Raw genomic sequence first — 144,179 nt, 5'->3', positions numbered from 1 at the left:
GGATTTAACAGGAAATAAGAGGCTTTTACTTGTATTACATTTAGGTTGATGGTTATGTAACTGTCTCTCAAAGAGTGTATTGCTGCACATAGTGTTCATCCAGGTGTACAACTTCATGCTTCAGCAGTTAACCTGAGTTTAATGAAGTTATTGTTAGGCAGCAGGTGACAGTCATTAAAGTGAACTTTTGTTCATGATCCTGCTAAATACGAGAGTTTGGAATCAGCAGTTAATAATCCCATTTAGTTGAAACAAAAATAATCCTCTTAGCAAGTGAAACTTAGCTTATTAGTCAGTCCTCTCTCACCCCATTAAGAATAAGACTGAGGATTATGCTCACTCTGCATTACTGTCAGGTTCTACATTTAGTTCAAATGGCCAAAGGTCCATTGTGCCTGTGATGCTTTTCACATCTTTTCATCCCCAAGATCTTCTATTGCAGATGAGAAAATATGAATAGGTTCAACGAAATTAAAACTCAGATATCAGTAGAATACCTCATCAGCTCATGACTTGGAATATAAAACACTTTCATTCGATGCGTATGCTCAACAATAAGGCCATCTCTTTGAGTCAAATTGTCAAGGTTTTTGGAACAAACACCAACATGTCACAGCACTGTGTGGCAGCTTAAGCTGCGTGTATCATACAAAAAGTCAGCACCTGCACCAGCTCATGATCTGTTTAGAAGACTGAACATTGAGCACCACTGAAGGGCTAGTAAGTCCTAGTGCTAGTACAGCATGTTAAGGAGAAATGTAAGTTAGTCTGTTACTTCATTGTAATGTTTTAGCTGCATACATGTAAACTTTTTCAGAATCCGGACAGAGCAGCTAATTTTAGCCTAAAATCTTTGAGTGTCCAGGACTGGCTTCCACACACTGGCAAAATACTCTGCAGTGGCTATAACATGCAGAGGTGCGGACTCTAGTCACATGACTTGGACTCAAGTCAGACTCGAGTCATGAATTTGATGACTTTTGACTCGACTTGACAAAATGTAAAGAGACTTGCAACTCGACTTGGACTTAGTAATAACTTGTGACTTCACTTGGACTTGAGCCTTTCAGACTTGAAAAGACTACTAAGGACCGCTCTATCTCTCTTTGTGTAAATGTGCGTCTCTCGCTGTGTCTGACGTGTTCTGTCGGCACAACATCCAATCAAATTCGATCCACGTTATTTTGATCTGACAGCATCCATCCAATCAAATTGCAGGACAACCAATGGAGAAGAACTTCAAAAAACAGCGTCAGTTGGCAAAAATGATACCAAAGATAGTTTGTTTAGGTATACAAACTACGAAGTGGTCAACAAAAAGAAATTGGAGTCTGCAAAACATGCTGAGGTCGAAGATTACAGACGGAGACGCAACAACTTCCAACTTCGTCTGACATTTGAAATTGCACAAAGAACGGTCAGTTTTGAATCAACGCTAACGATAGCTTCTCGGCTAAGTAACTTTGCTAGCAGCATTGCTAAATTAGTGAGAAAAAAACACACACACACACAGACAATTTGAGATGAGACAAGAGAGGACTAAACTGCTGTGGAACTCCTTATAGTGCAATATGCTCTTGTGCACTTGTTTCTTTTTTTTTCAAAAAGGGTTTGTTGCAAAAAAAGTTTTGAGGAATAAGATTTTAAAAGGATACACGATCCGTGTAAATATTATTACTCTGTTGTTAAAAGAAACTCAAACTGTCGGACTTGGGACTTGACTCAAGACCTGCTGGTCCTGTACTGGGACTTGCCTGTCTTGATTTGGGACTTGACTCAGGACTTGAGGGCAAAGACTTGAGACTTACTTGTGACTTGCAAAACAATGACTTGGTCCCACCTCTGATAACATGTAACCCTGCAAAACAAAAAAGGAGTATGAAGTGATATGGCCCTGGAAGTAAGGCTGGGCTCTTATGGCTCGAGGTGCCAGGATTTCTAATTTGAAAAAAATATCAAAATGACCTTTCAATACCAATAATAAAAATCAAGTGCAGGATCTGCAATTTTTAAATTGGGCTAAATCAAGATTTGATAGTCTAACGACAGCATCACCAATCAGTGCTGAAGATTTTAATTAAATCTTTAGTTAAAATTTAATGTTTAATCAAACTGGGGTTTGAGGAACCGTGTCACTCCTAGCTACTACTGAAGGAAATAAGCTTGTTAGTCAGACATGCTAATGTTTGCAGCTTACATTAGAGCAGATAAACACATTGTTTAATCCATAAACTGCAATTTTGCTCATGTATTGGCTGCAAGTAGTTACAGTTGCAAACTGTCATTAGAATCCTCTCTCAACTGTCACTTAACTCCTCATAGCTCTGTCAGCTTTCCATCCATTAACCAATCTGCAGCTTCACACTCAACACTTTCATCAGTGGAGCTTTCAGGTACAACAATGAAGTTCCTCAGGTCCATGGGGAAGTCTTTATCTCTGCTTACATTGTCAAGGACATATATCAGGGACAATAGTGATTTCTGTAGGCAGTTGCAGCAAGTTCAGACCTTGACTCTAGCAATACCACTTGTTGTTTACAAGGACACAATGTTGATGGTGTTTAAGAAGTGATTCTCAAGGTTTGTGGATATAATGATGGGGAGTAAGTCTCTCACTATTCAGATAATACCACATCTCTGTTATTCTCCTGCACAGATGACATAAGCAACGTATTTTCAAACCTTTTAGAATCACAAATAGGGTTGCAAAATCCTGGGAATTTTCAAAGTTGGAAACTTTCCATGGGAATTAACAGGAATTTATGGGAATAAACAGTGAATTTACTAAATTTAAGGTTGGCCCTTAACAGGGAACTTAAATATTGTTGGGGGAAATATATTTTAGCATAATCTTGACTAAAACAACCAGATTTCACTTGAATATCTGCTATTCTTCAATCACATGCACACAGCACACTGCTTACTGCAGGGTTACTGAGGCTACGCCCCCTAAATGCATGGTGCATTCCTCCATCACACGTTCAACTCAACATTTACATGTTGAATGGGACTTTTTTGGAGGGGGCCCTTTTATTTTTTTCATTTAACATTTAAATGGGATTTTTGGAGGGGGGGGTCATTTTACTTAAATTTAGAATGGGTGGGGTCTGGGCAGACAAGTAATATTTAACTCAACATTTATGTTTTTGTTGTTCAATTAAATAATTGATTGTTCAAAAAAATACTGTTCTACTTAAAAATAATAAAAAAGTTTTTGTATTTTGAATATTTCCAAAATTTCCCAGCTTAACTTCCCATGGAAAGTTTCTGGAAATTTCCACCCCTTTGCAACCCTAATCACAAGCATAAAAGGAGGCATACTAGCAAGCCGATAAAGAAGGATAAGAATCGTCCTTCACATTAGTTTGACGTTTGCATAATTGTTTTTAGGCTTCTCAAGCAGTGAATCAGAGAAAGCATGAAAGCGATAATTAACCCTGGTGGAAAAGTGTTGGATTTAAAGCCAGACAAAAGTGGGGGGTTGTTTTGTATGTTTTTCTTCTGAGCTGTGTGTATTTGTAAGCTTTTGTATGAGACCCTTGAAGGTAATGATGATGCAAACTACCTTAGTCAACATCTATTGTGGAAAGTAACATTTGTCGGTGTACCTGTTCTTGTAAAGATTACTTGTGGCCCTTAATGAGTTGATATTTGGGTATGGGGCTAGTAGCCTCATTATTATTATTATTATTATTATTATTATTATTATTATTATTATTATTATTATTATTATTATTATTATCTCCACCAAGGATTTCTAGTTCTGGTTCAGTTTGTCAGTCAGCAGTATCACAGAAAAACTACTACTGTCCATGTTGCTTCCATATTTTGACCTAAAGCTCACGAACACACACAAATCGGAAGAATGTCTTCGGGCCATCTGTGGAACACTTGAATGCACCATTAACCTTGGTGGAGGACCACGCTCTCTGAATGCCTATGTAATTATTATTAGTAGAAATATTAACAATAATAAAAGTAATAATGGAAGGCCATGTTTACAATGCATTATAAGATTCTCATAGCACTGAATACTTATATTAATAAACACATATACATATTCACAATGACATAACAATAATCACAGGACATTACAAAGTATTTTATAATGCTCATAAGATCAAGTATCATAATACTTTATAATTGCTGAGCACTCGCTCACCATAATGCATTATAAACACACTAAAAATGTGTTATAGGATTAGCCAAACATTATAATCACATTATAATGCATTATAATATATTATGACTATGAGAATAATAATAAACTATGATTCTTGCAAAAACATTGTCTGTAGGTGACCATCAATTATGAATTATTATGATACTTGACCATATAAGTCATGATATAATGCTTTATAATTTGTTACAATTATTGCTATAAAGCATTATAAATATCTATGAATGACTATAATTATTATTATACAGTACAATAAGCAGATTGTAATGGTGCATAAGTATGTTTTATAGCATTATAGACATATATAAAGTATTACCATAATAGATCACACAACATCTGTTAGTTTAACATTAAAAAAATAATGAATAAATAAATAAATTGTATAGCATCTTTGGGGCTTCTGTTGAATCCAATATGTGGAGCTCCACAGCAGCTGTGTTTGGTTTTCTCATGCTGACTGATGTGTCTCCTGCTTCTGTGCACAGTGCAGTAACTGGATTTTATTTTATTTGTTAGATAATTTCCTGTCTTATCCATGCTAAGTATCATTACAAATGACGTCTGATCTCAGCCTCAGCCACAATGAACAACATACATCAAAGGACTGATTGGAATTATCGTGAACAATATGAGTCCAACTAATTTAGAAACAACACAAGTTGACAGGAGGAAATCACAAACGGCAATGAACACATTGACTGTGTCTGAGAAATCAATCACTGTCACTCATTACAGCTTGAGACACTGAGGACAATGTTTGACGAGAGCCATGTTTTCAGAATTTGGGCCTGGTTTCTTGTAAAGGTGTGATCTCCGCCGTTATCACCAGATGCTCTCCATATTTTTCAACTAGCTTTATTAGTGGAGATGCCCTTTGGGAAACAACAAAGTTGATTTCTTCCTAATGATTTCATAAAACATCTTGATCTTTTATCTGATTTGTGGCTTGTTAGTTAAATTAAGTCACTGTAAAATCAATGGAACTATGTCTCAAATAAGATTACACATTATTAAATTGCGTGATAATTAATTCCAGGAAAACTGTAATAATGTCTCTGTAACGCAACCTTTAGACCTTAGATAGATAGACCAACCTTAGCTATGTTTAAAAAAAATAAAAGGGCATAGCATACAAATGGCACACATCAGCAGGGGCATAAATGGGAAACATCAGCAGGCTGGTGATGTTTAAATTGAGAATAATAGGGTAATAATGGAGAATATTTACAAATCTTTTTCCATAAACAGCATTTGTATGGTTCTGAATTCATTCCTTGAAAAGATGATGAGCCACTAGAGCCTGCTGCTAAAATGATAAGTGGAAATGTTTCTCCCTCAAGAGCCTGTTTGTGCACTGGAAAAGTGATACTTAAATAATGTTTTGACTTGCCGTCAGAACTCCAGACTCTGACAACTGTGTTTTGTGAATTCCTTATCGACTCGTTCTTAACCAAAAGTGGAAAAGCCAAAGTGACATTGGAGGATTCTGTGGCTAGTCCACTCTACATGTAAGACAAGGTGGAATATCAAAACAAAGAACAGATATATTAGTTCCTCATGTGGATGAAAAGGGCCTTAAAACCATAACTGGTCATTCATTTTGCTGAAGATAGGAAGGTCACAACCTCCCATCTGAGCCTGCTGTGATGGATGAGGTGGGCTTATTTCTAAGCTATTCCATTACTGCATCCCTCTCAGTGGTGCTGGGCCTGTTTAAATGTGCAAAGGAGGGCGGATATCATCCATCCTAAGCACGTACACACAGAACTCTAGCACACGTGCCTCTCCACACGGACATGAAACCCCGAAGGAAGAGAACATCTTCTCAGTTGAATAAAACAACTGGAGTGACATAGGGCTGAATATCGATATTGTTGGTGTGAGCAACAAGTTAGCAGACCGCCCAGTGTTTAATGTGGTCTCTCTGCTCACACACACAGAAAGCCCTACCCCGGGAGAGAAACCGCACAACCATTAATTACAGCAAAAAGCTATAAAGACCCTCAAGCTGAGCTGAAACAAAATGAGCGCACATAAATTACAGTAGGTAAATATTTTGTTTCTTTCTTTCAGGGTGGTAGGGGAAACACTGCTCTCTCTTTCTTGCTGAACTACACACTATGCCATTATCACATGGTAGTACTGTGAGCATCAAGGCTTGCAAATAACTTGACATTTTACAACTGTTTTCATCGTTTATTCTCATTTGCATATGTCACATGGAGCTCAGGGCAGCATTCGTCCTGCGGAGCCATGTCTTTTTTTACGCTCCGGTTGTTCGGTTTTGCTATTTTTAATCACAGCACCATTTGAAACTGCATTCTATTAGTCTACATCACAATGTCTGTTTGAATGCCATTCATTGTTCAGCCCTACATGGGTAAAAAGCAACTGAAATCATCTTGTGATAGTCTTGTGATAAAGAAACCAGACCATCTGTGCCACCAAAAAATGCACTATTTCTCTTTTAACTCTACTCGACAGTGGCGCTCTTACTGAAGAATTCTCCTGTAAGATCTGTGTGATGCACGGTGGCTACTGGCCAGTCATGCAGTCAGACTGTCTGCTTATCTTGGCTGATTTGTGTACATGTTTGACATGATGACTTGGGTTCGGAGCTGCCACCTGGGAATGGAAATACTTCCAGGCAAGTGTAATGTGGGGTCCTAATTAGTTCCACTGAGGTTAAGATACTATCCAGTGCCGAGGAATTATCCTTCTTCCTGCTCCAAAGGGAGTGGAATTATTTTGAGCTATTTCTTTTTTACATTCAACATTTGAAAAACATTTACCAAAATACAATATTATCTCACAATATCTGTCAAACAGCAAAAGAGGACTCTCTTAAGCAAAGTTTAAGTCAAATGGATAAATTAAAACTATGGATGAATAAAACACAGTGCTTCGTAGCTTTCAGAAGGCCGATGTCGAAGTTTGGGCACATCTTCATGTCACAGGTTGACTTTACTGAAGAGTGGGTGGCAGGATTGGCCCCAGAGTATTTAACAAGCACAGGCTTACACAGAGCTATATTTTTATAATTAGCCTTGTTAGTATTCATAAATTCATACACAGCCTGACCGGCAGGACGTGCGGTTACTCAGGTGTTTTCTGAATTGTATGGCAAACTATGAACCTTTACGCTCTTTTTTATTCACACGGAGTCTCTCAGTTCAGAGGGTCCTTATAACCAAGAGGGACAGACTTGTATCACAGAGCAGGAAGTCAGACAATAAATTGTCCTCCAGAAATCCCACAGCATGCAATTCCACTGCACTGTAATTGAAATGTCAGAGCCAACCCACTCAAAAGGAGCTGCCTTAGTTTGCAGGAATTACAGCATAGAAAGCAAATTAAGTTCATGTGAAAAAGGGTTAAATGTTAAGAGAAACTAAATGACAATGTAAATATTTTACATTTCCTATTGCCAGTTAGTGTCTTTCCATGGTTACACTGTAGTGTCAACGCAAAGTCAGTTATCCTGCTTCTGCTGTGTGAGCTTAGTTAACTGTGAGCATGACGCAGGTTATCAAAGATTTAGGAAAATAAAAAAAATTTCTATAGCACCTCAGTGCCAGATTTATATGTTGGCTTCAGATTAATGAACATGTCCTTCATACATTTTTATGAGATTGGAAAGCAAACGATGTCTGATGAACAGCAGAAGGCAATGAAACTGTGAACTCTATCTCCCAACCATGCATAATGTATACACTGCAACAAAAACGGATGTAGTAGTAGTAATAATAATAATAATAATAATAATAACACATTTCATTTGTAGGCGCCTTTCATATTACTCAAGGTCACCATACAGTGTCAGAGTCAAATTTACAAAACATAAATAAATAAATAATACATAATAATAATAATTTAAAAACTTAGTGAACAGAATGGGGATGTAATAAGCAATTTTCAGGTACAATATGCCAGTTTAAACAGATGGGTTTTGAGCTGGGTTTTGAACAGTGAAAGAGAGTCATTGTTCTGGAGGTCAGGAGTTCCAGAAACGTGGAGCAGAGCGGCTGAAGGTTCTGAACCCCATGGTGGTCAGACAGGCTGGTGGATGGATGAGGAGGACCTGAGGGAGCGAGTGTTGACTAGTTAAGTCAGGTACGGAGGAGCAAGGTGGTCGATGGCCTTAAAAGTGAGAAGCAGGATGTTGTAGTCCGCGGTATTTGACAGGAAGCCAGTGAAGTTGCTGTAGTACCGGAGTGATGTGACAGGTGGAGGGAGTTCTGGTGAACCAGTTGGAGTTTGTGGATGGATTTTTGAGGGAGACCAAAGAGGGAGTTTTGACCAGAGAATGAACCAGGACGGCAGTGCTGTTGGGTGTGAGGCATGGACAGAGGCGGTTACTGTTGTGAGGATGCAAGTAAGCAGACTGAGTGGTGTTATTGATGTGGGAATTAAATGATAGAGTGCTTTCCAGGATGACACCCAAACACCCAACACTCTTGACCTGAAGGAAGGGAGAAACGATGGAGTTGTCAATGTTGATATTAAAACTGTCAATTTTTGAGATTGTGGATTTTGAAGCTCTGTTTTGTCACAATTGAGCTTGAGAAAATTGGAAGAAAACCAACATTTGAACTGTTGAAGACAGTCACAGAGGGAGGATGGTGGGAGGGTGGAGGTGGGTTTGGTGGAGACATCGAGATGGGTGTCATCTGCGTATCAATGGAAGAGGATGTCAAACTTTCTGAAGATATGGCCAAGGGGGAAGATGTAGTTAATGAATACAGGTGCATCTCAATAAATTAGAATATGATGGAAAAGTCCAATTCCAGTAGTTCAAGTCAAATAGCCCCAACCAAGTATTGAGTGCATATAGATGGACATACTTTTCAGAGGCCAACATTTACATATTACACATACTTTTTAAAATTGGTCTTTTGTAATATTACATTTTTTTTTTTTTTGAGATACTGAATTTTAAGTCTTCATTAAATGTAAGCCATACTCATTATAATTAGAAGAAATTTAATAAATTAAGACATGAAATGTTTCATGCTGTGTGTAATGGATCTATATAATGTGTTATTTCCACTTTTTGAGGCTCCAAAACAGAACCCTGGGGAACACCTGAAGAATATGGGGATGGCTGGGATATGACTGAGTGCTACCAGAGAGATATGATTTAAACTAGTTTAAGGGAGGGTCCGTGATTCCAATGGATTCAAGTCTATAGAGGAGGATGTTGTTGTTGTGGGAAACGGTGTCGAAGGCCAGATCAAGCAGGATGTGGATAGATAACAGTCCAGAGTCAGCAACAATGAGGAGGTCATTCGTGATTTTTACCAGGGCTGTCTCAGTGCTGTGGACAGGACAGAAGCTAGATTGGAACTGCTGATTCAGGTTATTGTTAGATCGATGAGTCTGGACCTGAGATGAGATTAAATTCTTTTCAAGAATTTTTGATAGAGAAAAGTAAAGAAAAAGTTACTTTTTTTTTTACTCTTGTTTATGTCCTTGACTGACTTCTTCAGTACTTTTCACTAGAGAGGTGTTTTCACATTCCTCCACTAAAAGGGAAAAAGTCTGCATGCTTTCCTAAAATGTGAGATTCAAACTAGGCCAGGCAGGCTAGATTTTTGTATGTGATAACTTCGAATGCCTGAAGAAACCCAAAACTGCCAGTGGAGAGTGGACTTGTCAGCACAGAGAGCGGAAATACACAATAACATCGTAGCAAATTATTGTCAGTTTACAGCCACTAATGTTGTGTTACCCACTGCCAGTTGAAAGCTTACAAGCTAACAAACAGCATATAAGAGATTCTAACCACACTAGCCACTGTGAAAAGTCTGCTATACTTGCTAATTTCAGGTCTGGGTCTGACTGAGGCTCCAACATGAAACACTGATGCACAATGCTCTTTCATCAGTCAACCTAACACGCAGCGTAGGCGCAAGGTCACAAACAGAATTTCTCAATGAGGGAAAAACAGTAGATGTGCTTTCAGCCCCTTTTCAGAGTCTTAACTGTCACGCCAGTGTGTGGCTGGTGTTGTTTTCATCTTGTGAAAGAAGGACCATTAGCAGCCAGCTTGTGTTGCCTCTCTACTTTTCTGCAGCCTTTGAGTTAAGTCTGTGACAATTCACTGTCCCTTCAACAATGCTGTTTCAAATTAAAACATGATGAATAAATATATGAATTTGTCAAAAATAACTGTTGCCAAAGAGTTAATGTTATTGGCTTGGTTTGTCTGTCTATCAGCAAGATTCCGGAAAAACTACTGGCTCGATTTTAGTGAAACTAGGTGAGAGGTAAATATATGAATTTGTCAATAATTCATTTTGCCAAAGAGGTCAGGTTATTGGCTCGGTTTGTCTGTTTATCAGCAGGAGTACAGAAAAAAATACTGTCCGGATTTTAGTGACACTAGGTGAAAGGCTGGGCCAAGAGAGAACAAGGGAAATTATATTTGTGAGTGGATTCACATCACAGAGAAGATACACAAATTAATTGTCATTTTCATAATCGTGCAGGAATTTGTGCTGCATGTGGTGTCGGAAAAATAAGTACCCGACCACAAAACGCCCCCTCAAGTCAGAACTTTAAAATTGTTAGGCCTGCGCTTCGAGATATCAGTTATGCACCTTAAGGTGGGTACATGACATTATAGGCCACCCTACACAATATTTTGGGCCCAGTTTAATATGTAACACAACTAGATACAGTATTTATAGCATGTGGTCCCTGCTCCATCTCTGTATCAGCTAAGGGGTCCCTGACCTTAGTGGAAACATATATTTTCCTTATACAAAAGAAATTCAGCATCCAGCACCACATACAGAATGCCACAGTCATTTTAAGGCTGCAGCTACTGGGGGTGGGGGTGTTTAGGTTTATGGATGAAAATGACATCTGTCACTACTGGTGGTAGAGAATCTCATGTTTAAATGTGTCTCCCTTTGTCTTACAGCATGATGAGACACAGAGTCAACACACTTTGGACAGTTGCAGTGTCGAAGCACACAGGATTATGTAATTGTAACCCAGTGACAAGCCTCTTTCAGATAATAGATTGGACAACATAAACGCCATGTGCTGTTTCCAAGGAACCATTTCATTTATAAGCCGTTGGCAAGATTACATGCACAATTGTCTGAAGGTATTAACGCAGAGCTGATGCTGTCTTTCCCTCAATTGTTTTATGCTATTTACAATCCCCCTGACAATGTGATCCGACTCTATTAAAACACGTTATTCTCTCCCTAATGTTCAGAAAGGGATCATTCAGGGACGCGTCAGAGTGAGACAGCTGAAGATTTATTGACATTGTAGCGCACAAGTTAATAAAATCATCTCAAAATGTCAGCAGTCTAGGAAAAGTCTGAGTCGTGCTTCAGGTAGACTGTTTACAACGCTCTACAGTAAGCTGCTGAGCTTGAGTCTCTTACTCATCTATCTGTCACTTGTTCGAAAAAACAGGTTTGCACACTTTGTTATTTAAATTAATTTTCTTCTTCAATGAAATCCTCCTAAAATAAGCTGTGCTTTTCACAGCAGCGAAGAGAAGGATCCCTTCTGCAAACTGCTGAGCCTCCATCGACAGAATGGCGATAGAAACAAATGCAATTTTTGTGGGATATTGGCAGATGACAGGAAAGCAAATGAAATGATGCCCTCTGGAAGGACACCTGTGTTTCTGCCACAGCAAAGCTGCTTTCGTGGTGTCTCTGAAACATAGGGCTCCCGGCAGGCGTAGCATGCCTCACCTCAGGTCCCTACTCGAACAATAACGTGAAAGACAGGGATTACGCTGTGGGAGTGTGTAAGAAAAACAAACAAAAGTACTGGGAGGACAAGTATTAGGAAAAAGCCTCATAAAAAACATCCAGCAGAGGACCAAGCCTCCTGTAAAAGTAATTGCTTCTCTGACCTTTAACAACAGACTCCAACACATGGCTTCGAAAATCCTCATGTTTAGACATTTTTTTCTTCAGTTTTTGAAATTCAAAGCTGATTCATCATTGATTACTGACATTATCGCACCATTAAAGATGAGCCATCACTGCTGAAAACTTTAAATTGCTTCAGTTTAAAGTGGCATTGAGGCTCTTTAGCTGTCACTATAAGAACAACTCACATGCATACACACACACAGATTCATGAACACGCATACATGCACCACCCCTTATTTTCTCATTAGTCTATTTTAGTAAATCTTAGTATTTTTTTTTTTTGTGTCTTTAGTTTGTTGTTTATTCCTTTTCTTGGAGATCCTCATTTGGGGAATACCAGTTTGCCTTGTATATATGTTTGTCTGTTTACCCTATGTTTTGTTATTTACTTTGTGAATATATACCTTGAAAAAAAAGGGGGGGAAAATGCAAGGTACAATATTGTAAAGAAAACGAAATGACTGATAATGTTTGTGAAAGTAAGAAGCCTTGCAATACAGTATTAAAAAAAAAAAAAAAAGAACAACCATAGAAAACCAGCCAGTCTTCATATCATCCAAAACATTTTTAATGACAAAAAAACACAAAACTGCACTAAATAAGCTGCTAAATTGTCCGAAAAGAGGTTCTGACCTCTCTGTCATTTATAGTGTAACTCATGGGAGAAGAGAAATAACTCATGACATTCTCTATATGAATGTGTTATGCTGCTCTCATTTGATGGTATATTTTCATCTTTTATCCAAGACGAAGCACAAAGGAAGAATGACTGCTCAGATGCAACAACAGTTAGTTCAGAATAAATAGAAATAACTGAGTTGTTACCATGAGCAGCAGTATCTGCCGAGCCTTAAAAATGTCGGAGTGGATGTAATCAGGAAAAAAAATCAACAACAAAGGCTCCTCACACATACTCAGCAAAAATATTGGCAATAATAAAAATTGAAAATTGAAAAGGGATGGGTTCATTTGCAAAAGCAGATCTCATATTTTATTGATTTTTTTTTTTGGAAGTGCCACAAGTCAGGGAAGTTGATTTTGATAAGGTATCTTATATTTAAATTAATTACTTTTTTTTATAAATCATGTTTCTTTAATTGTGCAATCAAAGAAATATCAGTCAGAGTTGTTTTTGTTTATTCATTTCATGTGTTTTTGCAAAGGAACTTTTCTGCTTTTTATTCTGCCAAATACTTTCATTATCCCTGGCATAATATTAACATCTTGCAAAATATATTAGAGGGATGGTTTTTGCCATCTCATTTGTGTATTAGTACCTCAGGAAATTTCACATACATGAAAAATGCCATCATGAGACAAAATGGACATGTTTTAGTCAGCGAGTGGAACTGAGAGACACAAATGATCCAATGAAATTCACCCAGAGGCCATTCAGCACTGCAGGGCATGCATGATTGGTCTGGTGTTTTCAATTTCCTGCTGGGTTTCCCCCAATATTTATTTTCATTTAACCTCTATTTCTACTTAACCTTTGCATAATACCAGACAAAACAGGCTCTGGCAGCTAGCAAAGAATCAAAACATGTTGATGTGAGAGCAGGAGAGAAAAGAGAAACTTTGAAATATGAAAAAATGTACAATAGTGACGCGCTTGCAGAGGCGTATTTGCTGAGAAACTGTTGAATGTACGCCAGGAGATGTCTCTGAAATAGAGACCTGCAAGGCAGAGATAGAAATGAAATTGTCCAATTTCCAAGTCTTTATGAAAGTCATTCAAGTCACTGTGAGCTGCACAGTGGAACCGGGAGTGGCTGAGAGACGTTTGCAGGCAGATGTTAGAGCGGTCTGATGTGACTTTTAATGATGTGGTGTGTTCAACAGGGAGAACAGGGAACATTGATGATAAACGTAATAAACTTCAAACCTTAACTGCATTCTTGCAGACAATCATAGACACAACAGTCATGTTTTGTTTATATATTGACATTTCGATAGATGTATTTGCAGTAATATCAAGATTATGCAGAGATTTCATTTTTTTTTAAGGTGCACATTTTCTCACAGAGCTCACAAAATTCTGATGGAGCGATAACTTACATTAATAACAGACATGGGGTGATTTTTTCCCCAGTTTTTCTTCCTCCTTTGTGGATTTTTCCCCCTCTCTGTGAGATAAGACTACAAGAATTAAACACAGGAGATGCTGCAGACTCACTTCACTGCCTTCTATGGCTCTGTGCACACTGTGTTCCAACTTACTATCAAACTAACTTAAATAACCGGCTCAAATAACCGGGATATGCTTTGACGTGGGACAATAAAAATATAATTGAATTTCACTCCAGATAGGAAAATAGAATAGAGGTTGATGAATTCCAGTCCACACATTTTAATGCCGGACGTTAATGCTGCAGGCACATATGCATATTTCAAAGCGATGGTAAAGGAGAGTATAAAATTACTCTGCTGCACTGGGATAGTGCAGACGTAGCAGAGAAAGATCTGGCAGTGCAAGACAGTTATTATATACAGTATATATATACACACCCTTTTTAATATCAACACTGCACAGTCAGAAGGACCGTGTATTGTACATACATGTACAACCCAGATTCTCAAACTGTCCCTGCTTGACATCTCTTCAATTGAAAACTGTGCCGAGACAAAATATTAAGAAACAAAGTATCAGGAAGGCTGATACTGAGGAACTGGAAGAGCATGAGAGCAGAGTGCACCCAACTGATGACAGAGACTGCATCTTTTGAATATATGATTGCCAGGAAAAACAATGTTAAAGGGAATTTCCATTTAGTATGGGATTGTTTCGTTCGATACATTAAGGACTTGTCACAGTAAGCATATGTTGTTGTCCTCGTTTTGGGTTGACTGCCTGGGTTTTTTTTATTTAATTTTTTTTTATTTATTTTTTTATTTATTAATTTATTTATTTATTTATGTATTTTTCTGTCTGTTTTTTGTGTCTGTCTCAGCTGTTTGTAAGTGTTTGTATTACATGTTGAAAAATTAAAAATTAAATAAATACTTTAATAAAAAAAAAATAATAATAAAAAAAAGAAACAAAAATATTAAAATATTCAAGGTTCGAACTGATAAACTTTTTACCAGATGAAAGATTTAAGCCATAGGATGTCCGGATCTTAACATGGAACTGCTATATTCAGGGTTTCTTTTACTGGCTTTAACCACCGAGTCCGTTTGTTTTTAAGAGTAGGAAACTTACATTGAAGGGATTCTAACCGCAGCTGGACCATAAAGAAACTGTTTTGATTGAGAGACCCCTAGTGGTGTAAAATTACATATTGTGCTTTTAACAGAACAATTATCAAAATCAATGCAGAAGTACCTGAGATATCATCTGTTTTTATTCCACACATTCTTCTTCCTTGTCAAAACCAACAATGCAACTCAACCGCCAACAGTTAGGTCAGAGTTTCAGATTTGTTACGCTAGTAGCAGCTAATGAAGACTCAAGCAGAGATGAGGAGCAAACTACAGCAAGTCTCTTACTTCACTCCTTCAGATTATTTTTAAAATTCCAGCCTTTTTCTTTCTATCTCCCAGCTCCCTCCGAAGACACAAAAGCTTTATCCTTTAATAAACTACTCCTACAACTAGACCTGTAAATAGACTCGATGTATACAATTAGGTGGGTTCCCTTTTAAGATAAATTAACCATTTAAGAAACCCCAGCAAACAATGTACGACACCAATTATTTATTAACGAAGAGATTTTAATCGCACTTGATATAAATTGAATACACTATACACCACCCTTCTGAAAGCAGAGAGGATTTCATGTACCGTAAGATTCAATTTGTGAGGGGAGCTCATTTCAAAATCATTTCTGATTATAAAGTGTAAAAACTGACCATGTTTGAGTGATTAAAAAAAGGCTTGATGAAAATGTATTTCACCTCTAATTAACCTCTCGTCTGCCTCATTAGACGGCGTCTCCCCTTCCTCTCTCAACATGATATCAAACATGGTAACACGCTGAAAGACAGCTCGTGTCCTAGAGGAGAAGAGTAAAAGAAATACAGTCACGGAAAAAAATATTAGACCACCCTTTTTCTTCAATTTCTTTTTAATTTTAATGCACAACTAAAGGTATATAATATAATGGGTAACACTTTACAATAACCATCATTTATAGATGGTAAATAGACCATTTATAAATGGTAAACAGATAGTTTATTAATGTTTAATCATCATTTATAAACCGTATATAGGCCATTTAGAATGGTGAATAGAAAATGTAATGATGTTGAACTATAATTTATAAATGCCAAATAGATTACTTTACCATAAACAAACATAATTATTAGTTTACTAATAGCTTTACACTCATTATAACATTTTTAACACCATATTAAGTATGTAAATGATTTCAAAATGATTCTTATACCTTTAAGAAATTGCTTGAAAACTTTTAAAGATTAAATATGTATAGAATTTTGTAAATGGTTAATAATAATTGGTTTATAAACCATCTATAAACATCACTTAGATGGTTATTGTAAAGTGTTACCATATAATGTAATTTGTATATAACCCAAAGACAAGACAGAACAATAACAACAAAAATAGCTCAAAAGAGTTAAATTTAAGAGCTGATATCTAGGGTGGTCTAATAATTTTTTTCCATGACTGTATTCCTGTGGTAGAAGAGTTGTTGAAACTGTAGTTAAAACCACAAAACACACAGAACTGTGGGTTTAACTGTGGGGTCATGCCATCCTGCTTCAACACTGTGGGCTTAAATATATCAAAGGGAGGTGTATGTGTTGATAGTCTATTGATCTGTGAAATGTCTCCTTTTGCTTGCTTTTCTCCGCAGAGAGGTTCATGACACTTGAGTGCTGCAAGATGTTTGTGTTCACTTTTACAGCCCAAAAAAAAAAAAAAGAGGTCTCTCAAGTCATTACACATGCTGCTGCTGAGCGAGCCATACATCTTCTCTCAAAGTCAAAGAAGCCATAAAGAAAAAATATAGCTTAGTAATTTAATTCAGCAAACTTTGACTTCTCCCAGAGGGGAAATTAGATTCTGGCACACTCAAAAAAAAGAAAAAAAGAAAAAGGAATCACAAAACTCTTCAACAGATACAGGACATTGCCTCCAAAAATATCCGAGCAGGGCTTGGAAAAAACTACAGCATTGCCTTAATTGCCAAGAAAAAACTTTAATGATGTCAATGTCAGAATTATTTTAAACAAAATTAATATAAATTGGGTGATGTAATATCACTGTGAGGCCCACTGAATCCCTGCTTTATGCCAGTGCAGTGCTAACCTTTGCAAGAAGAAGCTTATTCAAAGTGTTATCACGTCTAATGCTAAATGAATCCCGTTTAGGATAAACACAAATGCCAAAGAGCATTTGAGTTAATTCAAAAGGATCTCACTGAACATCTGTGGAGGATTTTGTTCTTGTTATCTAGATGAACACGGTATAATCACACTTTAGTATGAAGAATCCTCTGGTGTATTCATGCAAATTTTAGTTTCAGAGACTCATAACTTTCAGTGTTACAATAGCCATTTTGTTGCCTTGGCAAATCTCTGAACGTGACACTGTCGGTGGCTGCAGGATAACTAATTGGATCGTCTGTTCAAATCCACACAAAGAAGCCTGAATATCAAGTAGAGCTTAATGCTTCCATACAAGCCATGTGTCTACACTCTTTAACTTGTACAGGCATCTACATATAGTATGTTTTAGCCATGTATAGTTACAGTATGGCGTATGTGTGCATCTGTGCACTGTTTAACTTGCAACAACAAAATTAATTCACTATATAATGGCCATGTTATGTATTTGCTCAGAATTTAGTTTGAATCCAGCATCTGTCAGTGCTCATTAAGTCATTTAACATGCATGCATTGCAATTGCACCACTGATGGCAATCTCCTCTTACCGAGGGGACAATTAACTGAACTGCCAGGAAGCCACCTGGTTCTGTATTGACGTAGAATAGAGTGGTGTTATGGAGCAACTGTTTTATATCAAACTGTAAAGATAAAATTCAACTGATTAAATCATTTTCTAGAAGTCAAATCCTTCAACAAAGCAACTATGTTGAAACCGTTTAGGCAGAAATTAAAAGGCACACGTTAATTAATGTTCTCTCAGATTCTCTATGGATCCTAATGCAATACACTGTTTTAATGTGTTACGATCAAATTTTAAAGGGATAGTACCTGTTTATTAAAGTGTATATGCATAATCAGTGAATTTTTTTTTTAACTCAGTGAACTGTTTTAAATAAAGTATTACTAACAATGACAATAATAACTTTATTTTTATAGCACCTTTAAAAACAGCATTTATGATAGACAAAGCCAAGCAAAAGTGGAGCAATGTAACAACAGAAAGCCAAATGCTATGGCCGAGCAAAAGCAGAATAAAATTAAGGTATATTGAATACAAGAAGACAGCTAGTCAAAAGCAATATGAACAGACGACAAACGAAACTATTAGGACATGTCAGTTACAATAAATACATGCAGAAATTCAAATAAAAGAGGAAAAGCATATAATAAAAACACTAAAAAGATGATAAAGACATCACATAAAAGTAAGTCTGTAAAAACAGGTCTGAAGAAGTGATTTCAAAGAGCTTACTGATTCTGCAAGCCTTATCTCTTAAGGTAGGTCGTTCCAAAGCCGAGGGGCCCTGATGGGGAGAGCACGGTCGTGATAGACAGGAATCGACTTATTAACAGTTTGGAGGAGTGGGCCAGATACCAGCATGAAAGCAATGCACAGCTGCTGTACTGCAACACCTGTGTCCTACAAGGTAAAATCACTGTTTTTGTCAATGGAGTCTGGCAGCTTTGACAAGAGCACAGATAACGTCTTCAGTTCTCCCTACATACACTTAAACAGGACTGTCTGACAGCAAAGGAGAGTAGTGACAGTATTCTCAATATAGCATATATGTAAAATTATGTTTTGTTTTAGGTGGCTAAAACATGATAATACACTATGAGAAGTGCCTCATAAACAGCCACTTCAATAACCATAGAACCATTCCTTTTAACATTCATTAAAGTGGAAACAACTTTGACAAAAAGACACCAGTACATTCTGAAATCTGTCACTTTTAGAATCCATTATGAAATATACATCTGAGAATAAAAGTACACATTTATTTGTGTATACTACAGACAAATTCTGTCTCTGGATGAACTGTATGAAAAAAGCTACAATATACAACTTCTGATCAATGCAGGTTTTGTGGTAAATGGTTATAACAATTGCAAATAGCTGTGTGCTGTATCTGGGGTTTATTATAATGAAAAATAGGTTCCTGCCAGAAAGAAAAGATTCCATATTGGAAACGACTGTAATTTAGTCCGTCAGTCTCATTCAATACTTCTTTCTTTTATCCTTTCAACAGTGTTAAATTGGGAATTTAAGCCTGCCGTTGTTGTTCCAGACAGCAAAACGAGGGATTGAAGAGGACTTGCGTCTCTCTATTCAACTGCTCACACTCATAACAAAAGAGAAAGCACTCTCAGGAGAGTTCCTAAAGTCTTTCAGTACTTTTTATCCCTCCAACGTCATTCATTAAGATTACAAATTGCTAAAACTAAAGGTTTATAGTCAAGTTAAGAGTGATAGTGTCTCGCATATCAATGCAATTTTAGTGGTTAATCCAATCGTCAGTCTATTTGAGCACTTCGGTAGGACCCAGGAGCAGACAAATAGCTCACTAATTGCCAGAGTCAGCATACTTTCATAGAACTGTGGGTCCTTCCAAAATAATAAGATGTCAAAGAAAATACAGGAATGTATACAGATCAATTCACTCCCCCACATAACAAGTCTGCTGGTGTTTATTATGGACACGTACTGTCTCAGGAGATTCAGTGTATTACAGACTTTGGCTCAACTTTATGAACATTATCTTTGCCTCTGACTGTGTTTTTGAGTTTATTAGTATGAGCCTGCTGGTCTTCATCCATGCAGGTAGCTATAATTGCATTCATTCGGCACTGGTCTTAATCACTTCCTTCTTGATTGAAAGGAAGAAAACAATCATAGCTGTGTTGTTGGGAACTACTGCTTTACCTGAACCACACAAATTAAATCATATGCAATACTAAGTTCAATAAGTTGAAGGAAGACTTCAGAGACAGAGGGCCTCATCTTGACCGGATTAGATCGTTTTACAAAATGGAAGCTTGGCTGTGTCACCAGTTTAAAAGTAATATTGCAGCACTGAAATGAATCTCTGATTGGAAAATGTTTGATTTCACAGCCTGGATCTGGTTTTCGTAGTCTATCCATTATGGTAACATTTTAATCATGAATATCATCACAGAGGTTCAGGGCCACGGCTACACCTTTAGTTCAACATGAATGGTATGCAATTACCTAATAAGACACATTTCAATGAGATCGGCTTATTGCCATGTCTCTGCATCATGTGACGTGTTGGATGACCTTTGCAAAGCCTGTTATAGCTCTAAAGGCTGTCGGTACATTTTTATTTTCAGCAGTCAGAAGGGTCTATTTTAAGAAAACAGGATATGGAATTTCTTTTACCTGATGCCGATAACTAACCGCTTCTCTGGCAGCACTGATAAGATCATAGATAATTTCATATTTTTATATTTTAAAAAGTTTAGAACCTGTAGTTCATGCATCAAATCTACCATTCAAATTTTCATTTATTTTTTCCAGTTAATACATAAAAAAAACTTTAAAAACATACTCTGGCTTTGATAGAGAATTCAAATTAAATGCTTTGACACATCAAAGAGTACTCAATAAAAAAAAAGGCTTTTATAGAGCCGTAAGCATAAGGCTGCTCAGTCTGCAGATAAAACAGACAAAGGGAATATAAAAGACTGTTGGCTTATATAAAAAGATGTAATAGTTTATATACATCAGTTGTATTATTGAATGAATACATAACAATAGTTCCCATTATCAGCCAATAACTCTTCGTCCTAATATTGTGCACCCCTATACATTTTATATACAAATAAACATCAATTTATGGTTACTTACAGTAATATGAAACCTTAAGTTGATTTGTCATATATTTAACTTGTCATCACATGCAAGAAAATGTCCAAAACTTTCCTGAAGCAGATCACAAGTAAGGAGATAGTTTAGTTTATGATTTAGTCAACAGAAGAACTTCATCCACTGAAAAAAGCTTCCCAAACCCCAAACAAGTGAACATGGTGTTATGTATTTTATAGTCCAGCTGCTGTTGCTGTAAGATGATACATCTGCACCAAAGTTATTATTTCAAAAGCTTAATTTTCATTTTACCACTACTGTATTTGTGTTGCCTTGTTTCAAGAAACTTGGCCGCCGCATTGATCTATCAAAGTTGTTTTGAGCTGCTGTGGAATGCAGATGTAAAAATTGTTCAAATGTACAAAAAAGGAGGAAATACTGATGCCAAAGAAGCTGTTTATAGAAGTTCTCCTTCATAGGGGAAAGACAAATTGATGCCAAACTACAAAAAAAAGTCATAGTTTGTGTATAAAGGATTTGTTTTTGGTGTTAATGTTTAATTATAAAACCTGCTTTTTATATATTTTACAATCCTCCGGGGGTCTCATTCATCAAGTTCCCAGTATCTTAATAAAATATATAAACCACAATCTACGGATAACACAGAAACATTTCATATTATTCTTGTTGCTTTAATTAAAAGCAACAAAAACAATTGGTCTTCTGGGTTACTGTGCTGCAACAGATTTTAAGTCTACTGTAAAATGGAACTCTCTTCCTCCAGAGAGACATTTGACACTAACATATGGACTTTTTCCCTATTAGTATGGTCAACCCTTCAAGCTTGCCTCTGGGTAATTCCAGGATGAAGACAAATTAGTCTCTGCATTGGCAGAATCTTTCAACTGTTTTAGGGGGATAAGAAGACTCTAAGCACATGAGGCCTGTTAACACTGCTGCCATTTTGTCCTTTTTTTTCCTTGAGGCAGAGCTTAATGCGAACTGTAGTCGGGGCCAGAGAAGTTCATGCAGAACACTCGGCCCAGAGTGAAGGTGCCCCTGTAGGTCTCCTCCTCTGACTTCTGATCTCTCACCATGACATTCAGATTGGTTATCCTTTCTTAGGAGGATTGGACGGTTATAAAAGGCTGTCACGGCTGTACAGGGGAATTTAGAATATGAGCATGTGTAGATTAGGACCAGGGTGAAGCAACGTCATTATTTATGAGATTTAAATCCTGTTTCACCTTGCGTTGGACAGATGATAAATACCCCCTTGGAAGTTACTGTGACTGTTTAGAATGCATGCAGTCTCTGTGGGTCGGTGTGTGTAAACAGCGATGTCTGCCTGCTTCACTGCATCCCAAATCGAGGCGTGGATCAGGAGCCACTCAAACCAAGTGTCCAAGCAAGTTTCAAGCAAGTGTCCCTTCTAATTAAACCAAAGACTAACAGCATCATTGTATAGGGATGGGATCAGAGGTGTGCAGTATTAATGAACATGTTAAGTTGTTGTGAGGCTAGAAAATGTCTGTCAGTATGTGTCTGCGCTGTTTGAGGGGCGAGATAACCGAGTCAGAAGCACCACGTTTCTGCCTGCAGGCTCCAGGCGAGCTCTGTTTTCAATCATGTAGACTCCCAAATGTGTTCCTGTTCACTCTCCCATGCACGTATACATAAACACCACATGCCCTCCTTAAGTGTTTACACTCTGGCTAGCTGTGACCTGGGGTTTTCACCAGCATTGGGTTTCTTGAATTAAACTGACCTTTGTTACTTTGCTTTCAAAGAAAACAATCAATTTGAAAAGCTACACATTTGTTGCCTGCTTTGAAATTGCAAATGACAGAGGAATCCCATGTGACTGAGTCCTTCATCTGAGCTGGCCAAAATATATGAGGGAAGATTTAAAGATGGAGGTGATAGGCTAGCAAACAGACAGGCATCCAGCTATTTGGTTGAAAAAAAGTGCATTTATACTAATTCTTGGAGATCATTTAGCTGCGAATTAAAAAAATTCCATTGCAATATAGACCAAAAGTTTAGCTTTCCAGTATACAAATATTTATTTCAGTTTAAACTGCACACTACACTGAACCCCAAAGTATGAAAGAAAAGGTCAAGATTAAGAAAATCATTGAGAAAATCATTTAAAAAAAATATGTAAAATGGATTCAAATAACACAAGCAGCATATTGTATGGAATACTGGCTACAAGTAGAATTTACATTTTACTTAGTTATGTCTATTATTAAACAGAAAAAGAAAAACATACAAACATACACAGGACACAGAAACCAAATCTTTCACACTAAACTGTGTTTGAATAGATTCAAGTATTGACTTTATAGTCCTCTGACTCCTGGAGTAACCTGAGAAATTCTGGCAGTCACAGTTAATCATGGATCACAACACTACAAAGTATATTAAAATACTAAACATTTATTAATAATACTATAATACATGATGTAAACAGAGAAACTTCAGAAAACTCCATGAAATGCTTGAGATAAAAGTGCATCACTTCACTTCTTCATATGCTTGAAGTCAGTCAAACATAAATTGGTGTGATTTCCATCATGTCTTCCTAGGTTTTACGCCGCCGTTTTCCACTGACGGGCGACGAAGCTGCGTCACCTCCTCTACTGCTGGATGTTCGCTTTTGGACTGAGGTTCTCTCAGTGTCTCTGAAAAAGAACATTTTCAGGGATAACCTTTTAGATTTTGAGAAGTGGAGAATAGAAATATGCAACATTTCTGAAAATAAATATCAAGGTTTTATCATTACTTTCATATCCTGAACATTTTTATGAAATAATGCTTGAGGTACAAGGTTTTGAAAACACACTACATCAACACAGAGTGAGATAATTTATACAGGTGCAACGTGTCCTACTTTGAAGTGACATACTTTACCTTTCGTCATACTGCTGCTGCTAAATTATATACATTAATTGTACAGCAGCTGCTTGCTTTCATAACATACAAATGTAAAAATAAAAAAAACTCCCAGCAGTAGATTACCTACCGAACATGATGTTCATTTCTGGAATATGCCTCAGCTACGGGCCCCAGAAGCCATAAAGACCGCTTGTTATTTTAATCAAGTCCTCTTAAAATTGCCTTCTTCTCTCCTGTCATCCACCAGCAGACAGTTGTGTATATCTTGTTTGAACACACATTTGAGCAGTGGGGAAAGGATGAAAATGTATTCACTGCGAAGATTAAGTTATTTTATGGTCAGCTGTCTGCCAACATGATTACTTAATCGATTGCTATTTCGGTGGATCAAGTCTAACCAAGGATTCCAAAATAGTCATAATCTATGTGGTAAATGGGAAGTTTAAATTAATTCCTATTTGCTAGCAGTTGCCTCTGTGTAACTCGCATAACAGTCAATTAACATCAGACGCCCCTTAACTTTCAGATACCATTTATTCTGCAGACTGCAATCAACTGACAAGAAATGGAAGCAGGTGTGTATCCTGAGTGCATTCGCTTTCAATTCTTGATTACCATGCTGCTGAAGTGATAGGACAATTATTTTGACTATCTTAAGCAACAGCCTGCTTGACACCCCTCCAGCAAATATATTACAATGGATTAAGTGGCTGCGCACAAAAAAAAAAAGATCACTTGGACATAACCTTATGTCTAATTAAAAGGAAAAATCAATATTTCTGCTAAAACAAAGCTCTTAGTGCCCGTCTATCCAGCACAGTGACAGACAAAACACTTCCATTTTGGTACTTATTCTAGGAGTGCAGTTGTTTGCCAGAATGAGGTTAATTTAAGATAGACAGGCACTGTACGTTTTTATTAATCTTTAAGGGATGTTAAATTTAGCCCAGAATAAAAATACATACATTTTTCTCTTACCTGCTGCTCTATTTTTCTATCTACAGTCATGGAAAAAAATATTTGAACATCGTTTTCTTCAATTTCTTCTTCATTTTAATACCTGGTACAACTAAAGGTACATTTGTTTGGATTTTCCATGGTTTTCTTGATAATTTGGTTATTATCAAGCAAACCATGGAAAATGGCTAGATATCAGCCCTTTAATTAAACTCTTATAAGCTATTTTTGCTGTTATTATATTTGTCCAAACAAATGTATCTTTACTTTTACCAGGCATTAAAATGAACAAGAAATTGAAGAAAACAATGGTTTTGGTGTGAGTTGCTGAGTGCTCAACAGCAATGTCTCTTTCCACAAATTATGACCTGGTTACTCAAGACAGACAGCGGACCTCTCTGACATCTGACAGACATCTCTACGGCTGCCATCTCACTCGGCACTCGGCAACTCACACCAAAACAATCTTGACTGAGAAATTCAGGGAAGAGAAAAATACGTATTATTGATTGTCCCTTGAGGTCACACTTCATGATTTGCTCGGTCTTCCTGCACAGAGAATACATGCCACTTCTGTGCGCACACTGTTTGGATCAAGTTTATTCAAACATGACAATCGCCTTCTCTGATGTGTTGACAACAAAGCCTAAGGACCCATTTCTTTCAGTTCTGAAATCAGGAAAGAAAAAGAAAAATATGGAGCCATAGAGCACTCAGACGCAAAATGAAAAATACAAACACACTGCAATCGTATAAAACAAGTTACTTTTAACAAGTTAAAGTGCAGAAAAGGTCAAACTGCCAGACAGCTGACCAAAATGTTGGTGCCTCATGACTGCCCAGTTGAAAGGAAGGGGGTTACCTCATGCAGGTTTAAAAACAGAGATAATAAAGTATAATGTTTGTATTTTTAAAGAATACATCAGCACAATAATATGGTACTAATAGTGGTGGTACAACTACACCGTCAAGTGGTCTACACCTGTGCATACAATTTTGAGAAATGTATGATTTTTGTTCCCTCCAACACAATGACATTTGAAAAAAGTGATGAACACCACATTTTTATAATGCTATTTTAAATATACAAGTTAATACGGACTTATATTACACAAACACACTGAGATAATGATTTGATTACCACAAAACACATATTATCCCTTTTTCCTAAACTACTAACAGGGTTGGAAATTAACTTTTGTTCACATGCCATGGTCGCTGGTGGTGTCCAGCCACTCAGTAGATTATCATTGTTTTTTTGGCGGGTGAGGGAAGCGTATCTAACAGCCATTTACATATATTACCAGCATTTGGCTCGTTTCTGGTGCTTATTTCCAGCGCTGACTGCAATCACAACATGGAACAGAATTGCCAAGGATCTGGACAAAACACTGTTATGTTAATATATGAGAGGTAAATGCATTGCAACTAAGGTAAACTGAATACAATCCACAGGAAGTATGGTATTGTATTCTTTTTTTTTTCTGAGACAATTTATTCTGTGCTATTCCTTCAGTTGACATAACAAGAAAATACACCATTACCATTGTTGTTTTTACCCTGAAGAAGAAGTCTGAGGAACACATTTGGACTAAGCGCTCAATGCTTCTAAATAAGCCGCTCTCCCTTTATAGATTACCTACTGCCACATCAATATTTCTTGCTGTTGTGTGAACCCAGGTGAGCTCCACAGCTCAGCATGTAGTGTTGTTGGACACTGGGATCTCCGCTGTGAGAAATGTTCAGATAACATGAAACCACAGTATCTTCCATGTGGAATCACTTACAGCTTCACATAAAGGGCTCACTTCAGCTGATTATACTACAGATGTATATCAGCCTCCAGCCAGTGACAAGGTCCTCTGCCTCTTTATCTTTACTGGACGGACTAGAAAAACAAAATTCCAACATTGGAATTTGGGTCAGAAGTCCACATGTGGGGCGGTTGGGTAGACAAGAAAGAATCGTGGATTACTTATAAGCAGGCAGTTGGCCTCTGCGCAAATTGTGGATCAGGGCTAAAACAATAACCAGTAACACTGTCATCACTGCCAGAGTCAGAAAAAAGCTAGAGGAAGGAGATAAAGCCTTGGCTGATGGAAGGAAAAATTTACTTTCACACTTGTTACAAGTATAGACTTGGCTTCTGCCCATTGAGCTGAGGCATTCCAAAGCCCAACAGTACTGGTGTGCTATGAATATATACAGAATCAGAGCTGTGTGGAGGTGACATTGAGAAAGAATATTGGCAGGTTTGGATTGGGCAGCAAATTCATTCAGAAAAAGATGAAGAGCAGTGTCTTTGGTTATTCACAATAAACACAAGGTGAAATCACACCCATGTACTGGATTTTGTTGTTATGTCAGTAGTGTGACAGCTAAAGTTTTCAATATGTGAAATGTCTTTAAAATAGACGTGTTATCATCATCATCATCATACAGCATGGTGCAATGTTCCCATCTACTTCAAACTGTAATGTGCCAGAGAATAATGTGAGATTCTAGGCAGCATTGTTTGACATATGAGATAAATAACATTGACTGTAATGTGTCTTACAAAAGTTTTGCAAGAAAGTATTGTGTATGTGTGTGAAAATATTCTCTCTTTAAATTTCTATCTGCATTCTTCTTCCAACAAAGTTTTTTTTGGATCCATAATGTAAAAATACAACACAAAAACACAAGTGGGCACAGTGTGAACCAAAACTGGTTAGGAATGCTGCAATGCATTCAGAATGTGTTATTTGTACTTGTCCTACCAATGACAAGGGTTAATTTAGCAGCACAAGGGTACACCACCAGCTATAGTCTATGCCACCAGCAATGATAAGAGAAAAGAAGCAGTGCTGCATAGGCAATGCGGCACCCCCTTCTGTAACTGAAAGGAATGATTCCTCTGTCTTTGTGCGCAGTTCGCAAGTAAATGAGCACTGAGTCTGTTCAGGTTTTTGTAGGAGTCCTCTGGAGAGAAGAGCTGTGTGTTGCTGTCTTATTGCAGTGCCAAAATCAACTGACAGAAATGACAGCAGTTAAAGCCCAGTAACAAAATGATGAGGAAAAGAAAGAGGATGAAACTGAAAACAGAGAGTGGTCAAAGTTTTTACAGTCCACAAGTCACAGCTATAAATGGTTGAAAACATGGGCACTGCTACCCTTGTACAATTAGATGTATTACTGACATAACGAAGCAAATAGCTTAATTATATAAATCATATTTCCTAAGACATTAAACTGTGAAATAATTCAGCTTAGGGACACTAACTATAAGAAACACGATCCACTATTTGCCAACAATTTGCTGACAAGAGTCCTATCTTGCTGCCTGTGATAACAAGTAAAGTTTACAAACTGAAGGAAAGGGAGACAAGGGACAACCTGTTCACCCTTAAGCTATGAGAGAAAAGCCACATCTAAAAAAGAAGCAGTACTGTGAGCTTAGCTGCTGTTCTTTTTTTATTGTAGCTTGCGGGCCTCAATTAAGTGCTTCATAAAAAAGTCGGCTTTGTCCAAAGCAAGACCAGATTTTAGAAATATCCAAACATTTTCCAAACATCTATTAAATATTCAGACTCATCCTTCATTTCACCTTGATGCAAATCCAAGTCACAGCTAGAACACACAGGGAGGATTTCCCACATGTGCTAGACAAGCCTGAACAATTAATCACAATATTTATCACAAAATGAACTAGCATATCATCCAAATCGCAGGAGGCTCAATATTTGTCAAAATATGTGTCGGAAAATACCGTCCTGGATTCAGTATTGTGGTGCTGCAGATTGGCCAGTCAGTCACGATAATCAATACATCGACTTATTATTCAATAAACAAAAATGGACACGATAGTTTTTCCAGACTCGATAAATTGTCGCTTACATGCGTGTTTATTTACATACACACACACATACTCAGACGGACGGTGTAGAAAGCGTTGAGGCAGGTGAAGCAGAGAGAAAGAAAGAATTAGCGTACTTGAAGCTAAGTTTTCCAACGGCCGTAGTTGTACAATTACAGAAAGTTGAGTGCCATTAATGGAATTAGTTCCAAAGCCTAGCCGCAACAAAAAGTGGCAACACAACAAACCTCAAAGTCCATTTAAAACACAACCATACCAACCAATTGCTTCAGCTGGGAACAGAAAACAGGACGGGAGCCGCGGGAAATGGAGCGCCCTCCACTTCCCGACAACTTGCAATTAAGGATATCTTTGCCAAAAAACGCAAATATAAACATGACAGCACAAAATGGCGCATGCTCACAGAGAGCGTTAATCGCTTTATAGCAAAAGAGATGCAGCCATTCAACAATGTTGAGAAACCAGCATTTAGAGAAATGCTGCAGACTTTTAATAGGCAGTACGAATTGCCTAAAAAAAGTTCATGTCCAAAACAGCCATTCCAGCAATTCAATGCCAATGTTCAATATTCTTGAGAATTATAAGTTTACTTCTCTTAAAAAGGATGTACTTGAATTATTATGCTCTAATATCAATATATCAGCGACATAAAAAAAACCCCATCAACAATACCATCGTTTATTGTCATAGTTTCTGGGAAAATATATCGTCCTAAAATATTGTTATTGTGACAGGCCTAGCTGCAGACATAGACCAGCCTAAAAAATGTATTTTACAGACTTAAGAGGAAAAAAAATGTCAGGTACAGATCCTCACTAAAAATTAATGATTATTGAAAAATATTTTTCAACAAAAATGACAATGATTCAAACATGATCACTCCATCTGTTATTGTAAATCATATTGCAATATCAGTCAACCTAAATGCAACATGATATTTTTTACAAATCGTGCAGATGTGATCCTTTGACTTTTAACACGATATTTCTTCGACATGACTTTTTCTTGACAGTCACTATGACAGCAGAATTACTTACTCAGGGTTTCTGACAGGCTCTGGACCAAAGATGTCTGAAATTGAACTGTAATGGGAGAAAAAGGGAGAGGAGACAAAAAAAAGTTTGACTGAAATGGGGTATCTGTTCTTTCAATAAACCACCGTGCATGTGCATTGCATTACATTCTGTATATGAAGAGCAGAACTGTCTCATGTCAGTCAGTGAGATATGGAAGTTAAGGATTTTAAACTGCCTCTACAGTACAACCTTATGTTCCCAACTTTGCCATTTAGAGCTACTATACATATAGTTTGCCAAATCAGTTTTTCAAAAGTATGTTTCAAGTTGCAAGTTTGATTTGCAAGCCAAGATACAGCTTGCAAAAAGTCTGTGCCTGTTATTGGTATTCTCAAAAATTTCAAACTTCTCATCAGTAAAAATATGTAACTATGAAACACATGACAAGGCAACACAGACAAGACCATAAGAGGTTGCAGTTAATTAATTCATGAATATTCAGTAAGGGCTCAACACAAAACCGGTAGTAACAGAGTAAGAAGCGATTCCATTGTTGACATTTTGTGGAAGTGAGCCGCAGTGAGGTTTTGTGAATTAGCAGCAATAGCACAATTGTTTTCTTACTGATAGAAAAATATTTCCCCGAACATCTGCAGCTTTGGGTCGATAGGTATCCTATTAGCAACACTCAGTCACCCAATTCTCTCCCTCTGTCTCTAGTACACTCATACAAACAGTGGGAGGCTGTGCTGGATCCATTTGCCGTATGTACTTTAAAGCTGGTCTCATTTCTCATGTGCAGTCATGCTCACTCAGTGCTCAAAATAAAAAAACTTCCACACTACACATCACAAAATTACTATCCTGTTGTAGCGTCAAAGTGATGAGGCTTTTCTGCAGCTTTTAAAAAAAATGTAATCACTAAGGTTGTTAAAACTGCTGGCACAAACATGGTATATGACAGGTGTTCTTATGTTACCATCACCTCAACATTTGAATTGCTGATGTAGTAACCTTTTTATATTTTTGGCATATGAAAGTAACACGTAACACGTCTGTGTAATTTGTGAATAAAATTTTAAATAGCAAAGAGAAAAAGAAAGATTTGGAAAAGAAAAACATTATTCCTCTGAAGTGTCTGATGGCTTGGAGAATTTAAGGAATTGGTCAGAAGTGATTAGCAGCACCCACTCAGTGCAGTACATTTTTAAATATCATAATACACTTCATCAGGGGGCTAAAATACAAAAACATCCCAGAGCTATTCTGCTTTTAAAAGATGGGCGAAGAAATAATTTGCTTGTACAACCTCACAAAGACAAGACATAGATTTCACATAAAAGTATTAGAAATAAACTGAAATGGGGACTGACATACGCAAACTAGGTGCACAAAAAGGTCGTACAAATTTTGCATACAGACTGCAAAAAAGGTTAATACAAGAACAACCTGGTAGCGCCATTATCCTTGGGGATATCCCTACATGCCATTTGTGCTTAAATGAAAGACAAAGGGGGCGATAGTGCAAAAGAAAAAGATGGAATTTGAGGTCTTACTTGATAAAGAAACAGAAAAATTAAATATATAGTGAAAAGCAATCAAACATGACTTTAGATCCACCATCTATAAAACAAAATGGGATGATCAATGTACAGCATTTAAAGCCCTGTTATGGTTTTGCAGTCTGTACAGGGTGCCCCGCACCTCTCAGTCATTGTCAGCTTGGATTGGCTCCAAGAGTGTATATCTGCAGAGTCCTAACTTTACTGCAGTTACTAAATGTCTATTATATAGTGGGTGTTGGGTCTAAATTTACTGCAGTTCTTTATAGCTGGCCTTCTATACAGCTACCATCCACAAGCATCTAAAACAAATCCTTGATGAAAAGTTGCACGATGCTGAATGTAGTCATTGTTAGAGAGAAGCTTTTTAGTTTTAACTTGCATTTGTTGTTGTAACATTCAGCTTTCACAATAACGATTGTTTCATTGGCACAGTTGCAATGTACCAAGGGAAGTCATTAACTGGTGATACCTGCGGAGATGCACAGATGTGCTGCAACAACTTAATTTCCCTTGACCTTCTCAAATCTTATATAAGGACAAGGAGGGACGGCCTCTCGGGCCACATCAGTGTTGCAGTATTCTACATTTTTACCTATATTCATTTTCTAACTAATTGTTTACACCTCATATTTGTTATTGTATGATGGACAAAGAAGGCAGAAAGCCATGTAGGGATTTGGATTGAATCTCACAACACCTGTTCTGACTTACTTTATAAAGGAAGGGTTGTCTGATTCCTGCTACACTGTGTTGACAGCACAAACAAGTGTCTATCAATATTAGCTTTACTGGTGTGGAGAAGGCGTGTGTCTGGTTTCTGAGTCCCAGTGTAGTGTTCTGTTGCCAAGCTATTTAGAGAAGTCATTTTTGCTGAATGTAATTATAATCAAAGCTGTATTTGAGCTCTGGCTGCATACCTGCACAATTCCCCACTAATGCTCTCCATACACGATTGGGGGGGCAAATACTTGAAACATACCAAATATTAGTTTAAGTAGGAAGTTTAGAACCTGTTTGTAACTAACTAGTATTTTAATAAATACATCTGACACAAAAGCTATATGCTTTTTAATCGATTGTAAAATCTAACAATTATTCCTTTCAGTAACAGGCAGGATGAATGTCCCTGCAGTGCCACACTGCATTACAAGCTAGGTGAACATATTGTGGGAGAGGAATATAAAGGCTGAAAGAGGATGTCCAAGGTCGATGTGGTGTTAAATCAACCCACTGAGATTCTTCAAGATTCAGACTGAAATCCTCTGTGTTACACTGTATGATTCAGCCGCATTCCCTTCTTTTTACCAAGGATGATGCAAATAAGACATCATTAAGCTTAGCTCACATTATCTATTTATTGGACCTGCACCAAGTGTGTACACTGTGGTTTCATACCCAAAAGGAAGTTGTTGGGTTTTTTTTATGACACAAATTACATTCGGTATTTAATGTTTTAACGGTTGCCTGTAGTGTCTTCATCTACAAAAGCGATTAGCTCATTTTAGTAGCACCGTATTGTTCTTCTAGCTAGAAGCTAGCGCATGAGAGATGTTCAGATTTAAAGGACAGAGATTGACGGGAAACTCTTGATACAATATTTCATCAATGTGCAGGTACATTTTTGTTGTTTGCTTTTTTTCCTCACTGTGTAGAGCAGCTAATTGATACTTTTGCTTACATTCCATATCACAAGTCAAATATTTAATGTGAGGAAGTGTTTTAGGTGTTGGGCCATATTTCTTCAGCGTAATCATACAGACAAGCTTCCGGAGACTGTTGTCTAGTAATGCCGCCTCCTTGTCTCCAACGTGTTTATATCTCAATGAAATTAACTCAGAATGGTTTAAGACAATAAAAGGTGTTCAAGAACCAAACCCATCTTTTATCATTATAACTCTGCAATTACACAGAGATTCCTGACTGTAGGAAAGAATCTCACTTTTTTGAAGCATAAAAAGGACAGACCTTTGACACCAACCTTAAAAGGAGTCACCTACAGTAAGTGAATCAGGATGTTGTTCATTATTGAGGGCTCACCTGCTGATGGACACGTCACTGTAGGTGGGGCTTGATGACAATTCAATTCTTCTTGCAGATGGCTCCTCGTCAGATTCTCCATCTTCTACCTTTATTACTGAGCAGCTTTTTGATTCTGCAATTTGATCTGGGGGAGCAAAGGTACATATTACCATGTCAGACACGCAGGGAGGATCAGAGTGGATAAATAACCTGTCAATGGGGGTGTGCATAAAATGAACGCCCCTGACAACCTAGTCTCCTTTACGGTTCTTTTGTTATTAACACAGATACCTCTGTTCTCACACAGTGGACAGTGTTTTGCAATTTTTGTGCCTTTTCATTTGTATTGTATTAGGGATGCTAATTTGGACATTTCTTTTCTGACCGATAGCAGAACCATATCATCAGCTTTTAGGCGGTGATAGTAAAGTTTTTAGCAAACAGTTGCTAATTTATACATCCAGCTGATACAGAGCAACCTTCATTTGTTGTCGTGTTTTTGGCTGCCTAGTGAATTTAAGTCTAATATGTACTCCAAGTAATCTGTTTGTGGTCTCCACCAACTCCTGAGGGAAATAGGAAGGAGTTACAAAACCTATGGAAAATGTTCATTTTATTTAATGATTTTCAATACTCAAAAGTGCGGTTCCCAATACATTAAATAATCTAAAAAACTGTAGGTTCCTAACTTTTATGCCAGAGATTCATTGTCTGCACATCCTCCTTAACATTGGCAAAGTTTTCCTACCTTCTTCTAACAGATGAAAATTCACCAACATGGATTATAATTTAGCATGGAGTGCAGCAATATTTTTGAATTTGGCAATTATGGAACTATAAATTCAGTGCACTGCATTCACTCTCCCACAAACACAACCAGGAGGGAGTCACAACAACAACCAGCTACTTTTGCATATTGTTAAAGAAAAAACACATTTTGCTACAAAGCAATCAATGCCATTACCATGGGGATCAGGTGTCTTATACTGAAGGGTAACAGAAATGCTTAAAAGTCTCCAGCGGCTAGAGTAGATTTTATTTCTTGAGAAAGATAATGAGTGTTTCAGTACCTGCAGAGTGTGTTTTGTGAGCATCCTCTCCTTTCATAATGACTTCCTGTTTAATATGAGTCTGCCTGGTAGTCTCTAGGCGACCCCGCACCTGGGCAATCAGGCGGGAAAAGTCACTGCTGTGCTTCTTCCCTGCAGGCAGAAATAGAATATAACGCATGGTGGAATAGTTAAAGTTACTATGCAATAGTATGTGAGGTGCACAGTACTAGTCAATGAGCCTAATGCTAAATGGAATTATCTTAATCCTGCACTATTGTTAAGGTTAGCTTTACAAATTAGCTGATAATGTGAAGCTGACAGCCCACCTACTGGTGCATCAACAGGCTACTGTACAGAATGTTATTTGGGAAAACATGTATTCATAATTATTGTTTACTCATTTTTCTTTGTGAGACAACAATATCTGTCGCACAACAGGCCATTCAGATTAATATTTTGACTGGAAACGATAAATTCCAACCTTAAAAGGCTTTTACTGCGGTGGAGAACACGGTCATTGAAAAGACATTATAGCTGACTAAACAAATGTGGGGTGGAAAAAAGGGAGAAAAGTAACATTTTGGCAGTGGTTCGGTAAAAATAATATTATCACTTTCAATATAAGCATCTGTAAATCTGTGACCCTAATTTACGCAAAGACAGGAAAACTGAGACGCCCCTGAAAGAAGAAAAAACCTTAACGTCAAAACCCTGCAGCAATTAACACTAATGTGATCTACACATGGAACCACTCTGCTACCTCAGACTCTTGTAATTGATATCTTCATAAGCAAACAGTGTTTTGTTCTCTTGCAAAGCTTTTTTTTACTTGCATGCTTGTAAGGATTCGACTGAGTGGGTTACATGTAATGTGAACATTTCATGCACCAGGTTAATTTTTACAAGCATTTAGGGATTAGGGTTGGGAATAACTAATGAAAGATCGATTAATGGTCTTTAAGAATTTGGTCAGTGGAATTTTCAATAGATCTCTGTATTTTTTTCAAATTTTATCTATGACTGCGTATCAGTGCTCACTGAACTTAAACATGGCCGAGCTTTCAGTTCTACAGTCGTACGTGAATGAGCCAATGAGAGCTGAGAATTAAGTGGGATAAAGCCACAGTTTGAAGACTGAAAGTTGCAATGACAATTATAAAACACAGAAATATAAAAGTATTAATTTGAGCAAAACTAGCGTACTGTATCACACCTTGCTTGCATGAAGTACTAGGTTTAATTCTATCCAAAAGTTATTTAAACATAAAACACACTTAAATATGCAAGATTACTGTGAAAACTAACCTCATGCCTCTTCAGGGGCTAAAACATAAAACATTGAACTCCTTGACGTTATCTTTATAATCTCACTGAGTTAGTTTTATGTTCGAAAGGAAGTCTCTTTCCGTCCTTTTAAAATAATAGCGTCCGTTATCAAAACAGGCTTTTGCATAGTACTGTTTATATATATTTTATTTTGCCCATGTATGCATGTTTATACATACTGGAGTATGTATAAAAACATAGCGATTAATCGATTAATTGATGGTTACTGTTATAGATAATTGAGTTGGCAGGTTTCTTCCAAACGCCCATCCCTATAAGAGATGTAGCAGCACTACTACACACAGTATCACAATGGACTCACTGTACATTGCAAAATGCAGCAGATTAACATTGCATTCATAACAGTGGCCATTGAGGGTGTTCTTAGGGCCTTGTGTCATGAAGCAGGATTTCTAGGAGTTTCCTTACAGTTATTCTGATTTATGAGAATGTTTTCTTGATTGAATTATTACTGAAATAATATGTCTCATTAAAGGCTTGGAGCACACGGTAAATACGCTGTGAGCATGTGCTACTTTCACCTCCCTGTCTGCTCATTCACCATTCACAACGCTGGCAGAGTGAGTCATCCATATCCCCCTCTGATAAATCAAGAGGTTATCACAGCAGTGGTGCTATTTATAGAAACTACCTCCTGTGAGTCACATCCATTTTTCAACCACTTTAAAAGTTAGCGCTGCAGAGTTATTTCCAACAAGCTTTCTATCTTGTTCAACCCTGACAACATAACTTTGGGTAATGTTCTCTCATGCTGATGTTTTTGCTTGACCTTGCAGACCTTGTGTAGATTTTTGTGCAACTGTATGTCGTCTCTTGAGTCATTATCTATGAGCTTGCTTCGAATAGCCAAATAACCCTACAAATCTTCAGTAATATTTACACTCAGGCAAAAAAAATCTCAGTTCTACATTTCCATTCCACCCCTTGCTGCTAAATTATTCACTGGAGACAATAATTCTGCTTGTTTCTGTTGCTGGTAATGTGTCATCGAAGCTATATGAGGCTGGCTCCTAATGGAGGGCTTCTAGACTGAATAAGGTGAGATTGAGATAACGGCTGGGCGACACGCTGAATATGCAAAATCATAATTACTTTGTTGGAGACACAAAAGTATGTTGTGAATATTGCCTTTTCAGTTTCCACAAGAACAGTCTCTACTTCTCCATTGCACTTCCATTCCACTGCATGCAACAATTACTCAAATTTGACAAAAAGAACATCATGCAGATGGATTACTACTTTAGCTTCAGGTCCCGAGTGGATTTTCCTAGTAAACTATTTGCCTAGAAATGGAAAAAATAAAAGCATTGATGGGTATAAAAGCCTATGCTTTAGAACTTGTCATTAAAGGCTGTCATCAAGATTCCCGAAGCATATCTAATCTTTAGATATTTTTCTGAGATATCTACCTGTGAGATAATAACTTCTAAACACATTTGTGTCCTACATTGTTTTGCTGGCAATAATTCAAAGGGAGTCTTGCCATTTGATAACGTTCTTGGTATTCTGACAAAAGATTCAAATCATAAGACAGGACTCCTGACAGCATTTCAAACAAGAACCTAAAATAAGGACTGTCTCTGTAAAAATTTGAAGAAATTAATAAACTGTTCAGAGAACTGTAAAGCTTCAGAGAAAAAAGAACAAAGTAAGCAACTCAATGTTTAACACCTTTGTTAAAAAAAATTTCCCAAGTGAAACTCTGAAAGTCTGCCTTCAATTCGTCTTCCTTGTCTCGGGAGTATGAATGCGAGGGCAAGGCAAGACATGTTTGTATAGCACCTCTACAAAAGAAAGTTGCCAGGGCACTACATAAGAATAAATAAAAATAAAATTCTGAATGATGCAACATGTATGTACCAGCACTGTGATTCTGTGCCGGTCTACCGCAATGTTGGTGATTTTAAATCAACACTTTAAAATACCCAATTATGTTTTGCTGCTGCCCCCGTCCACAGAAGTACACTGCTTCACTTCTGTGTCAGTACTCCTGCCCGTTTCTTCAAACTGAGGTTATGCCTTTTGCCATCTACTGTAAGTAATACACTGGCTATGGATTAGTACCTCATACAACCTCAGTGCTATAAATCCAAACTATGCCTTTGAAGTTCTGTATAAATTATAGCTCTATGAAACAAGGTTGTAGAGAATGCCTTAAATATCAAGAAGTACAGTATAGCAAAAGCAAAAAGCTGTCGAAAAGTTATGATTCACAGCCTCAAATTCACTCCAACAGAACAACTTGATAGAGCCGCCCTCCTCAACTCTTACAGGGGGAGTTTTATGTACCACTCTAACAGAATGACAACTCACACCAAAGTGTTTTCCAGTATTACTGTTGCACAATATATGTTGTCAGTAAAAAGGAGAAAGCAAAATTACAAACCATTTCAGTAAACACAAAATTGATAAATTCCACTAGAGTTCCAAATCAAATTCACACTTTGGAAAGAAGTGGTCCTTCTGTGAAATAACAACATTTTGAACTTGTTTTTCTTTTTGTTTGTGTCTTCTTCTACAGAAGACAGCATTCATACACTTTTCTATCTGAATCACACATTTGGACAGTTTGGCCAACCAGTTAGTAGAGACACGGGGTCTGCTTTATTATAAAATGTGTCGAGGGAAAATTAAATAGCAAATTTTGTAATTTCAATATCAGCATTTAGTTTTGTTTTTCGGATTTATAAATGTTTTAACAGTCAGGACAATTTAATTTTGTTGGCAGTTTTTGTTGTTGTCCACATGTCAAAAGTGATGTGATATTTATTGCTTTTTTTTATTTTATTTTATTTTTTAAAACCACTTGACAGCGACCGAATATGATGGGCTAGTTTGCTTATCTTTCTGCAAAGCTAGAACAAATGCAGAATTCTGACTTGTTTCTTCACAGGCAATATCAGACAGCATGTGTGTTTGAACACTGTATTCATATATGCTGTGTAACAGAATATGTAAAGTTATGCAGTCAAAGCATCCTGAAAAAATATCACTTACTATAATTTAAATGCATCTCATCAATCTCCGTCTCGGACTGATTCTTTGTGAAAACCATGACCTGCAAAAGATTATAATTGACAAAAACATGTACATTAGCACAAAAATATTACCACAATTTTTTTGGCTTGGTTTAGGTTCTCAAAGGTAGCCTTTAAAATGTTTCATAATAACATTTTTTGGGCATTCATTTAATAGAATCAGGTCCTCTTCATTACTAACATGTTGTTAAAATTATGTGGCACAAATGTTTTGTATTATTGCAATTTAGTGGTCAAATGTTTTATTGATAATTAATGATGTGTGTGTAGATGTGGAAGCCGCCTCACAGGTGGGAGGGCAAACAAAGAAACTTTGCTTGTCTAGTTTTGTAACCTCAGTATAAAATACTCTTTGCAAAATGTGCATTGGCTGGAATGTAAGGTTAACTGTGGCCAGTTTGTGTTGTTTCTGTCTGTTCAGAATTAATTGTAAAGTGTATCATACATTAAGATTCTGAAATTAATTAATTGGGGCCACATTGTCCCGTGTTGCGATACAGGCTGAATTCATTGTCATTACAGCATGTGCTGCTGCTGTCAGGACCACATGCTGCTCTGTGTCCTCAGTATGTTTTGTCCTGTTAGTTGTTTATTGTGGGTGAAATAAACACCAGGTTGGTATGCACCTAACCTCTACCTCAAGCCTTCTGCTTTCCAAGTCTGGCTGCTTTTTAGACCATCCTAACATGGTAAGAAAACAAACCAACAACTCAATCGGTTACATTTGAGAAGAAACATAATAATACATTTCAAGGATTAAGCAGTTTCTACACACCGGTTTGACTTGTCCCTGTAGTTGATTCCTGATCTTCTCATTGGCTTCCACTTCTTTGGCAATATCTTCAGCTGTTGACAGAGAAAACAAAAATCTTTATTACTCTTGAGATTAGAAATATTGCCTGTTATATATGAATTGTGAAATCAAACCCATAAGAGGCTTAAAAGACAATTTTGAAGAGTGACCTCATGGGTCACTTTTCAAAATTGAGAAATTCCTGGAGATGCCAAATAAGAAGATACAGAACAGAACATCCTATAGGAAAACAACTTCTCCGTGAATTTAAAAACATTTGTCCTCAGATTGAATTCCTGACTAGCTCTTTATTAGAGTCAATAGGGTGATCTCAGATTGGTTGAATGTCATTTTGGTGGTTTGCTTCTTCATTTACAGCTTCGTGTGAACATTTCTTGGAGCATTTACTCACACATAGGGCTTTTCACAAAGCACATTTTGTTCATTTTTTATACAATTTTTCACTTGGTGGTGTGAAGCTTAGAGGTGGAGTTTTTATAATCAAATCGCTCCAGTGATGAATAGGTTACATGAGCCCACCCACTCACTCAAGACTGCCAATGTTAAAGAATATCAGCCTTATGGTATAATGGACCACATGTCCTCACCTGATCTGGGGTTTAAGGAATCACACTGGGCGTTGTATATGTGGAAAAAGTCCTTGTGTCTTTTGATCAGCTGGTCCCGAGAACCCTGCATTGAGAGATGGCACTCCTTCAGCCTCCTCTTCAGCTCCTGCAGGGAAAGCAGGTTGTACACCAGCTTCGTCATTGGACGCCTTGCATTGGCAACAGAGCTGCAACAGACATAAAGCATATAGTTTATTTTACTTATACCCAGATATTATTTGATCATGGCTGGTGAGGGAGGCATTTCTGTAATCAGCTTTAATAAACTTCTATGACTGTACTACAAGTCTTGCAAGCAAAAAAATATTAAATAACATATACCACACAATTGCCACATCAGCAGGGCTTTGAAAAAACTAATGTAAACGAATGAGAGCTGCCAATTTGTCAGCCTTGTAAAGGAACACACTTCTGATGATCTATAGTCTTGTTAAATTCAGACAAGGCTGTCAAATGTGTTATATTGTACTGTATATACTTTAGTGTAAGATATTAAGATTGGTAGCAGGAGGACTCCTTCTCATGAAGGCTGACCACATATGACCAGAGTATTGAAATCTCAGCAATTTATCAATGTGACATCAGGGTCTACTGCAGATTAAATATTCTTCACTGCTACAAAAAGGACCTGATCATTAATAGATCCTCATAATTGCTGTGTGCATCATTCATCACCCTGGGAAATGTTTCAAAGGCCACTAACAAGGATCAGTCTTTCAAATTATGTCACGGACCTCGTCTTCAGCTTGATAAGTAGCCAGGTTGATGGTCACACTATAAATCTATCTATCTATCTATCTTTCAGTAACTCTGAAATTTAGTGGGTGCTTAAGTGTACAGGACTTCAAGTTTCAAGAAGAAATAAAACATAATCCTTCCTTCACTTCATCCAGAAGAAAATACACTTTCAGTGGCAATTATCTTCTTAGACAGTGGAAAGAACAGCTGGCAGAAAAAAAGAGTGCATATCAACTGACAGAACATCCAACCATGCATATCGTCAAGATCTTAAGTGAATTAAATGTTTACATGTCTATAAAATGTTTCATTTAAGCCACAGTGGAATAAGCATTCTCATACAATTAAACCCAATATTAAATTTCATCTCTACATACCAAAGGGATACATACTGTAGATCCAGGACATTACAGTACATCCCAGCCAAGCAAACATACTACAAGCGAGGGAAAATTGCTGACCTAGCACCATCAGCCCACAAAAAATATTTCTTCTTTTTACATCATTGTCTTGCGATCCAAAGTGGCATAGATAAATCCTAAATATGTTTTTCTGTAATTGTTATAGATTGTAATCCAATGATCTTGACATGGCAACGCTTTATAAATACAGCAGTTGTTTCAGGTGTTGTATGCAATACAATTTTTGGTCCAGATATGGCACCAAAACAAAACAGCTCCTAAAATTCTACTCCCAAAATTTTTTATACATTTAAAAGTCAAAACTCTTGGCTCTACAGTTCTCTGATTGGAAAATCTTTCTCTTTTACTTATATCGTATTTCCCTATAGAGAATTAAAGATTGAGCATCAGCAGCAGAGGTCTTTTACCTTCTCAAGCTTTCCTTCTTCTCTCCACTTGTAAGACACGTGTCCAGATGCTTGTTGATAAACTGCTGTGGCACACTGACGGAACACACAGGGCATTCCACTGCAAAGAAATACACAAGATATTATTGGTTGCTTAATTAAAACATTAAAAAAAGTAGTTCTTGGTGCAATGTCACATTAGATTCCAATGCCAAACAAAACGATTCCCCTGGCTGCACCTAATCAGAAGCAGCTAAAATTAAACAAATGAAGAGCTGATCCTCAACAAGATACCCATAATCTAAAAACAACAAAACACGTAAAACCATCATTTGCTTAAGCACCATATAAGACCACTGAGTCCTTGAATGTACCAAGGGCATTCAAAGCAGATTTACTTAATGAGACTTACAAGCTAACATGTGATAATAGTTTGTGATCTTTGAATCTTTACAGAGCGAGGGCTGTGTATGAACCCCAGGTTTTTTGTCAGCACCTAAAAAGATATTTGCTGAATTTGACACAAAAAAGTGTAGATGACAAAGGCACATACTTAACCTATAATTGGGACACAGTTATTGTAATTATTGAATGTAAATCCATTAAAAATCCCAACAAAGAATAAGCTCCTGGTACAACTTGTTGTCTGTAGGTAGGGTACATATCAGAATGGCAGCAGCTTTTACTTCCTTTGCCATTAACTGCTGTGGCTGTCAGTTCTGCAGGAATACAAGTGACCTGACAAAGTGATCAAACAAGTCCCCTGTGTGGAGGGTTTGTGAGTGAGTTAACCAGCCAGTTAGACGGGGTGAGTTATACTGGATGTTGCAGGGTTCTTGGTCTACATTTAGAAAGGCTTCACCTTTGATCACAGGCTTAAAGTCTTTTGATGGTGATGAGGAATGCGCCATCTCATCCCCCGTGCTGATACTGTGTGAGACTCCAGCCTCCTGTTTGACTGACACCAAACCCTGGATAGATGTCTCCTCCACATCTCTCGGCTCTTCCTTCACAACCACTGGGTGAGCAGTTGCTGAATGTAGGTCAGCATCAACTGCATCGTAGGTGCGTGCAGTTTGTGTTTTCCCCCGCTGGACACACTGATCAGCAGAACTATGTCGCCGGGGTTCTTCAGTGGGAGATGTTTTAGGCCTCTTTTGGAAAAAGTTACTTAAAACAGATTTGTTACAATTCTGGCCCCTCTCTCTGGGAGTTTTGCATTTGACAGCTGAAGCTGGGGTCTTTGGGGATATTGGAGGAGAGTCAAAAACTGCTTTTGACAACTGCTGCCTGGAAAAAGAAGAAAGACAAAGTGCATGTGAATGAAAACGCACCCAACATTGATCAACAACACAAATGTATAATTCACTGTCAATTTTGGCAGCTATTTTAGACTTAATACATAATTGAAGCACAATTGTCAGGACTTGGGAAGAGCGTTACAGCATCCATGGTGTAAACAATGTGTGTGTTTGAGACAATGATTGACAGAGAGAGGGGAAGACAATGTGGAAGGAGAGATTTTGGTAAAGTATTTTTTACATTTTAGTCACATCCTTTTACATAGCATGTTTATAAGGTTACAGTTAGCATGACAGCAGCAATGGCTTGTCATCGCCTCATCTTACATCAACAATCACACATATTGCATCATAGTTGTTAATTAAATTAACACTGGTATAATTACAAAAAGTATTTCATGTAGGGAAAAGGACTAAAAAAACATGATGAGCCCATTAAAAAGAGAATAGCCGATAAAATACTGTGGACAGTTAAGAGAACCTCTTTGACATTAAACTGCACCTGCTCATTTATCTAGCTCCTTTTCTTCGGAGCGAGAAAAAGTAGACACTTTGGCTACAGTCTTGGAAATGTGGAAAGCAAACAAATTGCAGCTGGGCCATTACTTGGCAATAAAATGGAACCAATGAGGTGTGTAATGTTCTGCTTTCCATATCTAGAACTTATTTGTGCGCACTGTCCCCATTAGAGCAGGTTCACACACACATGCGCACACACACACACACACACACACACGCTTGTCAAAACTGCTTTGCACAAATGTGATGTGGAAACACCTCCCTCTCACCGCAAAGATCTTAAAGAAATATGCTTTCCTCCTTCCATTCATCTTCAATGATGCATAAAGCCAGATATGACTATTAAGTAGCTCTCCACTAAAATTAGTTAAACTTTTTATTGCAACAAGATATTTTGTAGTATAAATATGCTAAGCAAAATAATAAAGTATGAAAAAGTACCTAAATCACCATGCCCATGCCGCTTAAAAAGTGAAAAGTTTTTTCTTGTATTAAAAAAGAATGGTTTTCTTTTGATGAAAACTGTTGAAACCTGTTACTTAACTGCACTGCACTGTTATCACTTATAGCCATTAAATGTAAGTGTTTCTGCCTCATTTGAGCAAACACATTTTTCCATCACTTTAGTATGTCAAATGATTCTAAATGCTACTGAACCCCATCAGTTTAATGGCTGTTGCCATAGAGAAGACACCTGTCAGAGGAGCTGATCAGACTATTTTTAGAAAAATAAACACAAAAAAACACTGTGTTCAAAATTAGTAGCACACATGGCACCATAGTTACATGATGATAAACATTTATTCCAATATAATGATTCAGGATTCTGCATGACACTTTTGTGACCTCTTATCTGAATTAATGATTTTTCATTAGTCTGTAAATGGTAGGGACAAGCAGCTCAGCATCTTTGCTTCATGTGACAAATACAATATCATAAAAGACTCATAAGATCACCAAAGACCAAAGAGAAATAATGTTCAATATTATCTGCTTGGTCCCCTCAGAATAGGTACATAATGAAAATATAAACAGAAACAATAAAAAAAATTGTAAAAAATTGTAATACATTTTCCTTTTGCCTTATTCCAGCATTGGCACTGCAATATAAAACATATTCTATATTTTATATCTCTTCAGAAATAAAAATGTAAGGTGTGCGCTTCAGCATGGCTTGAACTCATTTTAGGTGGAAATGATTGAGTTGGAGCCAATCTAAACATACATTACAGTTCAATCTGATCTATCCACAATTCATTATTCAGCGGGGGGAAGGAGACTCAGGCCATTCATAATTGACAAGCAGGGTCTCTGGGGGTTTAAGAATGAAATAGATTTGTGTTGAAGTGACTGCATATCAATGCTTTTAAACATTACAAATTATCAATAAATGAGGCAGTACACAAAAAGAATCATATAAAAGTGGTTACAAATACAAATTCTGACTTTCAGAGCAGGATACTGTATAAGGGAATGCACGCAGCAGTTCAGTATTTTAAAGGTTCATTGATCTGCAAGGTCTCGACACATAGTTACCAACAGAGCCAAAAGCAAGTCAATATAGTCTATTTCATTTACACAAACTAATACAACTTCTATGCTGATACTGATGCTATACTGATTCCCTCTAAAATGTGAAGAATAATCTTTTATAATTAGAACATTAAGGTATTAAGCAATAGCTACCATAGCACTTTTAAAAGGTAAATGCTGGTGAGGTTAAACACATGAACTTTTATTTAATGACTCCCAGTATTTTGGACAACCTCTGCAAATGCTACAATATATATTTACATTTAGTCATTTAGCAGACGCTTTTACCCATACATATGCAATATATAATGGAATGGAATTTAGACATTTAGTATTTTAATCTCCAGCTCATAGACTCCAGCTGTTTAGAAGTATAAATGACACTGACTGATCCATTACAAAAGATTAAGAAAACTGTTAAGTTCAAGGAAACAACGTGTACTGTATCTATAAGAGAAAATGCCACTTTGCTTTTGGTGATTAACTAAATTAAATAGCAGTGTCTGATGTCTCAGTGTACAAGCTCCATTTCCACTAAAGTAAATGAGTTCAGAGTAAGAGAAGAGACTACAAGGTAGCTGGTTACTGTGATAATATACAGTAAACATGTGGCACTGTGATAACAGCTAATGGTTTGCTAGAGTAATAGGCCTCTAGTTTAATGGCAGTAATTTAGTGCCATTGGCCAACAGCTACCCGTTGTAGTGTTTTCCAAAGGTTTCCCAGTGAGAAATGTGAGTGGCCCAATGAAAGAAGCAATCCAAACACTTCTAAAGCAAAAAACATAACAAACACATGGACAAGTGCTAGAGTTACTAAACATTCTTCTCTCTGTATGATTCTGCACAGACAGGTTTTTACACAGGCCCAAAAGCAAACTATATGAGAGGAATAGTCCTAAAATATAGTATATTAATTTCAAAGCAAAGTGGAACTATTCCTAAAACAAGCTGTTTGAGACAAGTCTATTGCTACATAACAACAATGCTTTATGACAAAGTCGGCTATCAAGAAATTCCATTTTTCAGACGCTCGATGCTAGACAACAGGAAATTAAAAGGCAGGGGAAAGAGCAGCTGTGTAAGCCACTCATGCGTAACAGTGATGACAATCAGAGGGTTTACAGTTCGAAGGGAGACCTTTCAGAGTGGTGATAACATTGAGGCGATTGATGGAAAGGAGAAACTTGCTGGCTGATAACGACACTCCAAGGTTATTTTGACACTTTGAAGAAACAACTGTTGATTTTAGTTACTTTACTGATGTACAGAAAAAGAGTCAGTGATTCAAGAGGACTTATTTTCAACAGGTAATACCAAGGCACCATAAAACATGTAACGCTCATAAAACCTGTTCATTGACCATTATCCAATTCTGAAATAGCAACAGTAAAGCAGAATATACAGCCCTCAGGAATAATGTGTTCCTTTTGTGTTGTTAGATCTTCATTGAAACAGAAAAGGGACTGACAGAGATACACAGTGGCGATTAGAAGAAGTGAAGGAGGTTATGGCCCGGAACCAGCAGAGACAAATAATCCAAAGGGCTGGGGTGACATACTGTAACTTCATATTGTAAAAGCAATATCAAGCCAAGCAGCAACCTCTGGGACTGAAAAACAGTGAAGTTCCTCAAATCACCACATGAGACTGGCAACAAAAGCGAGTCACAGTCTGGTACAAAAAACAATTTGGTCTCCATAGCCAATTTCCCCATTCATGACAACTATATAGGGAGTGATTTTTTATCTAATTGACCCGTTTAAATCATATTGAGGTTTAAAGTAATGCATAATTAAGGGCATGGCCGGTTTAAGGAAAGGTGGGTGTCGAGCTTTGTTGGGCCTGCCTCAGCCCCCCACGCTGCACCTTTTTGCCCAATTTTAGGACTTCCATGGAGTAAGTACAGTCTAGAGTGCAAGAATGTGTCTAGCTGCCCCCATGTGGTCAGTTTAAAGGAAATGTTTGACTATGCTACAATAAGTGTCACAGAGAAAACAAACTCAAATTTCAAGTACCAAGACATTTCCTTGAGACAAGCCCTGGACACCGCTCCCTATGCCTACATCCTGCTGTAATGAAAAAACGTATCAGCCCTAGAGCTACAACAAACAAAAAGAAGTACAATACAATGGGAACCTTGAATGACTCTAGCTGATGAAAACAAAATCCCTATTTGATTCACAGAAAATCCTTAAATCACAGGTAGATTACTGGAAGACAATTATAAGTGTTTCTGTAATGCTGGTAAACTGAAATAAACCGAAATTGGTCCCCTTATGGACCTATTGTAATCTTGTCAATAACAATGGGATCCCCTGAAGTCACCACAGTAATCATTTTTCTCTTTAGTTCTTGGAACAATGACAATACAGACTGGAGGGATGCTCAGGCAGTGCACCTGTTTTCATGTTAAAGAGGTTTTACATGGATTGTGTTGTTAAATTTTATTTCCTGATCTGCCGTCTTCGTTATTATGTCGGTCTGTCTTTAAGGGCAAAATAATTACACTAAATATAAGATCTCTTCTATGCTTCTATGCTTCTTCTATGCTGCTATCAAAAGGAACGGCTTGTTCTCCGTCTCAGCTGGTGTGCCAAAAGCCAGGAAAATACATGGATTTACCAGTACTTGATAAATAAAAGTGCCATTGCTCACTAAGGATCAACAAACCAATAACTCAGTCACTCCCTTGTGTATCTATATTTACTGATTTGTTTATGTGGACAGCTGAGGTGAGGTGAGGGCAGTATTCTTTAATAAATGTTTAGTGTTTGTGCTGACAGCAACACCCTGAAGTGCACCTACGTTTATTTATAATCCAGAGTTCTGGTGTTTTTCAGACACATGTATACTTGTAATCATTTATAATGTGTTGTGTGGTTACCTTGCAGCTTGAAAACTCCCGACCAGGTCATCCAGTAAACGGTTGTTTCTTAGTTCTTGTTCTGTTGCTTGCTGAAAGAAAAAGCAAGATTTGAGGGATCATGTTTCCTTTATCAAATTAATACAATTAATTATGGATGATGACCTGCAATTGTAAGAGCTGTTGACCTGTAATTGTGTTATCTTTCTCAAGGTAATGGCCCTGGTGATTATGCAAATGAGTTAGGGGCATATGCATTCAATTCAAGGTCATACTTACTGTATTGCACACTGGACACAGCAGCTTATAGCAAAGAAATTTTCTGATGCACAAGGAGCAAACTGTAGAAATGGAATCCAAACAAACTGTATGTTATACATAATACTTTATGCCAACATGTATAATAATATCCTTTCTTTAATCAAAGTTGTTAATCAGTGACAACAACTGAAAAATACAAAAGAAGTTCACTGTTCAGTTAATGGTCTTGTAGTCAATGTGTTGCTTCTCAGTAATTAGAACCATATCTACATTTATAACTGTGCTATTGTTACTTACAGTTGTGAGAACATTTAGTCATCATTGTAACATTGAGGAAGTCGAAGCAAATGGGACACCTAAGCAGGGCATCAACATTCTGTAGAGGAAAAAAACAATAATAATAACAATAATATAATCGTGAACACTCATGATACAGGTCAACTATCACCTGCCAAGCAAAAAAATATATGCAAAAAACTGTCAAGATTACACTTTACAAACATGGCACGTGGAGCATGGAATTATACAAGACAAAACATTTTTTTTTGTGTGTGTGAAACTAAGCTAGCCTTTGTTATACAGAAGTTACATTTTCCAATCAAAGATTGTATTCAAATATTATTGAATCAAAGTAACATTTTGAACATTGAAACCCCGAAACCCATCTATACCCCACAACGCATAACGGTACTGGAAGCTGCATAAGTCCTCCCAACTCAATAGTGGCATTTCAAACGCATAAACTGTTTACAATATTACGGTAACTAACGTTAGGTTGAACAGCTGATCACATCCTAACTTATCACACTTGGTTCACTGTCACAATACATATCGTCACACTGTTAAAATAATCGCCCAAGTCATTTTTTGTCAAAATTGTTGTTTTTTTCCCCCTAAATCATCTCCTCCTGACGCCGGCCACCTATGTTAAAATCGCTTACATCCTCAGTTGATCAGATCATGTGATTTTACCCCTTTAAGATCATCACTTCTTTGACAATTTGCCACATTCATAGGCATCAGATAAGAACCCAGCAAAGAAGAGCTAGAGGGAGATTGTTTAGTTATCAGTGTTTTATTGTTGACACTAATATTGGTAATACTTTACTCTAAGGTGTCTACATAAAAGTGACATGAGCGTGTCATAAACATGACATGGGATGTGTCATGAAAATTAATGACACTTTGAAGTAACATTAATGCTCATGATACTTGTCATGTTTCTGACAGGCTTGTGTGACTCTTATGTAGACACCTTCAAAATAAAGTGTTACCATATCTTGCTTAAGTCACAAAGGCATGTTCAAAAAGTTGCCAAGTCATTTATTTCTCTTAAGTTACATAATTTACACACAGTGTTATCACTATGCCAATAGCCATCCTTTGTTACATCCTTTTCGAGTGAAATGATCAATAAATGTCATATGTTACACTTTTGGTGAAGTTTTTTGTGTTTCCTGTAAAACTTGAAAAAAATGTACAGCCGAAATAAATGTAACGTTAACTTAACGTAACCAGACATGACCACGAGTTATGTAATATACGCGCATCGCTTGCTATGTGTTTGTTTTGTCAGGGTAGCATCAGTACGTTTTAGGTTATGTTTTGAAGTCAACGTACGTTAAACGTTAAATAACGTCTGACAGTCTGAATGGACAGGATTCCATCTCGACAGTATTATGATCAATATAAATGTTAACTGTAACGTTTGTTACTTAACGACTTCATTAGTTAGTATGGCTTGTATAACGGTAGCTCGTGTTACAATAGCATTGGTTAGCATTAGATAAAATAACTAAATGAGTAATAGTTATATGTTTTGTAGCTAAACTGCGTTAGAACGGTACGTTAACGTTACTCGTTAGTTACCGTCCGTGGGTATTCTACACATGTAACGTTACTGGGACGTTAGTTGTTAGTGTTTGTATTTAGCTGCGAGCTAATGTTATTAGCCGCGATGTTGGCAAATCATTTTAAAGTTTATATACAACTTACTTTTAGACATGCAAGGCCAGGTGGTAACTCCGCTTCTATCTGTAGGGCCATGTCTAGTAAACAAAAAAAGCAGCTATTGAAGAAAGTCACATAACTTTTTGCTTCCGTGGTTAAAAAAAAACAAAAAATCAAAGTCCTCCGCTCCCGCTCGAAGGGACGCAAGACGTCTCCTACGTCTTATGACGACTTCCGCTGAGATGCAGGTCCAGATCACCGGAACCAGTGAAGGACTTTGATTTTACCTTATACATACTGTTCAAACAAGGCTTAGGGAGTACACTTCAAGACATAAAAGATACCTCGTTAATATCTAATTACTTATAAACACTGACATCGCTTTTACCTTTTGTAATAATAATAATAATAACAATAATACAGAAACAATTTATCACTTATCTTTTAATTGTGAAATATCCCATAAATGTTGGACAGATCTGGAGTCTCCTTTTGTCTTCCCCTTTAACCATAACCATATTTTATTAATACCATTATTCCATATGCATTTTCTTTATATGACAAAGTATTATTTTTGTTCATCCTCAGATGGAATTCTTCATCTAAATCACTTGATTCATTAAACAACAAAAAGAGCCCCCCCCCCCCCCCCCCCCCCGAAACTTCTATCTAAATATTTTTATACTGATACTCCTGCTTTCTTTTTTATCTCTTTTTTATGTAATTGTCCCTTACATCCCCATTTTATATTCTGATTACTGTCTGTATTGTTTATATTCCGTTGCATGTGCTGATATTATTAACCTGAATGTTTGCATATTGTGCTTTTTGCCAATTTTAGTCAAATGTCAGGACAAGAAATATGCGTCAACATCGAGACTTTCACTGAGTCAGTGCCTATTTTAATCATATTGTGTATCAAATGCACATTCAAGAAGAACTCAGCCTTTAATGTCAACATGGAGAGATAATAGCACAGAGTCTGAATCCCTAAACCTCACTTGTTTGATTAATCACTCAGTCTTTGTGCAGCTTTTCTATATTTGAAGAATATATATTAAAAAAAATACAGGGATAGTTGCTATTAGAGTTTATGTTGGAACAAATTTGGATATATGATATGATGCCTGTTTTAATGTAGTGAGCTCCATCATAAATTTGAAATACTTTTTAAATGTCTATGACTCTCTTCAGCAGGGAAGTAGAAACAGCAAAGACACATTCACTAAAGAATCATGAAGCCAGAAAGACTGAAGACAGTTGTTGGGACTAGACGAACTGGGTAGATTTCAGGAAAGATAGCATGAGACAAGATTTTACCAGATGTTTGTGTTCCTTTGATTAACCAAGTCAGCCTTTCAAAATTTAAACTCTGTTAAATCTAACCATGACTCCAACCGGGAAATCTGAGAGTAGGAAAATGTGTATTCCAGTACAACTGACTTACTTGTGATTCCTCTACCGTGACAGTGTTGCTGCTCTTTATTACAGCTGATAAGGAGACAAGTGATCTTGTGTGACAAGTGTAAGTATGAAGACATGAAGACATTGTATAACCGGTTATATAATATTTAAAAAATATTATACCTGCAGTGTGTGGCTTTGGGAGTTGTGTCAAGGTCCTAATGCAGCAGTCTTAAGCTAAACATTCATTCCACATTTGAGGCATCATGGAGTAATCATAACATCTTGTCCATGAACTGGAAAATGCTTAGCAGGCTTTCAGAGGCTCCACAGTCACTGAGTACATACTGTATTTTCCCCTGGGACTCTTTTACACCACTAAGCTGTTACCAGAGGCCCACAATAACCTTTAAAATACACTACTCTCGTGTGCTAGGATTCTGTATATTTACCTACTCCTTACAATTACAATAAACGGCTGCACCTTTGTGTGTGCCATGATTGTATTTTACGTTATTCTAAATTGTGGTTTTATAGCCTTGATTGAATGCATTTAAACGAGCCAGTTAATGTGTATCTCCCGTCATGACATAATAGGTAACCTGATTTGAAAATGTTCTGCCAACCCTGCCATTTTATTCTCAGATGTGCTTTTCTTTGCCCATAATAGATGTCCTGTACCAACCGAAAGAACAAAATTACTCACATAAGACAACCCCAGTTTCACAACAGCATAAATTAAAACCCACTGAACAGATGAAAAAAATACAAAGTAAATGCTTTGCAGAAAATAAATGAGCCTTCAGATGAAATGCTGACCTTAAAGATATAGACACTGTGTTGATCTGTGGCTCAGCGTGTATATTCCAACTGGCAGTTGCTAGCTTGTGGCCTGTGGCCATTACAGCCCTCAATAGCATTGATCATGTGTCCTTAACAAGGCACCAAGTGCACCATTTCTCTGCACCCTAGGCTCTGTTGTTCCCAAGACATGCATTCATGTTGCATTATGAAGTGTGTGTGAATCTGAAGCAGATTATTTCAAAGGACACTTTCAGTCTCTTGGTGTGAAATAGCCACCAAGATAACCCAAGCATCTTTCAAAACATTTTCTTGCAAACTCAGACTATCAATTTTATTGGATTACATTTTGTTTTAATGTGTGGATCTTTCATTACATTACATTACATGTCATTTGGCTGATGCTTTTGTCCAAAGCGATTTACAATAAGTGCATTCAAGCCTTAGACCACAGGAATATATATATTATATGTTATTTCCATATCTATATCACATGAGTCCTGCTCATATTGTTCAAGTAATGTGAAATATATTCAGAAAGGCACACTTGTAATGTTTAGAGTATCCTTCAAGGTTTGACCACAACATAAAGGCCCAATCCAAAATATTCAGAGCATATTAATGACAGGTATATCCACACATATACTGGAATATTCTGACTGAGAGATAAGCATTTGTGTGTATTATAACCAAGCCTGTATTATCCATGTGTTTATAACATTACTCATGTGAACAAACAATTCATAAAACATTAATAAGTTTAAAAATGGATTAGTCCACATATTGAAAGGCCTACACATCAACCGAGCAGGGCCCAGTTTGGATTCTGATTGTGTTTGTTTACATTTGTATTTTAGCCTCTGAAATAGCAAGATCAGATCAGACTACTGATAAGCAGCACTGGCAAACATAAAAAGGCCTCTGACACATGCCAGCAACACAAACTGCACTACTCATTCCTGCTGGAACTAATTATTCAGCCTCCTGGGAGAAGCATACGCCCTATTTCAAATAGATTCACAGATGTAAATCTAAAACTTCCTATATATGTTTTTAAAATATATTCTTCTGATGTTTACATGTACATATATACATTATTATTCAAAGGAGTGTCTCTGAAAGCAGAGAACAAGACATTATCATGCAAATGTATTTATGTTGAATCACGTCATATGTGTGCTTGAATGTGATTATTCAGTCCCATGAATATCCCTAGGCATTTGGCCAGATGAATCATTTCATAGTTTTGCCAAAACATTAACGACTCTTTACACGGGGGCTACATAGCATTATTAAACAATTCAGGAACAAGTTTCCCCCTGCAGAGAAGACCACTTTAATTTGTGCTGTTGTTATCACAGGAAGAGTCACAGATAATGATACGCCTTACAAATAGGCCGCTGTTATCATCTCTGATGAAAATTATTGAATAGCATTTTCCCTTTTCATCATTTCTTTTGTGACCAGTGTCACACCTTGTTTGAATGCAGAAGAATTAAAATGTTTCAGGGGTGAAAAAAAAAATAGATGTAAATGTCAAGGCCAATCAGGGCTCTCCATTTCAGTTTATTGTGTTAGTCTGATTAATTGAATTCATTCATGTGAAGATAATATAATGCAGCTCTGCTTTGCCTTTTCCTGATTGAAGTCTTTAAACTGAAACATTTCCCTCACTTCTGGGAGTTTGTGCAGTTGTGTATGTTTGGTAGAAGTTCCATCTCTTTATTTATTCCTGCTTATTAAATCACAGAAGGCAGGGCCCATGCCCAGCGCCTTTAATTCTGTGAACTGAAAGAGTACCTACAATGAACTACTGTACAATAAATATGAATGCAGGGTGGGTATAAATAACACTGACACATATATGATTCAGGTAGAATGGATTTAAAGTCTGCTTTGAATCCGATGATTTCAGCTGGAGTTTGACCAACCGCTGTGCTCCTCCAGCACTCTGCTGAGACATTCTGATGGGTTTGGAAAATGAAAATGTGTAATCGGTGTATGCTCAGCCAAGTAGTAATTATATGCTTATATTAGCAAGATGACATGATGTACTGAATGCCTGTGAGACTCTCTGTTTCAGGTTTGACGGGAATTATATTTCAGATTAAACCCATTATTTTACACGGGGGCTATTTCAGTCTGGGATTGTTAAATGTTGTTTTCGGTGCAGAGTTGTATTACTGAATCTGTGTGTTTAACGATCGTCTAGAACATTAAAAGTTTTCTGATATTTTGCAGACTTAACCTGGCATTGGGTTGAGGGCCTTTTTCTAACTCTCTCCTCACACGGAGAAAACATTATCATGATGCAGATAATATCAAGGCTGGGGCTCTTCTGTGTGGGGTTTTCTCTGGGTTCTCCTCCAACAGTCCAGGGACATGCAGGTGTTAGGTCAATTGTTGACTGCAAATTGCTTGGACAGTAAGTGTGAATGGGAGCGTGAATGGTTTTCTGTCTCTGGGTGATAGTACGGTGACCTGTGCAGGTGTGTCAGCTGGGATCGACTTAAGCCCCCATGACAATGAATATGATAAACAGTTATAGATAATGGATTTATGGAGGGATTCTATGAAGCAAATGTTTGGTCAAGGATGATTTTCAACCCTTATTTCCAAAGAGAGCTGGTGTGTCTGGGGCTATTCCTTTCACCCTGAGAGAACAAAAAAAAAGAGATAAAATCTCTCAATATTTGAAATGTTATTAATTATTCCTAAATCCATTTTCATCTCTAATCTATTTTTATTGACTCATTAGAGTCAGCTACTCCAAGTTAGAATTCTTCAGTGTTGATTAAAACTGGTAAAAAGGCTGATTAAAGCAGTTCCATGTTAAAAATCAGTGTTTCTCTGATGCTGTTTTGTGGACACCGGGGCCTGGAGCTGAGCTGTTTCTCTGATAATTTAAGATCCACATTTCTGATGGCTAAAATCCCTTATCTGTTTAAACTATTTAGTTAAAAATTTACAAAAATGTAAAAGTGTACCATAAAAATCTGTCTTAAAACTGGATAAATAATCAATTTATAACAGACAACGATGCTGACTTATGACAGCACTAACAGGCAACCAAATGAAACAGACCATAATTGATCAAAATTACAAATCATAGAAGTGTGAAAATTGTTGGAAACTTGTGATTATGCAACTCAACAAAATATAATAATATACTTCTAGGTGTTTTAGCCATTTTAATGCAAAACAAAAGTTACATCTCATAGCTTTAACTTTATGTGTTACGAATAGGATATGTTTCTTGTTCCAGAACATGAGATGTAATTCTTTGTCATTTTAATGGCTTTTCATAGCCAAAAAGGATTAAAAGGATTAAAATAAGCATCACACATAAGGAATACATTAAAGTAACTGTAACTGAAGTTTCAGTTTCATGAATTTATGCAGCTTTGTCGTGGCCTGTTGCTGCTATTGAAATATGGTTCAAATAATGAGAGTATGCGTCTACAGACAGTGAGAAAATCTGTATTGACTTTTTCACTTAAATGTGCGCCTAAAGCGAGTTCCAATGAACACACCATAGATCTAGTGTAGCATATTCATTAACTTTGTAATGCCCAAGGAGATATGGGCATTCATGTGAAATCCAAGAAGCATTAGGTTTTCCTCAAAGTCTTTTGCTAATGCAAAATAGTTTCATGTGAACACAAATCCTGGGATATTGCAAACGCTTCAGTCAATAGGCTGAGGTGGCTCCATAATTCATGTGCACACATTACCTGTGCGATGCCTAATGGGATTGACTGAAACATCTGCACTATGACATACACAGTGTCAAAGGACTGTGCTGTGCTTTGCCTTATCAGTGTTTTACTGTTATCTTTTCTCCACATGTATAACTCCATCTAATGAGGCCCTTAGCAGGTGAGTCATCCAGCCCTGCAGGGCTGGACCTGTCTGGGATCCTAACAATGGCTGGAGCGGGAGGAAATGAAAGCAAACAGATTGAAGCCACAGTTGGCTCTAGTGTTAAACAATTAACTCCAACATGTGTGATAGCTTCGGAAACAATTTGCAAAGACCCCCAAGCCCCTGAATATGAGGATTAAACTAGCTTGGTTGGATTGTCCTGGATTTTTTAAAATTTTATTTTAAAGTCTGTTATGTAATTATTAGCAGTACTTTACTCACTTGGTGTGAAATGCAATTTGCAGTTGAATTGACTTGAACTTTGTCCCTCGTCTGTGACAAAGTGAATATAATTGACAGAAGCTAATATTCTTATCAGATATTCTATATTTACATAATGTATTATACAGCTTACATGAATATTCTACACAGAGGTCTGTTCGCTTATTGAGCTGGTAGATCTGCAGACATGTCCACTGTAGGTGCAGGTGCACTTAACTGACATTTATGAGAACTGATTGCTATAAATTGGTGTCAGCCATAGACTGTTGATTAGAGTAGATGGAATATTTATCATACAACAAACAATTAATCTCCGTATATATCAGGTTTTCCAATCAGTAAATCATGGATGAATTTCATAGCTATTTTTTCTTGCTCCATTTCTCACCAGTGCCTTAAAACATAATGAATATGTGGCAATGTTTGCTGTCACTTCAGTGGTACCTTGTCCCAGCCAGTCACAAGGACAATGAATCTGAATTTCAAAAGCTATATTTTGTCAGCATATTTATGCATATACGCCACGTAGCCTTCAAAACAAAAATGCAGTATAGCTAAAAAAGAAAAACTGTCTTCTATTTACCTGAATGGGATGCATAAACTCATAAATAACTGGGTTGAGAAATTTCACAAGTCTGCTTTTCAGGAACGTTTAATAACCTAGAGAATCAATAAGACATTTAATCATAGGTGCATTAACCACCAATAAAATTTAAAACCTCCACCTCCTCCATTAATAGCTCTGAGATGAAAGCTTACCATAACTGATCGCACATTATTGGGGCCATTTGTTTAAGCGTGCTTCAATGGATGTGCTCTATATGCTATCAAGGAGTGATTGGTAATGCAGGATCAGCTCTGCCTCTGGCCTCAGCATTGACATCTTTCTTCTTCAAAATCTAAACTTCAAAGTTCTGCCCATAACTCTAAAGCCACATTTGGCATGCCAGAGCAAAAACATCATAAATATACACAAGCACTGATAAAATCAGGAAACACAGGAACAGATCTTATCTGGTGTGTACACATATTCTTTGGTGTGATTTGTGTGAGGCTGTGCATGTACAATGAAAACAACCAGGCTGCATTCCTGTGTGTCTTTGGGCTTAATTTATTATGCATGCACTGTATGCACTGCCACAGTGCATCCCTGCACATCAAAGATACAGCTGGAAATGTCACTGCATTCAAAAGGTGTTGCCATCCACTATAACCTTGACTGTGTGATGGTTGCATAAGTTCCTTTCTGTTCACGCTTGATATGAAGCCAGTGACTTGATAAGATGTTCCGGTTTCTAAGTGAGGTCAGAAATGTTTCCAAAAATGCATCAAAGTAAAATTATTGATTAGTCCATTTGAGGAATCTCTCTGCAGCACTCTGATGCCTGTCTGACATACGGCAAGGAAAAATATGAAAAATGAAAAGACTTCATGAAGTTCTTTCTTTGCAATGCTTGTCTCTTCCCTGCCAGCAACATCTTGATCTTGTCTCAGCTTTCTCTCAACTGGAAAGTCTTTGATGTGATCCCTCCAACATCTATGTATCAAGTATCCTTCAGTAAGACACCAAACCCCTGCTTACTCTTTGTTGGGAGCAAGTGTTCGCCTAATAAAACATAGGAGTCCATTACCTAAAAAGTCATCTTCAACACAACATTAAACAACGGTAATAGAAGACATGATTCCTAAGGACAGGAAGAACAGATGTATTCATTATTCAGGATTTTTTTCTATCTAAAGTTCTTGGGTAATAATCAGGGGGAAAAGCCATCATTATTGGCAGACTAGCGAACTGCCAAGGCACAAGCTAATGGGGATCCTTTAATAAAAACATAAAACATAAAACATGTTTCATGAAATAAAGAAAAGTACAGTATGAGGATATGGAAATATACTTGTATATAATTACCTGCCATTATTTAACCAATGTGATGCTTTGAAGGTGCAAATTGCATTGGCAATGAATATGAGGTTAGAAAATACAATATTTGAATGACTGTCTGTCAGTAAAAAAAAAAAACTAAAAAAAAACGGTTTCCAAATTCCTCAAACCTGAGCACCACTTGTGTAGTTTAAAAGTGTATTTAGATGGCTATCAGAATTATTAATAATGATCATAAATAAATATTTATTATATTAAAATTATGTTACTTGATTTATTCACCTCGAGATGGGGCACCACTCTGTGAAACAAAGAAAAGATAGCCAATTTAATCAACGCAGTCTCATAAAGTTACTAAACTATCAATATGGAACTAATTAACAATCAACTTAATAATCAAAAATAATTTGTAATACAATTACCATATCAATACTTAATAATGGTTGAAGGAATTTGGAGTTCTTTTCATAGAAGAGTTTGGCATCACTCACAGATGTACAACATTAAATGGACAGCATGTATATTCCAAAAAGCATTTAGTCATAAAAAGCAAAGCAAAACAGCAAAAGTAAAACAAAACAAACTAAAACAAAACAAACTAAAATACACAATATCTAATCTAAACAGACTATTTACAGTGTGAGCTGTGGGGCTATGTCTGAAAGGCCACAAACAGGATAACTAGAGAACAGTTGCTGAGAGCGTAGGCGGCGTCCAGGAAGTTTCTAGGGAGAAGCCTTGATTCATGGGAGAGGATGAAGAGAAGAGAGTGTGAAGGAATGGGAGTTTGGGGTTATAAGCAGGAGACTCCATGCGTCAAAGGTCTTTCTTACCAATGAGATTATCACACCTGGGTGCAATAAACACAACTCAATCCTTGAAGGCTGAGTTTGGTGACTGTGTCCTCTGTTGGAGAACAAAGATATCCAGAACACTGTTGCCTTTACATTCAAACCAGTCCAAAATGCACAAATGAACAAAGTCCATCTATGGCATACTCGTGGGGCCACACAACGCTCAGTTTCTACTATCTGAATACAGATGCAGAGACAGATCATTTTGTTGGTTTAATGAAAACAGATACAGATGATGTCTCATTACACCCCTAATAGTAATACAGTTAGCTTTGTTCTAATATCAAGCACAGAAAATCAGAAACGGTATCTTGGCATTGACTATTGCCATAGCATAATTATAAGAAATAATAATAACAGATTAAGTTGATTAAAAGAACACTGTCTTGGCTCTGATAATGCATTTATGTGCTGTGGGTTATCTTATTAATCTTCTTGTTGATTGTAAATTAAAAATCATTTAATTTGAAAATATTACAATGAAATCCCTGATGGCAGTAACATTCTAAGGTTTTTTTTTGTCATCTTACAGTATGTCAACATGATATAGCTTCAGGTAAAAAATTAAACATTTGCATTCTTATTTATGATAAGCCCACTGCCTGTTAAATAAATGTTATAGTGCATAAACCTGTTTGCGTTGTTTTATTCAGATTATGAAAATGAAGCTCATCACTGGTCCTTCAGGGGTTTTAATTGAGGAGTTTAACCACAATTAATTATGTTGATGTTGCTAAGCTGAAGGCAGAGAAGGTGAAGGTTGAAACAGGAAGTTATGATAATTGTGTTCTGCCGTGACTCTTACAAAGAGATTATTATTGAAGGGTGTGCTCTCATTTGCGTATTAATCATAATGAAGATACATCAAATTAGGCCACTGGAGAGGTCTTATGCAACATATTTTTTCAAACCAGCTGTAGCATCTGCTTTTCATTGATGAGCCATACCTCATTCTGGAGAGGCATATAAACAACTTCCATGCCAGCGGAAGTAGCCCAAGTAATCTAAATAAATTAAAAGGTCACTTGCTGTTTTATCTTAGCAACTTTTGCAGGGATAAAAGAAAAGAAAACAGGTTTGGGTTTCTGTTTTTGGACATGAAAAGGAATCAAATGACTTAAAAATGTATCATGCAACATCATGACATGATAATTATGTAAACTAATACTGAATACATGTCCCTCTCTGTAAACAGACACATTAATGTCGGTTTTCTTTCCATTATTGCAATTAGTGCAATTTACTTTCTCATGTCATCCTCATTACTTCCTTTCTAACAAACAACATGTATTTCCGTCCTTCTTAGATCATCATGAAGGTAATATCCAATTCAATATTATGACTTAAAGTCACATCTGAGAAAGTAAAATTGCTGCTGCAATTGTAGTGAATAACCATTTACTGAATATTATTAGACAACATGACATTAAACACAACTATTGAGATCCCAGATTGATTTTATAACTCAATGTGTCAGATAAACAGCTCATTAAAAGTACACTTCAAGCAGAACTTTACTTGTTAGTAAGTGGTATACCTTCCAGACTAATAAAATCTGTGAGCACAGTTGCTTGTTTGACATGTTCTCATTGAACGACAGTTTCTCAGGTGGAACAAATTGAATTTTGTTTATGCTCCATCAGCGTGAGCTGGTGGTGTAAAACTCTCTGACCAGTCGACTAGAAAGCTCATTTCAAAGCGAGATGTAATCATCTAATTTATACAAAAACTCTGTTCTGCGTAGCCTTCACTATAGCACTTGTTCTTAATCCTTTAAAGGTAATCAGCAGAGTGCTGACTGCACACTCTACATGTAAACCTCATGTTCATTAAAACACTTTCTCTGCTGCAGTTTCTCCATCATGTGGCAACAGAATGAACTACACACGCTGGTACAGGCTATTCAATTATTCTTGTGATTTTGTACCAAGAGACAAATCATTTTGTTATTCCCAATTTTTATTCTTTCTCTTCTTCTCTCGGATCAGGATACATTGCACCTTTTTTTTTTTTTTTACATAACACACAGTAGCTTTTTCATATTAACTTATTTTAAAATATAGCATTCATTTTTGTTGTTGTTAAAGCATTACTTGGTTCTTGTGGTCTTCTAGTTTTAAGTGTTGATATCTGCCATAAAATGCAACAACAATAATGACCATTTAAATCCAGAGTTAGGTGGGAATAACCCTTTTACATATTGCCCATGTATTTGAAAAGCAACAATTTTCTCAATCACCTTCTTTATATGATCAATGGGGTCATAAACAAACACACAATTTGATGCCAAAGTGAGAAAGGCTTTGATCATTTCACATGAGAGATTTATGTAATTCACTTTCCTTTTCTCACTTGATTTAAGTGGGTGAGGCTTAGTTGGAAAAGGTGATGTCATCATGTACCTCCATGCGCTAATCAAGATTGAGAAACAATCTAAATGTTATTAAAGTTTTGGTATTTGTGGTCATATTTTTTTTTCTAGCAATGTCAGTCAAAGAGTTTTTGAGAGTGAAACGTTTAATAAAAAAAACTGTAAGGATGTTCTTCAAAAGGCTTTCTTTCACTGTTATTTATTTAATAATGAATATTTGATGTTATAAGGGCTGTATTAAGGGGCTGTTCCACAAAGCAAGTTCACCAAATGAACCAGGATTATTTCTGGTTAATTTGACTCATTTTAGGTTGATTTGGTTCTATAAAGCAAGGTCAACATAGTTCAAGCTTGATTACTATGGCAACTTTTAGTGGGAATTATGTTGAATTGGTTTTATAAAACTCAATCAGCTGAAATTTGGTCACACTAACTGAAATAATCCTGGCTTATTTGGTAAATTTACTTCATGTAGCGCTATTTACTAATCCAGATTGTTTTGTGTGAGTGCTAAATGTTGGAGGTATTGGGTATGTATACACTGTAATAAATTATTCTGTAGTCATTTCATTTTACTTAATATATTTGATCAAATGCATTAAATATAAATGCGTCCTTGATTTTGAAGCAGTTGTTTAAGTAACTTTAATATAAAAATGTTTGATGTTAGGGATTAATAAAAAAATAGCAAGAATCACATTATGACTTTTAGCAAGAATGCAGCTTGGACACATTTATAAAACACATTTATATGCCAGGCACAGCAGAAATAAGAAGTATCAAAAGAAAGGACATACTGATAACGCTTTGCACATCGCCACATAATTTTAGGGCAAGCAGATAAAAAACTGAAGCACTCTTTGTGCTCCAATTCAAGGCCAGGGGCCCAGGTGGAGATTGATACTGACGAACACTAGACAAGATACAATAGTGTGCTGTTAGCTTCTTTCCTCACAGGGCGGTGACCGGAAGCTGAAGCACCAAGAGGCTAGGACTAGCCTGCGTGCCAACGTAATGGGCGGGCCGAGTCTAAACCATGGTGCTGCCCCAACTGTTTTTGACCAATCAGATAGTCGCACATTCATATTATAAAACTCTGTGTAAAAGTAAGTTAGGCATCCTTTTCTGGGAGGTGGTTACAGCTAACTGTTTTGCAGCCTGTGATTTCTGAACAGAGAAGGTCGATGTACATTTTACTCTTTCATTATTGTCTTAAATAAATAGGATAGGATTTTATTCTCCTCTCATCTGTTCTGCAAAAAAACGAACTCTAACATTGAGATACAATCTACTTATTTTGATCACATTAAATATATATAATGTATGTATATCTTTATGTGTTTGTAATTCTAAATCAAGAGCATTTTGAATGAATCCAACACAATAGAATTAGTCTGTTTTTAATTGACAGGCACTTCCTGTTAAGTTATTAACTCAACTTGTAACGTAGTTAGATTTAATTAATAATATTGCGTGCAATCTGTTGCCTCATTTTTATTGAGTAGCTATTGTTTATCTTTTATTACAGTGTATGTTGGCCCATCTCTCTCATATACTGTAAGGTCTCTGGATTATCTCTAGAGTTTTTCAAATGTATTTTTGCACTTTGAGCACCACAACCCAAGTGTCATCTAGTTCCATTATATGCGAGAGAAGGCAGACATCACTACTGCAATCCTAAGCGACTCGCACCAAAACCATTAAGATGAATTAATAGAACTATAGGTACGAGGAAAAATATGTATTTTTGATTTTCGGGTGGACTGTCCCTTCAAAGTTTGCCCAGTCAATATGAGCTCAGAAAAGAATGCTTCCATTCCATACCGTTACCTTTTGTCTTTTAGATTCCGATATGATTCACTTTTCACTGAACTGGATTCCAGCTCGGCCTTTCAAAGCCATAAAATCATTAGCACACACTATTCAGTTCACAGAGCAATAATGGTTTTATTTGGATGCAGGGGTTTTCAACATCCAGTCAGTGGTATGGTGTACATTACATCACAGGGTTTCAACCAACCAGACACTCATCAACAAACAGCATCACTAGACAAACAATTAAAGAGAAGGTAAACAGTGTGACAGCAACTCACACCCCAGTCCCCACAACCTGACAGTCTGCTCTCTTCCTATGACCTCCTGTTTGAATATTAACCTATTGTCTTCTCATGTCAGCAGACTAACAGTGTTACCCATTTCAGCATACATTCCAGGAAATAAAATGTCTGTAACATCACATGTAGGGAGAAGGAGAGAGCACCAAGTGCTTTATAACCTCTGTGAAAAGAGGCTCTGTATCAGTCCTGCTGTTTCCAACAATACTGCAATGAAGGGAGGGAGATAAATGACAAGTTACGGCTCAACCACAGCACAGGCAGTTCACTCACATGGGGGAAAAAAAGAAGAAATATTCTGAGATGATTCTACTGAACGTCACCAGTAGATCGCTTATACAGTAGTTTCTATAAACGCCTATTCTTCAGCGATCACTCCAAACACAGACAAGCATTTCATGATGATTCTTCGGTCACTCATGAGAGGAATATCTTCACACGACGCATTCCTTGCGGTGGTTTACAACTGAGTAGCAATAGAAAGTAAAGATTAAAAAAGCAACATCAGTTCATAATAAACATGTCAACTAATAGACAACATATTACAGTAAAAAAAAAAGTAAATATAAAAGTCCAATAAAAAAATGATGTTGTGCACAAAAGGCACTAAAATTTTCTGCCGCACTTACACAAGTGTCTATAAATAAAAAACAAAACAGTCTAGTTAAATATAATGATGATAATTTCACCTTTTGAAATCGTGTGCTTTCTTCGTATTTCAATATACTTTTCTTTTCTTTTTTTCTAACATTATCTTCGTAGATTTAGGTGCAAAAACTGTAACCAGGACAGACAAAATATGGATAAGCTTAGTGATTGTAATATTAGCTCCAGATTATAATGCCCACGTAATAGTGACAGACGGTGCCCACTGGTTGATAACAAGAAGAGGCAATACCAGCAGGAACCAGCAGAGGATGTGAGTGCACTGTATTGCCTTTTTTCTGTTTGTTGGAGCCCTCTGTTCTTAACAATCAATCCATTGACAACAAGCATATATTTCCAGTAACACTGCAGAGTTGACAGTGGAATCAGAGCCTGGTTTACATGCTAATATTTATAAGTTTATATTACTCAAGCATTGTCGTCTTTAACCTTTTTTTTTTTAAATTAGCAACAGCTGCAAACAGCTTAATTCATCATTCCCAGTACCCATAAATGTTAAGGCCTGTCTCAATATTGAATTAATTTGTGCGTTTCACCAAGGCAAGGCACCACATACAGCCATTGTTAAACTGTTGCAGAATATGAGTCAGATACTACAGCACAAAACATGCAGAACAGAGCAGGCTCTTTGGGATGCGAATAACACGTCTCCGGGCTAGAGTAGAGCCGTCAGAATGACAAGAGGTACAGCAGATAGAAACACTGAAATGTTTAGTTTTTCTTCCAAGAAAAGAAATACTCTACATTCAGAGCATGAATGCATCTATCAACAAAGATAAGAAAAAGGCAAGAAGGAAGGAAACTGCAAAAGCTGTGATAACAGAATGTCACAACATCTCAGGTTCCCCTGGGTGAGTATCACATTTTTACATTAGAAAGAGGAACTGTCAGAGGGTACTTATGCAACAATAAAGTCATCCGAATTAAACTTGAAGTGGCAAGAGTTACGCAAGCTGAGCGTGAAAATGGGCGGGTGTGTCAAAAACATAATGGAGAAAACATTTATTCAGCCTTTGTTGTCCTTTCAACAGCAATCTGTTTTCTACAGTACAATAACCAAATGCATTCTAAGCACACAGTACAAGGTAAATGATTTGAACTCTATTTTACACTGTTAAAGAGTATGTTTAATCATCCCTTTGCCTTTTTTTTGTATTAGCCTGTACAAGATTAACACTTCAAAAATTACTAGTTATATATTATGTACAAGTTTACCACAGGATTCCTACATTAGTTGATGCATTAGTTAAGTTTCCCCACAGTCCAACTGTACATGATGGTGGAGGATGACTTTCTTTGTTTAGTTCTGATTAGTACGACTTCAGAGATCATCTTCATGCCGGGATGCTTTTATCTTTAGCAGTGAACGTGATGACTTCAGGTACAACATATAGAGTACCACATACATGGCAGGTTTAAAATATAATACAGAAATATCCATATTTATTACCGTTATCTGAAACTTTTTTCCATTAAAATAAGGTTTCAAACTAATAATTATTGTTACAATGACCATTATGAGAAAATCCCACATCATTACAAACGCGCAATGGTGCAAGTCTTAAATGTTTCCCTTTTCTCCTCCGAACCCGGCATGCAGCAGTATATAATGTCACTAAGTTGTTACTTTGCTGAACATCCACTGTATTATAGTACAAACTGAAAGCATGGCGACTTCAAGTAACTTTGTATGTACAGCCATAAGGCCTGCGACCCTAAAAGGTTACCAGACATGGTATTTTAGACTGAATGTTTACAGATGAGGTGTTTCATACACATCAGCAGCGGTGACTGAAACATCAGCCGTGTGCTGGGTGGAAACTAAAACTAAACGTCACACAAGTATTGCTTCACTTGCATTCATTGCATCTCTGGAACGAGAACATGGCCACAGATTTTTTTGTTGTTGTTGTTGAAACTGAGGTAAAATTGAAGTAGATGTATTCTTATACACATTTTCTTTAGTTAAAGGCATACTATGCAGGAATTGTCACTTTACTGTTTGTAAACACAACATTCAAACGTGGCCCCTCCTCCTCACCTCAATTATAGTGAATGCAAACTCCAGATTTATTCCTGTTTTGGAACTTGCTTTGTCCCTGTGGCGTTTTGCCTCACTATATTTGCATTTTTTTCTGTGCTACATCTTCTATGGCCAAAGGGTAACGCCCAGAAATATCCCAAACATAGCTAACTAAAAAGAACATAGAAAATACAGACAGAGGGCCAGGTCTCTGCAGATACAGACACCACCACACACTTTGAGTGGGTCATCAGTATTGATTGACAGGGACTTTTTTGTACAGGTCTATACATTGTTTTGTTTTTTTAAAGAAAATCCTGCACAGTATACCTTTAAATCAAGTTTCAACGAGTTAAGCTTTACGCTATTACACCCCTACAGCATCTTCACCTGCTTTATCACCATGGTAACACATTCTAGGCTCACTTCAAGAGCTTCCTGAACATATAAATTAAGTCAGGCAGAAAACAGAGCGGAAGATTTCCATATCTGTTTTATACACAGGAGCACTCACTTCCCTAAGCTTTCCCTCCACTGGGGAAGCTTTATAACAACCCCACCCTACAGATTTCACCTTTGCTACATGGTACCAGATTTATCTCCAGCATCACCGGACGTATTTATATTAGAACCAGCAGCTGTACTGTTACTTGGGAACATCTTCTCGGTGGGAGTTACGGCAGGGCTGCCGACCCCTGAGGAGCTGGAGCTGCTGGAGCGGTGCTGGGTGGGAGGAGGGCGCACCGGCCTCATGGGCGGGGGGCGCAGCTGAGCCCCGACCAGCCGGGCGGAGAGAGCGGGTTTGAAGGTAGTCATCATCTCAGAGGTGGAGCTGCTGCTGCGGCGCATGGCTGCATCCGGGTCACGGATCATAATGGTGTGCAGGGGACTGCCGGGCTCCGAGCTTACCGGGTTCTTCATGGGTTCTAGGGTGTCCAAGACCACGTCAGGAGCCTGCTTAACCGTGTTCTGCCGCTCCAGCTCACGCAGCTCATGGAGTGCTGTAGTCATAGTCTTCTCTATGTCCTGATAAACGGGAGATGAAAAAGAGGAGAAAAAAAACAGTCAAAAATAACAGCTAGGGACAGACATCTAGCATAAAAGTAGAATTACCTCCTAGCGGTTGCACGCCTCTGTCAACTAGCCAAGTTGCAGTTCACATCCATGTCTGTCCAGACTTAATGTATGTAGCCATTATGCAATTCTTCAAATTTAGATACTGATTCAAAGCTTCAAATTAGAAAAAAATGGATGCCTCAAACACATTTTACCCAGCAGCAGAGAAGGTCACCAAATTGTGGTGATTCTACAGATCTTGGTGAAGTTGACCTTTGACCTTAGGATATAAAATGGTATCACCTCATCATTGCACCCTACTAGACAATGGTTGACCTTAGTTTTCCAGTCACTTCTGCAAACCTGCAACTTGTTATTTTATTTAATAATTTTGTCAATGCAATAATATTATTACATGTTAATGCAGTTTCATCATATTCTATGGACATGATTGCAAAGTTAAAAAAAAACAAACAGTAGATAGATACTTTCTAAAACAAAGCAGCGTTGTTTGCAAAATAGTTAGTTGAGACATTAGGAATAAGTGATTTGTGGTAAACAGGTTCAAATATGGAAAACAACTCGTATGTTCCTGTTCTATTGAAATACTTTTGGGTCCAACACACTCAAATGGACATGTTGAAAATGTTTTGTTTTCAATATACTGTAGGGCTGGGCGATATGGCCCTAAAAGAATATCACGATATGGCAGGCTATTTTTGCGATAATGATGTTCTTGACGATATTAGGAAATACTTAAAAAGATATAGAAAATATGATTTTTTTCCCGTCTGTATAAATAAATACAAATCTAAAATTTAGTTTGAAGTGCAAATCTCAACAGTTGCCAAATACAAAAAATGTACTCTTGACTCTTGAGTATGAGCAAATAATAATAATAACCATTTAGGGGTTCCGGGGGCATATTTTAATGAAATTTTGAAAAAGGAGAATATAGGTTCTTGTATGTTTTATTTAAGGCATCTTATTTTGACAGTCTTCTAAAGCTGCATGTGTTTAGCGACAGGGCATAAGTAGCTTTTTGTGATTAAAACAACTTTAATTGTTAGTTAATGTTAGCTTGTGGCTAACGAACGGCATAATGCCTGTACTAGTTCATAGTATTTAATTCGGCTCGCGCGCACAAACAGACGCACACGGAGAGATGATGTGGGTGCAGGACTGATACAGATAGGTTGGCAAGTTCCTGTATCATGCTTCACAGCTCGGTGTATTCAGTTGTGTAAGTCTGTGAATGCACGTGCATGTCTGGGAAAAGGACGGAGAGGTGAGGGTCAGGGTTTGACTGACTGGTGACAGACACTCAACCTTACGCCACTACATCCAGAAGTAGGAACGTTGCAAATATCATGATATGCATTTTTTTTAACCATAAAAAAAAAAATACCGATATTATCACGAACGATACGATATGGCACACCCCTAATATACTATATACCCTTTTGAAATGTCCCATCATTTTGAGTGAAGTCAAAGTACATTGGATCGTTTGATTGTGTTTGGATCTAATGTCTGCAGCCATTAGCTGATGAGGAGAATTTGATGCCAAGCTTTCAATGTTCGTTAGCTTGTTGTTCAGTTCCAGACCTCTGTGTCCTTGAGGTGTGTCTATCTCCCAGCTGCAGTCTGGCCCTGACATTTACTCCAGGTCCCAGCTGCTGCTCTCTGACTGACAGCATCATCAGGGGGTCTGGCTCTGTTCTACCAAACCTTTGATATCCTCTTGTAGTCTATAATTGCCTGACACTTCATATGATGTCTAGTACTGAAACCACAGAGCCACCAAACAGACACAAACAAACAATTTATATGAAAAGAGACAACTACTACCAATCAACTTCTCTACCTGACATTTCCCACACTCACCTCAGCCAGAGCTTCAGCCTCCAGTGATTTGTGGTCCCCGAGGCTGCTGTGACGGGTGGCCCCTGGCACCGGTCTCAGAGGGTGGCCCTCAGGATAGGTCTTCCTGTCTGGGTAGTTGATGCTTCCTGCACTGCCAAAGGTGCCGAGGCGCCTCTTCTCTGGGCTCTCCATACGAGCCTTGCTGATGGACACCTTGTGGGGGCTGCTGGGACAGGCAGCAGCCCGTGGCGGAGTGTCAGCCACTCTGGTTGGGCTGTGGGTGTCTGCACCACTTCGACGACGTGGGATCGCAGCTCCATCGGAACGTAGCCTTACCCTGTGAAGAGGGATCAGATCAGACCAAAGGTCAAACAGGAAGACTCCTAACAAGAAGTTTTGAAACAAGACATTCTTAAATGTATCCACCTCCCCATTACGCCTCCAAAGTTGTAATCAGGTGGTTGTTCACATGGTGACGGGGCATCATTTTTGGATGAACCCTTATCATCCAGCAACGGTCCACTGCTTGCTTCACTATCTGCTTTCTGGCTGAGGTTATCTGAAAAAGCATCGTCCCTGAAAGAGCAGAAGCACACCAAGGTTATTATAGTTAACGAAAACTAACGAAATAACGAAAACTAGAATTGAAAAAACATTTTCGTTAACTGAAATAGAAATAAAAGCTAGAGTTTTTAAAAAAACGATAACTAACTGAAACTGTATTTCGTGGTTACAAAACTAACTAAAATTATAGTGAAAATGTCCTTAGTTTTCGTTTTTGTCAACTTTTTTCATTCATAATTCAGTGTTTCTATTTGAACATGCAACACATGCTAAATATGTTTACTGAGACTGGGATGTCTACACACAAAAATTCAAAACACCTGGAACTGTAAGAGTTAATAACCTTATTGGGGCTGAGATGGATAAAACAAAGGAAATTAAGGCAAAATTTATTATGACCTCTTTGAATCTGGCACCCAACACGTAGCCCATTACAAAAAAATAAACTAACACTAAAACTAATAAAAACTAAACTAAAACCAAGCATTTTAAAAGAATACAAACTAAACTAAAACTAGAAAACTCACTCTAAAAACTAACTGAATTTGAAAACAAAAATTCAAAACGAAATTAAAACTAAAACTAATGAAAAATCCCAAACTATTGTAACCTTGAAGCACACAAGATACAAACATGAAGTTGCTGTTTACCTACAATAACTAATAAAATACTGAGTGTAACTTTGTCCAAGCCAACAATAAAGTGTTCTGCTGTCAGCGTCACTGAAGATGATTTTAAAGAGAGAATTTCATAGCACAAGATAAACAACGGGCTCCTAAAACACATTCTGCTTATACTCACAGGTCTTGTACTACAATGTACTGATGTGGGATGAGGCCATCCACACCATTGTGGCGGCCCTCCCACCAGTCTTCAGACGCTCTGTGATACAGAAGCAGAGAGGCTCCTTTTTTAAAGGACAGCTCCCTGGGTGTGCGTCCCACGTAGTCAAACTTAGCGATGGCCTCGATCTGTTCCACCTCTGAAAACATAAACATAAAAAAAAGCTTAATCAACTGTTTAAGGGACCACAACATGTACATATAATAATAATAATAATAATAATAATAATAATGATATTACAACTTTATTTGAAACACGTTTTATACAACAGAAGTAGCACAAAGAGCTTTACAATTATAATACTGACATAGAATGAACATACTAAAACATTATAGAATGCCATAATAAAAAAATAAGATGAAAAATAAAACACATTTGATTATAGTAAAAATAAAATAAAAGGGATTAAAATAGAATACATAGAATGCATAACATATGATGAAAAATAATAAATAATAATAAACAATAAACTTCTTTAGATCACAACAAGCCTAAATTTAAAAATAAAAACTAGTCTTGTCTTCACTGTACTTCCACATACCATCCAGCAGGGGTCAGTCAGAGTCTCACCAAAACAAGAAAACAGTTTTGCATCCCTCTGATGTTATTTTGAAAACCTTACCAAGGGGTTCAAAGGTGTGACAGAGGACAGCTATATTCTTAAGTAAATAAAAATAAAAGCTGTTTTGCTCAAATTTTGTTTCAATTCCACATAATTGAAAACAGAAAAGGTACAGCATGGTCACTAAATTCTTAATCTGACACCAACTTTTTATTCCATGAAAACTGAACTGCTGCCAGAGGTAACTGGCTAAACCGGCTACATAAACAGGCTACAATATAACACCAGTGACCATGATGTCACATAAACTCTCAGCTTTGAGGCCGACAAGAGCTGAACCTTAAGCAGGCATCAGCCTTTCTTATCGTTTTTTAAGGAAGAGCAAAAAAAGAACGAAAAGGTCAGCACTTATTGCAAATGCAGCCAAATGAAGCTCAAAGATAGAGTTACCCTTGTCTGACCTCACACTCCCTACACACTACATAGACCTTTCCACTGACTTCTCACATATGACATGGGAGATACTATTCTGTGTATTACCCATGTTTTGGCTTTTGTGCCTGGCCCAGTTACGCATTCAAAGCTCAGAGGAGAATTGGGGAAATACTGCACAAAGGAGAAAGTCTCAGGAGAATTGCTGACTAACACTGAACAAAGAGCGAGCAGGGGAGGAGGGAGAAGAGGGGGGAGACTCACACACACAGAAAGACGGATCAAAGAGGCAGTGCCGCATGCCAACACTGTTTACTCAACTTGCCTTCAGCTTCAAACATCACATAAGCCTTTGCAATCATAAGCTGTTGCTGTGCAAACCGCACTCACCTCTCAGTCAAAAGCATTTAATAAAAGAGGTCAGTCTGGACAGCTTTCTTATCCACAAAGACTATTAAAATCATATCACACATATTATCATGTGAAATCCATGTGATACCAATGTGAACTTCTCTTTGATTTTAATACTTTTATATGCAAAGTTAACTCAAATAGTTGCAACAAGTCTAAATGTATGCTTTCGTATCAGAGAAAGTAGTGGTACATTTTACCCTAGCTCCGATTCTGATCACAGAGCACACAGACAAAAAAACAATAGCTCACATGGCTGCTAACATTAGATACAATAAATCAGAAAAGAGTCCTCCAGAAACAAACAAGATTAAGAGTCATGCTGGTAACAGCTCTTTGAGCTAAATGATAAGGTCAGCATGCAAAAAACCCTAATATGCTGACGTTTAGCATGTCTGTTAGCTAATCACATTGCTAATTAGCACTAAACACACATCTACAGAGGCTAATGGGTATGCTATTGGTTACCTCTGGCAAGGAGGTCCTGTTTACAGCTTGGTATGCCTGCCTGTCAGCAGGACTTACAGAAAAAACTACTAGCCAAAGAAGGAACCTATTGAAAATTTAAGTGGATTTAAATTACAGGCTGGACACACAAAATGTTTTGTTTCTTTCAGTAACAATGCAAGATACGGCATGTGTGATTCATCTATGTGAATCCAAGTTGGGAAAATTGAAAATGGAAAAATCCGGATGTTAACACTGCGAGATATGGCTTGGTGGAAGTCTGGGCTATTATGTCTGGGTGATGGCTCCAGTCAGCAAATCACCAAAGTTGAGGAGAAATGAATATCTGCACCAATGTTCATGGCAATCTTTGATGTCATTGTTTACTCAAAACCCACAAATGTCACCATGCTGGTGGCACGGAGGTAAAGTTAAAGGACCAATTAAGTCAGTATGATTCATCCTCTGGATAAGATGAATGTCTGTACCAAATTTCATGGTATAATGTTATTGATTTCAGTCTGGACCAGACCGACCAACAGATGGACAATGCCATCCCTGGGGACATACCTGGGTAATAACAAAGCCCCTTCATCAAAAATAGATGAAAAATGACAACCACTGTATGATGTACTGACCTTCATCACTGGTGTGTGGTTCAGTTCCATTGTCAGCCTCGTCAATAGTTCCTGGTTCACTGTGGGGGCTGTCACTGTGGGAGCAAATGGAAAATGAAAAGTGGAATATGACAAATAATTGTTTTATGAACATAAAATAAAACAGATTTTCCACTTAAACTTAAACAAAGAGAACTGTGGTCTTGCCATATCGGTACTTTGCTCATGTGTTTACCACCAATACTCACCAGTACTCCTCCCCTCCAGTCATGCACTTCTCATACACTGGGCCTTCCAGCTCGCGCTGATTGGGAAAGATGAGTTCATGGTGGATGATAATGGTCTTGATGACCTCGTTAACATGTGCCTGGCACGCCACAGGATCCTGTCCGTCTGGGATTGGCATCAGGGTCGGACCGAAGCAGATTGCCAAATTGTATGGATCCATCATGTTCTCGTCACTGTACTGGGAGAGACTGAGGGACAGGACAGGTGAGCATTGTGAGTTTATTGATGAGCTTTAACAACATCAGATAACATAAACACGGTATGTATAGATTGTTGTCTAGTGGCAGTCTGTATTAAAAGACCTGTCAATCAAATTGGTAGCAATAAGGCTACATTCCTGTGTTGTATTTTGTGCTTGGAACACACATCAGGAATTCTTAGGCTTCCCCCTTTGCCATGTCTGCAGAAAACACAATCAAAAAGTGGAAAATAATTATATGGCTGGTTATTACATTGATAAACCTGCAATAACATGTTTTCTCTTTGGCCACTTGGGTTTAGTGGAAACAAGCTGTGGAGATAATGCTTATTATTATCTCCTTTTAAGTGTATGTGTGAACAAACAGCATCTTAATATACTGTATCCAGCAGACCAGGAGCAACTTAAGCATTCATTTTTAGTAATTTTTCTGTTTCTAAATTTGTTGTTTGTGGCTGGGCGTGTAATGCATACATCTGGTTTTTAAAACTTTTTCACAGAAAGTTACTGCCAGAAGACAAGAATACAAAGAATACAAAAGAATACAAAACTGAACCAGAAGAGAAAAGTTGTGGCTGTAAAACCAAAACATTGAGCTGCAAGATGCTATAAAGCTACCTACAGTAGAACTGTGGAGGGCCTAGGTCATAATTCTCTTTGGGTTCTTCACTATTTGTGACCCTGTTCATATACAAGTAGTTCTGGTCTATTGTTAAAAATATGAAATTAAAAATATTGATTATAATGGCTTTCTGCTATGCAGCAGACAAATCCCTTATAATGGCTGAGTTTGGCTTTAACTGAATTCAGTTTTGACATACAGTATTACATGCTTCATTGCACAGCTTAGTTAGACATTCACTTAGAAAGCGCTCTGATCAGCCAACCCCTTAAACAAATCGACTTAGCCGTCACATGCCACATCCCACTCTGGGTAACCAAATAATTCAGTGCTGCAAGAGGAAGTCATAATCAGCCCTTACACATTATCAACAAGCTGAGGCTGAGCAGTAAAACCACAGCTGGAACAGCTCCAAAAGTGGAAGGGGGGTATAGAGGAGCAGAGTAAAACCTGGGGTATGAAATCAAACTCTTTGTTCTGCAGGCAAACTCAGTAAAAGGAGCATTAATAACATCCATTATAAGAAGACAGGTATACTACTTCGGCGGGGCATGCGTTTCCGAGACCATAAATAACTCCTAAAACGCTGCAGACAGATGTAGCAATAAATAGCAGGTGTTTTTTTGTTCTCCGATATATTTTTGGATCTTGTCTTTTCACCTGACTGTAGCTATTTTGAGTTTGCTCTACATGGATTTTCCCTATCAGTATAACACTTACAAGCAAGTTAAATTTAAGATTCAATTACATCATTGATGCAAAGATTAAACTCAACTACATGCATGTCTGTAAACCAGAACTATGGCTGGGCATTATGGCCAAAATTCTCTATCTCTATGTCGGTAATTTCATATCTTGATAATGATATATATCATGAAATAGCATGTTTTTAAGGTAATTTAATACATAAATAATCTGTATGACAACCACAATGTTAAGCCATTTGTGTTTTCCTGTGTGAATTAAATATTGAATGTGCCAATAAATTGCCCTTGTTTATATTTTTATTTTGATGATATATTTAAACTGTTCAATCAAATAAATGTGAATCAGTGCAAACTCACTGATTGAGGAAAGCAAAAAGGTATCTCATGACGATTATGATGGTGCGAGAAAGTGTCACAGTAATCTGCTGGATGTGATGCGCTCTCTCGGCTCCAGACTCCAGCTCTGAAACACAAAGGACAGAGATAGAGAGATGTAACAACTGTGGTTTACACTGCAATGAACAAAATCTGAAATATGTGGTTACCAATCACTGTCCACTGAAATAAATGATATACCAGACCAGAGCAGGGAGAATTGATCAGAAAAATACAGAGACTGAAAACTGTTATGTTATGTGTTATGTGTCACTTTTATAGATGCCCCCTCCTGCTTTTCACCAGCCCCCTAAGCCTCACTGAGTGATCAAACTATTACTGTAGGAACAGCGGGTAAATGATTGTGTGGTGAACCTGCACGCGGCACACTCTCCTCTTCCTACTGGCTCTCTGTTAAATATCAGGCCTGGTGTACAGATTGCTTCCATGTGCTGCATTGGATGTATTTCTCTTCCAGTAAAGCTCAGTTTCTGTAAGGTGTGTTTTCTCTTTTCTATTTGACCAGTCCACTCACGGCTGTGAGTATTTTCTGTTGTGCGTGACTCACTGATGGTAGAGATGAAGTCCAGGAAGCGCTCCTTTGGGAAGAGGGGGTTCTCCAGTCCTCTGAAGTACAGCTTCAGCACCCCAGCCACTGAGTTGATATCATGGTCATTCTGGTCATCAACCAAGGGATCTTCACCTGATTAACAACAATATGTGTGCTCTCAGTGATGACATTTGATGTGTTTATCCTGTTTAAGTATTTGTTGCATAAAGGAGGTAATATAACACCATCTGTCTTTGACTCACCTCTCTCAAATGAGTTTTTGATATCATTGACTTCCACCTGTGATCCCGGCACGCGAAATATGCCCTGCTGCTGCAAGCCTGAAAGAAATAAGACCCAGAATTTGGAGATTTAGAGTTACGCTATCCACCATCATCTTCAAACCCCCGTGCCAGCTTCATGAAAGTCCATTGGAAACACATAACACAGAGCAGGAAATGTAATCTAGTCATAAAGAGAGATGCGTATTTTTCCATGAGAGGGCCCCTCAGTGAGGCTGCAGCATATGGTTCCAGTTAGAGGGCTCCTAATCAGTTTTCTGGAGTTTCATTAGGTCCAGATCCAGGGGAAAGGCCTGCAGGCTACAGCAATGAGCTGAAGACAGATGTGAAGGTAGACAGGGAGGAGCTATAAAGGGGGCTGGGCGGCTGAACAGCCTAAACCAAGACCAATGAGACTTTCAAAACTCTCCGTGTGTGATCTATTGTTATGAGCTTGTCAAATCACTGGCAGGCAGCTGAGCGCCTCAGAGAGTGGAGGTGCGGAGCGGAAGAGGTCAGCTCTGTACCTCTGTACCTGCGGCTATTTCTGGAAATAGATTGCCTTGTCCAATAGCTGCTGTCACTTCTTATGAGGCTGAAGGAGTTTTCAAAGGACTTCATAGTTTGCTTTCTTTTTCTGCCCTTTCACTCTCAAGTCGCACTCACCGTACAGATTGATGTATCGGACACAGCTTTCAACAACAAGTGGAATTGGTTGACCTGAGTCCTGAAACGATATGATGTGAAAAATAAATAAATACTGACAAGGCAAGACAAAAAGTTTCCAGAAAGAACACATAACTAAAAGAGTACATAATCTAATATAACATTTATGCAGCACCATTACAAACTATACAATGTCTTTATAAGGAAATAAACATAGTGTTCTCTTATAAATACATACTAACACTTCTCGATTGTTCTGCTGATTATTTTCTAGATTAAACGATTAATGAAATGTCAGAATATAGGGGAAAATGTGCAAGATGAAAACCAAAACTATTCAGTTTATTCTGATATAAAACAGAGAAAAGCAGGAATATCCATATTAAAGAGGATTAAAATGGAGTTTTCTGCCATTTTTGCCTGTAAAAGTGCTTTTACAACTAATAGTTGTCAATGATCACTCGACTAATCGATTACTTGGCTGATTGTTGCAAATAAAATACATGGAAATTGCAAATCGACTATTCTAGTTCATAAAAATTAAACATATGCAAGACAGGGGAAATCTAACGCTCCACTTCATCACTAACCTAATGCCTGATAAACATCCTGATGCCTCATAAACATTATATTAAGCAGATCTTAGAGGAGTGTAAAAGAAACAATAACATCAAGAAAACAAGCAATTGTTATAAATAATCAGATGGCACAGAATACAAAGTTGTGGAAATTAGCAGCATGCATGTGTAGCCTGAGCATTACCAGTACATTTCTACAATTAGTCTAAAAGTTTAGTGCCCTTGTGCCCTGACCTACACCCTGAAACAGCAGAGGTACCTGGATGCGGGTACGGGCATTCCTTCTTCCTCTGGGACAGAAAGCCGCAAAGCACAGAGCAGCAGAGGAAGAGAGGGCAGAGAAGCACAGTTAGAAAAGCTCAGATGACAAATGACCTCTCTGGAGGTTAAAGAAGGCTAAGCACAGGGACTGGCGAAAGGAAAGCTACAGAGATGCAGTAAAGGCTCGGGTGCAGTGAGGGACAAAGCAGATCCACTGCTGTCCACGGCTGTCTCCTGCCTCTCAGTCATCTTTAGAGTGACTGGATTTAGAAATAAAGCCAGAGATGGTCAATTGTTCTGGAGGGGAATAAAGAGACAGCTGACTGCCGCTCTGTCTGCACCAGCAGAACCATGGAAGGGAGGAGGAGGATTAGAGGTTAAACAGAGGCGTTATATCATGATCAAGGGCAGCTGGAAGAGGGAGGAACAGAAGGCCAAAGTGAGGAAGAGAATGAGAGCGAAGGCTCTAGCTGCCTTCCCCTCCTGCTCCACAGGGGCTGCTCAGTCATACTCCACCACCAGAGGTACCTTGATGAACGTCTCCATATTGCCGTTAAACAGCTTATGGTTATACACAGAGCGAGGCCTAGGCTTCCGCATTTTCTGTGGTTTAGGGGGAAGGGTGGGGGGCCTGTGAAATGACGGACAAAGGGTACAAAAACACCATATTCTGTGAAAATGTAGAACCAAACATGGAGGTTCAAAAACCGCTGAAACAGAGCAGTAAGAAACATCTGTTTAAGTACAGTAAGGGAATATGTTTAAGTTGAGAAAAAGCCAATGTGAGAGGTTTCATTAAAGAGGTATTTTTTCACTGATGTCTGATAAAAGTTACTTTTCAAAAGTCGAGGTGTAAATCTTTGGTAAATCCAAAGATAAAATTAAATTACCTGTCAGCTGATATGTTGTGGGACAACAAAGTTCACCATTAAACTAGCAATCTAAACATATCATACTCATACATCTTGGCACATACGTGATTCCTTTGTTCATTCTTTTATCATTTGTGATTGGATAAAAGCAATATGAAATCAACAACATGATTTTGAAATCAATATTTTGTGGGAAATTATTGATTTTCTTAGTAAGTAGCCATGATATAAGCAGGATAATGTACAGCATGTGGGTAATAATTGTGAAATATACCCCTTCAGGGTGTTTTAAATCCTGCATCAACATGTCTGGGATTATACTGCAGTAATGACCAGCTCACTGTACATTAATCCCTAACTAACATATCAAAATGTAGAAATATGATATAAAGTCTAATCCAACATTATAAAATAATGCATGCAAATTTAAATTTAAAACTTATTTTGACACGTTCAGCAAAATGCAGCTTGAAGTTTTTGCAGTATATACTGACAGTCCCTTTATGAAAGAGTCTACAATAGCAACTGCAAAACCATGGCCCCTACATGCCAATTATAATTGATTTCATATTAATCTCATGTCTGTATAAAACAATGAGCATGGCCTTTTTTTTTTTTACACAATAATTGACATTCATTGACTGCAATGTTGCCATGTGATGCATTCAAATATAATTAACATAAAACAAAAATAATATATTTTTACAAATAATTATTTGATTATCATTTTTTCCTTGAGTGAAAGAACAACCGTCATGCTTTTGTGTTTCTTTCTTTTGAATATTGCATGAAGCAGATGTTTGATGACAGAAAGTCAAAGGACATCCTACCTTGTAGTTCCACACTCGGCCCTTTCCCCTGTGGAAAAAACACACAAGAGGGACATGTTATATCTTTGTGGTACATATTATACAGACTCCAGTGTCCACTGCCACTGAAGGGTTTGATGAGACACAACATGACTATTGAGAGAGATGAATGGAGCAGTGCGAACACCATTCATTGGACAAAGCTATTGAGCAGTCTTCACTGAATCCACAGGGGATCCGGAGGACCCTGTGGGGTTATAGGCCTCCTTGCAGAGCAAAGAGGAGGGGGGTGGAGGCTGCAGTGTGTGTGTATGCTGTGCTGGTTCACTGAGTCTTTTGTTGTTTGGATTTCAACAGCGCATGCACATGTTAAAGCCATATGAATGAAGGAAACCCAGTCTGCAAAGCTATCATTTAACTCTGCTATATTGACACATTTAAAAATCATAATCCCTATATAAACCAAATTATTGGGATTATGATTTTTTAGATTATATAATTATTTTAGATTATTACTTGATTACTTTTAATATTGGAAAAAATCCCATAATTATTAAACTTAATATTAACAAAATAAAAATTAAGATTTTCCTGAACTTTAAAAATCATCTTAAAAACAAAGAAAAAAATACACAATATATAAATATATACATAACATTAAAGATAAAAAAGTTTAAAAAAAACCATATAACATTATATATATATATAAAGAATAAATTATCTAAAATCCCCACTTTGTATAGAGAGGGAGAGCAAAAACTGCTCAGTGTTGACCAATTTTTGAGGTTTGATGTTTTTTTTACTTTTTTACTTTTTTAACTAAATATAAGAAAATAAGAAAATAATAAACTGTAGTGAACTCCCCCAACTGAACACTCCTCAAAACAATGAATATATAAAAATAATAAATAAACATTAAAGGCCCAACATCAATTAGATCAAATATGCTGTAGAGCACTGCTATAGTCTACTTAAGAATTCTAAACATATATTCAACATATTGATAACTACATTTAGCATATTTCAGACTGGTAAAACACACTGCTGCAAAGGCAGGGTGTGCAGCATTCAAGACAAAACCAGAGCATTATTAAAACAAATAATTGTTTTGCCCCAACTGCCTTGTTTTCATAATGGATGGAAGCCAAAATCATAATTAAAATAACATTTGAATAATTGCCCAGCCCTACATTAAAGTTTATGCTTTTACTGATAACACATACGGTCGGTTAATTCACAGAGGACCAAGCCTTCAATATGAAGGGTAGGAGTGTGTTTTTTGTCTGCCACTGACTGAATTATCAACTGGGAGGCAGTTCATGTACAAAAAAACCCAAAAGCATTCCAACATTATTCCTTTACTCCATCTAACAATGGACAGCAAGAGCAAAGGCTAACCCATTTCTCAACACATCATTGTGGCAGATGGGGCAGAGCCTCTGGAGCATTCATGTGAAGAAACAACAGCACATTTCCCAGACACCATTCCTCTGAGTGATAGCCTCTGTCTACCTCTGACCAACCAACCTCAAAATTACACATCTTCTCAAGCAAAAACTCCACCATGATTTCCCCCTAATTTCATAACAAAGAAAGTGCCTCGATGATAGAGAGACATGCATTAAATAAACATAAAAGGAGAGAAATACTAATCTAATTCACTGAACAAGGGAATTGGTGACTCCTTATCTGGGAAACAGGGGCTGGCAGATATCCTAGCACCATCTTGTCTGGTGCCAGTGCTCGGCATTATGTTTTTATTAATACATGCAGCAAGATGTAAACGCCATGTGGCACTCGCCAGTCTCATCTTGTTCCCTCTGTCATGCTCTCAAACAACCACGCACGTACACAAACACACTATTTTGAACAAGCTAATGAGCACGACGCAACCCTGATTGATCAGCTGAATAATTAAACATGGGTGGTACCTGGAGACGCCATATGTCGCGTTCAAACACTCTCAGCTGCTCCGCCGTGGACATAGGAACAGATCTGTCCAGATACTGATATGAACTATAATGTGAGTGTTTATGAGTGCAAAAGCATGATGTTGGTAGTTTGCCACAGAGGGAATCACAGGGACTTTTTGGGGGTCCTGAAACTCAACAGAACATACTAAATGATTAAGTAAAGACTTGAAGTGTGGAAATATTCATGTGTGCAAGGCCTCAGCTGTGTGTCCCTGATGCCCTTTTCTATAAGTTGAACCCCTGATGCAGGAGCAGCTGCAGAAACGGGCCCGGGTCTGGTCCTGCTGATTGATTGGGCGTAAACTGTTCACGGCTGAGGTGACAAGGGGATCCCTGGGGAGGGGAGGGGCTGAGGGAAGTCTTTCTCTCACAGCCTGGAAATGGAAACCCTCCCTGCGGCTTCACCATATAGTGACTAACTGGATAATACTTTAACCAGTGGAGATAAGTAGAATAGTGAATGGAAGCTTCAAAGAAGATGTGGTCTGCTTTTGGTGTGATATTTTTCCATTTGAATGTCTTTCTTTTCTCCTTCCCTTAAAAAAACGATTGTCTTTGTAGCCTCCTATACCTCATTCCCTGCTTCCTATTAGATAAGACCTCCATTATAACCCAGAGGGTAGTGATTTTACAGAGCTGTGGTGGGATTCTGCGGGTCATAGATGAAGGCAGACGAAAAGAAAAGACTTCTTACCTTCTCCGAGTGTCTGCTTCAGTAAGTCATGCTTGGCCTGCAGCTTAATGATGAGGTTACTGCCATTCAGGTACTCCTTGAATTTCTACACGGAGAGATGAAGGCAACAATGAGTGAGCAGCAGCAGCAGCAGCAGCACTAATCCACTGTAACAAGAGCCCAGTCAAACACTTCAGTGTCGCTCAAATCAGCATAAATTCAATCTGTTCTACTTTTAATTTAATTTCTATTTTCAGGGCATGTGGAAATGATGACTGATGGCTTGATTTTGAAAAAAGCAGAGTAAAGCTGGAGTTCACAGCAGGCCGGCAGCCATTAACAGTTTAGATGGATCAAAATTGACACAAACTCACCGAAAAGTAGAACATTTCGGTCTCCTGTTGGTTCGCCCTCCTCTTGGCCACATTCAGCTTGCTCATGTAGGACTCGGAGGCCACGGACTTAATGGATTCAGTGGAGCGGCTGTGTTGGAAGGCGTCCGACACGTCAAAGTCCTCTACTGTCAGCATGTCCTGCAGCGTTTGCATGGTGGCATCCAAGGTCTTTCTCACCTGCACATATGGGGGGGAAATAAAAAGGAAAGAAGACAAATGAAGCATCACATCTTACTCAGTTTTGCACTTTTTTCCTTTTCGTGGCAACCAATGTAGATGGTGACAATTTCAAGGGCAAGATTGAGTGATTTACAGCACGAACATTTTTATATTAAAGACAAATTGACCCCTGAACAATAAATGACCTTGAATTACACTGAAATGACATCAAGCAGCATCCAAATGTCAGGCATACATCAGACTGAGACATGAAAATGAAGAGCGCCTGGCAAAGATACAAATTGCCTGTGAAATTACTGAAGGAGGCTTTTTGTTTAGGGCTGAGATTGATAAAGCTCATTTTCAGTAATGGGCTCGTCCATTATCCACCAGAGCACACGACATGGGGAGACAGGGAAAAGACAGAGCCATTGGCACAGGAGAGTCTAACAGGCCCCGGTTATTATAACCTCCATTTGCACCTTTGTGTCTGCGGCTCTTAATGAGAAAGTTCTCTCTTCATCACAAAGTAGACAATTTCCAATAGAACTTCATAGAAAACATAACACTGGCACTGCAACAATCTTAATATATTCCCCGCCTCCCGCAGAGCAAGGGTCATTGGAGAGCAATTGCAATGAGAACAGATGGTGATGTGGCCCTCCTACTTGGCTCTGGGGGAAATGAGACAGGGTTTTCTGTTTTTGGGGGGTTGGGGCTGAAGGTGGTGGTGGTGGAGGGGGCCGCAGGACGGACACAGGGCCATCATAAATCCTCACCTCCTCATTCTCAATCTTTAGTGTAGCTAGGCGAGACTGCAGTTGGTGGTAGCGCATCAGGAGTTCAGTCTGGACGGGCTGCTGGGCACTCACCTGGCACACCTGAGGAGGCAGACAGATGGGTTAAAACAGACAAAATACATCCATCTTAAGTTTAAATTGAGTTTGTTCCTTGATAGTTAGATGATAATGCTACACCACCATCTATCAGCCAAATTGCATCTAATTTTTCATGGTCACTCATCATATTTACACATGTCCATATAATGTTATTGCAGTAGCACAAAGCGTTCAAGGCCCACAGCATTTCAGCAAACCTCGAGGGTCAGCTACAGCGAAACTGTATGGAACACCATAAATCTGAAAAAGCAACTTTTTACAGCTTGGTCCAGAGATGTTTTGGCCCAAATTTGGTGACGATTGCTCAAAGTTTGTAGGTTGAAAACTGATTTGGACACAATTCAAAAGGATTTTGTTTGTGAGACTTACTCAGTAAAAGTAAAAGTGACTTGCCACAATGTAAAGTTCATTGTTTTAGCGCCGCCCTTTGGCCAAATTTCTCCATATTCACCACTGCGCTCACTTGGGTCACCACCAATACACCCACCAAGTGTAAGTGCTTCTTGAGATATACAAAGGACACACATGCTGACACCGACAGATTTTCTTATCTCACCTCATCTCCCATGTGTGGCAGGTACTCAAAGCGCATTGGAGGGCAGAACACCTGGTTATGCATATCCATGATCTTGTGCTTGTCACTGCGGGAATCCAGGTTGTCCACCGCATTCTCTATGATATCCAGTCCCTCGTGGCGTGATGTCTCCAAGTTGTACTCGGCAGATAAGTAGGTCCTGAGGGTGCGCGCCAAGCTAGCATGGTAGCCCAGGTCACAGCACTGCGGAGAGGAAACACTCTGTAAATGTGGTAGTAGATGGAACTGCAAAAAAACCCTGAAATAGCAGATTAAATGAACACCATGGTGAACAGTAGTTAAAGTCTGTTTCACCGCTGACTGCTCTGTTGTGGACGGTGATGTCATGATATACTGACCACACCCTGGAGTACACCTCTACATCAGTGCATTTCATCTTGTGGATCTAACCTGGCCCCTGGTTTCTGGTAGTAGTTTTTGCTTTAAGTTGCTTATTGTTTTTTGCTTATCCTTTAACATATAGCACTCCTTTAGCAATGACAGTTAGCTCTTAAAGTTCTGTACTTACTTGATTCCTATGGTCTATGTCTAGTACCATCAGGTTGAATGCACTTATTGTAAGTCGCTTTGGACAAAAGCGTCTGCTAAATGACATGTAATGTAATGTAACACCACTGCAGCAACTTGGGAAGTTATACCACTGGAAGTTAGACTTTCACTTATGGTGTTAAGTTTCTTTTTTATTTGACATATAAATATATTTTTATCAGGGAATGTAGAAGAATGTCACAGTTTTAAACTCTGTTAGTCAGTTAGAGCTCTTTCCATCATGTTGAGACCTATTTAATGGACTAAATCCCAAATTACATCCTGCTACGGGTTACCTTTCAAAAATAGAAGTAGAGTTCACAGAATTACAGGAGCTAGCACAGTAGGACACCAGGGATAATTACAGAGTCTTATCATCCCGAGCTGGATGAAGTAACCTAATTAGGCAGAGGATGGTAGTGAGGAGGTTTAGAGGGAGCTTGAGGCAGCTGACAGCTCTGTGAATCACTAAGTAAACACACTTTAACACTCTTTAACACTGAGGAAGTAGTGTTTCTACTTTGATGCACAAGCCTCATTGCACCATTCAGTCAAAGTGGCTCAATAGACTAATGACTAAAGGGAGCAAATTAGTGGGGGGGTTTTACAAACGGAAGGAGAACACATTCATATCTGCAGCAGCAGTCTGCAGGAAGCAGATGATCAGGAAAGCAAGATTAGATACACTCTTTAATCCAAATACTTTTGACCACCTTTAGGTTTTTTTATTGCCAAATTTGAAATAAGAGCTGTTAAAACATACTGTAGGTGAAAAGTGTAAATACATATCTGCAAATATTTCAAATTTATTCAATATTTCACTCACACATTTTATTTAAAATATGTGTATGTTTACCTCACATGTTCATGCTCACATTTACATGCTGCAATTTGTTTTTTGATTAATGTCTACTCAAATTATATTAATATTTTCCACTTCCATGGAGCCCTATAAATCCCGATTTGTTTAAATATTGACCCCTCAAGCTGGTGGAAAATGTTTGAAGCCATGGCTTTCAATTGAAAGCCTGCTACAATAGAAGGCATGATCAAAAATTTTAATGGAATTCAATGGGGCCATTTATGTCCTTAATGGTGTATGTGTCTTTATTTTGGCCGCACAGTTTATTATAGAAGCGAATTGAAAAAAAAAAATCCCTTGCCAAAATTTATGCCATATGTATTACAACAAATTATGTAAAAAGATGTATCCAAAACCTTTTTTTCCCTGCTGAATGGTACAGCTCACTAATTGATGCTTCAATAAATAAATGCCTCTATGGAGATGTTTAAACTTAACTATATTAATAAGCTAGTCTTCGATGTACTATTTTATCATGGCTACACCACTGACCAACCTCAGTGCTCTCAGCATTCATCAGTTGTCTGCAGCGTAGAATAAACTCCACATGTTGTTCAGAATTACACGTCCGCAGTTTAAAGTCACTGATGCTGACTGACAAAGCTGACTTCTTGCTGCGTGAGCGTCTAGTTTGATGTGTGGTGTGCAGTTACTCTGACATGACAAATGGACCTTTCTTCCTCCTCTGCCCCGCTTATAGCAGCCAAACCAGTCAAGCTCACAATCCGATTCCCTGCAGCTCAGCAGGATTGGGGACGACATGGACCTTTCAGTTTCAAGACACTGGATCCATCAAAGAGGCAGGGATAGCCATGAATCGGGCTCTCAGTTTGTCCAGCTGCTACCACCAACACATCATGCTATTCATGCTATTTCAACTGCAATTGTTTTAAATAATGTAATGTTCATTATATTATAGAAATATCACTAAAATCCAATCATGGCTGACCTGGAAAATGTGCATCTAACACTATGACTAATGAAGTGCCGTATGGTGGTTTGGCCTCAAGCAAATGTGACAACCAGGTCATTAGCACAGAGAGAAGAAGGCAAAACAGGCACATTGAAGGGCTGACAGGTTAAAGTAGGTGATAGAAGGATTAATCTTAATATTTAAGTGTTTAATTTAATTAATTTAATTTTTACTCATCAACAGTCAAGCATGACAAACAAAAATGATTGAATGTAGTATGCAACAATGAAAAATACAAAAAGCATGCTACATCTTTAGTAGTGGATGCCTCTTTCTATTGCATAATGGTGGAAAAATAATAAAATGTTAAATGACAATGAGATTAGAAAGCAGACCAGAAAGTCTCGCCTCCCCGAAGAGAAAGATGTTTTGCATGTTTTTGTCTAAAATGCTCAATAAAGGCTCCTTCTTCTTAATGTTCATCCGTCTGTCTGCAGGGTGACTGGTGGCAGGTCACCCGGGGCAGAGAGCCCAGTGCCAACCACATTAACCGCATTCATGACTGCATAAACACAGCTCTGCTCACCAGCTGACTCGGACTGACTTCCAGTCATTAGTGGTTTCCTAAACAAAGTCATCCTTTTAACCACTGGTAATCAGTCTTTCCAGCAGTGCTGTTGGGTCATAATTTGAATAAAAGTGATGTCATATTTAAGTGTTAAATGCAGGTTTTCTGGGATAATGAAGGGAATATTAAAGTGTCAGTGTGCTGCTTCCATGACCCTTGAAAGGACACAGAGGGACAGACAATAGTGTGAGTGACATTTAATGGCAGACAATCACAAGGACATGCTGTGTTTGTCCCAGAAAAGCTCCCAAAAGCAGCATTACTGAAAACAAATGAACGAGGACGAGACAGAGGAGTCAACACTGATAAAGTCCCTTGTAACAGTCAGTCAAAAATATCCTTTTTAAGCTGCGTGATTGTGCAGATTGCAGAACTAATATTCATGTCAACACTCGCCGGCGTATCAGTGTTAAGTTTGTTGTGCAGAAATTAATAATGAAAAAAAAAGACAGTAAATACATTCATTGGGGCCAACAGAGCAGCTTGAAAACAAACAGCAAACAGCCTGAGAGTGAATGAGACTCGGGAACAGATGGTGAGAAAAGCGACAGTGCTGCAGAGTTAAATCAACATCAGAAATCCCAGCTGAGAGATGTAAACAAACACATGTGCCTAGCGCATACTTACATCAATCATATCAGAGACGTCATGGATGTAATATTTTGCCACAACTGCATTTGTTGCTGCCAGGTTCAACAAATAGTCATTCCGGGCTTTTGTGCATTTCAGCTTATTCTCTGAGTACTTGGCTTGCCTCTGGGGAGGAGAGAAGAGACAGAGCAGATGAGGAGAAAAACCATCAGTGCAGGGAAAATCAAGCAGTGGGGAGGGTTTAAGTGTGTGCTCAGGCAGCCGCAGCTTTGGGACCATCAGACAGGTAGAGATGGCAGGGAAAAGTTTAGAGAAACAGGCTGTAGAGAAGCTGCCTCTAGACAGTAACGTGTTAAGTGCCACAGCCAGGCTTGTAGTGAGTCATTATTCTGTCTCTAAACACTTAAGTACCAGAGGCTGCAGAGTGTGGACACTCACAAAGAAGCACTTAGACAGGCTCTGACTTCGGCCAGTTATGTACATTTAAAATGTGTTTATGCTACATGTATGTGTATATGTTTGAAGGGTTCAACAGCTTAGTGAAATGTAGCATTAGAGGAAGAGTTTGACGTTTTGGGGATTACACTTTTTCACCTTCAGAAGATTGAATCTGTACGGTAAATATGAAGCGGGGGCCAGCAGCCGGCTAGCTTAGCTTAGCATAAAGACTAGATACAGGGGGCAGCAGGAAGCATGGGTCTGTCTAAAGGTAATAAATCTGACTACTAGCATCTGTTCATAAATAAACATGTATATATCATTAGTTTAATCTGTCCAAAAACCAGAGTGTAAAAACAACAAATGGAGTCGCTAGCTGCTAGCGGTTTCCTTTGTAATGCCATTTAATATTATAGTATTTATTTGACTATATTGACTCATTTAAATACTTATATTTACACTTATTTATATTAAGTGCCTCATTTATCTATTTCAGAATTTCTTTCAACTTTTTTATTTCCTAGACATTTTTTCATATGTTTTTTTTTTATTTTGACTTAAGTGGCCTGTTCTAGTCTTTATGCTAAGCTAAGCTATATAACTATGATACAGAAGTTTAAGGGTTTTTTTGTCTTTTTTTTCTTTCTTTTTTTTTTTTTAATCGAGGCTCCAGCAAGATAGAGAAAAAGTGTAGTTCCCAAAATGTTAAACTATGCCTTTAAAATGCCTTGTTTTTTGTTGTTGTTGTTTTTACACATACCATGTTAGCCTCCTCCTCCATACTAGCTGTTTAAATACCTTTTTGTGTTCAATCATACAAGTTTAACTTACATTGTAGGCCTGTATCTTCAGTGTGAATTTAGACAAATACAAGGAAGTCTACTGAACACTAACAAAAATGAACAAAATAACCGCATTTTGACATTAATAGTGGAACAAAACAGACACATTGATTTTGCAAACTCATGCTTGACAGTATTCACAAAGTAGTTTCACTTCAGTAACTCAGTGCTTCAGACACAACTCAGAAAAGCATTACTGCTGTTTGAAATACAACAAAAGCATCACAATTCTGAAGCAGAAACATTTTGCCCATTATTCAAATAGTTTGTTTGTACATTTCAGATATTTTACTTCCAATTTCAAAAAGCCATTATGATGCAAATTTCAGCAATGGGTTAGAGGAAATGAGATTAACTTTCATGTCTTCCTCTTCTTCCTCCAACCTGTTTGCAGGCAGAATAATGGGACAAAAGCTTCGAAACAGGAAGCACAGAAAACTATTCATTGCCACGCTGCGTTATAAATAGTGCACGGTTCCCAAGCTCAGCAGCATCTCTGAGGATAGCAGCCTGAGGTGGGAGAGATGCTGCTGTCCTGACAGTCTTTTGATTTCCTGCACCTGAGAGATAATGGGAGTTTCATTTGCATGAAGAAATTCCAGAAGAAGATCCAGAATAAAAAATGCACTGGTGCATCTGAAGTACATTGAGCTCCAGAGACCACCAACCCTACGCTGCTGGCTGAGACGACTTTACACAAAGTAGAAATCTGCATAAGATGGAAAGAGAGTTGGATTTTTGGCTGGGAGTGCTGCTGTTTTCTCAGTGCAGATCTGGCTGCAGACCTAAAGTTTTCTCCCGAGACTTTCTGACATTATATTGCTGCCTGTCTGCTTTACTCTCTCCAAGTGAACCCAACAAAAAGAGCTGGTTCTCCAACTACAGAAGTAAACTCTTCAAACATCCTCATTCAACTTTGAGGGAAAGCTTCTTAACCTGCAATAACTGTGAAAATGACACTTACATATTATCATCCTTTACATTGAAATTAATTTTTAAACAAACTTCCAGCAGACGTGGAGCCAAGTTATCATTCAGTTGGAGTCCAATGTCTGACAAGGTGGCCATTATAATTTCAAAACCCAAAAACCAAACAATGAGCTAAAAGAGGCTATAAAGCTCAGTAGAGTTGAAAGTCTCTGTGGGTGTCTCACTCAGTAATTAACTGCATTATTATTCTAAAAACACAACTTGAAATGCCTAGGCTATCCTAAAGACCCAACTGGTTTGGGACTTTAAGCAAGAAGTCTGAAGCTACATGGCGCTACTAATAAACGTAGAGAAACACAATTATATATCCAGCTTTCCTACTCACCTTCTCTTTCATCTTCTCAATTTTCCTGACGAAGCTGCGTCTCGGTTGGCGGTCCTCGTGGCGCAGGAGGTTAACGTTGAGATCTCCAGACTTGCTGAATTGCTTCTCCTCCTGCTTCTCAGCGTCTTTCAGCTTGCTCTCTGCACTGATGCTCTCAGTGTGGTACATGTGGTATGTTTTCATCACCTGCAGGAGGAGCGTGGCAGATATTTAGCAGATGGATCATTAATGAGACTTATTATAATCACATTTTACATATATTACTATAGGCTGAACTATAACTGCCTAAAGATGCTTCACAGAGGTTTTACATCAGTGCATTATATACAATTAAAGCTGCAACAATAGGGTGATTAACTACTTAGTCAATTAAAAGAAAATGACTAATAAATAATTTATGATAACCAAACTTTATTTATCCAGTTGCAAAACAAAGTGGGAAAGCCTGCAAATATATAGACTGCAAATTAAATAAAACATAAATAATAACTATCAATAAGGTGCAAAAACCAAATGTATGCAATGCCAGACATGATTTCCTGTTGTGTTTTCAATGGTTTAAGTAATTTTTCAACCAAAATTGCAATTATTCTCTGGTTTCAGCTTTGCAGATGTGAAGTATTTCTGCTTTTCTTTATGAAAGTACATACATTATCTTTGGGTTTAGGGCAGTTGGTCCAACATTTAACATTCACCATCACAAAATTTTATAAACGAGATGATTAATAAAGAATATTATCGGCTGATTAATCAATAATGACAATTGTTGTAGTCCTGTATGAAATAATGAATGGTAGACTTGTGCTTTCTGCAGGGATGTCTGAAACATCAGTAGAAAGGCCTCATTAGTCAGCCAGCCCAGTGAGGTGATATAGATGCTTTAACAAGCTTCTTTCTAGGCCAGAAGTGGGGGAAATGCAAACCACAAAGACATGTTGTGCTGTTGTGCTCATAAACATGTTCACACACAACCACCCACACCTGTACATTGACATACAATAACATTACTTCTGTGTTGATACTGCCATTTTCCCTCCAAGATGCAACCAACAATAATGGCATAAAACTGAAAGATCACATTTTTCAAGGTCCTCATGTCATTTTCTTCCCAAATCTGCTTTGGTTTGAGCTTTTTCATGGCGGGCTGGTGGATCAATCTGGGCGTCGATGCAGCGGTAACACAGATGTCGCTACATGTGGAATATTTTAAGTGAATCCAGGGGCCCAGGGTTGTGTGTGTGTGTGTGTGGTTTACCCTTGGCTGTCAAGTCTTCAACTCACCCCCTCATCCTTTCTTCACTGTGGCTCTCTTGGCCTCTACATCATTTCTACAGCAACTCCATCATCCCAGACTTTTCATTTACAGCTCTTTTGTGCAGCAGAGTGACGGCATTGTTTTCTCTCTTCTCTGCAGTTACCTCTTCGCTTTGATCTTTACTTAGACACTCAAACTTTTGACACTCAGACACCCCACGTCCCACTCCAACAAGGCGATGACAAGAATGTAGTGACAGAAAACCCTCGTTAGACAAGACAGAAGCATCTTTAAGTCGTCCCAGATGCTCATTGAGAGCGCCTCTCGTCTTGAAAGGCAGTTTTTAAGCCTCGTAAAGGGACGTCCAGATGTGACCCGCGTCTTCAAACGTCTCGGGCACTCAGAATTTTCAATGAACACCTCAGGATGTTGGACAGTCAACATAAACAGTCATTTATTTGTTTCCTGTGATCAAGTAAGTAATGCTGTCTTGGTGCAGAACTTAAGCAACGGGGTTCCTTTTATCTCTACAAGAACGACTCATCAAAATCACGTTTGCTGTCGGGTCACTCCAGCTATAATCTTCTACTGACCTCCAACCCTACGATAGTGACATTTAGCAGTTCTGCCACTAGAAGAGGATCTATTTATTCCCATCTGCGTGCTGTGTGAATAAATAGTACTCCTCTCTAGGCAGTGCAAGAACAACAGAGTGACAAAAAGCTGCGAGGCAAACACCTGAAAGTAAAATAAATAGATGGAATAAAAGCCACTAGTCTATTCTCAGAGTGACAAAGCTTGACATAGATGTTGCTACTCCACCAAGATAGAAACTAGGCTAAGTCTCTGTTCCTCCCCAGGCTGTCAAAACGTTTCCTTTCAAAATTTCTCTCAAAACGTGCAACATTTCCAGCCAACTTTGAACCATCTGACTACAGGACCTGCAGCTAAAGACACAAACTAATTTGCAGGAAGACTGAGCTTCAGCTGTGTCCACAGGAGGTGTGTGTATAGTTGAGTCCTCTGACGACAGCCAAGGGCTATTTAACTCCTGCAGTCTCTGAGCTGGGGAAAGAAACCCAACAGCGAGGGAATGGCTGGAGTTTTTCATAATGAATGCAAGGCTTTTTTTAGAATCTAAATATTCAAGGGATTCAAGCCCCTGACTAACCTTAACATCCTGCTGGGGACCTTTGTGCACCTGTTATCTCCCTTTAAGATATTCTCCTCTCCAGCTACTACAATGTCATTTAGCAGACACTTTTATCCAAAGCGACGTACATTTGAGATATCATACAACTCAAGCAAGGATGAAGTCGAGAAACAACACAAGAATAAGCAAGAATAAGTGGCATGTACAGGTACATCTCAATGAATTAGAATATCATGGATATGTCCATTTCCAGTAGTTTAAGTCAAATAGCCCCAACCAAGTATTGAGTGCATGTAGATGGACATATTTTTAGAGGCCAACTTTTCCATATTAAACAACACCTTTTAATATTGGTCTTTAGTAATATTTTTTTTTTTTTTTGAGACACTGAATTTTAGGTGTTCATTAAATGTAAGCAATAACCGTTATAATTATAAGAAATTTAAAAAATATATATATGTGTATATCATATAATCATATAATGTGTTATTTCCAATTTTTGAATTGAATTACTGACATAAATAAACTTTTCTATGATATTCTAATTCATTGAGATGCACATGTACTTCATTGAGTCACACAGTCTTCATTGACCTAAGTGTTTTTCAGTAGTGAGTGCAGATTTTTTTGTTTGTTTGTTTTTGTGTGTTGATTACAGGTGCATCTCAAGTTGACATCCTTTACATACAATGTAAGACCCTGTCTGTATAATGTATGATAATGGTACATATTCTATAAGTTATTTGTTTTATAAAAGCCTGAGGACCTTTGCATGATGGTGTTAGTGCACAACCACATAGAAAAGGTCTATTTCCATCCTGAATCAAAGGTTCACTATATCAGTCAACATGTTTGTAGTCTGTGAATTTAAACCCTCTAAAATTTTTACTGTTTAAAACATCACATTGGTCGGACTCTAGATTGCAAGGGCAACTTGATTGGGTATTAAAAAATCAACAGTGGATGGATATTTTTAAAGAAGGTTAAAATAGAGCAATCACGCACAGAGTTTTCAGCTAAAATATGTTGATATCTATTTTTAAGCACTTAATTACTGCTGAGAAAACAATGAATGAACTAGAAAAGAGTAAATGAATGAATGAATGAATGGAAGCAGCACTCTGGCCTGCGAGAGAGATTGTCAGTTTTGTTGTTAACAAAGAAAAAGCATGTATGAGACTGAAGAGCAGACACCAGACACAAGGTGGTGGATCACACAGATAAGATAAGCTTTATTGATCCCAGTGGGGATATTAAGTCAGCGCGGCAGGAAATTAAAACAGGTTCAGGCTAAGAAAACTGAAATTCACAAAGATATGTTGCTGAGAGAAGGAAGTGACTGGGTCTTCATATAGGTTCTGACTTTTGCTCTTATTTTTTCAGGTTTGGTGTTAATGACACGCCACAACAACGGCAGCAGGATCTTTACCCGCTGTGATGCTCCTGCTGCAGCATCAGACTTTAAACAATAGCTCCAGTCCTACCTCTCACTGAGCAGCCACTGATCCAAATGGGATTTCACAGTTTTCTTTCAGTGAAATTTGTTTTGTTGGCAGCCAGTGAAAACTGTTAGAAAATACCACAAGGCAACCACCATGTGGCCACGCTATTGATTCAGTTATTTCTGTACAATCAAATTCTAACAAGGGTGCAGTCATGAAAAACAATCCTTTTTCTCCTCCGACAGACAGCGTTACTGCTGCCCGAGGGTCAGTGGTGAAATAACCTTGATGCCTGCCTGTGCATTGTCAAACTTTGTCAGGGTTTACGATGGCAGCCGGGAAAACGCTTTCATATAAATAATGCCAAGTCAGCTTCATTTGTCGTTAATTACAGTTGGTCCCAAAGAGCTTCATGATGGCAGCATTATGAGTACAATAAATAACAAGGAAAGAGCACCCAGGAGTGAGGTGTGTCTCCCTCTCCCCTCACAAAGAAAAAAAATAGTTAAATCTCACTCAGAAAGAAAACAAAAACAGAGATTTATTGATTTTGGATTCTGCCTTAGTGGATAAGATCATATCAGAAGTACTTTTGCTCGAGTTGAAAAATGGACCAAACTTTTTTGTATGTCAGTTTTTGGGCAACTTACAAAGGCCAGTATTTGTCCTCAGGTCCTTGAGCAAACAGTCTTAAATTAGGGGTCCCACATCTTTTTCAAAGTCATTTCGAGCAATTTTCAAGAATTGTAAGTTTAATTTAAAGAGTTTTTAGCACCAGCTTTACAGCTATATACATGTACACACAGTATATAGAGTTTACTGATAATTGCACTTGCACAAGACCGTTTACTGACATTAATAAACAAAAAGCTCATATCAGATTTTTTTTAATGAAGGTGACACATTGCAGTGGATAGCGAAGAGTAATAAAGTGAAAGTGATTACTAAGTGTGACAATTTACATTTTCTTCCTCTTTCAAAGGAAGTGATAATTGTGTTTTTGCAACACTCAATTTTTCACCCTAGCAGTGAAGGTGCACACAGTTTCCACAATCATTCCCTCACAAATAACAAGCTAACACATCAACATGTTTTTTTTTAATATTCAGCCAGACTGCAACTGAGGCCAAATAGAGCATGAGAAGAGAGGGTACCTCAGTTTTATTAGCAGCATGGCCCTCAGATACAGAGGGGTTGAACAAATACAGTCATGGAAAGAATTATTAGACCACCATTGTTTGCTTCAATTTCTTGTTCATCTTAATGCCTGTTACAACTAAAGATACATTTGTTTGGATAAATATAATGATAACAACAAAAATAGCTCATAAGAGTTTAATTTAAGAGCTGATATCTAGACATTTTTCATGGTTTTCTTGATAATAACCAAAATCATTATCAAGAAAACCATGGAAAATGAAAAACTTTGTATAAAATTAGTTTGTAGGGGGGAAAAAACAACAGAATTTTTGTGGTTATCATTATAATTATCCAAACAAATGTACCTTTAGTTGTACCGGGCATTAAAATCAACAAGAAATTGAAGAAAACAATGGTCTAATGTTTTTTTTCCATGACTATAGCAAAAAAAGTATACAAGGTAAATAATTATAATATGTTTCCATGTGTTCAATGAACCTAATATACACCCTGACACTGGTAACCAAACTGGAAATTGCTGGCAGGCATAATTACATTTTAATTAACATTAAGTATAGAAGCCTCTGTCATTTTTTAAAAAGTTTCTGACCAATAACACAGCACTTTTAAAATGTAATGAACATACATGCCCTTCTGATTACTATTTGCTCTCCATAGCACTGATTTATTGCAGCATCCAAATGTACAGATGGCAGGATCAGGGAACGTTGCCAGCACTGCCCTTTGGTAGTTTGACTCTCATCACATTGCACAGATGAATAAGTCATATAAGGCCGCTCTGCCATCTCTTCTGTTTCTCCTCAGGGGGCACAAGATTGCTGAAGTTGCCTGGAGTCGGTCCAGTTTTTGGGCACTAAACCTCCCTCGATAAGAACTCATCCCAGAGTGCTCAGTGCAGCACCAGGACAGAGTGTTCTAATCTGACATACGTTTCATCTTTCTGCAGGAAATCCCACAATTAACAGTGTAGAAATTACAAGGCAAATACAAGGATGTTGATTAGAGTATATAGCTGAGTAAATATGTAAGATTATTGCTTATGTTATCTGACAGTGATGTCACACGGTCTAATATGCTTAAAAACACAACTGAGACATACTGCCTGTAATACTGCCCTGTAATTTAATCATACATAATTCAGAACAAACTGAACATCTTGGCTATAAAGCACAGCAGGAAACATCCATTCAGCACCTTTTTATATTAAAACATATAGGATGCAGCTGCAGGATGCCATGGAGCTGGTGGTTGGAGAGAAAAAAACGAGGAAAGAAGAAAAGGGGCTGGCCTCATAGACTTAGCTGGGCTATGCAAAAGCTGAGAGAAAAAATGTTTTCTTGATATTGACCACCTGTTTTCTTAACCGGCAATTCCAAATGAGGCATTAGACTGTTCCAACACAACAACAAGGATAAAGAGAACATTTTGTACCAGTAGAGAAACTGGTCATTATAGCCACCAACTAATCAAAGATATCCGATACAACAAAGCACCTGAGCTGGAACAGGTGACCAAAAATAAATAAGTGAGTCCATTGTTATGGAAACAAGATGCACATTATGCAATGTCATTGTTATATTTCTGCAAAAGCACTTTAGCTCTCTGCATAAATCAGTGGTGTCAACTCCAAATAAGAACCAGATGTGAAAGTGATTTAAGCACAGAACAGTTTGTATGATTTCCTACCAAATGTAACACACTGGAATTTGTAGGTATCCTAAATCCTAGATTGTGTTCGGTGACAAAGTAAGCCAGTAAGCCACATAAGTCATCTGTCTGTCTTAAATCCTCTAAGATAGGGCTGGGTGATATGGCCTCGAAATAACATCCCAAAAAATGATATATACAGTGCTTAACACATTTATTAGACCACCTGTCAAAAAAGAAATCTTTCAAAAGCTTGTTTACAACTAAAATGTTATTGTTATTTAATTGGAAAATAACAAACTGAATTCAACTTTTTATATCCAGATTTGAGCAGAGCATTTAACCACTAAATATCCTTTTTCTGTTCAGGAATGTAAGTCAATAACTATAAAATGACATCTTAATCAAGAAATAATAATGTGTTTTACTAGTTTTACTATTTTTTTGTAAAACAGTAAATTTGAAAATTCATGTATAACAATAATAATTATATTTTAGCATTAAAATATCATTTCTGTTAAAGAGCATCTACATACTGGTGTATTAACCATTACATAAACATAAAAAATATTTTGGGAATTATTATTGCTGCTAATTTAGGACAGCTGTGGCACAAACCGGTGGTCTAATACATTTGTTTAGCACTGTATATATATATATATATATATATATATATATATATATATATATATATATATAAAATTTAATCCATATTTTAAACCCATAGCGTTTCAACCGGCCTGCCTTTTGGCTGACTTTTTTTCTTAAAACGTTTCATTTAGGCAAGTTTTAAATGCATTTGTTTTAGCAACCTGTACCTAATAAACTGGCACCTGAGTGTATATATTGTCCATATGTGGGCAGTCGTGTTTTAAGAAGAACAGAAGTAAACTAACTCCAGTTTTCTGGTTCTGGGGCTCCCAGTTTTCACCAGAGCCAGCATCGTCATGACAATCAATCAAATCAAATCAAAATCACTTTATTTATCCCCGAGGGGAAGTTCAGTTAGTTTGTTAGCTTTTCTTTAGATTATTGAGAATGCGACTTTTATTAGCTTTTCTTGGTGTGTACACCAAGAGTCTAATCTTTCAAGAGAAAAGCAGCTTTTATTTAAGCGATGAAAGTGTTATAAAGAAAAAAGCGAGGTAATAAAAGAGAATAAAAGAGGGGAGAACATGAAATAAAATGTCAGGAAGACAGAGAGAGAAAAAAGCAGTGGATGAGCTCAGTGATGAGATAAGGTGTGAGGGATCGATCTGCAGGAGACACAGTGTATTACTTACAGTGTAGAGTTCATTCGTCACCTTCACCAGCTCCTCGTGCATCTGGATCCCAATGTCCTTGCTCTGAAACACAGCAAGCAGAAAGAACGGGGCTGAGACAACAAATAATGTTTGAGCCTTTAGCAGTGACCTGCTGGAACAAACCCAGTCGGTTGTGCTGATACTGTGACTTTGGTGAGTCATTGTGAAGTATCTCGACAGCTTTTGGATGGATTGCCACCGTATTTGGTACAGATATTTCAGGATGAATCCCAGGGGCGGATTGGCACCAAAAAGCAGCCCAGGAATTTGCTGTCAAGCAGCACCTACTTAGTACACAACATGACAGTCTGTGCCTGAAATGACTTTGGTAATATCCAGACTTTTCATCTGGTGCCAAAATCAGCTCAGAATTTCCACTTGTGCAACAATTTATTTTGTGAAGCCTCTGAAATAAATGAACACAAAAAAAATTACCCCTGTCTATTTAGATCTTTCTTCTTCTATCAATTTGAATTTCTGGTGTGTTACGAGTATTACAGAGTTTTTCTTTGTTTTATTAAGTGAGATTGACTGAATTTGAAGTTCAAGTTTGAAACTGTACAATTAATAAAAAATAATGAGCATTTATCAATATGATTTTGTCAGAAAGCAGTGAGGACCAAAGTGCAATGTGCAAATGAGAGGCTTGACACTTGACGAATATCTACATTTACATTTACATTTAGTCATTTAGCAGACGCTTTTATCCAAAGCGACTTACAGGAAGAGTAAAAGCAAACAATCAAGGTATAATATCTCAGGAGATTTAGAATCAAAAGCTAGCCAAGCAAGGGAAACTTAAAACTAGACTTGAAGTTGGCAAAATATAGAGGTTAAAGTGCTGTGCCATAGACTTTCGTAAGCTATGATGCACATTTAAGTTGACCAAAAATGTTTCAATGTTATATATAAGCTGCACATTTTAACAATCAAAGAATGCAAATTGATTTGGGTCTACACCAATGTTAAATAAAAAATAAAATGTAAACAAATATTTTTATAAAGATTTTATTTTGTATAAATGTTGGTCACAGCCACAGGGAGCCACTGCAGATGGCCTTAAGAGCCACATTTGGCTCCGGAGCCACAGGTTGCCTACCCCTGGCATAGAAAGTTGTTTTTTTCTGAAGAAAACACATAAATAAATGTAAATCACAAAAAATTATAAAAGGATACAAAACCGCTACGAAGAGAGACATAAAAATCACATTAAGACTAACAACTATGATTAAAAGGGGCAAAACAGACTCTGAATGACAATAAAAAGACACAAAACAACTACAAAGATTCACCCGCCCATGATCTCAGAAGCTTTTTCTTTCAGTCAAACATGAAACTAGCTGAAAAGGGAAATAAATAAAACTATGAAGGCCACTGCTCTCAAAAATGACTGCTCTGGCTTTCAAATACATGTCCAAGCATCCACAGTGTTGTTGGGCATGGAATTTCTTTACTTGTACCTCTTATGTACAAGTTGATTTGTGCACTCTTACTGTATCACTCTACAAAGACAAGCAACTGTGAGCAACATGCACATTGAATTTCCTGCAATTATTGCACTTTGCATCGCACCTCACACTGCAGTTCGTTTTGAAAAGTCTTCCATATCCTATGAGTGTTTGAGTGTGTGTGAAATGTGTGTGTGAAGTGCGTCAAGGGGGGAAGCCAACGCGTGATATCCTCTGAAGAAGAAAAACACCATCTCATGATGTTTAACTGTGCTCCACAAAGATAAATAAAAACCAATGATGCATCAAGAGGGACAACAAGCTCCATTTACAGTTTCATATCTTATTTTAACACACTGTAAACCCGAATGTTCAAAATAATTAATTGGAATAAGTAATGTAAACTTAAAATGTTCTAAAAAGTTGTACTTACTTAAAAACATTGAGTGCCAGTAACTATTTCCTTCTTTTTGAGTTTATCAAACTTGTAATTTTTGATTAATATTAACTTCTTTGCATTTTATGTAACTGAGACTTGAAGTAATTAACCCAAGGTTACTTAAAACTATGTGGATTAAACATGAATTTATATCTTATTTTGAAAGAACAAATAAATAAAATTAAGAATAAGTCAATACATTTGTATTGTTATTATACAGCTAATATACTGTGAGTTTGTATGTATGAATTATCACCCCCACACACACGCACATATGTACAGGTTTATTTAAAAAATATATATTTTTTATGTTACAAGGTTGGCTAGTTAATATAAATTATAGCTACAAAAAAAAACCGGAAGTGCCGACATATTTTATTTTGTAGTATTTGCGTGCACTTCCTGTTCAGCCAGCAGCCCGGAGCCGAGGAGAAGAGCGGGAGACTAATGACCGGAGTACGTTAACAGGGAGTTCTTCACCTTTCAGTTGTGAATGTAAGTAGTCAACATAAAACTTGCTTGAATGTTTGTTTCAGGAGGTTCAATGTGTTTTTAAAACGGAAAAAGTAAATCACGTTAACCATTTAAAAACGGTCGACCGTTAGGTTAGCAAGCTAACATGCAAAGTCATCCCACCAGTTAGCTGTATAAGCTACATGGCTAGGCGAATGTATTTGTAAAAAAATTGTGATGCCCAACGTGCAGTAGTGGATAGTAAGACTGCTCATAATGAAATCTGGAAGTCTGTGTTGGAGCTGTGTGAGTGTTGTGAGTGAAAGCAGAAGCTAACTCTAGCACCACTTGTTGTGCTAAATGCTAGGGCTGCGTAGCATGCTAAGCGGCGCGACGGTTAATTTACCAGCTACAGGAGTCTGTCAGTGCAAGGAGTTGCTGCGTGCCAGCTGTGGAGATTTTGAGGAGATTTCAAGTAGGAAATTTTGAAAATGGGCAAGTTAAAACATGTCACTTAAACTATTAGCAAAATATGCCCCCTTTTACAAGTGTGTTGTGCATTTAATCGTTTTAACTGCACATTTATTTGATTTATTTTAACACTCAAACACTAACATGATTGCAATCCTGCGTCACATGTCAGCTCTGCTACAGTAAGAGACTTGATTCAGTAATTTTAAAACATTGGACTCGTTTTCAACACAGTTTAATGTAGTTTGTACATGTTGAAGGGCAGCTCCACTGCCCGCGTGAGCCACGTGGGCTCCTCAAGTTTTTGTGTGCTGGAGTATTTTTGTGGCACTTGGCGCTGCTACATGGCCCTCCAATATGTAAAAACTACATGAAACTGTGTTGAAAACGACTTCAATATGTTTTAAAATGATCAAAACAAGTCCCTCACTGTAGCAGAGCTGATACGTGACGCAGGGTTGTTGAAATAAATCAGATAAATGTGTACAGTCAAAAATATGTACATCACACATGTAGATGGGGACTTATTTTGTTAATAGTTTAAGTGACACATGCTTTAACTTGCCCATTTTTGAAATATCCTACTTGAAATCTCTAAATCGGACTTACCTAACGCCCTAACGTAAGGCTAGCTGATAGTTATTTTCTGCGAGTTATATTAGCTGGTTAAAGAAACTATTTATTTTTTGTAATTGCTAGGATAAGAATTTATGAATGCTACCACCCCAACTTTACCTAACTTTGACTTATTTGTGTAATGCTATGTAAAATGTTGCAAATTTGATAGTCTAACAGGCATCTTACATGTCTACTTTGTTTTAACCAATGTTGGTGTATTTTGTTGTTCTCTTTTAGTATGAGGAATATGAGTTCAGTTTTCGATAGTTCTGATGGAGGTTTAAATTTCATGACAGGTGTCCTGTAAAATAATACTTTTTCTGTTTGTTCGCAGGTTGTTGCAGCAAACATGGCTTGGCACTGTAAGTTGTTCAGCTTCTTTTACCACTCGAACATATTTATTTAAACACTGCAGACTGCAACACAGCCACTTTTCAAAAATTAGCCCATTCCCATGCCTCCATGATGATTGCATGTGCACATTTCAGACACTATTGTGATGTCCTGCCCACCAGTGAAGGAGCTACTGGACCTCTGGCCTGCTCTTCATATGCAATCTGAGGTAATGTGGATCACCTCTTACATCTGTTTTTATCTTGTATGTCACATTGTGTGTAGTGTTGCCTAATTTCATTCATCAGCAAATTAATAATTGCTGTTACTGTACTGTCCTTTCCTCGATGCAGGTGTATGCAGAGTTCCAACCCATAACGAACCAGAACCTTCCTAACACTTTCTACGTCCAGCTTGATCGCCACACTCCTCGTTTGATGGCTTTATCGACACAGAAAGCTTCCAAAACTGGAAAGACTGCAGATGCGTTGGCTGCCATTTTCAAAGTCCATGATACACAGGTGATTATACATTTCACAGTTTGTGTAATGTTGGGAGTTTAATGCTTCAAATAAGCTTTTGAATTCCACAATTGTAACTAGTAGTTAGTCAAGATTGTTTGGCATTGGGTTTGATTAGTGAACTTGTCACTGCATTTACACTATTATAATCTTCTTAGGAATTGCATGATGTCCACACTCTGTCACTTTTTCAGCAAACGAGAGCACAAAGCAGCAGAATAAACAGGAGTTTTTCAGACTTGTGTATTTGTTGTGACTTATATGACAATTAACTAATCAAAATTGCCGCAGCCATAGGTTCAGTAAATGTGAATAATAAATGATCTCCCTTTCATTTTTTTAAAGGATGAACTGGATCAGCCAGACCTGGGGGATGCACCAGTCGTCGTCCTTACAACCGTCAGTGATGATGTCACTAGTCCTGTTCACTACCAGCCGCTGCGAATCTCTGTCATCTTAGAGGTTGAGGTGATCGTCGATCTCCCCAGGCTTGCTGATGCCTTCCTGGTAGTGTTCGGCCTAATCTACTCACTACATCTCAGCTATCCCAAGGGACTGACCAACACGTTTGAGTTCACACAGAAAATGTTACTTGGTCTTGATGACTCTAAATTGTCACCCAAGCTGCAGACTCTCAAAAAAGTCAAGATCCAAAAAGGACTGGTGGACTCCTGGTAATGTTGTATTAACAGTTTATAAGCTATTTGTGACAAAGATATTTTTTTAATGTATTTTTAGCTGGAGTTTTAATATTTTCTATTACATGGTTCATCTTAAAGCAGTGTTTCCCAACCCTGGTCCTGGGAACATCCTGCCCTGCATGTTTTAGATATTTCCCTCTTCCAACACACCTGATTTCAAATGAATGGTTTGTTCTCAGGCTGCAGAGCATGTTAACAAACGGATCATTTGAATCAGGTGTGCTTGAAGAGGAAAATATCTAAAACATGCAGGGCATAGGGTCCCCATCACTGTCTGAAATAGACTTGTTAATTGTTATTTTATTTATTTATTTGTTTTTTTTATTTCATATTTTGTATATTTTCTAAATAGAACAAATATTGACTTATAATTTGATTTTTTTTGTCTGAATTTTAAGTCAAGAATACTTATTATTATTAAGGCAATCAGTTGCCACAAATATTTTAAGTTTGGGACAAATTATTTTGAGTTTTAACAAGTCTATGTTTTTGAGTTATGGGTAATTAAAAGATGGAAAGAAGCAACTAATAAATATTAAGTTTATTGAACATAAAATCCTGAGTTTTCATACTTGAAATGATTTAGTTCTCTTTAGTTATTGCAATGAGAAAGATGAATGAATATTCTGAGTAGCAGAAACTGAAAATGTTTGAGTTGACTTAATTGATAAATTTAATTTAATTAAAATTCAAAAGTATATTTAACATAAACTCCAAATATTTGAGCTCTGATTTACTCAAACGTTTGAGTTAATGAACTCAAAAAAATTGTGGCAACTGATTGCCTCACTTTTTTTGAGTTCTGCTTACTTATTCGGGTTTACAGTGCAGCAAAAAGATTGCTGAAGCCATCATTTCTTTCTGCCACAAATTTAATATGTTTTGAATAAACTGTCACAGATTCAGGAAACACTTCATAATGCTGCACAGTTAATACTTCCACCAGCTTTTCATACACATGCACCTGTACCTTTTCACAGTCTGCACAGCGTGCCATGTGATCAAAAACCTGAGACACACTTGGACTGGAGGGGGAAATAAATGACAGAGTGAAGGTAACAGTGCCTGTTTGTGTGGGAGAGAGGCATTAAGTCTTTATTTGAAGACTTAGAGGTGAGAAAAAGCAGCTTAACCAGCAGCACGTCTCAGTGTGACGGTCTGACACGCTCACAGAAACTGAAGCAACACCTCTGCTACCTTCACACATCGATAGGAAGCTGTTGTGTTTGAGAAAGGGTGAAAACAACGGGGATACAATCACAAATAGGATGTTGGTTGAGCGACTATCTACAATGTGACTGTAATTAGTATTTAGTATCACCAGTGCAGTGCCCGTCGGTAGTATGTATTCGTACATTACATGCCAAACTTCAACGTGCATAAAAAGAGAGTTACGTATGTAACTACGGTTCTATGAATTCTGGATGACAGCCAAAGGCGGTGCTTTAAGCACTGGATATTCCATCTCGTGCATGCGCAGGTCGAGTAGGTATACCAACAAAGTCACCTGTGACCCCTGGATGACCCGGGAACATCTATAAGTTCCGGTGTCACCAGAGGATCTGTTCCAACTGGATCTTCTCGCGAAACTGAGAGATCCGATTGACAGAGAACTCTGGCGGTCATCCAGAATTCATAGAACCATAGTTACATACGTAACTCTCGTTCTATTTCATTCTTAGTAAGCTGAGTACGCTGTAGTCCAGCGTCGCCAGTAACAGGGGAACCAGAGGGAATGTATAAAGCAGGCTGTCTGGCCAAGCATGGGCCAGGGCATCCTGACCTAGAGGGCTGGTCCTCTCATCAAGGAGAACCAAAGGCAACAGTGGGTCGTCTCTTTGGAGGCAAAGAGATCCACCACTGTCTTGCCCTACCTGTCCCAAATCACGCCTACCACCTCCGGATGGAGTCTCCACTCTCCTGGGGGCGGCCTCCGGCGACATGTCTGCTGCATTGTTCCTTACACCAGGAACATGGAGAGCCCTGAGACTCAGAAAGTGGGGGAACGCCCATGTAAGGAGACTTTGCAACAAACGGAGGCATTGCCTCGATCTGGTGCCGCCCTGGTGGTTTATCTGGTAAACTGTCGAGGTGTTGCCTGTCCGGATGAGAACGTGCCGATCTCTCAACACTGGGAGAAAATGCCTGAGTGCCAGGAACACTGCAAAAAGATACTTAAGACCCAGCTCTGAACACCTACACACATAATCAACAGACAAACCAATAAAAAAAAAAAAAATCTGCACTCACTACTGAAAAGCACTTGCGTCCCAAAAACACTTACGTCCTAAAAGCACTTACGTTCTAACAGGACTCAATGTAGTATATGCCACTTATTCTTGCTTATTCTTGTGTTGTTTCTCAACTTCATCCTTTTTTGTGTTGTATGATACCTCACTTTGGATAAAAGCGTCTGCTAAACGACATTGTAGATTGTAGATTGTAGACACTCTCATGTTCGGTACTGGAGGCTGGTGGCTTTGCAAAGAGCATAGATAACAGCTTCAGTTCTCTTATGTAAAGTTAATAAACAGGGCTGTCTGAGGACAAGGTAAACTGGTAATGTTCTAAATATAGCACATACTTAAAACTATATTTACTTAATTTTATTTACTGGGGCTTAAAAAACAAAGCTAATGCAAACTGCTAAAAACTGCAGTTCCACAAATGGCCACTTGGCTTCAAAAAGGCATTGTTAATATGGCAACCTTTACAGGAGAAATAAACATGTTTTCAGCCTAGTATAAAAACAATTTTGGTCTCTTTAGCCAAGTCCCGCGATCATGACAACTGTGAGGGAGGTTCAACTCTATGATAACTCATCCTTTTTAATTATATCAGGCTTGAAGTTAAGCAAAAGTAAGGGCGCGTCCGCTTCGAGTGATGCCTTCACAAGTTTTGGCCACACAGCATGAGTACACAGAGTACACTTTGCCATTCAGATTTTGGTCTGACTGCAACATGAGTCAGGGAGCTGAGCCCTATTAAGGTGGTGAACTCCACCCCTGAATCTTTTGATTATTAATGCTGAGCAAATAAACATAAGAAATATAAATGGCTTTAAACAATCATCTTTCACAAAGCCTGGTTGCTATAATTAGAGAGACTTAGTATTTTGAAACAAAACAAGTATCTTAAGAGTCTTTCCAGGTGATAGACAGGAAAGGAAAAACTCTGTTCAAAGTGAAAAGGTCAATAAAATTAAAGCCATGTTCATGAGTGAAACAATGACACTTGTCAGTAGGAGATTGAGCGTGAAGCTAATTAGGTTCGATGGCTCAGCCTTCTGGTGTGCAGCTAACAATAGCTGATGCCTCGCATGCTGCATACTGAACTGTGCAGAGGGTCATGTGCTTTTAAATATGGCAATAAGGTTAACAGCTGACTTATTCTGGTGTATTACAGTGACTCAACAAGATGCATAATGGCCATCTCACATCTGACTCATTGTGAGTATGATTTTGTGTCAGATGAATATAGCAGGGAGGAGCTGTGTTGAAAGAAAAGTTCATTCTAAAAGGACAATGACTAACTGAACAGTGTTAGGGCAAGTACTTCACTCAAACCACACCTACCCCCAAGTTTTGTCCACACCCTGATCCGCTAGGACAACTGTGCTTGAAAAAACTTGCTACTAGTGACTCAGAAGCTTATAACTAATCATCAGAAAGTTAAAAAAAAAAAATCATCGAACAAAATCTTGCTCCAACAGTTCTTTATTAAACTAGATTATGAAAAGCACCCAGAAGACATACAACAAAACACCCTCAGTAATACAGGAGGGATTCCTTGTTTTTTACTTTGTTTGTATCTGTGCAGGCATTAAGTCCTACTCAAACAAGCATTGGACTGAATGTGATAAATGGGGGAATATCTACAAGGGGCTCCAGCAGCTGGTGAATGGCATCTGTATGCATCAGTGGCTGTGGAGCGAGACAGACTGCAGCATGTACTGCAGAGGCTCAGGGAGAGCAGGGAGGGTTCATCCAGGGAGGAAACCACCGTGATGCAACACGCTGTAAGAGCTGTGGCGGATTATATCTTATAGAAGAGCCTGTTAGTATACAGTCTGAAAATCTTCCCTCTATATGAAAGGCTAAAAGCAGCACAGTTGCACCTGCTGTAGTGTACGTATTAATATGTTCAGCTGCATTCCTTATTGTGAGTCATGGAGACATATTCATTGCCCTCTGTACATTGAAATTTGCCTCATTATTTGCAACAGGAGAGCAGAATACAATATATCATCTATACATGTAGGGCATCATAACATATTAAACATAATAATAAATACAATATATCATTAATATGCTGCATTCCCGCCATGAATGACCACATGCTGGCAGTCATTTATATGTAAAACAAGCCCTTGATCAAATTTTTGTCAACATGTTTTTTGTCCTTGATCACCTTCTTGTGTCCAACAATCCATCATCCGAAGCTCTTTCATTCATTTCCATCTAACATTTTTAATTTTCTGCAGAGCTCAATGAGGTTTTTGATGCATTATTTATTGCCTTCCAATATGTCTGCCAGGAAATAGCAGCAGCAGCAACAGCAGAGCCACCCATTCATACTTTTGAATATAGAAAAAAGCTACCTGAGGGCACCTGACTCAAAAAGGACGGAGTGTTTCTTTTCAGCTCTGGCACAGTTTCTGACAAACACAGACCTGGCACCCACACAAACAGACACACACACACACACACACACACACACACACAGACAGACACATGCACATTTCCACACATGCATACACACAGAGTAATATCTGAATGGAGCCTAGTAAGCAGAGTGCAGCTCACCTACAGGAAGGCCTGCAAGGTGAAAACAGAGTTCTGATGTTTGGATAAGACCTCAGTCATCTGTGCTATGTGCTGACAGTCGGCCAGATGTTGCTCACTCTAGTAGTGGCTGCAGGGTGTTGGGCGAGGGGTTCTCAGCTTCACTTTTCCTCATGCTGCTCTAAATGCCAGACAGAACTCATACGCCTTCTATTAAATCCATGTGCACTGAGATAGAGCTCAAAGCAAGTAACACCAAGGCCCAGTGTTCACAATAATAAACTTTTTTCAGCAAATGAAAGCTTCAAGCACTTTTGTGGTGTTTGTATTGCCCTTCTTTCTCTGACATTTTGTGCCCCAGTGATAAGAGTATATCAGTGAACAAAGAGGGACAGATGATAGTCTCACTGACCTTCTTGAACAGGCGGATGATGTCATCGCTGATCTGGGCCAGGCGGACAATGACATTGTTGGTGTAGATGTCGCTGAGGGTGGCGTGGTCACGGCTCTCCCGCCTCGTCTGGTTCAGCACCAGGTACCAGCAGTTTACTGAGGACAGCAGGTGCTGGTCTTTTCTGAGAAAATAGGAAAAATAAAAGACTGTTAGAATGTCATAATATGGATACATGGTAATGTACTTTCAATGGTCATTTGCTTTAAATGTTTTTTTTATATAGAATAATTCCAGTTCAAACTGTCCTAAGACTCAACAAGCCAAGTTGACAACTCTGTGAGACTAAATTTAGGCAAGTTACTGCTGTCATTTCTCTTGAATGTCTTTTAGTGCAGTGGAATGCCAGACAAGACAGTTTTAGGTAATCAAAATGATATAATGAAGTTTGATAGATTGAAAACACATTGTGAAAGGGTCAAAGTTCTAAGACGAATACAGCGACACTTTGTTTAGCAACCTGTCAATCACAAGGTAACCCGCCCTAAAGCATACCCTGCTTTATTATCTATTTTACTCTAAATGGGGCCATCATTTACAAAATGAACATCATGCTGTATTAAAAAAAGAATTGAAACTATTATTTGAAACTTTATATTCATTACAAGAATGTAACTGAGGTAATAAATAAAATGAGAAGATGGGTCATTTTCTCATAGACTTCTATACAATTGGAGTTCTTTTTGCAACCAGTGGTTTTGTTGCCTGCTGGCCATTAGAAAGAATGCAGGCTTGACTTTCCAAGACCGGAGGTTGCTGCTTGGTCTGTACAAAATGTCATGTGGTTGTTGAGCTATTTCATCAAAGGGTAGCAACAACAAGTGTCCAAAACAAGACTAAAGACTGCACAATAGTGTTTTCATGCAGTAATAATGTTGTTTGGCTCAAGATGAAAGCATTTCATCTGATCTGATGAAAGAAGACAACCTGTTGTGGCATAAATACCACAATGTGTCCTCCTTTCTTTACTTTTTTGGGTGAATGTCTTCCTCCCTCACTTTATAGTTTCCTTTGTCTTCCACTATACAGAACAATGCTACCATCTAGTAAGGCTTCAACTTGTTGTAAATATATAATGCTGGTGACCATAATGATCCAGAGAGTCATGGGCCCTGATTGCTGCATAATCAGTTTAAACTGTCTCCGCCTCGGGTGATTTCAAATTGAAAGACCAAGGCATAGACATCGAGCCAGAAACACACATACACACACAGGATCCCTTCAAACCCCATACCCTTGTCTGGATTCTATCTGAGCATTAATCAATCAACCAACCCCGAGGAGGAGACAAAGAGAGAGAGAGGGGGAAATGAGAGCAGAGGAGGGAGAGAGCCAGAGCAGGGTGGAGGGGGGGATAGGGTTTCACTGTGGAGCAGAAAAAAGAGAAGAGCAGCACCAACATCAAAGAGCCCTCCTTCAGAGAGCTTCCATAATGCTAATCACATCTAATGAAGTTGATATCTAGCTGCTCCAGAGTGCTTTCCCCATTATTCCTTTACTTAACTGTGCCCCTAAACGCACCAACATCAGGCTGACAGGACACAAACACCAGCACATTGTTCTCTACGACATCAACGAGGGGCTGAAAACAGGGCGGCATGTGAAGAAAACGTATCTGCTTAATTATCTATTCGTTTCTCACTGGGCCTGCGCTTTCAATGTGAGATTAAGGACGGTGTCCTGAGATGCACTTTGTCTGAAAAGCGAGCCAATTAATTTGCTATTACATAAATGTAATGGTAATTTGAGAGAGCCAGGAAAACCCAGCCATAAATTCACGCCACATTTCAGTCTTGCAATCAAGAGGTAATAATAAAATGATTAAATTGAACATTAATTTGCTGTGTCAAAACGAGATGAACCCAGCTGACAGATTATGCAAAGGATTGGTTTAGGTTTTACTAACAATAGAGAATGGGATGTGGAGCATATTCTCCATCGCTCCTGAGGGATGGCCTATTTCTACAGTCTCACCATCCCTCATTCTGTACCAGTTCTACTTGACTGACCTATCTGCCTGCAAGGGACGCAGCTCCTCCGTGTATAATTGCGGTTTGTGGTTGAGAGGTTTAGAGAGCAGGCACCTCACTCTCCGCTAATCCCGAAAAGTGGTCAGAGATGCTTCATCACATCCCTTAGCACAAGCAGGCTTCCATTTTAGTCCATTTTTATCCTCAGCTTTCCACCCCCAATACTGTTCAGGTAAATCCTGGGTCCTCCTCTGACAGTTATAAGTGCTTGTGGACCTTTAGTCCCCAAAGTAATATTGCTGCAAAAACTGCTGCTTAAGGCATTCTGTTCTTTCAGATAATAAGGTGTTTCATTTGACTGGAGTGCCAGGTTATTTACTTTTCGTGCCACACTTATAATATTGGAATTTAACCTACTTTATTGTAATTTTTAGGGCTTACGAGTAGGGTTTAAAAATTCAGGGAATTTTCAAAGTTGAAAACTTGCCATGGTAATTTGCAGGAATTTATGGGAATAACCCGTGAATTTACAAAATTGAAGGTTGGCCCTAATCAGGGAACTTAAATATAGTTGGGGAAAATATATTTTAGATCTTGACAAAAACAACCAGATTTCATGCAAGTACACTTGAATATCTGCTATTCCTGCAGGGCTATAGAGACCACGCCCCCTGCATGCGCTGTGCATTCTTCCATCACATGTTCAATTAAACATTTACATGTTGAATTGGAATTTTGGAGGGAGAGGGACTTTTTGGGGATTTTTGGAGGGGGGGGGGCATTTTACTTAATTAATGAATGGGTGGGGTCAGGGCAGACAAGTAATATTTTATTGTTCAATGCAAGAACTATTGTTCAATAAAAAAAACTAAAACTTAATAAAGTTCTACTTACAATTGAATCTGTTGAAATGTTTTTTGTTTTTTTTAATATTTCAAAAATTCCCCAGCTTAACTTCCCATGGAAAGTTTATGGAAATTTACCGGAAATTTTCTAGCCTTTTGCAAGCCTACCTACGAGTATTTTATCTGTTTTTTGTTCATGTTCATCTCTTTCTTTGTCAGATGAATACAGTTTAACAGTAACATGGCAGACAATGCTGCATCTGCAAAAAGAAAAAACAACAACAAAAACAAATATAAGCGTTTTCTTCATATAATAAAAAATAATAATAAAGAGATGAGAATTATGACAAAAATCAGATCATGTCTTTTTATGTATCAAAGACATTTTTGGAGTTGTGGGAATTGCATGTTGGGTCAGATTTGCAATATGGGGTCGGTTATCCCAAATAATGCCTGTTTGGAAATTTCCTGCAACAGGCTGAGATCTGCTGGTCGAGTCAGACCTACTGTGAGTCATGTGACACTGCTGCTGAGATTGCAGAAAACTTGTTTTTGTTTGTTTACATGAACGCCATTGACGACTACTGATGACATATCAAGGCTTGAAGGATCCTTCCATTTCATAGGGGAAATTTTCAACCACTACCTATTGTAACTTTAGTGAGGAGCAAGTTGAAAACGAGGTGTCGGGGTAAGAATAATAAATGGGCCCAAATTGTTGTTTTGCAAGTCGAAGTCCTGAACTTTAAGGTTCACATCCTTAAATAATTCATAATGTGCTTTTCACCAAATGGTAGGCCATTTTATTAATAAATGAATGATAAATTCAATTTACAATAATCATGAATGCTTTTTAAAATGCTGTGAGATTGGTTCAAACTAAGTGGATCTGGAGAATACAGTGTGGACTTGCTTGACTTGACTTTGGTGGAAGTTATCAAAAATGTTCAAGTCAAAAGGCTCAAGTCCAAGTTAAGTCATGAGTCCTTGGTGTAAAAATCCAACTTTTGTTTTGCTTTTGTTGAGTCTTAAGCCATCAAATTTGTGACTCAAGTCCAAGTCATGTGATTCAAATCCACACCTCAGTCTTGTGCCTAGTAATACCTTTATGTTTCAGAGGGACATCAAATCAGAGCAGCATAATAGAGTCATCTTGACCAGGACAGACTTCCATATGTGCTGGATCACAGCCTGCAGTCTGTTGGCTGAACCCTCCCGGTGCAGATTCATTAGCAAGCTGAATGCCACAGTGATTTACAGCTACTGCAGCTACAGCTGCACCGCAGCAACCCGACCAAGGATAATTTTGCTCTTCTACTTTACCTCATTTGCCACAGTGAAAAGACACTGAGGGGTTAGTGAGCTGCTCCGTACTGCTGTTGCTATGCCAGATAGTGCACCACTTCCTTTCTCTTACTGGTCCACAGTTCCTCAGAGACATCGGCTAACTTGATTATGATTATGGAGCAGACATATCAGGCTATACTATGGATGGAATTTATAATGTACATTATCTAATTAGAGTGGATTGGTATCATCTGTCTGTCATACAGACGTAACATAGCACCATTAAAAAGGCAACTCATGCAATATTGATATGGAGAATAACCTGTCTGTGAGAGATAAGACAGGGCTAGTAGTGATGTCCAAATTGGTGTGTGTGTGTGTGTGTGTGTGTGTGTGTGTGTGTGTTAATCTCTTTGTGTGTGTATCCAAGCGATTGGTTTTGGCGGCACTGGGGGAGAAAATTGTTTGGTATCTTTACAGTGCCAAATCTTTGTACAGTATATGTGAGTTATTTTAGTTTTGAAGCTGCTTTTGCACATTTCCAAGTGATGTCTCTGTTTATTTCATGGTCAGCAGGGCACAGCTTTGAAAATGTATCAAGGGATATTCCAGCGCGTTTCTTTTTAAGAATAGTTAAGTTATGATGCAGCCTGTGTCCAGAACACATTTGTCTTCAAAGAGCCACTCTGAAAAAGTTAGTTGCCACGCTTTAGTTATGATATAATTATGATAAATGATGTCTGCTGCATAGCACCAGATGCTCTAATGGCGCTTTGTGCACTGGCACCAAACTGCAGCTGTAGTTTATAGTCCAGTTTGTGGAACTATGCAGTTAAACTGTGGGTCTGAGAGCCAAAGGGCATATTATTAGGCAGGGCATATTTATTTATACAGCACATTTCATACCCAAAGGCAACCCAAGGTGCTTTACAGATTACACGGGTAAAAAGCACAAGAAACAAATGATTAAAACAATAAAAGCAAGCAAGCAAAAGCCCAGAGTAAAATAATAGAATCAAAACAAGAAAACAACGGAAGTTAAATAAAATAAATGGTATTTTTTTAAACCCTTGGTCCTAAACCTTTTCCTGTGATTTATGGTCAATCTATTATATTTTGAAGCTGATTCTGTAAGTAAGTGATAGCCAATGTTGTAAAGTGAGAACTGGAATAATATGCTGAGACTTTTTGGTCCTTGTTACGACCCCGACAGCAGCATTCTGGATCAGCTGAAGCTGTCTGATTGCTGCCTTTGAACAGGCCAAGTTTCTCGAGGTCATGTTTTGACATCAAGTTTCTGATATTTTTTAAGGTGGTCAAAGGCAGATTTAGTTATTGATTTAATGTGACTGCTCAAATTTACATCTCAATCCAAAACTGTGATCTGGTTACTGGTGATTAAACTACATGTCTGTGGTTAGTTTGAGCGCAGCAGTACGTTTCCTGCTCTTGTCAGGTTGACAAGTCCAGCTGGTGGAAGTCAGCATGTACAACATGAATAGATTAGCTAGTTTGTAGTTTGTTTTACAGATCTTGTCGAACCTTTCATTGACGCTGCACTGTGCTCCGCTCAGCTCTGGCCCCTGTGTCTGTGCAGCTGTGCATTATCAAATATTGGCAGTGTGTCTGCTCACAAAAAAGGAAAAGGAAAACCTTGCTAAATGATGTGCAGATCTGCACTGTAGCATATTGAAGCCCTGCTTGAAAACGGGGGCAAGATGAATTTGAATGGCAAAGCCGGCTGCATGTGCCCACGTGCCCCTTGTCTTTTGAAACTGTGTTTGGCTCGCTCTCCCTTTCCTTGGCTGTTTCATTGATAAGCAGCAGGCAGGCAGTGTGGAGGGGATTAAAGGCCTTCACAGAGCCGAGTCCTGGTTTGATAAATACACACTTCCTTCTGGAAATCCTGGCTCAGACACATCATAGGCCCTGGGTGATTAGATGGTGGCATCCAGTGCAGCCATGACTAAAGCACATGCACTGTTCTGTATAATGCTTTCTTGCTCAGGGTATGCACATTATGGAGACAGCTTGCTGTCAGTTTATCCTTGAATCAAAGGATTAGTGCAATATTCTTCAACTATACATTGTTTCTCATTTCACTTCCATTGTCTCTGAGTCTGATCTTCTTCACGCTTCGTAGAGACAGTGATGCAGTGCAGGACTTGTAAAAAAGCACAGAGACAGCCAGGCAGCCCTTTGCAGGCTGAGACAGATGTAATAGGATGCCAGAAAGCTGCACTCTGTCTCTCCTCCTCTTCCTTCACACTTCTCTAGAGACTCTCAGAGCTCATTGTTTGCCTTCTGCATGTTAATGATATCCTGGGTATAAATACCCAGGGCATGGAGCCATCCAAAACCAACCCTTTTGAAGCCCTCTAGGTTAATTGACCCGCAGGCTCCCGGCTCATACTCAGCCTTTTACGGGAAATCAGCGAGGAGAAGTGGGTACGGAGTGGAGATGAATGAGTTTTGTGGCATGCTGAAGTCGATCCTTAATGATAGATGGGCCTCTGTAAAAGAGCTGGTATAGCAAAGGTAGTGTCTCTTTTCTATAAAACAAGTGGAGGAGCTAAGTGTATTACTGTGTCAAAACACTCCCAGAGATGATGCTGGTACACAGGCCTAATTACCGACCTTCTGCTCCTAATTCCTGTGAAATGAGGACAGCGACTGGGGGAAAGAGATCCTGAGTCCTTTGTCTGTGTTTATTTTATCTTCAAGGCTTTAACCCTGAGTGTTAAGAATATGTATATGGCCTCTGTTAGACCTTTTATTCCTTAATTAAGAGATTCACTAATTATCACCATTGTAATTTTTTCTTAAAATGTACCACTTCGGACTGAAATATCTCACTAACTATAAGATGGATTGCCTTGAATGTTTGTATAGACATTCATGGTCACCAGAGGAAGAATCTTAGTGACGTAATTGATCCATGGACATTTTCTCAAGCACTACAACAATAGGACGGATTGTGTTTAAATTTGCGACATTCACCAGACTTGACAGTAATGGGTCCCATTTTAAGAACTCGGTCACCTCTCGTTGGCATTTGGCAAACACTTTTAACATTAAAAAGTCTGGGCAGCAAACACAAAACATGCACCCCAAAATATATATTAAATTGAAAAACAAAACCATTTGTTGCATTAGTGATATTTCAATATTGCTGTTACAGTCAGAATCAGGACCAATAAATGCTGCATTGACATACTGCACATGCATTAGTCTGTTTACTCAAATACACAGGCATCACAATAGAAAAGTTAAATTGTTGGTTTAGGGTTTGTTTGACTGTGGGATGAAAACTCAGACCAACCTGTAAAGATAGCAAACAAATGTGCATATATATTTTATCTTTATTCTATTTCATATTTATTATTCTATTTTTATTACCTTAATCTGTCTTTACTCTGTACTTGTGCTTCAGCAACACCTGAATTTCCCCAATGAAGGAATATCTTACTTTTGAGTTTGCCTCTGAAAAGCATCAGTTTTATGGGCCTTACAGATTCAGCCCAATAAGAATCAGCGTACAATAACGAAACATTAACAAAACAGAGGGGTAGGACTAAGTCCTGGGGGCAGGGGGTATATTGGTCTTTGTTTCTACCTCTGGTACGAGACATTAAGCTGCCTCTGAAGTACTCCTCTGTACTTCTGCAATGAATGACCATCACAGGCATGTTGAAGGATGTTGGGAAAGGGATAAATTTGCTGTATCAGATGAAATACCAAGTCAAAGATAACAAAAAAAAACTCTAAAGCAACTCAGTGTCTCCACAAAATAAAGAGACATGTTTTTCGGTGTTTTCGATGGTCTGCACTGCATGGTTAGGCTTTTGGCCAACAAAGTGTTTTTATGAGACAAACACAAAAGTGTTTTTCTTGCTCGGGCTCATTTGGTGTTTTGGTGGCTCGCCATGAACTTTACTGCACTAAAGTGGGAGGAAAGGCACAGCACAGGGCGTGTCACAGCTGATTACCAGGATTTGTGGTTGCCCGCCTGCTCAGACCAGGAGTGCACGGTACAAGGTGCAATCATGTTATGAGCTTTAATAACTCCCTTTGGATGAAATACTGGTCAGCTTGAATTTTATGTACCCTGTATATGCTTTAAGGAGGAAAACGGTTTTCATTCTGATTCATGAGAGAGAAAGAGAGAGAGAGAGAGAGAGAGAGAGAGAGAGAGAGAGAGAGAGAGAGAGAGAGAGAGAGAGAGAGAGAGAGAGAGAGAGAGAGAGAGAGAGAGAGAGAGAGAGAGTGGTACTTTCAGTATGACTGAATATTACATCCTCTGTACATGTGGAACGTGTAGTAGCCTCCCACCCACACTTCCTCTGTGGTCTGTCACTGCTTCAGATGGGCTCGTTAGGTCATATACACTCTGTTGCTTTTAACAGCCCCCCCCCCCCTCCTCCTTTTTAGCATGATTGTACACTTTTTTGTGTTTTTAATGTTTGTTTGTTTCTTAGTGTTTTTTATATGAGCCTGTCAAAAATGAATTTCTGTCACTCGTGACAGACAATAAAGTTCTATCTATCTATCTATCTATCTATCTATCTATCTATCTATCTATCTATCTATCTATCTATCTATCTATCTATCTATCTATCTATCTATACAGGAGGATGCATGAAAATATAATGCATTAAAAGTGTCATACTTTGCTGTTTTCCATCTAGGTATCACTATACCGTGTGTGTGTGTGTGTGTGTGTGTGTGTGTGCGTGCGTGCGTGCGTGCGTGTGTGTGTGTGTGTGTGTGTGTGTGTGTGGCCTTTGTCAAGCCACTGTACTAAGACACTTGTTGGCTTCTGGCCTTTGAGCCTGCCATGATCCCAGCAGTGTAAAGTGAAACATTATTAGAACATGTGTCTGAAGATCGGGTGTGTTTTTTCTAACACCTGTCTCTAACTGTGTGGATAAGATCAACTGTACAGTCTAAAGGTTAAGCCACTGTGTCGCAGCAGCAGAAGCAGCAGCAGCACAGTTCTGTCTACTATCAGCCAAGTCTTAGACGCCGCAGTGATGCACGCCGCCTCAAACACATCTGGACACAATTATCAAGTCAAATCCTCATCCAGTTCACACACATACACACTGGCTTACTGCATACAGTGTGTGCACGTATCCACACACTTCTACATGATCTCATTCTGTGTCAAGTGTCAAAGAGTCAATAATAAACTACTTTTAAAAAGTACTTTTTTCCCCCGATGTGCTGACAGTTATTTATCTTGTTTACTAATGAGGAATGTGGGGCACAATGCCACAGAAATAACAGTCATGTTCTCAAAATAACTGCAACCAACTTAGTGGGCATGTATGAATGACACACTCATATTGTAACCACTCAATAAGGTGACATATATTAGATTGATGGTAATATTTCTGACAGGCAGGCGGAGCAAAATGATCTGTTTTTGTGAATCGTGATCAATAACAACCCTGTCTTGCATACATCATCTAACCGGTCAAAATAATAATACAAATAATAATCAAACTGTGCAGTACTCTGGTTTACTCTTGCATTAATACTGCATTTATACTGTACATTTTAACTCAAATGTTATTTATCCCTTTCTTGCACTTTATAACAATTAATTATATATCTCCTATTAAGCACAATTATTTTCAACACCATTATCATGTATTGTGGTATACATATTTTTACATTATTTTATAGTTTTTATTTGTATTCTTCCATATTTTATACTACCTATACTGTATATTGCAGTTGCATATCATTTTTACATAATTATTCCCCATTGCTATTTTCTTATAAATGATCTACATATATATACAGATTCATAATATATAATGGGAGTTACTGTAATGTAATCCAATATCTCCCCAGGGATCAATAAAGTATATCTGATTCTGATTCTGACTCAGCATAATATGGTGGTACTTTATATGCTTATGCAGCAGTGTGCATTACTGCCCAATGACATGCATTAATATTGCTTTCATTTACTGTATTTACTGAATAATACAGCATAAAGGGATTTCTGTAGCAGTAATAGTTTCTGCATTTGCTGTATTTTCAGTATTCGTCCAAAAACCAAATCTTTTCACACCTGAGCAGGAGGCTTGTGAACATCTGTGTTTGTTTTAATTTGAGCCGGCCAGTAATAACACTGCGGTGCAGCAGATCATTGCTCTTTTGAGAGTTAGATCTTCATATTACATATTTCATGACTCAAAATGTGAAAATGTGAGGAATGCAGTCGTGCTGTTTCCATCTGCGGGAATCAGAGGCGGGCTTAGACGACATATATGTTGGTGTAGATTGGAGTCTAAGGTCTGCTGCCAGATCACAGCTGGGGATCCCGCTTCCAGACTGAACTTAACTTGCCTGCTCGCCCGAGGTGCTTGATTTTGGGAGCGGCAGCGCTTAATTTCATGCCCTGCGTGAGTCATGTACCAATGTGTTAGTGGTGGTTTCTGTGCAGACGATCCCTTCTTTTTTTTCCACCATGCAGAGTGCATTCAAAGCTGCAGATCTAAATGGGTCAAGGCTACGGGTGATTGTGATCTGATGACATTCAACGGCCTTTATTCACTGTTTCCTTCACTCATAAGATCCATTTATGCTTTATGACTTCGTATTTCATCACTGGCTTTCTCTTCCACAGACTCAGACTTTTTCTTTAGGAAATGATTTACCTCATAATTGTGTTCTTATAACTGTTAAAATGTATTCATCCGTGTTAATCGATCACATCACAGCCCTCAAACTAGTCTGTCAAGCCGGCAATTAAGCAAACACATACAGCACCAGAAATGCTGCATATTGTCTGACCATTTTCACTAATATGTTACTTTGTTGAATAAATTACATGGCTTTTAATTTAATAACCACCTCCAGGTTCCTGTCTGATGCAGAGCTTGATGAAAATCTGCCATATTTGTACATAATGGATGCAATTTAAAACATAATGAAGCATAAAGCCTCACTCAAAGCCTTCTTCTATAAAGTTAAGTGGTAGATTACAGCAGCATGAGTGCATTAGATTTGTTATGTCCAGCCCTCAACAGTCTTTAACGTCTCTAATGAACTGCATCCTCCTCGTCGTGCCCAAGCCAGCTGACCTTCGAAGACGTCATAAAGATCCCGACTGTAATAATATATATTCCCTTGCAGTGTGTAATCACATTGGAGTATTTTGTTGTTTATTTCTGCACTGTAATCAAACAAGGCACTGTGATTAGCAGCAGGGCTGGGTCTTACAGCCAGGTTATAAATAGTGAAGTGTTTAGAGGGGGATAAAGTCTGAGCACACAGAGCTGTGTGGTCTGGGTACACGTTGAAGAGAAAGAGGGACAGATGCTTTTAAAAAAAGTACATTGAAACTGAACAAAAATCGTCTGAGTTAAAGTAAACTGCATTAAGGAAAGTAAATATGAAAATGCTGCTGCTTTGAAACAACAGCACACAAATGAGAGCTTGATTTCCACTGGGGATGAAGGATGCATATACCCCACATTTTATGAAATCTTATTTAAATTGTATTGTTCCATTTAGATTTTCTTACTTAAACCTCTCTAAAACAATACCTTTTAAGACCAGACATACGTGGGTAGTTTGGAAAATGTTTTTTTTTACCTTCATTCTCAAAAAACAGCAACAAAACAAACAAATTCCATCCACACAAGCACTGTGAAATTAAAGTGCCGTCAAGGGCAAGCCAAACCGATGGGCGGTAATATAACCCTAACCTTACAGCCATGATGGACAGTCACGCAAACACAAGACGGTTGAAGAGAAGATGTCGGCCAGTCAGAAGCTTGAAGAATAGATATAACCAGAAGGCTTCCTGACAGCTATGGTGCATTGATCTCTCTGTTGCACATAACACCTCTTCAATATAGTTTAATAGTAACTGTATGCAAGTTCATAAATGCAACTACAAGTAACTTATGCTGGGCTTACACCAAACGATTTTCACAGTCCCAGACTAAAAACTAAACGTCTTTAGTAAATCTAGGAGTTTTACTGGAGTCACAGGAGCTCCCGTCATCCCGATCGTTAAGTGTAAGGTAGTAATCGGCGCTGTTTCATATCAGTCTTTTCCTAGTCTTGGGTTTGCGATCATATCAAACGTGTTTGATATTATCGCAAGTCGCAGTGATGTAACACAATCAACAACCAATAGATGAGCGGGTCCAGACCGGCAGTAAAACCACTTCGACAGGAAAAAGTAACATCACAATAATGTCAGTAAACTCAATCCTAAATACAAATATAGAGATGTAATATATTTACGGCCAAAAGCGGGATTTTGGGGGCGCTGTTTCTTAGTAAAGAGAACAGTAAGCAGACCCAGTTAAAATGTATAAATAAATGTATACATAAATAAGTAATAAATAATTGATGATGAATGTATGATTAACTAAATGAAAGTTGATAGAGCTGATAAGTATAATTATTCAATTAAACAAATTATAATTAAATTGGACATAAATGTATATCATGAATTCTTTTCTACAGTTTCCTTTCATTTATTCTTCCTTATATCTATTTTTACTGTAAAATAGTCAACTTTTCATGTCAGAAAAACAGAAATCCCTTTTCAGCTTTGTGAGGGGCATTTTGTGGCGTCTTCTCCTCTTCTTTTTGTTGTTGTTTTTTTCGACACAAACCACTGCACACACAAAAATTGCATGGTAGGTAAAAAATGCTAAAGGAAATCTAGTTGTAATCTTGTAAATAGTGATCCTGCAAGATTCACAGTCTTTGTAGAATCTCAGTCTGAGACTAGGCTGGAACTAAAAACTCTCAACACTTGTCTTTAGATGTGAGCAGATGTGAGCTGATAGTCTTGCAGGAGTCTTTCCAAATCTTTTCAAAGTCTTCTGGTGTATAGGTAGCATTAATGTGTAAACATGCAAAAAAGTCCTGTTGGCAAGATTAAAAACAGCACTATAACGAGCACTATAATCACGGCTACCTTGTGTACACCTCAACTCTGAAAACTGAGTTTCTGAACAAAGTTTTGAAAAAAGTTCCACGTGCAGCAAACTAAAACAGTTTGCGTGTGGATGAAAAGGCCTAACACACAGAAAAACATGTTTTAACCAAACTATGCGTGTTGACTGGACCTTTCTGTCAAGTTGTTGAACTCTAGAAGAGATAAAATTGTTGATATGCTGCCAAGTCGCCTTCAATTAATAATGTGCTCCTAGCAATAAGCTTAATGAGCAGTGTTCATCAAGTCATTTGCTAATGTTATTTTGCCCCGGGTTCTGAGAGAAAGCCTGCAGGCACTAATCAGGGCTAACAAAAAAATAGCAACAACGTCTCTGCACAGATACGTTTTTAAAGCATTTTTCATGCTTTATTAATTAGTGACAGAGAGACAAAGGAAGAAGGAAACAGTGGGGAAGAGAAGGGTCCTCAAGCTGGATTCAAACCGCTGTGACAAGGACTGTAAGAATGAGTTTTTTTTATAAAGTTTATACTCTGCTTATTCTACTCAGGTTTAAAGCCCGTGTCTTTCACAAATAGATACTGCATATGTCAGGATGTTAAAGCAGATTCTAGCAGATTGTCTGTCTCAAGCTTAAATGTCATGCATATTCCTGTCATAGTTGTTGAGAAACCTGATGTGAGAAACTGACACATGTAGGCACTTGAGCTAGCCTATATAAGCTAGTAGAGGTGGGGGGGGGGCATAGTACAGCATAATATCGCAATATTATCGACAATCAACAATCGTCAATATTATACCGACTCATGGCCACCAAGTATCGATATTTAGCGTTCTGACGGTAGGCGGGCCTTGACTATTTTTTGGAGGCCGTAGCAGGCTCACTTTTAGGAATATACTGGAGATCATGGTATCATATGAAACTAGAAGATCATGTGCGTCAGGAATATTGTTGGGAAGTTTTAAAAATTAGGCTTTTTTTAGTTTCAATAAAAAAATCAGAGCACTTAAGCTTAAAGTCGAGGACAATTTGAGAAAATGCTGCAATTGTTGCCGTCCATACATGTTCAGTTCAGTTTGACTGAATTCTTTGTTGGTCAGTCTCTGTGTTTGACTCTCATTGTGGAGAAATAAAAAGACTGATGTGAGATGAATAGACTGAGAATTTTCTCTCATTTGAAAAAAAAATTCATGATTGACTTTAATTTTGTGGATACAAAGTGCAGTTAAACAGAAAAATCGCAATATATTACATATATATAACATCGTATTGTGATTCAAGTATCAGGATAAAATCGTATCATGAGGCCTCTGGGGATTCCCACCTCTATAAGCTAGACCTACAATGTTCCTACTCATTTATTATGGTACATGTGAGATGAATCTGGAGCGCTCGGCCCATAACCATAGCCATAACCCCTCTCTACATGTTTTTTTTAACATTTAATCTATATTGTTTACACTAAATTGCACATAACTGAGCATCAATCAAATATAATACATTAAATACAGGAGAAAAGGACAGAGATCTTTTAGTAATGTATGTTTTTTTATTTATTTTTTTTAGACTACCATTCATGGAAAGCATAGATAAAGATACGTAACCAAACCAACACCCTTGCACACAACCTCTCAGCTGCACAAACAGTTTCAGCAGCAGATGCATGCATCATCGTAAGCACTCACTTGAACTGCTGGTGTTCCCTGGAGCTTCGGATCTTGGAGGAGAACCTCTCGGCCAGCTTCTCTAAGCTGCGGGAGTATTCCAGTTCAATCTCTGCTTTGCGGCGGAAGAACTCCTGCAGATCCTGCAGCAGCTGGATCCGAGACTCCGACTGTTGCTCCAAGCATTTGAACTGCTCCACCAGCTGGTTACGGATCTCTGTCCATCAAAAATACCAAAGAAAAATGGCATGAGTCAACTGTTTATACAGCTGTCACACAAGAGCACAACATGCCCCGGTCAACAACAACATGTCATCATGATGTCAAGCATTGTTATGAAGTGAATTACATTATTATTTGCCCTAGAGAGCATGGGGACTCAGCTGCATGAAAGAAATGCTGTGTAATGACTTTTGTAGCCAACCCCGATCTACACAGAAATGCTGCCTAAAAATTAAGGGGAGACACTACAGTTGAATAGGGAAATGTTTTTATCTCCTTTTATTGTTTTAATAAATCAGAATGTCATATAAAGCCATATAAAATCAATTTGCTTCGTGTTTTTAGGAACAAAATGTTCTACAAATCAGGGTACGAATGACAGAGACAAATATAGACAGATATAGACAAACAACCTGTGAAAAACCTTCAGAATATAGTCAGGAATAAAACCAGTAAGTTTGGTGTATGTAAGTGGAGCTGAAGTTGAGATTCATGGCTCAGAGCATGAGAAAATACTCATTTTGAGAAAATGACCTTTGAAGATTTCATACATTCTTATTGGAAATGACTATTTAAAGACAAAATATCGAATCTAATTCAATCTAAAACACATAATATTGTGCAGCAGAGCGGGAGCTTTCGAACAATGACTGTAATGACGAGGTTCAGATTATGCTTGCGGTACAACACATTACAATATAATGCTGACTTTTAGTGAATTTAGAAGAAATATACAAAATATAGTAAAAAATACACCTAAATGTTTATTTTGGATGTTTTTTTCCACTATTCTGAAAGAAGACATCTCGCCTAATGTCAGCTGGGATCGGCTTCAGCAACCTGCGACCCGGGCTCAGATAAGCAGTTAAGGATAATGAATGAATGAATGAATGAATGAATGAATGAATGAATGAATGAATGAAGGAAGGAAGGAAGGAAGGAAGACATGTTATGGGAGAAAAAAAGCCAAAATCAGTGTTTTTGCCTGAAGTGTCTCGCCTTAAAGGTGAAGTTTGGAATGTCCGGATATGTCTAAATGTTTCCTAATTTACCCTCAGTTATGCTCGTTTCTCAGGAACACCATTAATGTTAGTCGGTCAATTTGAACCGGGGCATGTTTAATTATCCAAAAGTGTCAGAAACTAAAAAATCACAATAATTTCAATAATAACTCATATGTAATGTAATGTATATGTTATAAATGTTCCATAAAATATGTAACAACATAAAAATCAATGTTCCTTAAAGTTTATATGCATCTTTCCTACATTTTTTATATATACACCTTTTTAAAAATGTTTTACCCTAGACAGGCGAGGAACTATATGGTCATTTCATTGATCTTGAATTTCAACATAAAATTTTTATATTTTTAAAAATGTCACAAAAGTAAAAAAGTCTTGTAGTTTCCAAGTATTTCAATGAGTCCCTGATAGAGGGTTAACCTGCAACATTACAGGAGGGTTAATCAACATCAAACATCACAGTCTGATCAGTTAAAATAGACAAAAAAATGCTACTTTTCGTCAATTTTGTCTTCCATTTTGGTGTATAAATAGTCATCAAATGCCATTACTCTACCAGTAAGCCGTTTGATTATACCCTCCAGACCAGCAGCAACACAGAGAGTTGCTGGCTGAGAGTGAGAACGACCAGCGAGGCTTCATGCCAAGGTGTAAAGTGACCCGTGTGTGTATGACCTCTATTAGGTGTCTACACTGTGCACGTACTGTGAGAGCAAACTGATTTAATAAGGAGCTAATGCACTCCCCCACTTGGAGCGAGTAGTAGAGTAACATTTCTCCTTAAGAAGGAACCTGACGCTGCCAGGCGGGCTACAGATCCTTCATGCCGGTGGGAACCCACGAAGAGAGAAACCTGATTCCTCTTTGTAGTGCTGTCATCAGCAGCTATGATGGCTCCACTCGGGAACAGAGAAAAGGCCTATTTTGCAGAACAGCGGTGTCACTCCTCGGGAGGAAGGAAACCTCCTGAACTAATGAGCTTCCCTTATTAGAAACCAAACCGCTGTTTGATCATCTCATATTAAAGACGTTTTATTGTCACTTACAAACACTATTTGCCTCGGTGCAGTCCCTGAATCATGTCGAGCAGTGAAATTAAATGACAAGAATATAAGATTACAGCACATCCAGCAGTGGTTTCATCACTGAGCTTGTATGCTTTAAGCGCTTCTCTTTTGATCTTTAGGAATTCTTCAATCCAATTTTTTATGACAACATAAGGCTTCTTTAGAAAATGTTCCTTAATTTATAAAACCATAAATTTCAACAGGGATATACAATTTACTAGGCCAGCACGCTCGGGCTTTTCCTCCACTCAATAAGACTTTTTTGTGTTTGTTTCTGTCTTCAAAAAGTCTGCATGGTAATGAAAGCAGCAACAGAAGAATTAACTTCCTAAATGTAAGTCACTCACTGCATGTTGTCACATCGTTGAGTTACAACATTGTTTTAACACTTAAAAAATAAGAACTGAAAATGGATTTAATACTAGGGTTGGGAACAATTAATCGATTATCGATTAATGAATTTGGTCAATCATGTGGAATTTCTTAATCAGTACTCACTGAACTGAAACACGGCCGAGTTTTCAGTTCTACGGCCGTACGTAAAGCTACAGTTTGCAAGCTGAAAGTTGCAATAACAATAATAAAACACAGAGAAATACAAGAGTATTAATTTGAGCAAAACTAGCTTACTGTATTAAACCTTGCTAGCATGAATTACTAGATTCAATTTGATCCAAAACTTATTCAAACACAAAACACATTTAAATATGTGCAAGATTACTGTGAAAACTAACCTCATGCCTCTAAAACATTGAACCTGACGTTAACTTCACAGTTTAATCTCAGTTGAGTTAGTTTTACAATTGACATGATCAAGTCTCTTTTCATCCTTTCAAAATAAAAGCGTCCATTATCAAAACAGGCTTTTGTATTGTACTGTATATATCTTTCAATGTCCGCATGGTAAATGGGGTGCACTTATAGCGCTTTTATCCAAAGCGCTTTACACTACACACTGCGCTGCATTCACCCATTCACACACACATTCATACTGGTGGCCGAGGCTACCAGGGCACACTGGTGCCACCTGCCACCATTGGGAATTCATTCACACACCGATGACCATCGGGAGCAATTTGGGGTTCAGTATCTTGCTCAAGGATACTTCGACATGTAGGCTGCCATGGTCGGGGATCAAACCACCGACCTTCCAATCAGTGGACGAACGCTCTACCATGCATGCAGTGATTAATCGCTAGATTAATTAATTAATAATAGATCGTTAACGTTATAAATAATGGAGTTGGCAGGTTCCTTCTAAACGCCCATCCCTAGTTTTATACATATCTGAGACAGGCAGATGAACTGCTGATTGAATGGTGAAACCGCTGCAGTGACACAGTCTGTGTTTCCGTGCTGCTGAGGGTGTAATTTGGTCAGCCAAGCCCTCCTCGTGGATATATGCAGGCTCTCACTGCCATTTGAACTGAAACAGTGATGTTATGGAGGCGAGCCCTCTCTCTCCCTGTGATGTCGTGCCGCCTGGCCCCAGCCTCGAGCGGCATGCTTCGCTCTGTGGTTAACCATTGTCCCAGCCCTCCCCTTCATCCAGGGGCCTCCCTCTCCCTCCCAGCTCCGAGGGCTTAAAGCTCAGTTTTTTAGTGGGAGCCCTGAACCAGAGCTGAGGGGGAGATACCACTTAACTGCTTCAGTCCTGACAGGAATGTTTGTTCTCCCAAACATGCAGCTATGTTTCCTGTTTTGCAGTTTTTTTTATACATACACTTTTCTTTAAAAGAGAAAACCAGTGCCAAGCTGAGAGAAATGCCCCAGGAAAATGTGACACCGATGCGCATGAGTGACAGACGAGGACTTTTCACAAAAAGGGAACTCTGAACCACCAGCTGCAGCTTCACGTCTGACAGATGAGTTTGGAAAAATAGGTCACGCACACCAGTAGTGTGCCCTTCCCTCTCAGAAACCATGAGCAATTGGAGAATTACTCCCTAAGTATTCCCAGCTCTTTGAGTGGCTTCAATGGCTGTGGTTCACACAAAATGAGGAACCCCTCTGTGGTTCTTTTTCAATCTGTGAGCAGAATGTGAATGCAGACATGCTGTTAAAGTGAAGATGATTGTTTATGTTTTTGGACATAAGTCCTGTCGCCTGATTTGTTACCTAGTGAAGAACGAAAATGACCAGCGTTTATAGAGAAGATAAAACACTCAGCGAGGGACTGGTTTAAACCACCAACCAATCATGTGCTTTTTAAGCTGTTAAAAAGATAGCTATTTGATATTAGAGACCTCTAATTTTCTATATAATTATCGTACATAACCTTTAGTATAAGTGCCTCTCCAACTACACCCACCACCTCTTACTCCGCTGCTGCCTTTCTGATATGTATGTAACAAGGCTTTTCAGATTTCTGTGTAAACATGCTGAACATGGATGCCCCACTTTCAGCTTAGTTGCCCTGGTTTTCTTGATTTCAAAGCAAAGAAAATAAATAAATAACATATGCAAACATCATTTGGGTTTAATGGAATGAAAAGAAACGTATAGCAGCTGGTTTATGTATTCAACTATTAGCTCAACGGCAAATCAGTCGGCTTATTAAAGCATATAGGCTCAAATAAAGTTGCTGACTGTCACTTTCTAACCGTGGTTTTGATTACTGGACTTGGGGATGGACAAGAACTCCGACAGGCAGGTGGGATTTAATTTGGGCAACATACCAAAAAGCCAATCCCTCTAATTCAAAGTGAGCAAGTGGAACCTTTAATGTTGTTGCTTGATTAAGCATGCAGCTATTATCCGTGGCAGACCTGCGTGTTCCCTCCATGTCTTTCTATTTAGAGATGAAGCCATCTGCTTATTTTCTTTCTCCTTTTTTTGGGGAGGAGGGAGGCGGGGGTTATCTTCAGACAAAAAAGCTAATAGAGAGCGAGGGAGGGGGAGGGGGGCGGAGCAGCTGAAATATGGTCAAGCTCTTCCGGGATCCTGTAAATAAAGGCCAAAATTCCTTGCCTGAAGGATAATTTTATCCTTTAATGCTTTATAACAGCCTATAATTGGAGGGTCTCATGACCTCATGTGTAATTGAGCTTTATATGGACCTTTTGTTGCCAGTTCTGTAAATTATAATGAAAAATAGTCTTTCTGTGCAACGACAAACCTATTTATTCTTTTCTTTCACATAGTTGTTTCCCAATACTAAAATCAACTTATGAGCCACTTGATATGTCGACTAATTATAAAGTCAACTACACTTCCCTCTAAACCTCCAAATGTTTAGCGAAAGCAAATCCCAAAAGCTGCATTAATCTAAAAACATTTATAATCAATGGCTTTGTGTAACACTAAACTAATGAGGGACTTATTATTGCACTTCTTAGATTTTATAGAATAAAAACTTTCATGGGGTTGTTTGCAGACAATTGGGATGTAGTCCATAAATTCAGTATGTTAATAAAACCAGTTAATAAATCCGAAGGTGTGTTAGTTAGAGGAAAATTGTGTGTACACAGGCATATATATATATTCATGCAGTGTCTCCAGCATCCTGATTATGTGTCGGAGGTCATGTTTTAATGTCCTGCTGGCTGCTTCATTACCACTGCTCTGTAAATTACTCTGACATGTACTGTATGGCATATTATAAGAGCAGATAGTATATATTCATGACAGACACTTTACATTCCTGACCTCAGGTTCATACATTACGGTTATAAAGAGCCCCGCTCCTTCCACAGAACACCTGCTCCACAATATAATGTCCCTCACACCGTTTAAGAACAGGAATAGAAAGCACAGTGGGCACTTGTCTCCTCACAGCACAGGAAACCCTCTGAAAACAATAGGAGGATGTTGAAGATCCCTGACCTTTGACCCTCACAGTCAAACCCTGTGTTGGCAGCTGCGGAACACCACAGCAGGATGATGTTTCCAGCAAAGGTTGAATGTACTGAACTTTCTGTTGGAGTTGCACTCCACCCAAAATGATTGGTGAACTGAACAGTCCTGTGAAGTGACTGTGAAGAAGAGCATGAAATGACAGATTCCATCTCAGCTCTCATGGATCATAGATGCAATAAGAGAGAACTTGTTAGAGGACAAATACACTCAGAACATTTCAGACTTCCACAGGTTGTTGTGTATTGAGTGTGCACAGTAAAGTCTTTCTATGATTGAGCCAGTGGAGAATCTGTGTTAGAGACTTCCTCTGTCTGAGCAGGCTGACTTGAGTTTACTTTGAGTAATTATATATATTCTCAATATTGTTCATTCTAGGTTATGAAAGAGTGAGTCAGAGACTGTGGTGATTCTCACCAATGGAGGAGCATTGAAACATAACAAGAACACCATCTTTAGTTAATAATATTAGTGTTTAAAAGATACAGATGGACATTAGAGGTGCAAAAATTAGTTGACGGTTTAATAATAATCTGCAACAATTTTTGATATTTGACTAATCATTAAGGTAATTTTTCATGCAAAAATGGCAGAAAATGCTTTTTCCAGCCTCTCACATATGGACATGTCCTGCTTTTCTTTGTTTTAAATAATAATAATCCAAATATATTTAGGTTTTGGACTGACAGAACAAGACATTTAAAGACATCATCTTGGACTATCAGAAACTGGAATGGACCTTTCTTACTAATTTTCTGACCAAACAATGAATTGATAATATAACATTCAGATTAATCAATAATAAAATTCAGTGTTTCCCTGTGCTGTTGAAATCTATTAATACTCAAGCCAAATCCAGCTTCTGTTCTCAAAACATGTTATAATGTACTTTGAGTGTTTGCTGCTCAAAACATTTTGGCTGAAATTCCAACAGAACTCATAATATCTGTGCATGTTTTACTTTTTGCTTTCCTCAGGCAAAATGCAGCTCAGTGCAAAAAACATTGTCAACAACTTCCCCAACAGGTTCAAACTGATGTAAAACTGATCCACAATCTTAAAAAAGAGGCCCTTTGCCACTTCCTCAGCACTTAAAATGTATCACTGCCTCTGATGGACGGTTGACACATTCACAGGCTGTGAACAAGACATTACTTATTATCTTATAAAAATGAGACCCGCACCTCCTCCTGAAGTCATTTCAGGACACCAGTAGTGATGTCCTGGTGCAGCATTTTACTGCAAGTATGCTGTTTAAGAGGGCCACGTGACGTCTTGACGCAATGATAAAATTGGAGCGCAGTGAATGAGAGGGATTTTCTGCAGAGCATCCTGAGGGCAGCAGGGGAAGCCAGGCTGCACGGGGCAGCAAGCTGCCAGAGGAGGAGCAGGAGGGACGGATCATTTCACTGCAGGCTAAAATATTACCTCGCATACAGTGGGGTTTGATGGTACATGTGCCTTCTCTCCTGCCATGTTTAGCACACACAAGTATTTTGACAAATCAATAAGAAGCACAAAATCTTCATGTTTCTGGATATTGGTGCAGTGAGAGTGGAGGAAAGAATTACATGTCTCCGTGTAATGGGGATAAATTATACATCATAACGAGCCTCAGAAGGTATTAAACATTTTGAAAATAACATCCTTGGGCATTCACATCACCATTCGGTAAGACACGCATACTGTGTTGAACTACACGTGCACACACACCAGACAAAAGCCACTCGGAGCCAAATTTCACTAACCTAATCCCCAACTCAGCTCTGCAGTATCTGGGCTCTACACTGCAGAGCCAAATTCACATGAAAAGCAGACAAACGCAACCCTTATCCAGACCTTAATTCACTCTCTCTGTCCCTCGCACTGTGTCTCATAATACAAGTTTCAGTCGTTGAGCTAATCCTCCACTTCTCTGTTCTTTTTTTTTTTCCTAAATCCCCTAATCATTAATGCAATTTTGGATTCACGAGGGCATGCTCCTGATGTCAACGCAGGTTCTTCTCTGTCTGTCTCTATCTTGCCGGCTCCCTCATTAGCCCAGGCTGCTGCAGCACGTGCACTCAGAGATAAGACAACAGGAGCGGAGACCAATCAATGGCTGAGCAGAGGTGAACCGATGGAGCGTCCGACAGCAAGATGTCAGCTGTCAGTCTCTGGCTTGTCCCTCACTCTTAATCCCCCGCTACTAATTATCAGCTGGCTTATCGTTTGTTCTGTCAGACTAAAAAATCAATCAAACAAGCTTGTCTTGTGCAATAATTTCACTAACTTGTTCTTGAAAATGAATGCTATTTAGGCTCCTTGTCATGTAAAACAACCAGTGATCACAGGCTTGATGATAAACAGCTCATTTAAGCCTCCAAAACTGTAATAAACCTTAAACTGCACTGCTTTGGAGGAAAACACTCAGCTCCTGATGACAATAAAATGAACATCAACAATCAGAAAATCATTGATTTCCTCTCTGGTGGCCGGATCGTCAACACGTCACAACGTTATACGAGTCTGATGCTTGGGGGAAGCCCGATGATACAAGCTACAACCAGAAACACACCCTTTTGGAGTCGGGCTGTCCATCATTGCTGTATCCAGGATCCAGGCTCTGCACGACCAGGCTGAGAGGTGTCTCCATGGCAACACGGGCGTGTACCAGTCCCCGGGGAGCAGCTGATTGGAGGAGAGGTGGAGTCTAATGGATGTGGACAGGTGGCAGCATTGAGTGAGGATGCACGTGCGGATGTATGCACTGAGACGTGGTGTACATGCGTGATAAGGTACGTGCTGATCAAACAGTCAAACTCAATTTCCTTCCATCCAAGTAAGATAAAATACCATCACCAAATATGGTACTTAGAAATGCTCTTGGAACAGCTCAAAGTAGGTGAAACTGAGAGCAGAGTTCAGTTTAAAAAAATAAAAGACAGAGAGAAGTTTATCTGATGAGTCACAACCAAAAGAGTCCCTTACATCTGCAGGTTTCAGGTTGAAGTACAGTTATTTTGGTGCACGAGCTACAGACACCTACTGCAATTACAGTAAACACAATACATAGCGTCTCTATTGTGAGAATTCTTTGGTTTATGTGGCAATAAACAGATTATATTTGGTCTGCTGGTCAAAAAATACATTAACAAACAGCCACTTTTCACTATCTTAAAAGATTTCACAGACCAAATAATCATTAGTTGTAGCCTTACGGTCAATAACTCATAAAAGGACATGATGTTCCAAATAATAAGCCTGTTCCACATCCATGCATGCTTCTATTTCTCCCATCAGTGGTGTGTGAGAGGGATTTGTGAGCTGCAAATAGGTGCACTCTTTAATTATCCACAGTCTATAGTGGGACCTGTGCTTCATGGGCACATAATAAAGTTAATTTAGCAGGTCCCAAGCCTGCACTGTAACAGCCTAACTAATTACTTCATCAAATAGACACTTTGTCAAACTCTCATTGCAGAGTTATTTTTTGCATAACTGCCCTGTTTCCTCTGTCTCTAAGGTTACAGTCTCTCTGCTGGAAGAGAGAAGTTTGTTTTTTAATATTTTTTTATTTATATTTATGTATCAGGTATTGCTTCATCTCACCATGGATACTTGTTGGGCAATAAGGCCAAATAATGTCATAATGTCCTGTTGTTTTTGGTTACTCAGTTTGACATTTTTCTCCATTTGGATGTTGCATGGGGGTAAAAGAAACTGCCAGTTACACTGACAGGTTTTGCTGTCTTCAGCTCTCAAAAAAAAAGGTTTAGAGATATATAATGCTCTATAAAACTTTGTTGAACCCTTTAAAAATAAATAACAGTTTGTACTTACAAATACAAATAGTCTGAATCCATTAACACATTTTTCTGAATGTACACAGAGCACGCTGACACTATTTACTAACATAATTACGGTTTTAAAGTTTTACTGACGAGTGAAATGAAACACTCTAATTCTTCTTTATCGACATCTTGTCACCTGGGACCTGAGTCTGCAGAGTTTTTCCTGCTATTAGTGTCAATCTTCGGAGGCAAATGCTTCCTTAAGAGAACATTTCAATTTAGAATGAAATTCCCCTACTCCTTGTTTTTTTTTTTGTTTTTTTTACTGTTGTGGTTCAGCAAATAGGGTTCATAAATCAAAAAGCTCAGTAATTCATCCACGTTTGGTGCATCAGACCAATCACTCTTGATTTAATTTAAATTTAAGTGTAACAGCCCTGTAACAAGGTTTCATTCCTACAGCAAACAGCAGTGCATTACTGGACTTGTAATACAATCATGGTGTTGACAGCTACACTCCTCCAGACAGTGTCGATTAAAAGTCTTTCAGCAAACTCAACTGAATGAAACGAGAAGTGAGATTATGCACTGACTGACACCAAATAACCAAGAAGAGAAAACCTTTTTTTCTGTTTAAATGAACCTTTGTCTACTTAATCAATGCTAGCACACAAACCAAAAAAAGGAAACTATTCTGAGACTTTGTTAAGTGTTAATCTACGCCTGGCAGATCACCCGTTTCATGAAAGGCTCATTATCTCTAAACGGACAGAACAAACTCTCAATTTATCAAGCAGCAGCTGCGTCTATCACACTGAGTCCAGAGCAGAGTCAGCAAAGTTGAGAGAAAATGATTTATGATGGCAGGAGACATGATGATAGCTCAGTATGACCACAGGTACATTGTGTTTTAAAGTGTTACAGCTGCAGGTGAGTTCTTATCATTTTTGTCACACTTGCTTAATATATTTGTTTCTTTGATGGATGTAAACGGATGTAAACGAAGAGCAGAGAGTCTCAGATACTGTATGTGATACATTTGTTGGCTCTAGTGTTGCCATGAGACACACATTTTGTCAAACTTCTGCTTTCTTCTGAAGTTCAACTTCAACAAAATTAGCCTGAAAAACAGACAAATCTGCAAACTCATGCATCTGGCCCCCCTCCACTTTGAACTGCTGCTGACCAGGCCCGGGACAGCCAATAACATACATTTATGGGACAGATTTCAGATACTGACTGACAACCAGCAGACTCAAGCACTCTGCTGCTGGGTAAACCATGTCCCCATGAAGAGTGCCAGGCTGTAAAGCCAATGTGACATAGTGGTCAAACGATGGAATTAAAACTGCCAGGCTAGTCATGCCATGGGGCACAAAAAGAGTTTTCTCCATAGTTTTATATTGGTAAAGATACGTCTCTAAATCAGCAGATACATTTTTTTGGAATGTCACACCTGCTGAAAAATGATTTGTTTCAGGATCAAATTTAATTTATTTGGTCCAATAAGATTTTAACACTATAGGAGAGCAATACAATTTAATCATTTTATTCCCATTCAAGGTTGTGGCGCTCTAAAGTGGAAGTAGCCAGCTTTGCAGGCCAAAGTTTCTAGTGTGTTTGAGCCACGGAAGATCCAAGGAGGCTATTGTGATGCACAGAAGTCAGACTTTTTTGGCTTCATGCACCACTGAGTAACTTTCATAGGAATGAATGGAGCCCTGCCTCAAACACAGTCTCCAATGAACATCAAGCAAATTAAAGAGCAGGGTTGTTGAAGAAGATGGCTGCAGCTGGTGTGACACTTCCTGTTGAAGTACAATTTTCAAACTGATGCCAATAATGGCAACACTCAATGACATGCTAAACCATCACAGCTAATCTCTGCACGCTGTAGTCTATTTAAATTTGTCCATCACTCAGTGTAACTGACTGGTTGTTGATCGATCCAAATGCAGAGGCAGCTTGATCTTTGGCCATAACACCGCCACTCGGAAATCAAACATTGACTGAGAGTGTCAGGTCTAAGTTGCATTTGTGATTCTGACTGGTGTTGCCAGGTTACAATCAAATGTGATACAAAAATAGTTAAAAGAAAAGTTCAGCATTCAAGATAATGTGGTTATTTACTTTCTTGCACAGAGTTAGATGAGAGGATTGTTACCACTCTTCTGTCTGTGCATTAAGTATGATGCTAACTGAGCTTATCATAAATACAGAGGTTAACAGCTAGCAAGAAATATTCTGGCACATAACCTCGATTCAAACAACAAGTTGGCATTTTTAAACGTTTGTCTGTGTGGTTTTAACAATATATATTGTATATATAATTAGTGACCTTTAGAGATGCTGGTAGGCCAGGCAGAGCTAAGCTAACTGTTTCTTCCTGTTCCCAGTCTTTATGCTGAGCTAAGCTAACTGGCTGTAGCTTCATACACTTACACACACACACGAGTTTGATCAATCTTTTCATCTTACTCTCAGCAGGAAAGTGAATAAGTGCATTTCCTGAAACTTTTCCTTGAAGACTTCACTGTATATTAATAGAATGAAATCTTAACTGAGTCAGCAGCAGAGCAACTCGAGCTGCCTGTTTGTTTGAGTAGTCACTGCCACGGCACACAAACAAACCAAACCTGAATGAAACCCAAAATTTATTGGCTTGCAGAATAAACAAGCTGTCCAACTAAAGATTACTCAGTCTTAATAGCTAGTAGATGATTTTTTTGTGTGTGCAAATGTTCTCTCAGTCTCAGTCAGCTGCAGGTTTGCCAAACAAGCTGCTGGTGAGTCAGTGCGACCATTCCTCTCCCAACATGTCCGTTTCTACACAGCCAGCTTAATGCGCCAAGCAGGATGTAAACAGCTAACTAACCAAATCACATCATGACGGTAACAAACTCTGATCTTGAGACACATTTCCAGCATCAACTGACAAACACATCCAGAAATAAACCTGAGCTGACATCATTAGTCCTAAGTATTTTAGAGTGCTAAGAAACAGACTCGCTAGTCAAAAACACAACTTGAACTCTTTTCAAGTTTATCGCCGATTGTAGCCTGGAGCCACAACAAACAGAGACACACCTAGTGTCTCACATAAGTCTCTCCAGAATTTGACCAAATTGTTAAACTCTATTTCAGGCCATTAGGAGGATCATTATACCACATAAAAACATGAGAGAAGTATGGTTTGTGAACACACTAGGTACTGTACATAGTGCAGGCTGATGATTGATATGAATTATACAGCAGCAGATAATAACTTGTTTATTTGTCTGTCTGTCAGCAGGATTATGGAAAAACTACTCTGCCAATTTTCAGGAAACTTGGCATAAAGGTGTAGCATGGGCCTGTTGATTACAGGGTATTACCTTGACGGAGGTCTTTAACATAAAACAATGTGTGTGAGCACATACTAGGGTTGTAAATCACAAGTTTCATCATATTGATTCTTTGGACAACGATACAATATTTGCTGATATCACAAAGTCTGCCACGATATGATTTCGACTCAATCCAGGGAGCTGTGATCGATAGGAGATGCCCATTTAACACAATCATTTATTTTTTGGTCAGCTCACAAAAAGAAGCGACTGAAATTTGATTTGACAAATGTATTACATAGCTCTTCCAAACATTTTAAATGAAAAACAATTTATTATTTTTAATAAGAAGAATAAATTATGCATGTTGACCAAATTACTTTCAGGTTTGTATTTGCCGTCTGCTTGGGAGGTAAGGCTTGTTTGCATTTAGTCTGGCGGAAAGGAACCAGCAGAGACTAGCAACAAAAAGAAACCTGAACCCAGAGGTGCAAAAACCTGCTTCCTTTTCAGTATCACCTCAAGTCTGTGTGTGTGTGTGTGTGTGTGTGTGTGTGTGTGTGTGTGTGTGCGTGCGTGCGTGCAGTTGGCATGGGTGGATATTAAAGTGTACATCTGAAGGCCACTGAAAAATTTCAAAGAGCAGTTGCCTGCATTCATTTTCCCTGATCAGAGACAGTTGTTTGAAGCCTGGAGGAAAAACAGGGAAAAGCAAATGAAGTCTTGTGTAATTTTTATCACATCAGAACTGTTCCTCCTCTTAAACACAATTCATTTATTTGTGTGTCTGTCTGCATGTATGCCTGTCTTTGTGCGTTGGTGTATTGGTGTCAGTGTGGGTAATGACTGTCTTGGACGAGCCTGAGCTAGACAATGCTTACATCTAGGAAAAGACTGCTATCAAACTAAACCAACTGACTTTTATTTCCCAGAAACTATGATTACTAAGGGGCCAGTATGCCAGAAAAAGAGAGAGGGGTAAGAGTGTGCTGCAAGGATTCAGGGAACACAGCCAACAGAACAGGCAACCTGCTGTCCCTCGAGTCAAAGTACAGCACAGCAAAAAGATGTAAACACAAGGCCAATTTAATGACACTGAGCTGTGCAGAAGACACAGAGTCTTGCCTGGGTGTATCAATAACTGTGTTTCCATTGAAGTCGAAGTGAATTTTAAGCAAAATTTTGAAATGTTGCATGAAAGATACATTTGGATTAGGGACGTTTTCATCAAGCGAATATACAAAACTGCATATACTTTGGTCAGAAGGTGGCAGTGTAATGTATTGATGTAGGCTAATCCATCAGTAATCAGTAGAAGAAGTAGAGATTGCACGAGAGAGAAAAAAACAACAAAACAGTGGTTGCTAATCTGACAACTTTGGCCACCCACGAGAGAAAATGGAGTTAAATGTTCGCTACTTATTCGCAAAAATTGTTTCCATCTCAAAAAGACAAAAACACTTGGAGCGAGTGAAAAAACTTGTATGCACATTTTCAAAGGTTTTATAGAATTTTGGTGTTTCCATCAAGCTTTTCCCATGCAAATCTTCCAAATGCGCACAGAAATCTCTTGATGGAAACTGTCTGGCATTTCATTTAAGTGTTCAGGTTTGACTTCAAAGCTTTGTCTTGTGCATGTCGGGTGTCATCACTTCCTTTTTTCCGTACCGCTACACTGTAATAAATTATTCTGTAGTCATTTCATTTAACTTAATATATTTGATAAAATGTATTAAATATAAATGCGTCCTTGATTTCTAGGCAGTTGTTTAAGTTACTTTAATATAAAAATGTTTGAGATACAATCTACTCATTTTGATCACATTAAATATAATCTTTATGTGTATGTAATTCTAAATCAAGAGAATTTTGAATGAATCCAACACAATAGAATTAGTCTGTTTTTAATAAACAGGCACTTCCTGTTGAGTTGTTGTCAACTCAACTTGTAACGTAGTTAGATTTAATTAATAATATTGCGTGCAATCTGTTGCCTCAATTTTATTGAGTAGCTATTGTTTATCTTTTTTTACAGTGTACCATCCACTCTTCTTTTCCTGTTAAGCCAGCTAGTTACTCGCTGGACTATTAAAGCAACTAGTTTTATATTATGATGAAGACTGGTGGTTCGGTTCTTCCTCGTCCCACCGATGTGCAAGTATGACTTTACACTGAAGCCAAATTTCAGTCTCAGAGTGTAAATGTCAAACAGCTGCTGATGGTTGAGCCCTGAGAGCAACACTTCACAAACTGCCTATAAACTGGCACACAGGAGGAGGCCGAGCTGCAGTCCAGCAACCGCACGGCGGTAGGCAACAAAACAGAGTTCAAGCTCCCCTCAGTCAGCCTTCTCTCTGCTCGACGGACGAGCCCCGCTCCATTGACATGCTAATGCAGGATCTGCCAGCTGAACAGCTTGAATAAAGTGAACACCATCTCCCAAGCTCCTTCAGAGACCCCGGCTTTGGCAGCCAGCCTCAAGGGTAGTCAAGAATTCATTAAGAGCCATGGGTTAAGATTTTAGCAGAGAGGTTTTTCACACTAACAGAGGCATTGAATTCTATATTGTGCGTTTACACCTGCATCCACTACATTTAGGGAAACCAAATACAAATGAATTGGCAGCCTTTCTTCTTTGTTGTTAAACTACTGCTGAAGCCGAGTGATTCTTTTATTAGCCTTGGTACATAATAAAGCAACCCAGTGATCTTGTTATGACCCAGTCAATGACACACTGATGATTTGGCCCCTTCTGCCATGTACACATTAACCATAAAGCAATAACTCAGAGTGAGACAGGTGCAATTTCCAATCTGAATTTCATTACGGTTCCCTCACTGCCTGCTTCGATTCATAAAATTGCTATTGTTGTTGTCGGTGGTGGTGGTGGTGGTGGAGGATGTCTGTAGGCAATGCAACACGCCAGCTGTGAATGAGAAACAAGCAGCGTTCTCCATAAATTAACATTGACGTCGTCCTCACACAGTTTAAGGGCACCGTCTAGAGGCAGCACACAGGGCCCAGCTTTATGGAAAAAAAAAAAAAAGAGTAATTCTCCCATGACACAGTTGGATCGAAGATGAATAATTGATGTCTGAATTACCCAAAAAAATGCCCTGGAGTGAAGTGGAGAGCTGCAGAATGAGATGGGTGTTGATATGGTAGAGACAGGATGTGCAATTTTGTCCAGCACATACCGCAAGACAAAACTCGCAGGTTATGATATTGGGTAAGAATCAGTCAGACCTCATCAGACAGCATGGTATGAAATTTTCATTTCACAAAATCATAAGGACTAAAGTAATCTTGGTTATGAACACATTAATACATGAGTTTCATATTGAAAACTACCAAAAATGCAGCACTATTTTTTTGCATAAACATTCAAATAAAAACATAGCCAATACCCTATGTAAATATAGGAAAACCACAAATAATGTTCAATAAAAATCTTAGTTTGCATAAGCAGCCCGAGTGTCTGTCACTGCAGATGAGAGAAGTTTATCTCTGCACTAAAAACAAAAAATATGACCACACTTGTCCTGTTAGAAGGCTGATCTCCAGGACAAATCTCCAGAGCGACACTCTGCACCATGTTTTCATTGACGATGCAAACAACAAACCCACATAGCACGCTGCACCGGGGAAGCTGTTGCTAACTTTGCTTGATGCTGGACAGCATTTACCATCAGTTGTTTGAAGTGTGGAACTCAAACACAGCTTTAATGATAATTAAAAAAATAAAAATAAAACTCAGGAATTACCCCGTGAAACCAGTTACTGTTTAATTTCTGTATTAATATTCGGTCTAGCATGTCTGAAGATCACTCCTACAAATCCAGCTGCACTCACTCTGAGGCCTCTGTACACAGTCCATGGTCCGAACTGTTACAGGACTCAGGGGATGATCAGCTGAAGCCCCTGAGGCATAACTTAAGTGAAACCACTGAGAGTGAGAGTGCCAGTAATGGGTCCAGGGCTTTGAAACTGAACCCCAGCCCCACTTAGGGAAATGTCTGCTCATTACTAGTCTACTCTGCTTTTGTGTACATTGTGTAACTATAATTTTTATATGACACGTCACAATAAACTATCACTATCACTTTATGTCTCCAGATTGTTTAACTGCGTGGCCCATATTTTGCCTGCATCAATTGGTCGACTAAGTGGTCATTTTGCTCTTTGTACACTAGGATTTCTTTAATCATTTTTCATATGTTTTTTAATGCTGAATGACTTATTTCGAAGAAACTAATGAGCAAATCAACACAAAACTTTAAATGGTGACTCAGTTACAGGTCTGTTGGAAAAATCAAATAACTGAAAAAATCCTATGAGTGTTAGTTGACTTAAAATGTCTTTGGCCGAGGGCAGACCTACAGCTATCCACCTGTCTATAATTTACCCTCAATATTGAGACAGGATTCTGTAATAATCATGCTGCAGGTAGGTAAGGGGGCTGTGGCGTTTTGAGTCAATGGTGACATGAAACCACAGAGAGTTTGATCTATGTTGCCAGATGAGAGCAGCCAAGAGAAACAGTCAATCACTGAGAATCAAAGGCGAAACGTGAGCAGAGTGTGATCAGCCCAGTGGATTAAAGCTGCAGCCACCTTGACATCACCAGCTGCCACAATACACTGAACATGCAAAGTGAATATCTACTAAATGCATACTCCCAAATATTTGATCAAGCGAACCAAATACAGGCCTAAAAATGTGAAAGAATGAGGTGCAATAACACAGCTAGTCCTCCATTCTGCACTGATTTCAACACACAAGATATTTTACCCAAAAATAAAGCTGCACATCCCGACCACATTATGACAAATCAACATTCAGCACACAAGATTTCCTCTGGCTGTTGTTGAATTAATCAAAGAAACCTTTGCACACAGGAGAGAATAAAAGCAGGGTTCACTCCTCACACTCTGATGCTCTTGTCATTGGGTTGACTGTCACGGTTTGTCTGTCATGTGAGGGTCTCTGTTTTAACACTATATAATAGCCATAGGGGTGGATTGCATATGAATAAAAAGAAAAAAGCACAAACACGGTGGAGGTCAGCCTCTGCAGAGACAATGCACACAGAACGGACACACACATCATATTCACACCGCACCTTTCACTTGGGTCTCATAGTCCGCTATGATCTCCTTATCCTTCTTGTATTTGGTAGAAGACATCGTTCCTCTGGTTTTTAGGGGTGACACCCTGTGAGTCGAGGACTGTCTCGGGTCTGAAAGGTGATGAACTTGTAACGTTGCAGCGCTCTCCTCTTTCCTTTTCTAGCAGCCGCGCACTGAAGAGAACAAAAGCTTAAATGTGTTGTATTCCCGCAGTCCGCACAGTTTGAATCAGTGCAGAAATAACACAAGAGCAAGCAGTCCAATGTTGCATTCTTCTCCTTTTTCTGCTCGGGTTTTCTCCTCCTTCTCCTCCTCCTTCTCCTCCTGGTACCAGTCAACTCAGGCGCCTCAGCAGGAAAAACAAAAAGACACAAGCGAGCTCAAAACTGTAATAACAACATGATGAAGGTAGCGGAGCGACGCTTGAAGGGGTTTCAAGCGATCAAGTCCTCGTTGTAAGCTTTCTGTTCTGTGCCCAAAAAATGAGCAGACATGCGTACGAGCAGCGAGGCAGACAGACACCGATCGTACTCTGACAAATTGCGCTGCAGGGGAACAGGAATTTAAAAGATAGTCACGTGAGCCTCCTCATATTGTCAGCTCCCCGTCCTTCCCCCTTCCCCCGCCCTCCCAGACACACACACACACACACACACACACACACACACACACACACTAGGGCTGCGATTATTTTCATTATCGCTTAATCTGCCGGTTATTTTCTCGATTAATCAACTGTACGAATTTTTGATAAATAGTTCTGATCTTGATAAATGTCCTTTCCAGTTTGTCAGTTTGTCAGGCAAAACCCCTAAAGAAATTCAGTTTAATATGATCTAAATCAGGGGTCAGCAACATTGAAATGTTGTGCCATTTTTACATTTTCTTATTAATCAGTGTGTCATATCATCATTATGGTTAAGTAGCCTATAATTATGACACTACACCAAAATTTAAATCTTGTTTTATTGAGCCTATTTATTCTATTCATATAGGCCACTGGTTCCCAACCTGGGGGTCCCAACCCCCATGAGGGGTCGCCAAAGCTTCACGGAGGGCTTCTTGATTTTAAAGGGGTGTAAAGCTGCATTTGAACAAGAAAGTAACCCTGTACGTTCTTGGTCAAATGCAGCTATGTTAGTCCATCTGGTACTATTGAAGGTACTAAAAGATTATGAAAAAATCATATCAGAGTTGAAAACATTAAACTTCCAGCAATCTTGTTCATCAGGAATAAAGTTAACAAATAGTTGTACCACTTTTTCATCTGTGGTTGCAAATAAAATGCACAGTTCCCATTTCAATATACTGCTTTAAATGACATTCCCTCACGTTCAAAATGTGGCAATAGCAGCAAATGTCAAAAATGGAGAATTAAGTGTAACAAACAGGAATATGAGCACTATACAAGCATGCTGCCATCCTTATCCAAAAGGTCATTTGGCATGCAGCTGAGAGGGCACTCAAAAACTCTCTTGCACAGTTTTTTTAGTCTGCCATTAGTTCAGCCACTGTGTGCCAATCAAGGTTACTGACCCCTGAGCAATGAAAAGCAGGAAAAAATGAAAATCAAATTGAAAAGCTGAAAAAAGCTTTGTTAGCCTGATCAATTATGAAAATGGCTGGTGATTATATTCCTGTTGACCGATTAGTCAATTAGATGACTCACTGTTGCATCCAGGCATGGGCAACTTAGATGCTGGAGGGGGCCACCATTTTTCATCAACACTACCACAGGGCCACATATAGGACCATGCACTTAACAAGATATGATGAAACTCCAATTTTAAATATGTTTACAGTGCAGTAACTTCATATTCAAATGCACTTACTGTGATTTTTTTTTCAGTGCAAGAACAGCAGACCAACATTAATTGCAAGAAGTAATTTTGTGCATTTTTACACTGCACTTTTAAGATTTCATGCTCAAAAAAGCATTTAGTTGTACTGAGGGCCAATTCAAGTGAGGGTGCGGGCCGTATGCTTCCCCCGGGCCTCCAGTTGCCCATCCCTTGTTGCACCTCACATACTAGGGCTGCAACCTAATGATTAAATTCATTACAGATTCATCTGCCAGTTATTTTCTCAGTTTGGTGTATGCAATTTGGGAAAAATACCAGTTTCTTAAAGTCTATGGTGATTTCTTTAAATGTCTTGTTTTATCAGTGTGAAGATATTCTGATTAATATGAGAAAGCAGAAAATTTCCACATTTGACGAGCTGACAACAGCATTTTCTGCCAATTTCGCATGACAGAATACTCTTTAAGGCTGATTCATCCTCAAAATGGTTGGCAAATATCCTGTTGATTGATTAGTCAATTACATGACTAATTTTTGCTCTAACACACACACACACACACACACACACACTAGGGTTGCAACAAATGTTTATTTCCATACTCAATTAATCTGCCAGTAATTTTGATTAATCAATAAGTGGTTTGTATATTAAAAAAATGGAAAATAGTGAAAAATGTCCATCCCACTTTCTCAGAGGTGATGGCATGTTTTGTCATTCCAAAACCCAAAGATAATCAGTTCAATGAGAAAGAAAAAGGAAAGGAAGGAAATATGTGCATTACAGGAGTTGAAAACAGCATATTCTGCCATTTTTGCA

At 38.3% G+C, this 144,179-nt stretch overlaps 2 protein-coding genes across 4 annotated transcripts; both read right to left on the bottom strand.

The window, feature by feature from the left end:
* Positions 1–23,473: 23,473 nt before the first annotated feature.
* Positions 23,474–50,401, bottom strand: rad18 (RAD18 E3 ubiquitin protein ligase). 2 transcript variants are annotated; one of them, XM_059329692.1, is made up of 13 exons: positions 50,245–50,401; positions 48,547–48,625; positions 48,268–48,329; positions 48,010–48,080; positions 42,633–43,060; positions 41,792–41,891; positions 40,204–40,391; positions 39,578–39,648; positions 38,762–38,822; positions 34,436–34,567; positions 33,384–33,510; positions 29,803–29,847; positions 23,474–23,738 (listed from the first exon to the last, which is right to left on the bottom strand). In XM_059329692.1, the coding sequence occupies exons 1-13, from the start codon at positions 50,293–50,295 to the stop codon at positions 23,639–23,641; spliced, it is 1,515 nt and encodes a 504-aa protein (XP_059185675.1). In that variant the 5' UTR covers positions 50,296–50,401; the 3' UTR covers positions 23,474–23,638. The 2 variants fall into 2 exon arrangements, with proteins under 2 accessions (XP_059185675.1, XP_059185676.1); XM_059329693.1 differs by lacking the exon at positions 34,436–34,567.
* Positions 50,402–63,584: 13,183 nt separating this feature from the next.
* On the bottom strand, positions 63,585–142,105 carry srgap3 (SLIT-ROBO Rho GTPase activating protein 3). Of its 2 annotated transcripts, none has more exons than XM_059328467.1 (22): positions 141,554–142,105; positions 123,185–123,380; positions 108,420–108,582; positions 98,219–98,281; positions 90,278–90,463; positions 87,719–87,847; positions 84,122–84,343; positions 83,446–83,547; positions 82,487–82,684; positions 82,134–82,218; positions 79,488–79,515; positions 78,314–78,416; positions 76,947–77,007; positions 76,263–76,340; positions 76,018–76,152; positions 75,432–75,537; positions 73,507–73,734; positions 73,280–73,353; positions 70,748–70,928; positions 69,809–69,958; positions 69,404–69,719; positions 63,585–67,486 (listed from the first exon to the last, which is right to left on the bottom strand). In XM_059328467.1, the coding sequence occupies exons 1-22, from the start codon at positions 141,615–141,617 to the stop codon at positions 67,040–67,042; spliced, it is 3,315 nt and encodes a 1,104-aa protein (XP_059184450.1). In that variant the 5' UTR covers positions 141,618–142,105; the 3' UTR covers positions 63,585–67,039. The 2 variants fall into 2 exon arrangements, with proteins under 2 accessions (XP_059184450.1, XP_059184451.1); XM_059328468.1 differs by lacking the exon at positions 78,314–78,416 and adding an exon at positions 77,784–77,814.
* Positions 142,106–144,179: the final 2,074 nt, after the last annotated feature.

This window comes from Centropristis striata, chromosome 3 (assembly GCF_030273125.1).
Source record: "Centropristis striata isolate RG_2023a ecotype Rhode Island chromosome 3, C.striata_1.0, whole genome shotgun sequence".
In the NCBI taxonomy this organism is placed as follows: Eukaryota; Metazoa; Chordata; class Actinopteri; order Perciformes; family Serranidae; genus Centropristis; species Centropristis striata.
Note: the sequence above shows the minus strand (reverse complement) of the source record. Positions and strands in the feature narration are given on the sequence as shown.

Coding starts and splice junctions, on each gene's coding strand:
- rad18 (XM_059329692.1), bottom strand. CDS start 50,295: ATGGCCCTACAGATAGAAGCGGAGTTACCACCTGGCCTTGCATGTCTA. Junction 29,848..33,383: donor AGTGACGTGTCCATCAGCAG/GTGAGCCCTCAA, acceptor CTCCCATTACAG/TTCAATTTCAGACATCTTTG. Junction 23,739..29,802: donor GAGCCTGTCAGAAACCCTGA/GTAAGTAATTCT, acceptor GTTCTTTTTCAG/AGACACTGAGAGAACCTCAG.
- srgap3 (XM_059328467.1), bottom strand. CDS start 141,617: ATGTCTTCTACCAAATACAAGAAGGATAAGGAGATCATAGCGGACTAT. Junction 90,464..98,218: donor TGACGAATGAACTCTACACT/GTAAGTAATACA, acceptor CTCCTCCTGCAG/GTGATGAAAACATACCACAT. Junction 84,344..87,718: donor ACGTCTCTGATATGATTGAT/GTAAGTATGCGC, acceptor TCCTCTCCGCAG/TGCTGTGACCTGGGCTACCA.